Raw genomic sequence first — 144,179 nt, 5'->3', positions numbered from 1 at the left:
AAAGCTCGGGTGTTTATACAATTGCTCTAAATCATGTGAAGGATGACTGCTAACTTTTTTCTGATGAAGGAAACACTAACCAGACAGTAATGCTTACAATGGTTAAAAAAAAAAAAAATGAAGCTACAGGGGAGGTAAGGGTGGGAGTATCTGAAGAAAATTTAAAGTCTCATTTCATTGTTTTTTTTTTTTTTTTTTTCTTTATTGTTTAGAAAACAACAAACGACTGCATTTGTACAAACCCATGCTGTGTTGACAACTACAAAACTGTGGAATAAATTGCCTTTTACTCTATTAGTCAACTGAGCTGGGGTATCACACGGTCTGTCCACGCTCAGTACCGCTAACTGTAACGTCCAACTGAAAAAAAAAAAAACACTTTCAAAAGTAGAAATGACACTCAATGGGAGATGGGATTGGTTGGAACAACGACGCTTATGGTTGTCTTTGTCGAAACTTAACTGCAGAACCTGTGTATCCTGTGCCATAACGTAGAGAGATCTGTTGCTGTTGTAAGATGGATTTTACCCACTGTCCACTAAGGAGTCATTTCATTGGCACTTTTTTTTTTTTTTTTTTTGCTTCAGCTCCACTGTTTAGGCCTTGTGAGATGTGTACTCATAAAAGAAAACCTGTTTCAAGTCCTGTTTGCTGATTTTTGTTCATTTCCTTTCCTCACCACTTTTTTTTTTTCTTACATCTGGGATACGGTCTCTTTAATGCATCTGATTTCATATGCATAAAACCAAGAAATGCCATAAATTGATTTATCACCTTGTTTACAGACAGATCAAATAAATTTATTCCAACCAGATCAGTGTTTGCTGTCTTGTTTGCTTTTTTTTTCACCTGAACACTGCCTTTTTTTTTTCTTTTAGAAATAGTTTGACATTTTGGGAAATGTACTCATTTACATTCTTGCTTGGAGTTGGATGAGAAGCTTTATGCCGCGCTCATTTGTTCATTAAACATTAAGCTGCAGCCGGTTAGCTTAGCATTAACACTGGAAATGGGTAAACAGCTAGACTGACTGTTCAAAATGCAAACATCTGCTTATGGTGTGGGTTTATAAGATAGGAACTGCAGAAATTTGAGTTGCACTAGTTTCTCTCTTGAAACGGTTTGGCAGAGTATTGGTTTAACTGATGATCTACATGCTAGAACTAAACGGGCTGATTTGTATCAGATAAGCAGGTCACTGCACTGTTACACACATTACGTCATGAAAAGCGAGTAAATCACTGACAGTGAGAAACGTCCTTGTCAAGGTGTCATTTTGATTTTATTGAAGTGAATTCATACTGAGAACAGAGCAGGAAAACACAAGACAAAATACAAACTGAAAAAGGCAACATGATTTGTCAACATAAATGAAGCCATGTTATGAAAAAAAAAAAAGCACATTTGCTATGAACAGTATTAAAATGAGACAAAAGTTATACGTGTATTACAAGGCCTATCAATCAATAACTTTTTGTGTTATAAGTGATAGGTCTGGAGCAGCCAAAAGAAGTTCACTGCAGGCAGCGAGGACAGTTACCACTCCACTGTCTCCACACTTAAATGACTTCACATGGAGAGCACATTCGTTGGCTTCAGTTTCTCTTAGTGTGAATCAATGTAACAGATATAAACCGTGGCACAAAACACAGACAGGAGCAGCTAGTCTCCTTGATACACCAGACTACAGAAAAAAAATTGGCAAAACCATATTGCTGTGGCTTTAAATGTTTCTATACTTGCTGAATATTAGTTTTAATTTTACAAAAAAAAAAAGGATGCTGCATAGGGGTTCAAAGTGTGTCAGTTTAGCATGAACATGTATGTACAATAAAGAAACTTCCTCATCCTCTGATGAATGTAGGATAACAGATAATCAAAGTTTAAGGAAGAGATGTGCGGTGATCTACAGTTTTTTTTATTTACACAGTATTTCTACTGAACTTTGTGTCATATGTGATCTTGTGTCCGGGGCCTTGAGATTTATCCGCTTATCTGTGTCATCATTTTGTGACTAGAATACAGTATAACAGTCTACTGTACATCAGTGTCACCAGTCCTGTCATATCTGCCAAGCAGCCCCTAACATAACGCACACTGACTTCCTGTCACACACCCGGAAATCAGCACTTTATCCACAATCATGTTGAAATAAAACTTAAGATTTGAACATGTAGGGAGGATACATTACAATGTACTGGAAGCAGTGACAGAAAAACTCGGATGATGAATCTGTTTCGTGCCCCCAACTTAAAGTTTTTTTTTTTGCAGCTGTGAGGTTGGGGGAGGTCGGGGGGTTCAGTGACCGATCGGGCCAGCCAACAGTCAGTCAAGCTTGGAGCAGGTCGTGGTCCTGGTCGTGGCCTTCAGAGCAGGGCTGCTGCATCTGGACAACCACGGTCTCCACGGTGACCTCCTCCTCGCTGTCGCTGCTGTCCAGCTCGTCGTCCTCGTACTCTGAGGACTCCTGGTCTTGCTCTGAGCGCGACGCGCCCGACATGGTTCCGAAGGAGTGGGCGCTTGTGGAGGCCAGCGAGCGCAGCAGCGGGGTGCTCTCGGACACCTCCTCGTTCTCTTCGGGGCTGCTCTCCCCGTCCTCTGAATCGGAGTCAGAGTCACCCTGCGAGGGGACCACCTTCTGCTTGCAAACCGGACACGTCTTCTTAGTTTTGGTCAGCCACGGGTCCACACACTTGCTGTGGTAGGCTGTGAGCAACGAGAAAGAGTTATTGTTTCTTCTTATGTTCAAAAATGCGTTTAATGACCCCATGACTGGAGCTGCATGCATTTCACTCCAGTTTAAGTATGAAAACAGGGTCAAACCGGATATTTGTCATCCACTAAATTTAAAATTTCCATAAAAAAAAGCATACAGGGATAAAATTTCCCTTGAGATGTTATCACTTCATTATTTTTGCCATTATTTGATAGCAGACAGTATAAAGGCAGACAGGAAACTCTCTTGTATGCAGGAGACTCACCATGAGAACACGGCAGGACTCTGAGTTTGTCACCTTCTTCATACTCATCCAGGCAGATGGCGCAAACATCATAGCTGTCTCCTAAAAGACAAACCAACATTTTCTTACTGCTTTAAACACATTTGTGCTTTTTTGAACATTATGCTGTACCATGGCGAATCCTTATTGGCTAGCAAAAGTGCAATATTTTTAGATAACTATTCAGCTCTCACAAAGCAGCCTCATCGCAAGTAAATTATATATATTTTTAAAAATGACCTCTTAAAAACATTTTGACTGCTGCGTGATAATCCACTGTGACCATTCGCTTATGAAAAATAATGCATAAGATGGACCGAGAAGAGTATCCGCATCATGCATTATTTTTTAATAACTGCACGGCTCATCATGGGTTATCTCACACAAACACACTGTAGTTGTAATGAGTAGAAGTGAGAAGAGAAAAGTCTAGAATATGAGTCTGTGTGACGGTTGTTATGTACACAGATGATTAATTTCATGCTTTTATGTCTTCCTGAAGGTCACTGACATCAGGTGGGTCCGTGACGTATCAAGTAGCAGGAACTCCGTCTGATTTCCTTAAATAAATTCTTTGTGTCACATTTCCAAATATGTTCCCTTCACCCACCCGTCCAGTCCTCCACTTCTAAACCGCCAGCGCTGCATTTCCCTCTTAAAGGAGCACTAAAAAGCTCAGGAATTTATCAACGCACTCCCTTTCAAATTCCACAGCGTTCTTCTCCTTTTTCCTTCGCTTCCTCTTCCCTGCCCGGGCTGGGAGGAGGAGGAGGAGGAGGAGGGAGGAGGAGGAGGAGGGAGCAGGCGCAGGGTTGTGAGCCGGTGTGTTTATGTAAGCTCTAAATGAGCATGTTTTCCCCGACTGGGCTCTGTGTGTCCGTGCCAGGGCTGCATGTGACCGTATAAGGATGGGGAGTCACATCGACCAGGGCCCTCCTCCTCCTCCTCCTCCTCCTCCTCCTCCTCCTCCTCCCTCTTCCTTTTCTCTCTGAGCGTCAGCAACTTCAACTCAAGGCAATGTTTTCTACTTAGCTCCCTTTTCCTTTTTCACACTTTCGGTTTAGTTTTTTTTTTCCCCTTTCCCAAACAGCACTGTCACTGTGAATCCCATCTGTCTTTACCCAACAATCTTCTCTTGACATTAGTCCAGAGCAGACTCCATCTTTTCCTCCTTTTTTTTTTTTTTTTTTTTTTTTTTCTCACTCTCCCAGGGCCAGTGCTGGACATTCGGGGTGAGGGAGAGGGAAAGTTTATGCAGGCATGGATCCAGTGTACACTCAGGAAATGCTGAACTGTGGCACTAAAGGAGCTATTCTGAGTGAAGCCGAGCGAAAAGGTCGAGTGACTTGCTGAACTCAAAGATGGCTCTGGGGAGAAAATTATACTTGGTATCGTAGGAAAAGTTCCAACATGTACGCTTTTACAACACCTTGTAGGATACAAGGTTTATTGCAACAAACTAGTTTTGGCCACCATTCCTATTGGCAAGAATAACATTGTCACACACACACAAAAAAAACAGAAGTCCAACAGGGCACAAAACATGAACAGTCAGACCATCATTCAGGTTTTAAACAAACTTATTTGGAAGAGAAAACAGACGTGAATGTTGAAATTATTACCTAAACTGTCTGTTACAGTTTACAGACCAACGTCTTGATACTTCAAGTGTGCTAATTTCTCAATCTGATAGTCTGCTTAAATTTCTTCTCCGTCGGACTGCGTCGCATCAATGTTGCCGTGTTCCCAGATCTAAACAACTCCTTTGGAAGGTACAAAGTTATCATAATTGATAGAAATGGTGATCAGAAGCTACACAAAAGACGCAAGTTGTAATAAAGCAGAAAGCCTTTAACTTTCTGTTATCTTACATTGAGTGTTAAATGTCTTCTTTTTTAAATTGCATTGGTATTTAATGTAATCTGTGCACACAGACTGCATAGTGTCACATCTTACGCTAGTCAGTTTATACTGTAATACAAAGCACGTCGTCATTCCTCCGCACCAACGTCACCAAGACAAAGCGTGTGTACTTTCACTGAACCTGGTGAACAATGTGTCTGATAAAACTCAATGGATTTTTTTAGTTAAATACAATTCAAAAGACGTGGGCACAATAACTAACCAACGTGCCCTGTTGACTGTAAAGCCTGAAACTGACTCCCAACACGCCAGTCAGTTCTGTCCTTTGAGAAACACGCGGCCCAGCGGCCCCGCAGCAGAACATAACTCACAGTCTGGTCCGCTCATCCCTTGTCACGGAGCGAATTACACCGCTCCCGCTGATCAAAGAACCCGCTGTGGACATTACTCACTCCTCATTTCTAGAGTCTCTTACCACAGATCAGCTTAGTAATGTCATTACAGTGACCCGCACATGTGAGCTGAGATTCCCTTTGATAAAGTCTCCGAAGGTACAGGACACATGTCAAGAGAGGCATGTCTCATAAAAAAGGAAGTTAAGATCCTTCTCCTATCTTAATATGTGTGTGTGTTGAGTCAGCTTCAAAGTAGTTGGAAAAATGTGTTTTTCATGGCAAAGATGAAAACATGTTGTTCATGTTTTGGCAATGTGTATACTTTTTAGATGCTGGGAATCCCTTACATTTATGTTTTGGGGCCAGTAGCACATCTTAAAAGGAGTTTAGGAGCATGTGCAGCTCTTCTCCCCTCTATTTTTCATGAATCCGCTCGCCTGCCAGCATTCCCAGCTCTCAGAGGAACCACGCTGTCCTACTGAACTTCAGATGAGCAGTGAATGTGTGTAGCAGAGCGAGCGAATGAAAGAGAGGGTGACAGAAAAGGGGGGTGAAAAAAAAAAAAAAAAAAAAAGGCTTCTGCACAGTTCGTCATAGCTTGAGCCAACCAGACAAGGGCAACTGGCACTGAGGCCAGTGAACTAAGAGACAGAGAGAGCTCCTCTGTCCTGACATCAACATGCCTCACACACCGACGGCTGAGACACTGCAGCTGCTCTGTTCAGAGTGTGTGTGTGTGTGTGTGTGTGTGTTCCTCGCCAATGGCTTGGAAGCGGAAAGCCGAGGGGAAGGGTGGAGTGACTCATCATACGTAGGGAGGGATCAGACTAGAGGTCAGGGGTCAGAAAGAGAGTCCAGCCTTTTTCTCTATAAGAAGGGACAACAGCCATGAGGAGGAGGAAAAAAAAAATCCCTCTCATTTCCTCTGCTAGTTTGCTGTGTGTGTGTGTGTGTGTGTGTGTGTGTGTGTGTGTGTGTGTGTGTGTGTGTGTGTGTGTGTGTTCACAATGTCTGGCTGCTGGTGAAACTCACCACCCAGAGGGCCAAACCCCACTGTCAAACGTCAGCCTATGTAAGTATAGATGACGCAAGTTTCTGCAATAAAACCAGAGCGTAAGTCAAGTTAATGGCGGAGTGGCGCTGTACGCTGACAGCAGTGGCAGCTGCTATTACATAATCCTGTATATTGACACAGATCTTACGTTGTACGCTGCTGCTCAGACTGGTATTGTGCGGCAATTACACGGGCATCGTGGTTTTCATTGTGCACCATTCCACACAGACCCTTTTGTATTATTCATTACAGTCTGTGGACTCCCATGCTCACACACTCACGTATGACACTATCTAACGCCTGCCATCGCCATCTGCGCCCAAAATTTACACCTTTATTTACAGAGAATAAAGTAATTATTAAACCTTATACAAATCAAATACATGCTCAATAACAGTAGAAAATAAAATCTGTGAAAAGAATGTGTAAACTCAACAAAAGCTTTTCTAACAACGTGTTTGCAGAGGTGATAGAGGCCTGATTCTGCCAGTCTAAGCTCCTCTGCCAGAGAAGGTAGATGGTGGGCAGATACACTCATCAGCAGGAAGGCATCCTGCCAGCACAGCAGCAGGCGAGGCTGTGGCTGATCAGCTGGTTAACGTCTTCCTGAAATGATTTCACTCGCCTCGGAAAAGAAATCGCACCGTGTTGCAATTACAATTACTCTCCCTCGCTGACGAATGCAGTACAGAGGCATTAGGAGCACAGACCCTAGAAAAACACACATGTAGTGTCTGTGATGCCACCTATTTTATTAATGATTGGTGGTTTTGAATTGCTTGGATTTTCTTCATGGCCATGTTGGCTGTTACTGCAGCCAGAGAGTTCAAAATTTGGACAAAGATGGAGGCTGAAGTAACCGCTATAACTCTTGTCAATCAAGCAAACACAAGACACATCACACTTCCCTGAGAGCCTTAATTTTTTCAGCTACATCAATTCTTGGAAGCTTCATCTAACGGCCATTGTGAGAACTGCAGGTGCAGATAAGTCCTGGAAAATCCATTCATAGGCAGACTCTTACAAATGAATGTATGAATGTAGTAAATTGACTTACTTATTAACTTTTTTTTTTGCTGGATGAAACAACATCACTAACGGAGCTCTAGATCTTTGCCGTAGACTTTGAACGTGTGGAAGGTTTCACGGACTGCAGCTTTAAAAGCAACACTAACACAGCGTCACAGTGTTCCCGTTCACTCTGGCTGCGTCTGTTCAAAGCCGCCTGGGTCCGAGCTCAGCATTATCCGTTGTAGCTGAGGCCAAGGGCGCCATTAGGCATCCTTCCCACTCTGTGCCACGCGCACACACACACACACAAGCACAAGCACACTGAACCCAAAGTTCAGGCACGCTGCCTGAAAACTTCAGGATGGGAATTGGAACAGCGATGAGTCTTGAGCGTCACAGTGTCTTGTTTGGCACTGAGCTGCCCACAAAGCAATGCTACAGCTAAAAATTCCTAATGAGTCATAACACGGGGCTTATGGAAAAAAAAACAAAAAAAACACAATCAGCTGTAAACAATGAACACTGGTGGTCTGATGAGCTACAGCAACAGCAGCTTTGTAATTCTAGGTCATCATTGTTTCTCTACATACAGATGTACAGTAAGCCTGTGGTGTTATTTTGTTGCCACAAGGCCACGCCAGTCTGTGCTTCATCGAACGGTGGCGGATTTCATTCAATTATCTCAACCGCACATGCTTTTCATACCCTGACCCTTCACAGTATCCCTTCATAATTAGTCCCTGTACCAAACCTCAGAGCCACAAATCCATTTCATCCATAAAGACCTTATCAGTTATTAATAAATTGGTGATTAATCCTTAATGAAGCTTTCAGAAAGCAGAGAGAGTGTGTATTCTTTAGGTTTTAAGCTATTTGTTTATGGAGAAAACATATCCATAATCACTATTTTATGGTCCTATGTTGCCTGAAACTGGAGAACATGACAGCCATCATGATTTCAACTGATGTCACTGAATATGAACATTTTTGAACGATGATTTTTGAATATTGAATAAATCCAGGCCAAATCTAACCCAGAACACTCCCGATGTATAAAAATGTGTATCTGCTGCACAATATTTTTAAAAAAAAGTTGAAATATTTCCATATTTGAATATTCTGGGTCACACTCCCAAATTTAAAAATGGGTCAAACTTGACCTGAACAGTATAAAAGGGTTTTTTTTAAAATATCAAAATAGAAGCAGCACAACCAGGGATATCTGTCTCTTTTTTTCCCCCCCACATGTTCTTTCTTCCTTGTCAAAACCTGGCATTACCTACAATGCAACAGTTCAGTCATAGATTAAGGTGTGTTATGCTAGTAGTGGGTATTGTAGCCTCTCTTGTGCATACCTACCACCTCCTAACAATGGAACCTATGGTTATTTACTTAAAATTGATATTTTTCTAGAACATCAGCCATTATCCAGTTTTCTATCTGATTTATATGACATTGCATTGATTAAAAATGTTTGTTTGTTGGGTGTAGAGAAGCCTTTCCTGTTAGTGGAGGTCTTACCTGAAGTAAATACTACCTAACAACAAAGCCCATCAGACAACAGAGGCACTGTTACACCACTCTCAGGACCTCTTGTTACAGCCCTCCCATTCTCAAGCCCGGGCACTCGGTTTCTTGCCAAGCTAGCATTGCCTCAGAGTGCAGGGCTTAAAAGGTGATTAGGTAGAGATTTGGTGTCCCCTTCCTGTGTCGCCAAAACTCTGACTCAGCTGACAGGAGCGCAGACGCCGCCCCGAAGGCAGTTTCCTGGACATCTGAACTCCCTGTAGCGGCCAAGGTCGACTGTAGCGGTGCATGTGGAAACCCTGAGTCAGAGTGGGTGCTGCTTGCAGATGCAGCCACAGAGCCTGACGTGACAAAAACAGCTATATGAGCAACACACGCTGCTTTTAGCTTGTGAGTTGCACGTGCGTCTGTTACTGCCAGGCAGGGAGGAGCAGCTTGGCTCATAACCCCTTCAATTAGCAGCTTTGCGAGGGGGCTACTTATTATGCACCACCCGCACTCTATAAAGCTCCCCCTGCACAGCTGATGGCAGTCGGGGGGCTTTCCAGTCTGCGAAATACAGCTGCCGGAGGAAACACAGCCGACATAAAAAGTCTAAATAAACAGACAAAACTTGACCATAGCACACAGTGGATTTGCAATGCAAAACAACGCTATAGCCAGTCTGACCCTTTGTACCCACAGACAGAGGAGGGAAGCCAGAGGTGGAACTTTAACAAGCTTTAAGTTTTAGTCAAATGTACAAATCCGCACCGTACATCTACTCAACAGGTTTCAGAATACACTTAACTTTCAACCCGGTCTGGCTTCTAGCATGACTGAGACTCCATTCTAAACCATCAGTCATGTGTCCAGTCTCAACGGAGAGGAGCTCTAATCTGCCAGGGAGAGCTTTTGTGGAAAAAAAAAAAAATCAAGTCCATATTAATCCGATTAGCTCCAAGGTGCAGAGCTGCGGGAAGGAATGATGTGTTGTAATGCATTGATGACATCTTATCTTCTGGGTTGAATCATGTGAGAAAGAGCAGCAGAGGTAGAGAAGTCAACAGCATCTCTACAGACTCTAAGTTTACAGGTTAGAGTCAGGATCAATTTGACCACTGAAATTAGTGAACAGACCCTACATTTGCAGTCAGATGAGGTGTTTGTTTCTGCTTCCGTACCTTTTTTGTACTTGTGGATGGGAAGTTTCTTTAACTGATCTTTGCGCAGGCGGCTCCTCCGAGCCCGATGTCGGTCTTGGACAAACTTTGTGATCTAAGCAGAGCAGGAAAAAAAAACGAAACCAGTCAAAATCTTTTCAAGTCAGTATGTAAAACATGCATATCTTTCTTGTCTAGGAATTCAAAAACTATAACTAGGATTTCTGTCTGCCAAGCAAACACTGTTACATTAGGAAAAGTACAATGTTTCAAGCCTGAACTGTATACCAATGACGAAGGGCCCGTCTGAGCCTGAGACTACTTTTCCTAATATAAAGAGGAAATTTTAAAAGGAGTGGTTAACAGTGTAGAGAGTCCTTGGGGGGCAAAAATCCTTAAGAATATCCGACTATTTTTTTCTCCATAGGCACTTTCTACTTTGCCTCTCAGCTTACAGAACTATAAATAGTTCCCACAGAGAAAGAGAAGTACTCTGTACTTTGTGTTAAAATGGAGATAAAATGGTTCCTACCATGAAAACAACAATGAGGATGAGGCAGATTCCCACAATGATGAGGAAGGGGATCAAGTAGTATTCCAGTGGCAGGCTGAAGTCTGGCATGAGGACCACATGTCCCCTAGAAAAAGAACCATTGTCAGGTGTTGGTAGATGTTACAAACAGTGACCTACACAGAGGCTGTATTATAACAGCATTTCCTGGAGACTTGTTGTGGCTGCAACAATGTAGAGATTAATTTTAGTGTTGTTTATGTTAAAAAAAAACTGCAGTGTGACACAGAAAGGGCCCTCTGTCAACATGATGACACTACCCACTGTTAGGTAATGGGTTATGGGACTCATAGAACTCCCTTTTGCAGTATGACTCCACTCACATTTGTGATCACATTGACAAAACTCTGCCAATACCATGTTTGGTGTTCATTCCTCTGCAAAGGACTTGGAAATAACCCTCATGTATTTGGATGGTATCTGACAACCACCACCCATATATACACACACACACACACACACACACACACACACACCAGCTGATATAAAAGTGGAGAAATGGGACTTTGATGCTGTGACTCTGGGCTCCTCTGACAGTCTTGAGACATTTCATTACCAGATTATCACCTCAGGAGCACAGCACAGAAAGTGACAACAGATCACAAGACAAATCCTCTGCTTTGATACATTACAGTGCACTGCAAGCTTTATTTAACAATATTAGATCATATGGAAGAGCCAGAAAGCAAATAATAGCCTATGGACAGTTTTTTAAGGGGAAGTTGCTGAATAAAAGCAGCCATATCTTCATGTTACACTGAAGCAGCTGTTAGGAGTGCTGTGAGAAGAGTACAAACCCTGCTGCTATTTATACTGATGAGCAGAAAAATGAGATTTGGGTGTACACTTACCCCTTGTCATACGTGTAGTCTTCTTTCAGAGAGTTGGCAGTCTCCTCGCTCACAAACACAGAGGGAATATCTATCTGCTTCATAACATCCACTGAAAGGGAAAGAAAAAAAACAACTATTAATATATCATGTGACTGTAAATCAATGCCCACTGAACAAGCTTGAAACGCAACGTTTCAACTCAACAGTAAAAAAAAAATGATACAATTTCTTTATAGAACACCAAGAAATAGTTATTTAAATGTCTCTAGATTCAACTCGAGTTGACTTTCTAGCTTTCTTTGGACCTTTCAATCGCATTTCATGGTCTTAATGAGCTGATGGAGTTTGCACAATTCATCTTTCAGTTGTTCAACTGAGCAAACTCCATCCGCTGATGAAGACCATGAGATGCAGTTGAAAGCTTGGAACTTGAGTTTGTCAAACATTTGGCGATATCAAAGGGTTTTATGTGGAGCCCAAATACTTTATTTAAGTCTTAAGTTGTTAAGTTTTAGCCTAAATGTGCAACAAACTTCCATAAATTGTATTTCTCTGCTTGTAGACGTTCATTATGTTGCATTTGTTTGTGCATACAAAAAGTGACAGAAGTAATTGCGTGAAGAACAAAAAGAGGGCTTGAGAGAGAAGTTCAAACTCCTCTTAAAAACACAAACCAGGGCATGAAGTCTCCTGGATAATTCAAGACTCTGGAAGTGAGAACAGGGGACAAATGCTATCATATGGAGTAAGTGGGCTACAACAGGGACAATATGGGTTCACAGTCAGTGCGGGCTCTGCTGCTGCAGGGCATCACATCCTTCCTCAAGAACATCTTGAGACTTGATATGGACTCCAAACTATAAAAACTGCCTAGTTTTTCCTCAGGGTCGGGGATAAAGAGAAGGCGCATCCTCTGTCATGAACAGGCAGCTGTGTAAGATGCTAAATGCTTATGTGTTGGTGAACAGAGAGAAGAGGAGGAGGCGGTAACTTACGATCGTTGGATCCCATGCTGATTAAGTCATCGGAGTCCACATTGTGAACAATGGCTGCCTTGTACCCGGCTTTCTGGGCATTGAGGACCTGCGAGGAGATAAAACATTTACACCCTGATTGTCAAATAGGTGAAAACATCTGATGATTTTTAAAAGGTTACAATCAGCTGCTACAATAGGACTAAAGACTGTCCTGAGTGCAGGTGGTGTGTGTGATAACAGGGGTGGTGTGTCAGATAATTTGACCAAATCTGATTTCCACAATCTGACACAGCAGCATCAAACCACATTAACCGTGACAGAAATAGAAACCAGTTGTGGTTCAGAACAAGAGCTTTCTCTGATTCTACTTAAAGGCTTTTAGCTCACTGAGCCAATGCCTTATACATGTACAATCTGCAGGGTACAATGTGTTGACTAACATGAGCCTTACACATGTACCACTTCCACTTTCAGGATGCTGTCTACCGCTGATATGAACTAATTTATGAGCTGGCTTTGCAAACTACCTTCCCATGAGGACAATAAATGTTTGAGTATTCTGTTTTTACAGCGTCATAATTACAACCGCAGTCAGGGAGCGCTGATAGAAGAGAGAACAGAAAAAGGAACACTGTGACTCCACGGTAGCATTCGACATCTCTGCCAACAACATATTTGTGACTCGTTTCCAATTAAGTGTTTGCAAGAGACAAGATGTTTGCATCTTATCTCCCGGAACGGCACACTCCTCCATCATAAACACACTGACTGTGGCTGTTGCAGAAGATCCAAAACAAGAAGTATGTGATAGGACGGGCAACAGGAAGTATGGAAAGTTGAGAAAGTTCATCTCACATGACTCTCTGGTATGCTCTTTATCAGACATTTGATCTAACATGCTATTAGTGAGACGTTTTCCTATTAAAACATTGGGAGCAAGACTGTACAAACTCATATTTTATGACCAGCATCTGTTCTTATTTAGATGTGCTTCTATTTCCTTTTTTTTTTTTTTTACAAAGGTCACAGGTTTTGATCTCCACAGAAGTCTTGTGCCCTTGCACACATGACTGAGGCCAGACCTGCTCATTCAAGACAAGTTGTGACTATCAGATGAGAATGATTAAAGTCAAAATCCCCCCCTAATTCACCACTCCACCACCCACAAAAACACAGAGCTGAAAACTATTATCACCCCCTGTATTGATTGACAGTTCTTTTTTTAGCACAAGGACAACAGACGCTGAACAACTAAATATAAATCACTAATATTTGTCATTTAAATTATGATACGCAAAGAAATCATTATTCCTCAAACTTTTTGATTATAAAGTTAATATGAATGTACTCCGTATTGTAAAAACGTCAAGGTACAATCCATATTTAATCTGGTAAAACAGACTTCTAGAACTAAAGCAATTAGTTGAGTAATTGATTATTCAATTTTGCCTACAAATCAATTCATGTTTCAGTCATTTTCAAGGAAAAATACCTGGTTCTGGCTTATTAAATATGGAGATTTGATGCTTTTCTTCGTCTTCTATAATAGGAAACCAAACATGTTTGGGTTTTGGATAGTATATTGGAGTAATTTGGACACATCAGATTAGGCTCTGGGAAATTATAATGAGCAAACAATGAATTGAGAAAATAATCCAAAGATTAATTGATAATGCTACTTATGGTTAGCTACGCCCCGACACATTTCTAGCTAGATATTATTTCCCTTTGTGGGAGCAATGTTGTTTTGGACTCTGGCTCATACTTCACTGCGCTTATGTGTTTGCAGCTTTCTCATGATCAGGACTGGCTATGATAGTACTCACTATTCCAGTTTGTCGAGTCGTGCACATGTTTTTGCACGCTTGTGTGTGCGGTCAAGTGTGTTTAAACTATTGCATAAACATACCACCATGTCTGCACTATCATTAATCATAGAGGTGTACCCTCCTACCTCTTCAGAAAAAAGGTTAAGCCTTTCACTGCAGCATAAAAACAGATGCTACAGCTCGCACCAGCGCACAACCTGTTTACCATGCGTTTGTGCACCAGTGCAGCATTTATCCTCTAAAAGGCTATTTATTTTTATTTTTACCGCCTGTATATCCAAATTCTCAAAATGTTGTGGGCCTCAGTTACTCTTGACAAACATTGTCAAATGTCACTATCTAACTTGAAGTGTCTGTGATTTTAGGTCGACTTAAAACGCTCTGGGTTTCCTCTCTGCTGGTAGCCTGAAAAAACATAGTTAGAATGTTGCATAACTATCAATTTTTGCAAGAAAGCTGTAATTGTGATGACATAAATGCACTGAGACAGCAATCTGTGTCAAAAATGAACAAACTCAACAAATTCTACTTCTTATTCTATGTATTTGTGGCTGCTTCAATGACAATAATGCTTTGATTTTTAGGTGTTCAAAGCTAAATAAAGTAACACAAACCCACCATTTGAATAAATGGAAGATAAGTTACCTAAACCCTGAAAATCACCTGTAATTCTGTGAATGTGGATCAACTGACAAAGTTTCAAGGACTAGTGCAGTTGGCTAAAGTTACTGTGACTATTTTCGCTTCAACCTGTAATTCCACAGAAGATTGTGCTTTTAACAGAAGACATTAAAAAAGTATTTAAACCGGAATCTTCTCAGCAAGCACAAGGCCGTGTGCGCTGCATTGTGGTTGCAGAGGAAACTGATGTAATAAGGATCTTCCATCTGTGAGGCTGTTTTTGTGGCTCTGACACAGTGTTGCAGCTACAGTATCCTGTATTGCTATTGTTGTGGCTGATCGCTTACAACAGATGTTGTGGAGGAAATAGGATGTGACAATGTAATCCTGGAATGAATCATTATGTGTTCTTACACAGATGAAGATGAAATTGGAATGGTGAACGTTTCCTCTGAAATTGAGAGGAAAAAAAACGCTTTGCATCAAATCACGTAAATGTCACTCAAAATCCTGTGAGAAAATAACAGGAGGTGGAGACAGTGACCCCGTTGTCTTGCCTTTGTATTTGTCTAGATGTACTGACACTGGTCGAGAAAAACAAAAATAACCCTATTGTATAGAATTAATAAATTTTATCTGTTGTGTCATCCAGAGAACAATATTGTTCCTTTAATACAACACAGTTGAGTTAAATGAAACTAGAAGTCTTCCCCAAAACCTTTAAAAAATAAAGATAAGGGATAATTTGATAGGGCCACTTTGTATCACTTTATTATTCAGTCTAACAACGTGTGGGGGTTGCTTTGTCCTAATCAGTAAGTTGCGAGTGGTATTTCCAACGCAATGTTATTTTTAATCACCGGGAGCTGCGTTGGCGGTTGCTAGGAGCAACTTAACTTAAAGTTTGTCAAGTCAATCAAAGAAACATCCCAATTTAAGAGTTGTTCTGGAAGTCGACTCACAACAACCTCATCCACACTTCACTGGCCAATGTTTGTGTCATTATATTTCTGGCTCTTTGTAAGATGACATTCGTGTTGTCAAACCAGAATATAAAGCTCTTACTGGTGCTGCTGTTTCTCCAGCTGTCAGTGAGCAAAACACTGAACATCGCATATTTAAAATATTTAACATAGCGAGACGATCCAAGGGTGTTTTCGTTCCTTTAAGTCATGCTGATGTCATTTATTAGACAGAGCATGTGCCACACCTCTGGTGGTGAATTAACAGCTGACCCGAAGCCAGACGGTGAAAGCCAGACAGTGCTTTGCAGCTGTGCTGTGTAAATATTGTTTTATAGTTTGGGTCAAAATCTGAAAGACATGAAAGTCATCTGCTCTGTTAAATAATAGAAAAGAGTGTCGCTCACACTGACCTGAGCAATAAGTGGTTGTGTGAGTGCAGTGTGTTGGCCCTGCAGCTCGGACAGGCCTCTTTATATGAGCATTGTACTCCAAGGAAATCCATTTAGACCTGTGAGGGGTGAACAGTGTGTGTGTGTGTGTGTGTGTGTGTGTGTATTGAGGCCTGCATGGACGCTAAAACAGAACAGCACTGTCTTTTGTCTGTCTCTTGTCATTGTAATTTTATGCACAGGCATACGTGAAGCAGCGTGTACAGCAGCCGAAGCATTGTGATCCCATGTGTTTGCCTATGAGGGTGTATTGTGTGGAGGTATCAATGGCTACTGTGTGTGTGTCTGGGGGCAGGCCCTGTCTGAATAAGTGACACACACACACACAAAATACTGTGTCTGGATGTGTGTGTGTGTGTGTGTTTTGAGGAAGGAAAGTGGGCTTAGGTGGAAGGTGATTCCTGATTTCTGTGACAAGGCTGTGATTGTAAGACACTACTGATGGGCATTGTCTGTATTTTGACATTTTCTAGGCCACATAATGAATCAGTAATTAAACAAAAAAGATACAGAAGGTACTGACAGTAAAAATTATGAGTTGCAGCTTTGCATCTTTGGCATTGATTGGATTTTTGATGTAAAACCCAACCTTTCTAGCGCTCCAGGTAGGTTGACATGGATGTTGTTATGTATGTGCATGTAGCGTCATACCTCGACAAGCTGGTCATCTACATTATTGGAAATAAAGTCACACAGAATGGGAAAGTAACCAAATGCTAAGTTGTGTGTGTGGCTGACACATTATTAGTCATTAGTGTGCCGGTCAATTTCTTGTATTATCTTGTATTAATCATTTGGAGGTCATGATTTACTTCCTAAAGTCTCCTGACCAGTAAAAGTCAAATGTAGGTCATGACCAAGCAACAACTACCACGGCTTGAGGCTGAAGCCAGTGAAGAAGTCCCTGATTCCAGGTAACTCACATTCAAAAAGCCTCAACTTCTCTCTAGAAATACTTAGTCATTTTTTTCAATGAGTCATTATGGCCTCAATTGCTAAACTCAGGCCTTCTCATAAGTGTGCTGGTGGTCATTTTGGACATTATTGCTCCATGAATAAGATTTGAAGACTTACAGTAGCTTTGATGTCTGCAGTGTGGGTGTTGATTGACAGCTGTGATTGACAGTTGGCTCGCCTGCTGCTCTCCTCTGCTCCTGGACTTGCACTGAGTCAGGCTATTGTCGTAATATGTCGATACGTTTGATGTTACTTAATTATGATACCTGCCCCGTTAGCACAATTTAGCTAAAGTAGCAAACGTTGCTTAGCTTAAGCTAGCATTAGCTTCAGTCTTAGGTAGCTACATCCATCTTTATATACAGTTTATAGTGCTGAAGAAGAAGTTAGTCTGCTACTCTGCCTAGTAACTCTTCTCTTCAGTTTGGTTCAGTGCAGTTTCAGCATGTTTTTACAGTTAGAATAAGGAGCCATTTTGGCTGGAGGCTTTCTCGGTGCCAGTGTGTGTGTGTGTGTGTGGTGTGGTGTGGTTTGTCTGCCTGGGATCTGCAGAGGAATTCAACCTCTGCTGCTGGCTCACCCCTATGTTTGCATGGGCAAAGATAAGGACATTCAATGCATTCCTGAGACTGAGGAGAGGGGGGAACACGAGAGGAGAGGAGAGAGGAAAAAGAAGAGAAGGAAAATCAGACATAAAACCTCTGGAAATTAAAAAAAAAAAAAAAAAAGTCAATAGTGGAAAAGCATGTGTGACTAGAAACACTCATACAAGCACATGCACGCACACACACGAAGGATGAATCATCTGCTCTTCTACCATCTGCAGACCATCATGCTGAGCTGTAGCACATCTTCCATGTCAGTGTAACAGCCATCATTAAAACACTTAATTGCTGTTATCCCCGAGGGACCAAAAATCATGTTCACTCTGCAAACACCCAACTTGATTATGATGTTGTTGTGGAAAAAAGGCGACAAAACTTCAAAACATTGCCATATTTGAAAAGTAATTTTCACAGCAAGAACATGACAAAATAAACGTAGAGCTTCACTTTTTAGGTCAAACTTTTTAATCTTTATTTAAGCAGTGTTGACATAGCAACATCATGTTTCTCTGTACTTTGTTGTTCGTGGTTAAAATTGCAGCTAGCTGCCCTCTGCAGCTTTTGTGCAGCTACACTGGGAAAACTGGAGGCCAAGTGCCTTTCTCAAGGACATCTTGACATCTTTTGTTGTCATGTGACGGCATGACTTGGCACTAGAAAGGTCTAGCTCTGTTTCTTTCTTTCTCTGCCCTCCAAATTCCACATTATTTTTCCTTTTTTTTTGCAGAAAAAAAGGGAAAAATATCCGGCCAGGCCAAAGATTTAAAGCCAAGTTGAAGTACAAAAAAAAGAAACATCTGATGATTGTTTTCTCATCAACTTTGACTTGGTCTGCACCACAGACACTGAAGGTTTATTCATTCATTCATTATTAACTGACCAATTATTGATTTTTGAAAGCGGATTAGACTTAATTGGCTGTTGCTTTGGAGCCCAAACCAGAACCAATCAGGAGGTTAAAAACACCGTGTGATAAATAAGACCACAGTCAAGGCAGAAATGAGACTGACTGTGATATAACTAACAGATTTATTAGACAGTGATGAAGTAATTAATGTCATGTGATTTATTAACTCATGGTGTTTGAGGAACTGGAAACTAAAAATCTCCACGTTGTAATCACATACGTTAGGTTTTATTTGTGTTATTCTTCTAAAAATGAAATAAATCAACTCCTCCGCTCTTCTTCCACATTTATTTTCCATCTTTACTTCCTGATTCCAGCAGAACTGAATATGAGCCACTATAAGTATGACTGAAAATTTAAATGCTGACCGTGAGATCATAGGATGAAGCTGGAAACAGAGACACTGAACTGGAAAATTAAATTCCCCAAATACATCCAAACATTGTATTTTAGGCGAATCGCAGAGTCACACTGTGAGGACCGATGTACAAATAATTCCACCAGTTTGTCCGGCGATTGCGCACGAAGCTGCTGCTGCACTTCACCTGTTTCGCAAATGTGTCCATTTGACCGTACGAACGTGCTTAACTATGTTTCTACAGTGAGTACACAGAAGCCTGTAAGAGTTTATGTGCCCTCAAACGAGAAGGTTGCAGCTGCTTGGAGGCCAACAGCAGTCTGCTGTGTGTTTGTATCGAGCAGCTTCCCGTGAATGTGTGGGACTGTAAGAATGTGAAGGAAGGTGTTGCTGGGAGAAAAAAAAACAAAAAAAAACTTGTTTCCAGTCAACTGTAAAATGGAAAAAAAGGTATTTCAAACTAGTTTTTTCCACTACAGGTCACTGCACTATCGATGCTTGTATGTGAGCGCGCGTGTGTGTGTGTGTGTGTGTGTCTCCCATTGGTCACAGTTGACTGGAGGTTTGTAAACGGTGCCACCTGGAGCTGCCTGACTCACCGATGCTGGATTTAACCGTTTGAATCCCAAAAAGAGCGAGACACACAGAACAAGAAATACTTGATTTTGATCTGTATTTGTGTCTCCTTGCGCTATGAAGTATTTGTCGTGAAAATATTCTGTTAGAGCTCATTATACAAGATACGAATCACCTGTCATCATAATGAGCGACTATGATATAAAGCACGCCCGCATACACAGGTTATATCTACCTTACACTCCTGTATAAGGATTCCTAACACTTGTAGTGTGGACAGACTGCTGATAGCATCACTAATTATTGCTGCATCACCACTGTGAGTACGTGTCAATAATAACTGCATCTTCACTCCTGTGTGTGTGTGTGTGTGTGTGTGTGTGTGTATCTGCAGCCGGCACTGCACTGTCTCTTCATGCAGTGCTGCAGCTAAAACAGGTCGACTCGTCTTCCCTGCCTCTCCTGTTTTTCCCCCGTCATCGTCCTCTTACCCCACTGACCATTTCTCTATCACGGGTCAAGTATGAATCAAGATTCAGTAAATGTAATGTCTATTTCTTGTCGTTTTTTTCTGTCACTGAAGCATTTGTTCAATCGTTTCCCGGCAGTGTGAGAAATAAAAAGTAGTCCCGTATGCCCCCTTGCCCTGTTAGTCGCCATTTCTCAGTCTTTCCTCTACTTTACCCTAATTTTCTACTTCCTCTTAACCACCCATATTCCTCCTCCTCCTCCTCTTCCTCCTCTCATCAATTCCACCCATTGATTAAAAAGAAGAAAAAAAAGACTAATCATGAAGAACATCTAAAAAAAAAAGGCTGTTAGGAGGTCTGTAAAAATACAAACCTTCAGCGGTTCAAATTTGAATCAGATACAGGTGAGCTCTGCTCTGCTGCTCTCCTGTTTGGACAGCAGCTCCCAATCAGATCCTCATTTCCTCATCTCTCCTCCCTTAACTGTCTCCCATTTTATTCCTCTCTCTCTCTCTCCTCATTATTTCTGCAGTCTCTTCTCCTTCTCCTCATCCTCTCTTCTCCCCCTCTCTACAAGCTTTCTCCTCCTACCCTTTTTCGTCCTCTTGCCACCCTTCTACTTTTTTTTTTTTGTTTAAAATCTCCTCCCTTCTTAGTTCAGCTCCCTCCCGGACTCCCTCTCTTTCTCTTCCTCACCTACCCCCTTCTCTTGAGTTTAACCTCCTCCTCTTCCTCCTCTCTGCCCTCATTACCCTTGTTATATCACACTGACTGCCAACTTCTCCAAAACTCTGCCCAGCCCCTTCCTCCTCTGATATTTCCACCCTCCCGCCTTTGTTCTCTCCCTCCCTCTCTCTCTCATTCATTTCCCCCCGCTTCTCCTTCATCCTCCCTCTCTCTCTCTCTCTCTCTCTCTCTCTCTCTCTCTCTCTCTCTCCTTGGTGTTTCAGAGGAATGTTGTGCGGGTTTTAGTTTCAAGGTCCAGACTGCTGATTAGATAAAGAGTTCAATAAAACTGCAAACTGCAGGGAGGAGCAGAGTACGCGGATAATGCCACACAGCTGCAATACATGCAAAGATCTTCAGCGTGTCGGAGTGACTATAATTTTGCAATAAAGAATGTTATAGAGAGAACTCAAACACATGTCAATGAGTTTTCCCAGCGCCAATTTGTGCTTATTTTCTACTAATTTTTGCTAGTTTTTGATTTGTGGTTTTTGTAGTGTATATATCAGCTGTCTATATGAGTGTGTGTGTGTGTGTGTTGCATGCCCTATAGGTCAAAGGAAGCAATCTGAGCTATTTGTTGCCCCAACAAATTGCAACAGACATAACAGCAGCTCAGAAAAACGAACAGCCACAGTTTCTCTCTCTCTCTTACACACACACACACACATACACACAAGCTAGTCATACATCCAGTCAGCCATAGTCATACCCTGTCATAAGACTGAGTGAGCGTGTAAAGGAAGCTAGATCATTGTTTGAATAAAAACTGGGGTCTGTGTGTGTGTGTGTGTGTGTGTGTTGTGTGTGTGTGTGTGTGTAGCTGGAGGGCTGTGAAGTCACTGTAGCACAAACATCCTGCACAATGAAATGCACTTACTGTAAGGCAGAGGTATGCAGCAAGGTTAGATGGGAAATTACCAGCCACCAGAACAAATGCTGACTAACTTGAGCTCTGGCTGATAAAAGCAAAGTCATATTTTTCATATTTTTCCACTCGCTCTGAGGCTGAGTAGACAGATTATAGTGTTACTGAAAATAACACGGCCCTCCTGACCGCTCCCAGCTCATCAAGATCTTTTCAGACGTGTTTGATTTGTTGATCAAAAAAAAAAAATAAGAGAGGAAGTAGCTTTGCCACACCTAAAGATACGCTGAAGGACTTTCACCTCTGTCTTTTTGCCCTCTTTTTTTTTTCCTTCACTGGAGTCCCGCAGCAACATTTCAACTGGATGGATCGTCTGTCAATCGATGGCACTTTGTAACTTGCCGTGGATTACATCACCGCCATGAACCAGATTTTTTCTTTCCACGGTGTATGTCCACTCCAATTAAGTGCAAACTTTTATTTAATCTTGTGTGCGTCATACATAAAAAAAAACAAACATGAAGCTGCAACAGAGAGCTATGAGCAACAAACAAGCTAATGAAGCCTCGCTGTCATTTGAAGTCTGGACTCACAAGACTGATCACAGTCTGTCTCATGCTTGTGTTTTAAATTTTTCAACCATTTTTGGCTTTCTCTGCCCCCTTCTGTTTAAAATGATTAGGAAAATACACCAGGTTGTAGTAGAGAGTCAAGCAGAAATGGAGAGAATCACTTTTCTTTTTTTTTTAAATGAATCAAGAATGAAGAGTAAAGTCACCGACCGAAAACTCTCAAATCATGTCCAGAGCTTTTATTAATTCATTTAGACCAGACTATTCTCAGAGAGAGGCCTTTATTTCTCATTTGTAAGTCGTTGTTAACGTTGTGGAAACATACAGTACTGTGCAAAACTTTTAGGCACTTTAGATGTTTAGATTCTCATCCATAATGCAGTACCGTCAGGGAGGCTGATCGGTCCCAAATGTATTCTGCAGCATCGCTAATGACCCCAAACATACAGCCGGAGTCATCAAGAACTATCTTCAGCGACAAGAGGAACAAGGAGTCCTGCAACAGATTAAATGGCCTCCCCAGAGCCCTGATCTCAACATCATGGAGTCAGTCTGGGGGATTACATGAAGAGACAGAAGCAACTGAGATGCTTAAGTCCACAGAAGAGCTGTAACAAGTTCTCTTAAGATGCAGGAACGACCGACCTGCCAAGTACCTTGAAAAACTGTGTGCAGGTGTACCGTTAATTGATAAATAAAAAGTATTTATGGCATTATTATGGCCTAAAACTTTTACACAGTTCTGTATATAATGCTGATTTTACAATGCGAGCCTTTATAGTGCAGGTAATTTCATTTTTACTCCCCTTTTTACCCTCCCAGTGCATATTTATTTCAACCGGCCAGTTTACGAACACTCTCTTTTCTTTTTGAGGACCTGCAGTTCCTGAACTTTCGGTAAAGTTTTTACTCAGAACAAACCACATGATAACACAATTTCAAATAGAAGGAAGGATGTCCAGTCATGCTGTTATAACAAATGTCACTTCAACATGAATTACGTTACATCGTCTCTTTCACAACTGTAGAGTGAACTCTTCTGGTAAATGTCGGTGAATGTGAATAGTTTGCCTAATCTCTGCGCTGTCACCTGGAGTACACGGCTTCCTGGCGGGACAAAATGTCATTTACACCAGACTGGACGTTTAGTCTGAACTCGCCTTTGCCTGGCAGGTTTTGGATGGTATTGTAGCTTGACCTCAGGCCTCAGATGGGGAATTTTCCACCAGACCAGAAGCACTGGGAGCTTTCACATACACACAATACTTTGGTCACCGAGAATCTAGCGATACACAGAACAGGATAACTAACACCTTGATTGTCTTCACTGATTAACTTGTATTTAAATGAACATGATATAACATGATAAACCTGGCTTATATTTATTTTTGTCCTCCTTTTTTTACCTGCACCTTTCACCACCAATTTTTTAAATAAATCTCTCTTCCAAGTGAGTGTTAACAGCCACACAATCACTCCAAAGAAACGAGAGGAAACTCATTCATTAGTTCAGTTTTGAAGTTCTTTCTCCTAGTATACGACCACACTGTACTTAAAAAAAAGACATAGAGGGCAGTAAAGAGAGACTGAGTGAGTGAAAGACAGAAAATACGGAAAAAAGAAGAGAGGGGAACAACGTGGTTCCACAGAGCTCTACATAATCCCAGTACATGTTGCATAACTAGGACATTATGTCTCAATGTATAGACATGATGTGTGTGTGTGTGTGTGTGTGTGTGTGTGTGTGGAGGGCAGCAGTGGGACGGATGGACAGTCTGCAAAGAATCTTGCAAAGCAGGAAGGGAGGCATGGGAGGGAGAGTGGAGGAAAAGGGTATTGAGTTTCCTGTCCTACCCCCCCTCCTCCTCCTCCTCCTCCTCGTCCTCCTCCTCCCCTTACCCCCTCCTTCCCCCCCTCTCTGCCCTCCCCCCTCAAAGAATCCCAGTGTACAGGAAGTGCAAACCCTCTCTCTCTCTCTCTGGAGATTTGTTTTCTAGAGGGAAAAGACATGGAGGAATGCTCTCTCCTCTTTTTGTCATCTTCCATCAGATGCAGAAAAACTTGTCCGTGCCTTTGTCTCCTCTAGACTGGACTACTGCAATGCGCTCTTTACAGGGATCCCTGGCAGGAGCATCAAGAAGCTCCGGTCCAGAACAGCGCTGCCAAGATCCTGATTAGAGTGTGAAAACACAAACATATAACACCAATTCTGTTTTCATTGCACTGGCGCCCCGTCTCCTTCAGGATTGACTACAAAGTCCTGCTACTGGCATGCAAATCCATCGATGTACATGCGCCTCCCTACCTACAGGAGCTGATCATACCACAAACCTCCACCCGCACCCTCAGATCTGCCAGCAGTTTGCTCCTGCGGGCCCCCGGTACTGAGTTCCACACCATGGGGGAGCGAGCTTTCTTCTCTGCTGCACAGACCCTTGACTCTACTGTAGCACTTTGAGTTTCACTATGAATGAAAAGTGTGGGTACAAATTAAATGTAATGTTATTTATTATTATTTTCCTGTCTCTGTCGGACACACAAACACACACACAAAGCGAGTGTGCCCGTTAACACCCCTTTGACTTGATCCGAGTCAGCCCTCCCCATCTCTAACACTCTCTCTCGACACTCGACCTCCTTTCTGTCATGGCTTATCATACTGAGCTCACATACACACTCTCTCCCTCTCACACACACACACACACACACACACACACTCCACGGTTGGAGGCGCTAACACTTGACAGAGGGTTAAGTGTGGGTGAGCGTCCGTTTTATTGCCCATTACGGCCACAGATCCATTAAAACTCTCTGCTCTTGCTCACTGGATGCTAAATGCTATCCTAGAGGAGGCTACAGACGGACGGAGTTAAGGGGGGGGGGGGGGGGGCAATGGAATGAAACGGCGAGCATGTTGGGGGTGACACCCCTGCGCGCCACACACACACACACACACACACACACACACACACACACAGACAAGCGCCTCGACTCAGTCAAGATGGAATCTATTATTCCTTTGTTTCCCCTGCAGCTTCTAGAGGGAACTGAGCTTGGCTAGAAGGGAGGGAGTGTGTGTGTGTGTGTGTGTGTGTGAAAGAGAGGTAGACCACTGAATGCAAGAGACAAATTGTGTGTGTGTTTGTGTGACAGACAGAGAGAAAGAGAGACAACAGTAAGAGGGAAAAAAAATAACTGAACAAAGACTGCTAAAGGGAAAGAGAGAGGCAGAGGAAGGGGCAGCTGCAGCTGTATGTGTGTGTGTGTGTGTGTGCGTGTGTGAGAGACAGAAAGAACTGTATATGTGTGTGTACATGTGATGATGTCTGTAGATATGAGCAATCAGTAAGCCAGAGGCTAAAGTCATACAGTCTGACCTCCAGACCTCACAGACAGACTGTGTGTGTGTGTGTAGGGGGGAGGGGGCTTGACTTAAGTCACTTTCAGGAAAACACACCAGACTAAAGACTAGTTAATTGGGGACAGCTTGTGCAATTAGAGACAAAAGCCGTGTCCCCAATTGGTGGAACGCAGAATTTTGGGTCAGTGGTTAGGGTTAGGGTTAGGTTTAGGTTTAGGTTTAGGCAAGAAGTGGTTATGGTTAGGGTTAGGGTAAGTCCCCAGGAAATGAATGTAAGTCTATGTAAATACCCCTAAAGTTATATATGTGTGTGTGTGTGTGTGTCTGTGTGTGTGTGTGTGTCTGTGTGTGTGGGGGGAGAGAGAGCAACCCTAAGGGAGACAGAGGAGAGGAAATAAAGGGAGTCAGTGACACAGGGTGCTGAAGGGAGGGGAAAAAGCAGAGATTGGAAAGGAGATATAGAAATAAAGAACAAAAGAGAAAGACAGCCTCCACGCGCGCACACACACACACACACACACACACACACACACACACACACACACACCAGCTAGGGTCTAGTTTCCAGCCTACTAGTTTATTGTCATAAAAACCTTAAACTCTGCCTTATTTACTAGTTTTTTCCCTTCATCTTCATGAGTTCTGATGAGAAGTTAGAACATAAGTAAAGACATGGATATTAAAAGAGCTGGATACAGAAGCCGCAAGTCAGCCATGCTGCCAATTTGTCCCAGTGGCCACCTGCGGTACTGCAACAACAACAAAAAAAGTATTTCCCCTTTCGACCACCATTATAAGAGAAAGATCTGTAAAGCGGTTGACAGAAACCTCAAACAGCAAACACGCTCAGCTATTACCAGTTATATTATGAATTATTAAACCAGTGAAGATTTAATATTTATGAAACTTTCCCAAAGGCCAGAAAATATATTTTTTTCTGTGTGACATCATCCCAGTGTAAAGTCTACAGGACAAGCCAGTGAACGAGACATAAGTCACCAGAACGAGACGAGTCAAAAAGACATAGATGTGTAAACCTTTTAACTTTCATCTTATTAAACAATATCTACCTCTTGCAATACATCTATTGGTAAGAAATATCAAGAAATCCATGATTCAGAAATTTCAGTTTTTACAAAAACAGTAAATCAGCTGCAGTTTGTTCAAAAAGAAGTTAAAAAGTTGTTGCCTCACAACAGCTGACCTTGAAATCACCTTTCTCATAAGAGCAGATGGTGTGAGACCAGAGCGTGTTTACATGTCACAGGGAAGCCAAAAGATGACACACGCAGAGGAGCATAGATGAAGAAGAGGTGGGCGGACAAGTAGCATCGTCAACAGGCCCTTAAGGAAATATTTGCCTTAATTTGAATGAGCAGTGAAACGTCTACAGCAGACACAGAGCAACTTGAAAATAATTACAAATTCCTATCCGAGGAGCTCAAAGCCGAGTGTTTGTCTAACCAGCAGCTAAAACACCCGAAGATTCAGTTTATGATGATAGAAAACACACACATTTTTGGCATTTTTTTTACTCAATAACTGACTAAACAAATTAAATTTGGCCTGAATATCAGAATGTACTTTGAAAGTAAAACACTCTGTCTGGGTGAGAAATATTTTCTTTGGGACAAACTGAAGAATGAGCGCCACCAGAGCTCAGCAACAAATAAAAGTGAGTAAACTTTAACAAGTCAAAGCTGCTCCTTTAAAGGGTTGCAGGAGGTTAAATGGCAAATCTGACATGGATCAGAGAGATTGGTGTGTGTGTGTGTGTGTGTTTTGTGTATATATTGTGCGTGTCAGGCTGACACACAGTTATGTGGAGTCTGGTTACACTCTAGTCCATGGAACACCTCACTGCCCTGTCTGTCAACATGTTTCTGTGTATGTGTCTCTGTGTGTGTGCATGTGTGTGTGTGTGTGTGTGATGCAGTGAGGCCATATAAGGCTGTAAGGCTGCTCCAGAGTTACAATAGAGCAAAAAAAATAAAAAAAATAAAAAGAAGAGTGTGGAGGAGAGACTGGCTGAGAGACGGAGAAAGACGGCGAATAAAATAGATTGAATGAGAGAGAAGAACAGGGAGTGTGAGAGTGAATGAACACGAGGAAGGTACAGGGGGAAAAGTAAGACTGAAAAGTAAAACAGTAAGAGACTGAGAGATGGAAAGACGTAGACAGAAAGATGCCAAGACGCTGAATGCTTTCCTGTCTTTCACCCCATTACTCAGACCTGCTCTCACTCTCTTAATCCTAGCTCTCTTCCCCCCCTCTACCTCACCCCTTCTCTCTCCTTTCTATTCTTCTTCCCTCTATTTTGCTCTGAATCCATTAAAAACATGAGATGTGTTCAGGAACAGATCTACTATTTGGACATTTTACTTCTCTTCTCGAAGCCAAAAGAGAAATAAACAGGAGGAAACTTCACTTTGAATCATTCAACCTCTGCTACAAATCATCCTTGGGAATCAGCAGAGGGTTCTGTATTAATAATGAAACTCAGTAATTCACTTACTGCCAACTCTACTGCCAAATTTATCAAGTGTTCAGGCAGCAAATTTGAAGTTTTTCTCATCACGGGGGAACCTTAAACTATCTGGCAACAATTTCAGGATGTCTGCAGGTTCTGTAAAAGCTTGCTTGACAGCAAATATCTTGAAATGAGATACCAAGAAATGTATCAGAGGCCTCATAAGTCCTTAAATGATATACCCCAAACATTTGTTGTCATGTTTAGTATTTCATTTTTTACTGGGAAACTGGCAGAGGCACTGAAACTGGTAAAGAAATTTTCTATACCTCACTTGTATGCAAATTAAAATACAATGTGCCACTGTCAGCTGACCCAGTTCAGCTCAAATCCTGGGTTAATTTATTATCAGTGTGGGTGACTTTGCATAGGTTAACTGAGTTTTACAGAAAAACCATGACTTTCATTCTTCTCTACCTCTCTTTGATCTTCCTCTGTCAGCATCTATCTCTTCCTCTCCAGTGTAACACAGGAGAGGGTGTCTTCATCACCCTCTCTGCCTTGCACGTGGCCCTGATGCCTCGCTTGACTAATGGAGATCAGGTCTCGCCATCTTTCAGCTGCTTCGCTGACTTATTAGGCAAACAGAGAGGTTTGACTCCACACGTCCACAGTAGCAGTGGGAGGATAAAGAAAAGACAGGAGGCAGTGGTGGGATAGATGCTCACACAGGAAATTGTGTTTAGGGAAATGGCCTCTTCCTGTTTTTGTGTCCCAACCAGCTGATCTAGCTTCAGAGAAACCGACCCTGAAACGCAAAGTACTGATGTGTATTATGAGGCAACATACGTCAGTCTGCCACGCACAAGCTGTTATAGTTTTGGCAGTTTTCCCTTATGAATTAACAGCTGCTGAAATAAATAGTTTTTGATTACTTCCAGGTGTTGCAAAGCACTAAAACAGTGTTTACAGTTTCCAAAAAAATAAACTTATGGGAGAGATAGGATGGGAGATGAAAGATTTGAGATGGGATAAGACTTTAGGATAAGACTAGAGATGGTTAGAGTTAGAGTTAGGTGTGATTAATTAAGGAAGGACTTCCACCTCTGCAAACTAGAGACACATTCTACATTTCAGCTGACAGACAGACAAACACACCGACCAGTGTGAATCATTGTACCTTGATGTCAAAGTTGCAGTCAAAGCGCTTGATGAGGACGATGAAGGCGCCTGTCAGGTTGTCCCTCGGAGGGGGCTCGATGGGCTCGCAAGCATTCTCTGGTCGTGCGCCAATCAGGAAACCCTGTGGGGATGACATCATCAGACATGATATCAAACAATCATGCTTGTGGTATGGTGATACACATCTAACTCACGGCACATTTTCCCTTAGAAGTCCCACCGGTAGTTGAGAGAACTGAGGAGTCGTTTTTTAAAATGATATATCCAACGCTTCTATCTAACAGGTTACATGTATTATACTATTTGTATAAAGAACAGCCCGAAGTCTTTGGTTGACAAACTAAGAACATTTTACAGGCTGGATTGTGTGTTTTCCAGAGGCATTTGATGACTGACTTTAAATAGTTTTTTGATCAAAAATAAAATAACCTTGCTTCACAGTCATTCAGTTTCACTCATTCCTGCATCCGAGCTTGTGTCCTCTAATGTTAATAAATAAAAAGCTACACGGGAGCAAGTTTTAGTTTTTGTTTAAAAGGCAAATGTCTGCAGATTCAAAGTGGTTTTAATGGTCATTAGCTCACTTTCTGAGGTACCGCTGGTCGTGTCATGTATGTTATCAACCCATCTATAATTTTGTCTTCCTGTTTGTCTGTAATTTTGCTTTCTTGGACTATTCTGTACACACAACATCTACTGCACGTCTGTCCTTTCTGGGATCCCTCCTGTGTTGCTCTTCCTGAGGTTTCTTCCATTTTTCCCTGTTAAAAGGTTTTTTTTAGTGAGTTTTTCCTTATGTAAATTGAAGGTCTGCGGATAGAGGATGTTGTATTACTGTACAGATTGTAAAGCCCACCAAGGCAAATTTGTGATTTGTTTATATTAGGCTATACAAATAAAATGGACTTGAATTGTCTACACTAGATTTGAATAATCAGTCTTCAATATGATGTATGTTGACCATTGCGGGACTGTGTGTAAGCAAGTTGCTGAAAAATATTTTCAAAATCACACTTTGATAAATGATAGTTGGCTCATTGCTACATGAAAAATGACAGCAAGTGACATGTATCAGCACTGAAGAACAAGACTTGTTCTGTTCTCTGTTTGCTCAGTGGGCCTAAGTAACACCCCAGGACCCAGTGTCAGCTCCCTGACCCAGAGTCTGAGAGCAGCAGCATCTATCAAAAGCACTGGTGCATATAATCTTGACCCATATCCTCTTCATCTAAGTGCCCCCTGAATCTGTCCACATTTAGTACATATTTTTAACCAAACCTTTTTAACAGGCATGATTCCAGCTTTGTGGAAAAGTGCCTTACACAAAAGTGATGATGTCTTCAATCTCTACCGTCCAATATCTAAACTTCATTTCTTAGCAAAAATCCTAGAATCATTGGTCAATTTACAACTGTGCGCCTTTATTGATTCACTAAACTTACAACAGCCACAATGGTCTGGTTTTTGCCCAGGTAATAATAATATTACCCGGGCGATAACAGCTGCAGTTTCAGTCATTGATAACACTGCGCTAACACTAACACTAACGCTGTTCTCTTCGTTGACCTCTCAAAAGCATCTGATATCGTCAATCATAAAAACCTACCCCACAAACTACAGTCCATAGGTCTAGATGAAGTCACACTTAATTTTTCCACTCTAACAGAGAGAACTCAGACTGTTGTTGCTGATGGTTCTCAGTAAAGCCCTGTTACCATCAGAAATGGAGTGCCTCAGGGGTCTATCCTTGGTCCATTGCTGTTTACATTATACATAAATAACATAATTCTTCATAATCAATACTTCAATGTCCGTTTCTTTGTAGATGATCAATTTTACATGCCCCAGGCTTCACCCCAGCCCACGCCCTGACTCATCTTCAGTCTGCCTTTAATGCTTTCCAGTTATCACTCCTTAATCACAGACTAGTTTTAAATTCAGAAAAGACAAAGTACATGGTATACTCCACCTCCACCAGTGTCTCTGGCTATCCTGCCATTAAAACTTTAAATAGCACCAATATTACTCTTGCTGAGTCATACAAATACTTGGGAATTTTGCTTGGCAGCAGACTATCATTCAAGATTCATGATCAACATTTGTATCAAAAATTAAAAATCAAACTAGGCTTCTCGTATAGAGGTAAAGGTTGTCTGTCTTCTTCCAACCGTAAAACTATTGTGCAGTCAACCTTCATGTCTGTCCTTGACTATGGAGATATTCTGTATTATCATGCTGCCCCATCAACACTTCAGCAGTTAAACCCTGTGTGTCATAGTGCATTACGCTTTATCACAAATGACAAATTTCGTACTCATCATTGTTCTCTGTATCACACGGTTGAATGGACTTCCTAACAGACAAGAAGAAATAACCATCTCATGTTATTCATCTATAAAGCTTCCAAACTACCTCACATCTCTTCTCTCATTAACTATATTACACAGTCCTGTCACTACTTAACCTTAGATATCCCTCATGTTTGCACTAATGTTGGCAGAACTGGTTTCAGGTACTTTGCACCTTTTAAATGGAATGAACTGCAAACTGCCCTCAAACTTGAGTCTTACATTCCTCTTGGAGATTGTAAAGCTTTATTATCTGATGTTTTTTTTATGATTCTTGGAACCGTTTTTATTAAATCCTTGTTTATCGTGTAGTTGCGTTGTTTCAACCTTTATACTGCTCCCAAATTAACAACACTCATCACAACCACAGATGAAAAACAAACGAGAACAAGATGCCGAAAGGGAGTTTTGCTGGGGCTTCAGATGTAACACTGGCAAATCTAACATAAATTTAACATGGTAATGCATGCATAATGAATACAAAATTTTGCACTGGAATGAAGAATATTACTGACACAAAAAGCTATGTGTGTGTGTATCCTTCCCTGTGTGTATGACTACAAGTGTATATGCTTTTACGTTTTTGCATATATTACAGAGTCTAGTAGCTTTCAAGGATGCTGTTGTTCCCAGTGTGTCAAGGTCTTAGTCTGGTCCTTCATTTTCCTCTCTCTCTCTCTCTCTCTCTCTTTTGCTTCCTGTCTTAGTCCCATTTCCAACAGCTTTTGAAGTGACTGATGAAAGAGAGATAGTGAGGAGAGAGAGAGAGAGTTAGACAGAGAGGCTGACAGAGTGATAAAGGGAAACAGAACAAAAGCGGAAACTGCAAAAGGCACAAATATGGAGGCAAGGAGAATTTAGAAACCCACTGGAAAACAGACAAAAGGGCAAAAACACTGATGAGTGAGACAAAAATAGAAAGGCAAAGAGAAGCAGACACAGGGTGAGAAAAGAGGATAGAATAACCAGTGCAGAGAAATGATGAAGAGATGAAGAAAGGAGAAGAGACAAGAGATGAGGAGGGAGGGACCTGATGTGATATACATTTCTGAACTGCTGCTGCCCATATTCAAGTGTAACTAACACCACTGTGTGTGTGTGTGTGTGTGTGTGTGTGTGTGTGTGTCAGAGGCAGGGTGGTAGACAGGAAGTGTGGACTGCTGTGGGACTCTCTCTCTTAAAGCCAACGCTTTAAAAAAAACCCAGTCTGTATATCAAGGAGAGTCAGCACTTTCTGTCTCACACACACACACACACACACACACACACACACACACACACACACACACACACACACACACACACACACACACGGCTGGTGTCAGCTAGCAGCAAACTGATTTTCTGTCACCGTATCTTATTGGCTGCCACACTGACAGCCACATATGGGAAATAACCACAGTGACACATCATATTTGTCAGGATGCACTACCGCCCCACAACAGGGGAGACAAAGTTGCTGACTAAATTCACTGCCTAGTTGTGGGTTCAACATTTGGCATGTGAAAGGTTAAACAGTGCATACATCAGGAAGGAGAAGGATGTGAGGAATCACCCGCCACCCTTGCCATCGTCACCTCTGGGTGCCTCCTCCAAGTGCAGCCCTGCCTTTTACTGCTCCATGACATCACTGTGCCACTGCCTCACATTCCTACTGACTTTGAAAGCAGGGACAAGAGCGCCCTCTGTCAGGCGAAAAAGGATCTAAAAGACAAACACCTGCCAGCACTGCAGAGTGAGAGAGAGAGAGAGAATGCGGAGAAGAGAGCAGGGTGAAAAACAGGAAATAACTGAGGAAGGAGGGAGGGGGGTCCTGAAAACGTGGCCTGAAAGAAGACATGGATGAAATGCTGTCTGTGCGACACCACAAGATTGTAGTGATGCAGCTTTCAATTATTTTCATTATTGATAAATCTGTCTTTTATGTTCTTGATAAATTGATTAGTAGTTTGGTCTATAAAATGTTAGGAAATGGTGAAAAATGACAATCACTGTTTCCCAAAGCCAAAGACGACGTCCTCACATGTCTTTTGTCCCGACCAGCAGTGCACAAACCAAAGATATTCAGTTTACAATCATAGAAGACTAAAGAAACCAGAAAATATTCACATTTCAAAAAGCTGAAATCAGAAAGTTTTGACTTTTTTTCTAAAAAAAAAAAAAAAAGAAAAACTCAAAATGATCAATCGATTATCAAAATAGCTGAAGATCAATGTAGTAGATGGCAACTAATTGATTAATCGACTAATCGTTGCAGCTCTACAATACTTACAAACTAAAAGGTCATACAATTCCACTGTTCTACCAGATTCTGAGCTACAGCTGCATGAACGCAAACTGTGACATGAAGCATTATTATGTGACAATATTTTTCTGTTCATTATCCTGTAGTTCCTCCTTTACTGTGAATATGAATTCATGTTGTTTGTGTGTGCTGGGAAGAATTCATGCTTCTATGTAAACTTTAAGTTTTTCTGAAAACAACATCAAGGACAAAGGACAATGCTTGACAGTGTATTGTCCACAGGACAGTACATAATCGCCTTCCGGACATTTTTTTGTGTTGTAACAATACCAAAAGAAATTCCCACTATTGCATTAGTCTTTGGGTATTTTATGTTAAGATGTCAAAGTCTAGACAGCAAATGAGGGGAAATCATTCATCAAGCGTGTGACGCTGAAATAGAGAAGCATTTTAACTTGCATAGTTTAAGGGTGGCAAGTTAAATAGAGTAGGGGAAAGACTATATGGAGGATTATTTGATCAAAAGTGCCTTACAATATCACAAGTACATGTAATTGTAGTAAAAGTGACCCAAATGGTAATGGAAACCTGAAGCCTCCAGTGTGAAGCCCATAAACTGGCTCAATCGGCTGATAACCACCCGGCGGGGTATGTTCTTTAATGTTCAGAAAGGCTTGGTTAGTGTCTGAACTTGCACCTGTTGTCATGCATGGGTGTTAGCAGATATTTGAACTCATTCAAACACAGAGGGATTTTCTGTTGTTGCAGAATTCAAGAGAGAGAAAAAAGGGATTTCTCTGGTGGACTATTCCAAAATTATTGCAGTAATCACACTTAATCCTGTCAGTGAAAATCTCTCTATAGGGCTTGTTTGCAGATTTGGCTGCTGGGTTCAGCAAAGGAAAAACATAGGAATTAATAACTTGCTCTAGCCTGACTGGGGCTCCCTGTAAGCAGATTAAAGCCTGTGTGACTCTGCACTCAGACTCATCGATGTTTAGATTCCCCACTTAAACCTGCCACAACAGCCTCAACCCCCCACCCCCACCCCACTCCACACCACACCACTCCACAACACACCGTGTCTATGATCACAACAGGAAGCATGTGAAGTTATAGAGCTTCCTCACAGACAGATAGATGTGTTTTCATCTCTATACCCTGCACCTTTTATCATTACATTATTATTCCATAATTACAATCTTTATTAAATTTATTACCAGGGTGCTGTGGCAGAAACCCTTAACCTTCTTACTGAAGCTTATCCCATTACTGCACTCAACCTGGATAGGAATGCCAGTGAACCGGGGCGGCTGCAGTCTAAATGTAAAAAATGTGGGTTTGTTCTGGGTCACTAGCTGAGAAAATGTGGGTGGGGAAATTGAGCAAGTTAGGCCTGAAACTTTGTCGTTAACGAGAAGACAGAGTAAATAAATTATACACAAACTCATTTCCATTACTATTAACATACACCAACTCATATAGACACTGATGGGAATAGAAATCATCACTATATCCTGTGAGGCAGTGATAACGGGTTCATACCCCCTTTATATGCATGCCATTACTGTACATTTACCAGAACTAGACACAAGACAAATGACTCATGTTGGTGCATTAGACAATCACATTAGTCCTTCATCTCTATGACAAAACATTGATGAGACAAAAAAACCCCTCAGTGTCAACATTTCACCTCTTAGATTCTGACACAGATGCTGACCATTTCCTGTATTATTTGCTGAAACCCAAAGCATGATCAATGTGTGTTATTTCATACAAGGGGAGCACACATCACATATGTATTCTGTGTAATATTAGTTGGACTTGTTTAGAATTGGAGACAAATTGTCTCAGACAATCTGTAAATGACCTTTTGGCCACTAGAATCAGCTTTTAATACCTTTGGCTTAGAGCAAAAAAAAAGGTTCAGAGACCTCTAGGGGACTTCACAGGGTTTTTAGGAATCCCCTAACAATTTTACTGCCTACAGATTAGTAGTAATATCTCTATTACTCAACTGTTACCTCCAACTATGCAGTATTGAGAGCGGTACCATTCAATAGTGAACCAATAACATATAGCTGCTCATATGCATCCCCAGGAATGAGATCTTTTTTTCAAATTGGTATCTCTAGACCTTATGTGTGCCCATGTGGGTGCAGAACATGAAAATGTCATCCATCCATCCAACCATTATTTATACCTGTATATCTTATGCAGGATAGAAGAGGCTGGAGCCCATTACAGCTAACATTGCAAGAGAGGGTACGCCTTTGACAAGTCCCCAGTCTATCCCAGGGATAACACATGTACTCTACTCTACTATAACATATGGACAATTTTGAGTCTTCAGTTCACCTAACCTGCACGTTTCTGGAAAGTAGACGGACGTGGTACCCAGAGAGTAACCTCACAGTCACAGGTAGCTCATGCTACTTGAAGATATATACACGATATATACGTAGGGTACCAGCTTCCAGCATGCAACCACCTCATGTGCCTTTTGCTCAGCATGTCATGTGGAGGACTGTTTCCTTCCTCCTTTATCCTCTCACAAAAAACTCTCAGATGAACAAACAACTTCATTCAAGTTCTTGTATCTAGATTTCAATTAGGACCTGAGTGAATTATGATTTGTGTAGAATCTGGCATTTACCAACTGATAGTCCAAATCCATTCTGTTGGTTCTATAGCAGCAAAATCTTTAAGCTAGTCTGAAATGTTTAGAAGCAGTATTAGACATAGAGACAACACTATAGAAGTCTACTAAAACAATTATTTTGTGACGTCTGGACAAACAGACTTCTATGTTATGCATAAAGGAATATTTTAGAGACAAAACAATTAATCAAATCATCAGTCTACTTGACAGAAAATTAATCGACAAATATTTTGATAAAGATCAAGCAAAAATTACAAACATTTTCCAGTTCCAGCTTCACTTTTGTGAGGATTTGCTGTTTTTCTTTGTCTTATGTGATTGTAAACTGATAATAATTTGAAGATGGCTCCTTGGGCCACTTTTCTAAATCCCAAACATCTTACTTTACATATTTAATCTTTATTTTCACATATTTTAAGAAGGAAAACATGGGTGTTTTCAGGGACTTTACCACTATTCAAACCCGGTCCTCATTGCCTCTTGCTGCGCCATACAAACCACAAAGACTTTCCATAGGAAACTCAAGCATCTCTTCTCAGTCTGTCTCTACACATCAACCTATAATTGTGGAGTTGAAAGTGGGCACAAAAAAATGAAGTAAAAACAAAAAGCCTGAAACCCAAATGGCACGTCCAAAATGTGGCTACAAAAAGGGAACACAGTTATTTTAAGCTGGGTGTCGATTCTTGGCCATTGCCGTGCCTAAATAAAATCTCACAACCCTGAATTGTGTCTACACTGTGTGTAGCTCAGGGCCTCTTTTACTCTTTCTCTCAACCTTGAGTGTCTAATAAAAGCAAAAGTTCCCATAAATGTTGTTGAAAAAATGTTCAACATCAAACTACAAAACTGTACATGTCAGAAATTAAACAAAGCATAACTGTTGCGTACTGTGGGTGTGCAGAGGCTCGCAGTGGCCGTGCTTTGAGACCCTGAGGCGACTGTACACAGCCCCGGTTTTGTAAGTGGAAACAGGGGAGGCTCTGTTTGAAGCCTCGTACCCTGTGGGGAATCCTCCACAACAGTTTTGTGCTGCCTTGTGATGCCAGAGGTTTCTCCAGGCGTTATACAGCTGTACTAGTGCAAGACTACAACATTTGAAGTGAGTTTACTTCATAATACTAAAAACACCCCCGCTCTACATCAACAAATCACTTATTACATATCACTTTTTGTTGGAAAATTACTACTTAAAGATGCACTAAGGCTTGTGCCTTTTAATTTGCATGAGTTTTTGTAAAGATGAGCCTCTATCCTTATTGTGTGTAAATTTATGAAAGGATTGTGCAAATAACAGACGGAGACACGGTATGTTCAAAGAGGTTGATTTATGCATTCATTTGGATTTACTAAGAATCAAAGAAGGTGCAAATAGTGCTAGTAAAAAGGAAGGATGTGGTGGGGGAAAGAAAGTGATACCTAGAAATCTAAATGGCTTCAAACAAAGAGTGAGTGCATCCCAAAAATATCAAGACAGCTGCAGAGTACAAGTTTGGCCAACAAGGCAAACCTTCAGCATCTCCACTTTGGAGGATGGGAAATCATTCTCTATTGAAGCCATAATTTGTGATAATGTCCATATATATTTTTACGTTAAAAACTTGCTGCAAATCAGAGCTGTTGTCTGAAACAACTAGCTGCCTGACCAGACACAGACATAGGCGAGGTACGGGAGATGTGCTGGACGGATTGAGTTTGGCCCTCAGGGAGTAGGGCAGCATGTCTGTCTGCATGGCACACGGCTAGACAGCAGCAGGGAGAGCAGAGGTGAAAAATAAGACAGAGATTCGATGTGAAATTAAGACAGAGAGTGGGAGACAAAGAGACTAAGCCTTTTCTCAGCTTTCATAACACATAATCTTATATAAGACTAATATGCACACACACACACACTCACAGATCAACATGACTGTATGCCATAATCCTTGCTGTTTGTGTGGACTGAGGTGACACATTACTCACAATAGGCATAAATAAATATACAGTACATGTAATACACTCAATACACGATGTGATGTAACTGCTTTTTTTTTTCTTACCACAGTGATTAGACAGTTCATCCTAGCAGTTTAGCAGTTAACAGCCAAGTCCTGTAATCATTTTTAAATTGCTTGCACACTGGATGACCCAGTTTAGATCACCTAAACTGACAGAAGGGAACGCATTCACTTTGGTAGTGAAATACTAGTAGTGTACCCCTTTTAGAGATACATGCATCCATAGTCCACTGTGAGCAATCCTGATAGCGCAGGCATGGTACAAGTGTTATTCCTTAAACTGACACTGACATGCTTAAGAAGTGTAACGTCCCTTAAAAAGTCATGTTCTATAAGCGTAAAAAAATGTAAGATTTTTTCTGACATTAGATTAATTTTTTAACCAAGAAAGAGTGTGTTCACCGTTAAAAGTCATCTTCAAACTTTATGGTGTGAGGCAAATGCTAACAATCATCTCAACCAGAGCCTCATTTCCTAAAATATACCCTGAGGTCACATTTGATACATTCGGCAATGCCAAAATTAGCTGTCAGACTGTCACAGTGGGGTCATGACGTTAAACATAGCATCCTTAAATCCAGATAAGTGTCGTACGTAACCTGCATCTATACACAAACACAAAACAAGGCACAAAGTATTTCGCCATCAGCTAGCTTCTGCGTGCCAAAAGCCTTTGTGCAACAACAACTCGGCTCTTGACTGAGAAACGCCACAATGACCAGCTTAGATAGCAGACATGAATCATCCCTGCTGTTTGTGAGCTCTGTGGATCAACCGGCGTGTGTGGGCATAAAGAAACTTCTCAACAACACACGTCATGACAATCCTCAGCAGCAATGTCGGGGAGAAATTTTGACGGCGTGTTCATAAACTGTAATGTAGCTGCTTCAAAGTCTGACTAGAGTGTAATTTCTATACTTTTTGAAGTCTTTCTACAATGTGTAGCTGCGACTACACACACTCGCATGTGCAAATGAAGAGTTTGGCTTGATAATAAAAAGCATTTTTTCATGTTTCTCATCTGATTACAATTCAAAACTGAACCCCCTTTTTGTTGTATTCACAAACATAACTAATGTTTTCTTTTACCAGCATCATAAAACATAGTAACATTGAAAATGCAGCTGTCCAGTATTGCACATGTATTTGGGAAGAATAGCAGGTTTCAGTTCTTTCTTTTACATCCTCATGTAATATAGATTGTTCCTTTAAGTAGCTGCATGTTGTGAAAACAATGACCACATCCAACAAAAGTCCACACTCATATTTTTTTTGATTTTCCATACTTTTTCTAATTTTCTGCTCATTCCGACAGATGTTTATTTTGTTTACTTTCTAGTACATACTGTATATGATTTTTTTCCTCAAACCAAAACAAAAAAACTCACACTCTCTCTCACTTTTATGTTTTCATGGTTAAAAAATAATTTTAGTGGAGCTGTAAACTAGAAATATGCCATAAAACAACTGAACCAGGTATCATAAAAACCTGGGACTTTGTAGGGACTTCCCAATCACATAGAAGTGTACAAACCTACTCAGTTAATAAATAAACCAGTCCAACAATAACCTTTGACCCTTCTGCACTCACCTTCAGTCCATCGCTAGGTAGCCGGTACCCAAACCGTGCAGGGAGGTCATCAAAGTTCTCCGTTTTGTTGTCAAACGAGTACTGAAAGATGGGAAAATTACGTTTAATTACTTTTGATTTAAGATATTTCATGAAGATTGATACATCATTAAAATGAATGGGCAGCATCTAAATTCAACTGAGTGATAAATTTATCATAAAAGTTCACCAAGTGATAAAAAAAACACATTCCTGTCATCAAGTTGTTATTATTGCTGAGCTGTTTTCCAATAAAGCAACATGGGCATCCCGTTGTCGGAATAACTGTATTACACTGTTTTATTACAGCCTTACAAGCATTTGTAATAAGAATGACTCACGGCGGCGATGTCAGCTTCCACAGGCAGCAGGTTGAGGAAGGCAAAGAGCTGGACGGTGAAGATGGTGTAGATCTGCGTGGCCGACAGCATCAACATTCCCAGGGACAGCAGCATCTTGGCATCACGTTACAACCCTCAGCTGCTATGCCACTCACTCATGAACATACAAAACCATAAACACATACAACCACACACACAACCGCACACACTGGCCTGCAGCGAAACCCCTGGACACCACCCTTTGTTGTCACACCTAGAAAAGACACCAATGTTTGTGCACATGTAAAGCTTTTACTCTTGTACACTGATAGAAAAGTGCTAAGATGTATTGATTTAAATGTATACATTTCCTCACATTAGATGCTAAAATGAGGTACAGGTACGATTATTTTAACCTGCTGTGAGCTAGTCTGTCCTTGGAGCAGACTGGTGCACGTTAGACTAAATATTATGATCTTGCACAGAGTGAACATCAGCACTCATTTTTCTTTTGGAATTCTCTACTAACAGAGCAATTAGCCATTGCCTTTCTTCCACAAGGAGACCCAAGGTCAAGGTGAGCTACAACAGGGCAACTTTCATATGCAGGTTTCTTTGTTGGTTGGGCGTGTCTGTGTTTGTTGGCTTGTTAAGAGAAAACGATTCTATATTTGGCTCCTAGTGCTAGTTTTGTCAAACAGATTAGCTGTACTGAGGTTCAGCTGTCAACACGGTGGGCTGTTTAATGCTTTTTTCAGATGTTTGACTCGTACCGATCACTGCAGCGTTTCGCTGTCTAAACCTCACTCTGTTCCAATCCTATCGTCTGGTCTGTCAATTATCTCGATCCGCATGTGTACACCCTCTGAAGGTTCGTGTGAAGTGGAATTTCAGCTTGCGGAACACATTTGGTGATCACACGGAACATAAATATCAATACTGAACTTAATCTAAGGCAACTGCAAAAAAGAAGAACTTCAATTTTGGATAATGTGGCAGCAGAATACACTGCACAGACTGTCAAGAGAAGCCCGAACACCTCAACAAGTGCCAATAATACAGCTCCCCACTCTTACACAAGTTATACAGAGTATTCACTTGTCCAACTTTTCCAGTTAAAGAAAATACCCAACAAGAGCAACGTACACTCTTTAGGGGAATGAACAAAGAAAAGCAACAATAAAAGTTTGTGAAGTTTGTCCTTTGAGTAATCTGTCATTAGGCTTCTCCCTTTCGTCAGTGTCAGCACTACCTTGCCGCTAGGTCCTGTGTGTGTCTTTTATGTTTCTTAGCCAGCCACTTGCCACACACAGATTAAAGTGAGAGCTGCTGTGAGCCTAACATCACAGCATGAGGGGTACAATCTTGTAAAGTGGAGGCAGCATGTGATCAGGTCAGGAAAAACCAACAGCTAAAGGCTTGCAAGGCTTTAGACTACTAAACTGTGTTGTCAAGCAAAGTAAGGAAAGTAGGATTTGAGTATTATTGATATTTATTTATTTATTCAAATGAAATCTACACCTAACAGGTAGGCCAGAAGGGGCAGGATTGTTATTAGACCGCTGCTGAGAGATTTTTTAAAATTTAACTTTTAGTGTCTACAGTCAGTCAGTTATCTCCCAAATAAATTGATGCACAACATTTAAGGTTTTGCTAATATCCTGTGACAAATCATACCCAAGATTATTAATATGTTTCATTTCATTCCAAAACCACCATGTGTTAACTTTACATAAGTGGAATTTACCTATTTCACTGTAGCACAGATGCTTGGGCCAGATGGGGACATCGGAAAAAACAGCTTTACTAGGACCTGCCCACATTTATTACTGAACACTCCACTGAGTCCAAGTGTCTGCAATCACTTAAATACTTCGACTCAAATGTAGCAAACATATTTAATTGACTTTTGGCAGAACATTTTTAAACAAATTTGTTCTTGCATTTTTTATTGAAAGCAGAAGCACCACTGAAAGGTACCCTGCAATACCCTGGTTCCTCAAATGAAAACACGTTTTAGGAAATATCTGCTCCCTTCAGTCTTCACAAAGGGTTCGAACTTTGTGAAGACTGAAATGCCCTTTTATGACTGAAATAATTGAAAACAGGCGATTATATAGTAGTAATTAACAAATCACTCATTCACATATCAAATCATTGTGATACTGATCCTGACCTATTATTTTAAGCAACTGTTGCCAAAACTGACAGCTCTACCAATATATCATGCACCCCCTGCTTTAATATAAGCAGTTTTAGTTCTTCTTATAAAATCACCCTTCTTTATCTGCCCAGTCTGCTAAATGCAGTTGTTACTTTAAAAGTACTGAGGTTCAATTACAAGCCCTAATCACATCTGTGCAAAATGCAGCCTTGTTACATAACTTTCCATCCCTACTGTCCTGCTAATGCTGCTGCTGCCATTTCCCACTAAACAAGGCCTTAGACACTGAGCACCTCAAGTACACATGTTGCTCTGTGAGGACATGAAATAGCCGGGTTTCCTCTGGCAGATCAAAACAGAGCTCTGGACTCAAAAGTACTGTCATCAGAGAAATGCCACGCTTCACTTTCTTTTCAGCTTTTGTCTTCCTCCAATCTAATAATCATCACCATTAAGGGTTTTGGGAAAGAGGCTTTGAGGGGAAAAAATCCTCCCAGGAAGTAACATTTACACACATTTGTTAAAGTGCATCTCCATTTCCGTACCAGTAAAAAGATGGCAGCTGGTTACAAAATTGATATCACAACATCTCTGACAACTCCCAATATTGACAACCAGGGTAACCAGTGTTTTAAAAAAGCAACTCATAGTGAGGATTGAGAGACAACAAATAAGTTTATATTCAAGAAATACAGATAAAATGTATACAATATTAATGTACTTGTGTACTTACTTATTCATAATACAGAACATGTTCCGGAAAATGAATTCAGAAATTGTTTTTTCTTCATACAATAGTCTAATGGGTCTAATTTTGGCAGAATTTAATGCCTGACAAGTCATGATGCATCATCATGCTAATGCAAAAATACTGTCAGCCTAATATTCCTGTAAGACCATCATGCTCAACATCACTGCCTGTCACCACACTTCTGTCATCCTACAGTACATGTCATTTCCCTTCATAAATCCTACCTAAACTTCGCTTACATGTCAGTGTGTGCAACCTGAAAACATTATATTCATAGAAGAGTGTTAGAGGATTAGAAACATATCTTCAAAAAGCAGTTATGACCTGCACTTATGTCTATTCTTGATGAAAACAGTAGCTTACGTTTGTGACTTAAATGCAAACATTTAAAAAAAACCCTATCATTACATGAGAGGCCAAACCTGTGTGGCAGGGCAACCAAACACACAAACACACATTACACTAAAACTGTGTGAAATTGTGGGGAAGTGAAAACTAGGCTACATCACCCATGACAACTGTAAGCAGATGGTGACTAAACATCAAATGACATTTACTGAAAAAAAAACAACAACGCTATAAGGTAATAATGTGTTTCCTCAATTTACTAAGCACTGTGATCAGAGGTTAAAACAGCAAAATGACAAAGCATGCTATCAGCGTTTACACACAGTAATTAAGCCATAAATCAGAAATAACCATTAAACTTCATAACCCAAAATCTCATTGACAAGTTAACATTCGGATTAAAAACGACCAAAATGACATGAATAATAACTCTAGTGACACTGAAAAGTACTGTCAAATAACTACAGTTTTTAGGGTGTAGCAACAGACATAAATAAATCAGTTTGCACCCGCGCTAGCATCGTGCTAACAGCTAGCTGGTGTGTCGTGGGTGTTTACCTTTATTTCTGCTTGGAGGTCTATCTTATCCGGCAATTTAGCTGCTGACAATGACATCGCCCTCCTTTACTATGCGTCGAGTGAAGGACTGTGTACAACAGCAGAGATTTTGCATGGACTTCATGCCGTTTGAACGGTGTGTCAGAGAGTATGAACGTAAACGTTGTAGTATAATAATCCGGTCCGCTAGCTTTCTTCTTCTCTTCATGACGTGAGAGCGCAAACTTCCGCCACATGCAGATTCAGCCCCTGATTGGACGAACCGACTGTCAATCATTCTGTTCCGGACATGACTCCGGACGTAAACATATCCACGTGATGACACAAACAACCACTTTTATGGTCACATGAACTGCCTGAACCGAGCAACTAGCCTGTATTTACAGCTTTATTACACCTGTGTTAGGGCATTATGGGATTTAACCGGCAGGACAATGTGCAGAACATATATATTTTAGATAGAAATAAGTGTATTGTCATCTGCCCAAATGTTGTCATCCTCACCCGCTCCAAAATGTCTTGAAAACATCTCTAGCACCCTCTATACCCTTTGTAGTGAATTTGATGATAGGTTCACAATTCTTCAAGTCTGTCTTAAAACAGCAGTTGGGTGTCCATATGAACACAGAAAGAGGTTTTCCTCACTGTAATCATTCTTCCTGTTCATACTGGCTATTAAAAGATCCCCTTCAAATGCGCTTTCAATGTAAGTGATAGAAGCCAAAATCCACAGTATGCCCACACAGTCACAAAAATGCATTTAAAAGTTTATCTGAAGCTTATATGAGGCTTCAGCAGTCTGAGTTAGTCATATCAAGTGGATATCTGCCACATTTACAGTCTTTTTAGCATCAAATTCCCTCTGTGATTCCTCAGACAGTGTTTCCCTGTTGAGCTGCGGTGGAAGAATAGTGACAAAAAGAGGGACTTTGGCACTAAAAAGACTGTAACTTTGAAAGGTATCTACTTGATTTGACTAATTTGGACAGCTGAAGCTTAATTTTAGCTTCAGATAAACTTTTAAATACATTTTTGCACAGGAGGAATGCAGATTTTGGCCCCCATAACTTACATTGTAAGTGCATTATGAAGGGATCTTCTAATATCAGTGTGAACAGGAGGAATTATTAAAGCAAACAATATTTCAATGTTCTTTTGATACCTGACTGTTGTTTCAAGACTGACATGAAAAAACGTGAACTTGTCCTTTAATAAGGGAATGAAATAAAGAACAAATAAGGAATATTGTTATATTTAGAAAGAGTAAGAAAAAGAAAAAAGTTACAATTAGGGGCTTTTACCAGACCATACCAATGTCTTTGCATGTTTAAGATTATTTACAACAAATTACGTATACCTCATTTCATTGCTTCACCTTTTGAAAACCATATTGATCATTTTTTTCTGCTGTTTTAGGCAGAAAATGTATTACCATACACATGAAAACCAATGTAGGCTCTTGAATCCTGCCTTCAATATGATTTTACGTACAGTGGTATGTTGAATGCTGGAATTCTGGTGCATGTTTACTGGATTAGTTTTCCATATTGCTTCTTTTACTTAAGAAAAAGTTCTGAGTACATCTTCACTACTGGAAAACCATAACAATTATGCACAATTCTCAACACTTCTCCCACATACCATGTCAAAGGTTTATGGCTTTCTTGCCTTTATCAGGGTGATGGAAAACAGTTCTGTGAGATGTAAAGTTCTGAAGGCCTTGTACTGAAACTCACATTGATCTGCACTTTGATATGTGTGCACTCTCAGCATTAATAGCTGTTTTATCTATCTTCACCACTACAAAGGGCACAATATATCTATATTTAAAATCCATATGTGTTTTGATTTGTGCTCCAAGAACAGAAATCATCAACCTGTAGATTTGGAACAGTTAAAGGACATTGAAAAACTGAGTCACTCTTTGCTCCCTTGTAGCCAGGACTCAACATATAAACCCTGGGACAGCTAAAAACTTTAAAAGGTCAAATGCAAATTAGCAGGCCCCAATAAAACTTTATAGAAGAACTCTTAAAGTCTATCAAAGAACATTTCAAATTACTGTAACATTCCCTCGGCACAGAGTGAAACCCCTCGGTAGTCCTTTTGTCTCTTACTAAACGGCAGAGAAAGGAGCTGACGTAAGACCGTGTTGGGGTTGGGGCCATGTTTCCAAACTAATATAAAACCGTATAAACGTATAATACTGTAAGTCATTTTGGATATAAAAAAAATTAATAACATGTGTAAATAACATTTTCTTTCCCCATTAAAGTTTTTTTGTGGTGGGGAGTTTTACTTTATCAGAATCAGTGGGTTGTCGTATCCTGTGCAGATTGTAAAAGCACTTGAGGCAAATTTATGATTTGTGATATTGGGCTATATAACAAAATTGACTTGACTATTTAATGAGTTTTGTCAGTTTCAGACAAGTTTCTTGAACCTTTTGTCTTATGGTAGCCCACTGCACGAATATGATCTTGTATGTTCAGTTTAATACTAGAGCAGAATCAATGATCAGAAATATAATCATGACGCTCTTTTTTTCCCTTCAAGCACACTTTCTGCTTGGTCAGACATGCTAATGAAGACATTGTACTTCTCCTGTACTGCTCTGTAAACATTTCCTCAAATGATAATTTCTTAACTACATCTGAACTTTGTGACTGAAGATCCGGCCACGTGTTGTGATGTCTGCTGTAAGGCAGCAGTTCATGTGTACAGATGACATGAGACTAACTCATACTCCAGTTTCATGGCTCAATCACAAGTTGTCACATGCAACACAACATATTATTATGTCTACATAAACAGGTAATGTCTTCTATGTTGTCTAAAGTGCACTCGCTATAAAGGCCCATATAATTTTGTTTTGTATATGTTGTTTTCTGTCTCCATCAAGTTATTTTAAATTTGTGATAAAGAACGACATGAATTACTGAACTGAATTTGAACATTAACATTCCCAAGTCAGAGAGAGAAAAACAACCATGTAATGAAGGCTTATACCAATTAAGGCCAACCCCAGCTGTGTTTTTCTTTTTTAATTACACTACTAAGCAATTTTTATATTTAGCTTTATTTGAACGATTCCATTCAGCTGGATGAGACAAATTTCATGCCTAATGAAGAAACTGTTTCAAATCCTAATTGGATAAACTTGTCACCAAAAAGATAAGTCAAGGTTAATCAGCTCCTGAACAGCTTACGTTTTAGAAATTTCATTTGTTAAAAGCAGCCAATAAATAATTTGGATTTAAAAGCATAGTTTGTCTTTGCAGAGTATTCTGCCTTCCCAAATTTTCCACCCAACTCCTGTCCCCCCCCCCCCCCCCCCCCCCCCCCCCACAGTGACTCTGCCCTTGCATCCCTCACACACTCCTGACCGATCATAGCGCCACAGAGGAGCACAAACAGACGGAGGACGGATGTCCCGACCATGAGGGTCTTTATCTGCTTTGAGGGGTCCTGGGAGTCTTTTGACGTCCATCCAGAGCAGAATGTGGGGGCCATGAAGCAGATGATCAAGGTAATAGAAGCTCCAGTGCTGGCCCAGGGCCTCAACTGTTATTGGCCCCGAATTTATTGATAAGTTTTGAAATTCTGCCCGATGTTTGAAACACTTGCTAATGGGAAATAAAATGTTGGATGGATTTATTACACCTTTCTTATAAAGATTTCTTGTATTAGGTGCAAGATTATGCATTGCAGAAATTTTTACATTTGTATTTGTGTATGCATGAACTGGAAATAACACTGAAGCAAGACTTTTTTATGATGAGAAAGCAAAATCTCACCATCAGTCTACCTTTATTCAGCTCACACTCAAACACCATGCAGCTACAGATTGTGTCTTGCATGCAATATGTTACTGTATGGATCCATTCTGTTCATCTCTGTAGGACAACTTTCTTGTGCAACTGTCCAATGACAAGCAGGTAAGGCACTACCTGGAGCTGAGCTATGGTGGTGCAGCGCTGCAGGACAACTGGGCTCTGTGTGACGTGGGCATCACAAGTGGCAGTGCCATCCGATGCCTGATAAAGGTATTAAAACATCACAAAGGGTTAAGAGTTTCAGAGCTGTGTTGGGATTTTGCAGTAAATACAATCAGCTTACAATGATTCATACTGAGAGAGGATGCTGAAGTGCAACTTTGTTTAGCTTTTTTTAAAAAAAATTTTTACATAAAAGGTGATTGCAGTGTTTGCATTAAACTCTATTTTGTTTGCACAAAAATTAAAGATGTAAATGTTAATTCAGAGGAAAAATAAAATACTTTTGTATATGAAAAATTAGAATAACCAATGCTACCACAACTTCCAAAACATTTTATGAAAGGGAACTTACTCTCCAAATCACTATTATTAGACCCTAACTACCCCAATAAAATGTTTGATTTACTTTTATCAGTTTCAAGGAAGGTCAGTGGTCACTTCTTCTCCTGGAACTGCTGCTTTGTATCTTGCTCAACAACACTTCAGTAGGATGGATGCTGCAGACCTGCAGTCCCTTCATTCATTACATACTATCACTAATGACACTCCAATCTTTTCACTCTGTGGCTACTAAAATTAGTATGTTGCTACATACATATTCATAACTTGGGATTTATTTCTCATCAAAGACACATCAAACAGACTGGTGCACTAATATGGAGCTACGTGTTCCCATGTGAGCGGCAGCTTGTAAGGAAATTAGTTTATGGCTGTCTGACATTTTTAGTTTGTCCCCATTACTTGGATTTTAGTATTGGGGCACATTCCAGGCTTGTCACTAAGCAACCGTGTGTAAAAGTTGACAGTGCTTGCATGTGTGTGTATGTGTGTCCCTGCACTGCTATGGTCATTGTTTAACATCCTCTCATAAAAATAGTTGTTTTCTATAGAGTCTACAGTGTTTCAGTCACCCTCCAGGCTACTTTCTACATCTTAGTCTGTGACACTGACTTTGCCTTGACATTCCTCTTTACATTTATGTCCACTTGCCCCACTTGGTCTACCTTTGTTTATTCAATACTCATCATTCATAATTAAATGATTATAATACAAATAAGGCATCACCCAAGGTCCTCCAACATATACATTTTCAGTCTAAATCTTTGGCATGCATGATGATAAAACATGCAAAGGGCTCCTGAAGATGAATCTACATCTCTGTTGATACTTACAAAATGCAAAACTCATTTCATTAACACACACAGATGCATACAGCACACATGCAATTGTTGCAGTTGTACAGTTGCGTACAGTTATTGCAGGTTTTAATTATTTTAAAGTGAATTGAATATATGTGAAGTCCAGCCCTTATTTTTGTGTGTATAATATCAACCACAGTGTGGCAGCAAACTGCAAGATCATTAGGTGATGCCACTGATGATGAGATGCCATGTGGCACTTTGACTATGTTTTTACATTAAACACACATAAAATAATAATTTCATTTAATATAATAGTTTTAATGTTATAGTTGTTATAATGTAATAGTTAAAAAGAAATAAAATATTATATAATGAATCAAAAAAATCTATAAAAAATGAACATTGGCTATTGCAGGCATTCATCTTGTGTCTTCTCTTCTCTTGTTTCATTAACCTCAAGGCCACTGTGTCATTATAATTAATTTTCAGAGTGAACAGAAGCCTGTGTTGCATGTGTTCAACGCTGTGACAGGAGAAACCTTATCAATCATGGGAAGTGTCACTCTCCTGCGTTATATGTCTGTGGCCAGACTGAAAACTGTGGTGTCTGCGCGGAGCGGCCTCCCTGTCAGCACCTTCAGATTGAGCACGCCTGCTGGTGTTGAACTCTACGACTGCAACCAACTGAAAGACTACGCCATCGAAGTGGGTATGGCCTGCTGTCGTTCGATGCTAAAACTTTCTGAATATTTTAATAATAAATGTAATCATTTCACTAAAAGACTAGATATGACATCATTTCTTGGTTTCTGAATCACTACATTACTTCGTGTTGTATAGTGTATTGTCTTAGTTGTACTGTACTGAAGAATTTCCCTCTCTCCTAGTCTAGCCTCTGTTCCCCTCACCTGTACAGGACAGTAAAATGTGAGCACTATGTCAAGATTAAAGAGTGATGTTACTCTGTATGATGAGAATATAAGGCTACTGTGCTCTCAAAAGCCATGCATAGAAATTAAACGAAATAGAAAGTTAAAATAGCTTTTCTTGTACTGTAATTTAGGCACTATTCTTCGTTTGGACACATGGGATGGGTGGGTGGAGTACCTCCAGGGTTGCCTCCTTGGCCACAGATTGACAGTCCAGAGTCACCTATCAGAGAAGAGGCCTGTAAGGAGGTCAGAAATTCCCCATGAGAGTAAAAATGTGACAGAACTGTTGTAATGCAGCTTAAGTCAATGTGCAATCACGAAAAACCTTTTTATTCAGCCCACATCAAGTGAATCTTTCTATTCTTGCTGTTCCAGGTTTCAGCTGCGAGTAGCGCTGTACATCGCTGCCTTTTTAGGCCACCTGGAACTGTCAAGCTGGCTGCTGGAGAGGGGGGCACATGCTGAGGAACCAGTGGGTGTCCATCCGTACCGCCAGTGGTGCCACCAAACCGCCCACCGTGACACCGGAAAGTGTCCCATCCACGTAGCTTCAGAGAGCAGTCAGCTCCTCATCCTTAAACTCTTTGTCACCAAGAACCCTTTGACCTTGGCTTGTCGGGATCCTGGGAGTCGTGACCCTTTGAAGATTGCCATTCAGCATGGCCACAGGGAATGTGTGTGCTACTTAGCCAACAAGCTGTGCTCAGTAGTATCCCTGCCAAATATGTCCCTGCGCATGTATATCTACCTCCGAATAAGACACTGGGTGAGTTTGGGACGGAGAAGAGCGGCCTCCAGTCACAGCACTTCCTTCAAAGCCACAGTAGGGGATATGTTGCTGGTAGATGGCTTCAACCAGCCAAAGATGTCCTCCAAATCCAGGAAAGCGAAGACCAAACCAAGTAGAGGACTCCGAGCCAGAGCTTTGCACTCCTTACCGCCCATCAGCACTATACTTTCAGTGCCCAATCTCCCCTCCAAAAGGGCATCACAGCATCTACACAGCCTGCAGTCTGTGAACCCTGGTGACTTTGAAGAGATGCAGGAAAAGCATAAGCCTTATGAAAAGAACAGAGATAATGGCCCAGTGGATAAAATCAGTAAGGGAGACAGCAGCCTATGCAGTGGCAAGTTTTCTCTCCCACCTATCACCAGAGAACGCATCCCCTGCAGGCAGGTGTTGGTCAGTGCATCACCAAACTCCTCCCATATCCTGACTGAATCTTTGGAGTCTCACAGCGATGGACGAACACCAAGAGAAAATGCCATATACTGCATGACTGTAGCCAGGTCTTTATCCTTTGTATTGTATGTTTATGTTCATGTGCATTAAAGGCATCTTGATGGATCGTAGAAATGCCATCTCATTTTACCCACATGATAGTTATACTATTGGTAAAGATCAAAATATATATTACAAGTACAGGTGTATTGATTGCTCTTGTTAAATAGGCAATTCACTTTTGTAAAAGAGACACAAGAGATAATATTTTAAAATGATGGTGCTGCTCATATATTTTCAACATCAAGACTGTCAGCTTCTGTCATACACTGCAAGTTACATTTTTTGATGAATATCTTTATGGCACAAAAGAAGATTTCTTTACCACATCGAACATTAAGAGGTTGCTCAGTTTATTCCAGTTTCCAACAGAGGAAATGCAATAGAGAAAAGAAACATACCTATGGAGAGATAGCAGACATTACATTTTTAGAATGTAAACAAATGCTGTACATGGGAGCTTTAATGTGTTGCATACAATATACTGATTGTTTCTTTTTAATATAGCACCTTCACAGAGAAGCCTTGGCTGAAGCAGCTGAGCATAGCACGGACACTGGCCAGGAAGCGTATCCAGACCGCAGCTTGATACCCATGGATCCAGGCTCGACATTCAAGTCCCATCCAGATCTATCACCCATCAACCATGACCGCGCGTGGATATCCCAGCAGCTGCCTGAAACACTGTGGACGATGAAGAATCCTTCAGAGTAACAACTGAGAATTGAATCTCGGGCTTAGTGTTTTAGTGGAAATCACACCTGCTTTGTATTCTTATGCAAATATCTACCTTTTTATTGCTCTTCGAAAAAAGACAGAGAGCTAGATAGACATTATGGACATTGTGTATAGATATTCAGACATTTTTCACGAATGCAATTTGAGTTTGACAAAAGTCCAGATAAGGACAAGCCTTGTAGTTGAAACAACTTTCCTTTGGTTGAAATTCAAGGCTTAGAATGCAGTGTATTTATTGAATAATGATGTGTTAATATGCTCTTTTTGCCATGTGGCTGTGCTGGAACTTCTACCTGCAAATACCAAATAATGAATATACAGTCTGCAATTATATATCTTTTTTGCCTAAAATAAAAAACTAACTGTTTCACTAATGAACACTCACATATGCCATCTCGCTCTCTCTCTTGGAATCAAATAAAACCTTTAACATCAACTTTTTTGATTCAATTGACTATTTCATATAATTTTCTATTACACATGATCAGTCTGTAGCTACATCAATGCTCTACTTCATCTTTTGGTTGCTGGTTGCTTGTATGTTTATAATGGTTACTGATGCAGTCTTGGATACTACAGGAATGAACTCAGAGAACTCTGAAAAAAGATACAGACACTGGCCTAGATGCTCTCTTTTCTGGAAATAATTCTCATAATGGAAGTGCCTTTGAGCAAAGCAGTAAAGAGCTATTTTCAGTCCTGGTGCATGGGGCCCAGAGCTCTGCTTTTTAAAATTCTTGTCACCAGGGACTATTTTCAGAAACAGTAATGCAAGGTGAAGTCATTTAACAGCAATTAATGTTTAAATCAAACTTGGTTCAACTACAACTACCATGTAACTGACTGTTGCTCTGAAATTACACCGCCTTTATGTGACTTTCTCTCCTAACAGGACAAAGGTTTGTACACGCTTATCTTTCTTGAATGTTCTTCCGGTACGTTGTTCACATGCTATATTCTCTCACCCGTGACTTATCTGCCTGCTCTCACTCATTCAGCTTTATGGTATCTTCAAATGCAGTAAGAGATATGAATACAAGTTGAGTGCAGATCAACTACACACATTTTACTGCATTGTGGACAGTTGTAGTGATATAAATTTTTTAAGGGTTTGGAGCATGAAAGGTAATAGTTGATTACAAGTCATTAATTGCAGTATGTTATTGTTGGCATAAATACAGTCATTTATATCCTTGTGTATTTTTCACAATCAAATGGCACCTTGGGAGCTAATAGCTTCCTACTTGGTTGTATTTTGTGTTCAGGCAAGTTTTTTGGGGTTAAACACAATGCAGACAGGGATCATTAAAAAATGTACACCAATAAAATATCAATGAGGACAAAAGGGCAGTTCTGTTAGATGGAGAGAGCAGGATGTTCAAAACGCTGTAATATTTTAGTGGTTGCAGATCCACTGTTCTTCGAGGAAGTAAAATCAATTAAAATTTACATTAAAATATAATAACATCTAAACTTTGTAAAAAATAAATGTATAAACAAATATTTCATTAACTGTAAAATAGAAGAGCTGAAGGGGCAAAAACAACAGAAGCTCCTGAGCTTGAATGGTACGTGTATGAGCAATGTGACAGAAATATACCACTGAAATATACTGAAAGATTGGTACATGCTGAGCATACAGATAGATATCAGAGAGGTGGATTATATGCAGCAGGAGCGCTTTCCTTTTGATACATTTTTCTCTTTTGAAAATTTATGAAACTTTGATACATTTTTCTCTTTTGAAAATTTATGAAACTTGAATTCAAGCACCCTACATGAGCAGTGGTGGAATGTAACAAAGTACATTTACTCAAGTACTGTATTTAAGTACAATTTTAAGGTACTTGTACTTTACTACTGTATTTTATGCTTCTTCACATCATTTCAGAGGGAAATATTGTACTTTTTACTCCACTAGATTAATTTGACAGCTTTAGATGCTCAGAATCAAATTTTTTCATAAAATAATACATGATAAATGTATAAATTACACTGCACTGTTAAAGATTAATCCAGTAGTTCACAAACTTTTTGTCCCGTGAGCTCCTCTATTAAATCAGTGTGTAGTTGTAACTCATGTTTATGAGCTGTTAGCAGTTCCACCAAAGAGACATTTTCCCTCTAAACGTCTCAAATAGTTTAACTGTATTAACTGTTCAAGGCCCAAAGAGTAAAATTCTCCAATATTTCCCAAACAAATGGACATGTCAGACTCAGCTTAGTTTTCCAAGGAGACGATTTTTATGTCTTAAAACATGTCTGAAAGGGATCTTTAAGTAAATCTAGCTGATGATACTTCTGTACTTAAGTAAAAGCAAGACTTTTACTTGTAAAAGAGTATCTACATTGTGGTATTGCTACTTTTACTTAACCAAAGGATCTGAGTACTTCTTCCACCACTGCCCATGAGCCTCCATCCTCCAGCAGCCTCCATTTCTTTGTGAAGGAGCAAACTATAACGTTTTCTACAACAAGAGGTTGACTGTTTTATATATATATTTATGCACATTTTCTCCTCCTCTAATTCATTAGAAACTTCGGGCTCCCGTGTGCATTCATGCATTATTCTCAAAAAATAAAATAACACATCAAAACACTGCTGATTTTGCAGCCTACAAATAAATTTTCAAACAAAACCACTTACATGCCACCCTACATGGCAGAAATATCCGAGCGCTTGAAGGCAGCAGATCACTATTTTTACAGAGCAGTGGAAATCTCGTTCCAAATCTCGCGATGTTATGAGCATATCCGACCCGCTGGTAGTGCTGTTGCCCCGCCAGTCGGCGAGCAACCGGAGCAGAAATGCTGAACTGCCGGTGCACCAGGGATCCTGCCTAGGTTTCTCCTGAGCTTACAGAGGAGCATTGAGTTATGACGACGAGCGTGTTTGAAACTGATCCTGACTTTGGATACTGAGTAGAAGTAATCACAGGAGCAGAAAATCAGCTGAGGAGAAACATTTACGTTAAGCCAGCCGGTGTGACAGTCAACGCGCGTGGGAATGGCAGCTCCCCGGCCGATAAAAGGCATCCTGAAAAACAGGAACAGCGGGACAAACGTCAAATCACTTCCCGATGAGGTTCAAGCAGAGAATCCCGAACAATCCCATGGACTCTCGGAGGAGGACCAGCAGTAAGTTTTCTGCTTATCTAGCTGTCGGGAGGCTGGTGGCCAGGTAACGCTAGCTAGCTCCACACTAGTTAGCCTCTCTGACGTTACTCCCCTGTCAGGCTAACTATAACGTAAAAGTCCTATCTTTGGCTGTCAGATGTTTGTAGAGAACCGAATCCTCTGGTTATCTCTTGCGACTATTAGTGTTAAAATTGTGTGTAACGAAAAGCTAACGTTAACTAGTCCTTCACCCACCGAGAGCTGTTTTCCAGATTAGCTTGTTCGCTAGGTGTTGTGTCACCTGTTGTAATAATGACGAAATGACAGTAGTTAATGGGATTGTAACGGTTGCTGACAATCATTCACACCATAGCATTAGTTTTTCGATATGTATAACCATGAAACTCTTACCATAAACTAGTTTAGTGGCAAACAAAGAAGGGTAGCAATAACGTTAAACAATGACAACCTCCAGCCAACTGTTAACTACCATAATAGGGCAGAATTAACATCCACTGAAACAGAGGTCACGCTTTCTTGTACATATGCATACATAACTTACCGTTACATTAGTGTTATACCTGTCAGGATTTGTGCAACGTTAGCCAAGTTATTTCTACTTCAATTATTTAAACGCCGTTAAGTTTTTCAACACTATACATATGTAAGTTAGAGCTGCAAAGATTAGTCGATTAATCAGTTAGTTGCCAACTGTTATGATAATTGATTCATCATTTTGAGTTATTCTATTTTTAAGAAAAAATGTCCAAATCTTCTGGTTTCAGCTTCTTAAATGTGAATATTTCCTGGTTTATTCGGTCTTCTATGACAGTAAATGGGATATTTTCTCCTGTTAAAGTTTTTCTTTATTTTTTCTTATTCAAAGTGAGGGTCTAAGGACAGAGGATGTTGTATTGCAGTAGATTGTGGCAAATTTGTGATTTCTGATACTGGGCTATATAAATAAAAAGTGATTTGAATATCTCATGGTTGTGGACTGTTGGTTGAGACAAAAGAAGACATTGGAGGATGTCATCTTGAACTTTGGGAAACAGTGATCTAGATTTTTCAGACAATCAAATGTCTGAAAATGGAGAACCAGAAAGATCAAACAACTAATCGATTAATCGAAAATGTAATCGACAGACTACTCCATGCTGAAAATAACCATTGCATGCAGCTCTAACTCTATGTTCTAATAGAACATATTTTCTATCTATTCAAGTTACTAAAATGGACTGTGGCACTTTCAAACTTTGATTGCTGTATATATATAAATAAAACATTTAGACGGTGAGATAAACAATGTATTGTATCGTATATTGTCTGCTAACAGTGATCAGGATCTCTAACATCTCTATTCTTGATCAAGGTAATTTCCAGTATATTTATCAGCCACAAGTAGTCTTTTTTTCTTTCTTTCAAAATTAAAGGTATTTACATTGAATAAGTTTCATCTGACACTGACAGTTGTGTTACTGGCTGTTACACTGGCTGTCACTGAAGCATCAGTGTGGATCAAAAGAGGCAACAATCTGTGGTTCACTATCCCTTTAAAGGCTATTCTGATCTGAAAATCTTACATTTACATCTACTGTAGTTCACCAGTTTCATAAGACTGCCTTTGAATATTCATGTTATCATTGTAACTGCAGTCAAATCCCCTGCATCCTGAGTTCACTATAGGTAGTATGCTTGTGGTCCCTTTAGTCCAGGTTCCCATTAGATTTTCTGTCAGAGGACACCTCCCATTGTTTGATGTAATTTCCCTCCTGAAGTTGGCCAGGATGACAGTTCGACTCATTCAGCCACTCACAGTAGAGGATTCCTGACCAAAGTATCAAGTGTGTGCATTGGCAACAAGACGTCCCAGATGAGGTCAAGAGCCTTGCAGGTCAATGAAATAGGAGTGTGCCAACAGTCCCAAAGTTCGGGGTGTGGCTAGGTTTCATTATGATGTGCTGATATGCAGATTCTTGACACTTGTCTGTGGCTGCTAAATCAGCTGTTCTGTTGTCTAGTAGGCGCTTGGTGTCAGACCAGTGTTGGAGCTTGTTTTGGGTTTCTCTCTCTGGAGCCTTTGCATCACCTATGCATTGATATTATTGGCACTGATACGTTCACTGTGGTAGCAAGACATAATGCCCCAGATCAGCCTTATAGAGGTCCATCAGTGATTACGTTCAAGTATGTTTTATCACAGCCCGATACAAGTAAAGGTGAGCAAATCCCATCAGGGTCTGAACCTTTAAAAGTGCCCTTGAAAAAGGGTACGTCACTGCCAAGCACATCTGCTAATCAGCTTTAAAGACAGAAACTGGAAACTAGTAAGGCAAGACACACACATACACACAGGCACGCACGCACGCATGCACACACAGACACACACACTATTAAACAAGAGAGCACGATTAGAAACATGTTGCCAGCAAATGGGGCTTAAAATATGTCAGTGATAAAGTCCAAAAAATAAATACACAAACATACAAAGGCTTTTAAGACTTTGCATGAGTTGAAATTTGGCTAATTTATAGTCAGGGTGATAAATTAACACCACCCACCTGCCAAATGCTGCGAGAGATTCATTCTAGTGCAACAGGTGGTCCGGACAGTATATTGTGGTCTATCATCTTTCAGTAGAATCATTAAGATAAAATCCCATAATAATTAGATCTGGTTTAAATTATGAGTCATTTGAAAAATACAGTCACATTTATCATACCATGCTTTAACACAGTGAAAGCTATTTAGATTAATGTGCAGATTACAGTGTGCAATATATATATATATCAATATCAAAATCATTTTATCAGCTTCATGATCACTTTCTCCATTTGTCCTCTCAGTCACTGCAGGAGGTAATCAGCCATTCTTAGATTAGTTAAAGTTGAATTAGTCATTTATCCAGGAGGGCTAAACACTAGCAAAAGTCCTTTCTGAGCTGCAGCGTGAGAAATTAGGCCAAAGAGGGACGGCGGTTATTAGCGAATTCCATTCCCAACAGCGTATCGAGCTTTTTTTTTTCTGTGTTGATACCAAAATAGCCTCTCTTTGAGTGACGAGGACGTAAAGGGAAAAAGAGTTTTCTGGAAGGATCCTGTGTGCAGCGCAAAATCCTCAGAGATGATAGGAACCAGGGCTGACCATGCTGTACCATGCTGCCACTGTCAGCTCCCGGTTTAAAGCCCCCCGGCTCAGCTCCCGGTTACACACACACACACACACAGTACCTTGACACGCTTATTAGTCTCTATGCATACACAGAACACATGGTCTTATACCTGTACATGCTCCTACTCTGACAATTAATACATTTTATTATTTCATATTTTAATGATATCTTTCTTCTTTTTATGACATCTTTAGCTCCTTACCGTGCAATTTGATTGTGAATTTTTCATAAGCTCCATGTCAGTATAAGATAGAATTTTGTGACCTACCTAAACAATGTCAGCCTCTGTCCAGAATGCTAAAAATTTAGCATCGAGCCTGTCATGTCTTGACTACTCAGGCACTGTGCATAGTAAGGAATTTGCCTCGAAGATATTTTATGCATTTTTTTACACCGAAGCTTGAAGATCGGAAAGCTTCATTCCTACCTTTTTGTTTGAAGCAGCAGTGCTCATACCGAGCCTGACAACAGCCCAAACATGTTTCCCTACTTATCTGTGTGGAACAAATCACATTGCCTTCCTGGCTCATTCTATAGTATCCAAAGGATATCCTGACCAAGCTCTACAAATACCTCCCATCCAGCATTCATTTGGTCTAGAACCTGTCTGCATGTAAACAATACAGCTTTCCTGTGTAATCAAAGATATAAAGATATGAGAAAATGAAACTTTACTGATCCCACGATGACGTCGGACATGTCGGGTCATACAGGAACCCACCTCAAATTTGTTCATTTCCCCTCGCAGCTCCTTTTCTGTGTGTTTATCCTGCTCTACAAAGTCTTACAGAACTTCTTTAGTGTTTTCTTAGATTTCAAACAAACACAAATCATACAGATTCCACTTTATACGATCCAACATAATTCACTTCTGTACAGGACACAAACTTCTAAGTCATTTCCTGTGGCCTTGTAGAGCACTGTAGGGCCTTGGTCACTATTTTACCGCATTAGAAACGGTCACTTTTTGTTATCCCTTCAATCACCCAGTATTATTAAGCCAACCTTGATGTATGAGCCGTACACCCAGTCATAGATAATTCATGGACGCTTCCATGAAACTCGATCTCTCCTTTACTGTCTTGCGAACCTCATCCTGACTGCGTGATGGACGGTTTGACTGGCAGGCAATGAATCTGTCTTTCTATAATGTGTAGAGAAAAATACCATTCAGACCACTCAGTTTACCCTTCTCTGTGTGGGTCATATGAGGTCTGTTGGGGAGGAAAATTGATACAGTGTCTGTATTGATGAATCGAAAGGTGTCTGAATGTCCGTCATAACTGCCTGAGCAAATCAGTAAAACTGATAAAAATTACTTCTGCTGTTGTCTTCCTTTTTATTATTTGTATTCAGTATGTTATAGTGTCTCTGGGTGTAATTTTGTTAAAATGAAATGCAAACTTTACTCAACATTTGACATTTGAAATCATGCATTGTTGTCGCTGCAGGTTTTCAGCTGAACATTTGACCTTTTGGCTCTTTTTTTTAGATTCAGATTCTCCCGACACTAATTTTACCACATCACTTACCATGACCATAGATGTGGCTAGTGGAGTCAATGTGCACCACTCCCCTCCTTTCATATTCCCTCATCCTTACTCTGTTCCTCCTCTGATGCACTTTTTCTCTACCGCCTGGACAGATGACAGGGGCTTAAGAAGCCGTTTTAGTCCTAAATCTAGCTGGCTATCTATCAAACTCTGTGTAATCGCCTACTGTGGTCACTAAGGAGCAGAAGAAGCAGTGATTTGCACTTGTGTGGAGTGTACATCAAAGACTGCAGAAAAAAGGCAGAAAATCTCAAATAGAAAAGCTAAAATGTAGGTTTTGTTTTTTTTTTTATCTCTAGCCAAGCACGCTATCAAAAAATTAAGACACTGGCTGGAAGCTCAGACAAAAAACAATTGTAGTCAGTGACAATGTCATGTACCTTACATACAGCCAGCTTCTTTCGTGCCTGTTTATTTTCGATGTGGTAGAAAAACACATAAATTCAAAGGTGAAGTAAATCACTCTAAAAGAACCCTGTTTAAACCGACATCAAAGTCATTTTAGGTACTTCCAGATGGCGGTGTCTCAAAAAAGCCTTTGAAACAAATAATTGGCAGAGAGTTGATTAAAAGGGAACCGATTTGGCTTTGAATTATGTTACTCAACCAAAATAGCAGTCCAATAATAGTTCTGTGTGTTTGTTTCATCTCAACTTGTTTTTTTTTTTGTTTTGTTTTTTTTACAACCTCCACTGTGATAAAATACTCTTGTCAATACAATCACCTCTGTTCTGGTCCACAGTCTTAAGCTTTGTGAGGCTGTGAAGTTCTTCAAACTCACCGTAAGTGTTTTACTTTAATAGCTTTTTTTGAGGATAAGACAGAAAGACAACTAACTTTCAAGCCACAAGCAAAATTGATGAGTGTTTCCCGTGCGGCTGCTGCTTTTGGCTCGATTCAGTATCCGGTAGCGGGATGATATTTAGTGCTTTTCTGCCAGCTATTGTCTCCACTGTTGCTGCCGTTACTATCGGTGGGTTCAGTTGTTAGTCTGTAGGGCTGGACCTTTCCACTCCCCTCTGACTATGCTACCTGATAGCGCAGCTCAGCTCTCAGTGATGACTCACTCTATTTAATGAGTTTTCCTGAAGCGTTATGTCACCAGCTGTTGACCACCCTCGAGTAATAGTCATCATCACATAAGAGATACAGCTCTATATTTAGTGTTTGCTAGTAGTTGCTGCTGTCCTGTGTTTTTTTTTTTTTTTTTTTTTTCCTAGCAGAGGCAGGTGCATCATCACTGTATTACAGTTTTAGTAGTGATTTCTTCTGAATGAGTGAGCGGATCGGAGTGGATTTAAGGGCAACTGCGGTTTAGTGGAAACAGAACATGTTTGGTTGGCTGCTCCTAGGATGTGTTGTGCAACCACACACACACACACACACACACACACACTGAAACAGACTTATTAACACTAACATTAACATGCACAAAATATTCAGTTTTTCGCCCTTATTCCTACTAATCTGTTTACATGACTAATGAAAATGAATATTGGTTTACATGCAGAGGGTTTTCAGGGTTTCCCTCTGCTCAAGTGGGAACAGGACTCACAAGATGTCTGTAATAAAGTGAACCAGCAAGATGAAAAACATTAGTGAGCTGCTGCCTGATATTTATAAGTGATATTGATATGACTGATATAAATTTATAGTTACAGGCACATCCAGTACCTCGGTCGTCCCATGATGTTTACTACACTGCCGAGTGTTTTTGGTGCATCACACCGAGTCGTCACCGTCAGTCAATGGCTGCATGTCAGGATAATAACAAATCCCCTCCGTCTCCGTCATGGAGAAGGCGCGCTCTGTTTTTCCAGCCCTCCCTGAACAGCTCTCCTCTCTCCTCTCATTCCTCTCCTCTGTCTGCCTTCCCACTCCAGCACATGACATTTTGCCTGCGCAGGGGTGCGTTACACAACCAACCCGTCATGCGTCTCTATCCCAGCTCTGCAAACTGTTGGCTAGTTGGTTTGTTTACAACACACAGAGCTGATGTAAACAGGCAAGAAGCAGTGTTTCTCAAACTGCAGTTTAAAAACCCCAGTTGAGACGTATATATGCTGAATGTGCTGTATACATGTCCAAAGAACGCTCCTAAAATCCAAATAATATCGGCATATCCCACATGTCTTCATCAGAAAATCCCACATTCGGAATAAGGCCTAATTCGGAAAATCCAAACAAAATATGCTGTTTACATGACCTGTATCAAATTTGGAATATTTGCATATTTGGAATATTAGTGTGCATATAAACGAAGTCAGTGTAACACACACTTTTCCAGATTAGGACGGTTGCTCAGGGTTGCTATTTGGACCTTTTTGATGAGAAAATCTCAGGAGTGGTGTTCTCATCTGATCTGGCCTTATTACCTCTGTCTAATGGCTTATTTTTCCTGTCTTGTTTGTTAACAGCAGGATATTAAATTGAGTAAAAATAATGCTTGAACAATGCCATAATAGTTTTAAGACTTAGATATGCTCTTTATAAACCTGCATGATTGTCCATCATGGGTCATGTGTGTTTTCAGTAAAGCAAATTCACCCAACCATGTGTTTTTCCTTTTATCACAGCAAAGCATCATAATCACAGTTTTACTATCAGTTTTTTTTTAAATGGAAAGGTTGCATGGTTGTTCATATGTTGTGTAGATCTTCAAACCCTCTGAACACTGAAAATGTACCTTTTCATAAATCAGTCTTGATGTACATAAATGTTTGTACGAGCATTTTAGTGGCTGCTGTCATACAGAGGACATAGAATGAGTGTCAGTGACTTTTTGACCCGACCCATCTGCCAAATGGACTGGTAGATGGAAAAAATCCACTGGCTAAGTGTATTTTTTACTGACCAAAATAATAAGTTGCCTCTTTGTGTCACATATACATTAGTTTTAGTACATTTCATTGAGATAATAAGGTATTGCCAAGTGCCAAACATGGGTAGATTTCCTTTTTGGCAAAACTAGGAGCACTCGAGATGGCTTGTGGCTGGTGTTCCTTCACCTCGGACTGTCTTGAACGCTCCTGCAGTTTCACGGCACTGTTTAGATGCGCACAAAAAAACACATATAGTGCGTATGTCTACTCTGTATAAGGACCAACATGAGCAATTTACTACATGTCATCATGGCAGATATTTTATTACGTGACTATTGTGGTACAAACATTTTCCCGCCAGTGTGGCAGATAGCCTTCTGAGATTTACTCGCCAAATGAAAAATCTACCCGCATTTGGCTCTTGGTGGGTGTTAATTTCAGACCCTGATGACCCTGCATGTTCAGTTTTCAGTATGTTTGTCAAGGACATTTAATCAGGATGGACAACATTAGCCTGTACCTATTTACAGAGTGGTTTATCAAACCACTGGGCCACCTTGCTACCTGTAAAGGACAGCAGCTTTCGTGTTAACTAATGTGCATACGTCTTACTGAAAACATTTCAAACTTAATTATTTCCTGACTTCATTGCATTCACCTCCATATCGACCTTTTCTAACCCTTTTCTGGCTACTCTGCTCTCACTGACTGACACTGAAAATCAACATTGTATATACATTTGCCTTTTCATTTATATGTTTAGCTCTTAAGGTATATTCAAGCTTGTTAAGTAAAGCTTGAATATCAAAACAAACTCCTGCCAGAGCCGGTGTAGCATCCAAGGAAATTGACTTTGCTCAGCATCCGCAACCAAATGAATTGATTTATTGACCAACCTGCGTATGTGTGTGTGTCAGTCACTGGTCATTGTTCCCTGCAGGTAATGAAGTGGTACAGGGCACCCCTACCTAAAATTGATTTTGGCGTGCTTTAAGCATACAGTTTGTCACAAATAATATGAAGACTTTAAAACATATACCTTAAATAGACTTTTTGTGATTGGCAGCTTATCTTAGGAAGTCAGGATTCCCCTCTCTTCGGTGGCCTAATAAGGACAGAGTGGATGATATGGTGTATTTGCAAAGTCTTAATGACTCATGTCTGTTTTTGAGTGAGAGGCGTACGGGAGGCTTGCAGCAGCAGGTAGTGGATTTAGTCTCTCTCTCTTTGTCTGTCTCCCTCGATACTTGACCTTTTTGTTTCATGAACAAGGTCAAGACTGCTGCAGCGTCTGGGCTCAAAATTAACTTTTTTTCCTCAGTGTCCAGCAACTTTCCCCAATTCAACGTCCAACTGTCCCAGACTTAACAAACATTGTCCCAAACTGAAGTTCTTTTTTTTTTTTTTCATTCTAAAATTGCTGCTCATTAAGCCTTTCCTTAAGACAAGTACAAAAGGTTATACATAATTACATAAATTTCAACAATGCAATTATTATTTAGACGCTTTCATACACCGCACATTAGATGACATGGGTATTGACATTGATCAATATGGTGCAGCTCAATTAGCACGTGCAACTTTTGCAAGACAAAGCAACCTTGAATAACACTGTATATTAACATTTTTACAGTGTTCCAATTTTCATGACCATTAATACATGGAGCCATATGTTACATACCTCGCTCCGCTTACTGAGGGTTTAACATGAGGAAAATACAGACTCAACTGCCCTAAGGTCTAGTACTACTAGCTTGATGGATACACCTTCTCTGAGCTAAAAATAGCACCGCTTAAATTTCAAAAAGTTACTACGAATGTAAACATATGCACATGCAGCGTTAATGAGTGACTAACATTACTTCACATAGCTTGAGGTTTTGGCTCAGTTTGTTAGGAAAAGCAACTGCTTATGAGACAATGAAAATTCCAGAGGATTACAGTAAATTAATTGGCAGTGAAATGATGTTTCTCTGCGAATTCAAGCGAATGTGTCCGCTTCCTCTTCCCTGAGCTATAATACCAGGTGTTCTCTTTATCTTCCGAAGCAACATATCTCACTCAGCGCCGATTTAGTCTTTGTTTCTGTTCATTCCCCCCCCCCCCAAGGATTTGAAACGGCAGCGAGGATTAGTGAGTGTAAGTTTGTGTTTATTTTGTTTAGCGTAAAAAGCTCTGGTGGAGCATGTAGAGGTGACAACCTTTTTTCCCCCAGATGAGAATTGAACCATTTGGGGGATTAGGAGCAGGTGTATCACAGGGAGGACGAACAAAACAAAAAAAATCAACTTTTGAAAAAGCAATTGTATCAGATGAGACTGTTGTTTGATTTTTTTTTTGTTGACCTTATTCACTCACAGCTGATCAGCGCTCACTCTCATCCTCTCTCGCTTCCCTGACGGTTTACCTTGACACAAAAGCAAATACAATGTCACTTCCTGAAAGTAGTCAGCAGCCAAATTGGTGCAGATGACATTTTGGGGCTTTTTTGTCTGTGTGTTCCCAAAATAATGCTGTCTGAGTGAAAACTGGGGCACGTTCAGTCCTAGATTAAATCTGGTCGCTCTTGTCCCCTGAGGAGTCTGTGGGAGGTGGTGGGAGGTGGTGGGTGGATGGATGGGTAGCTGGTGCGCAGTGGTCTTGTCCATTTAGCCCTCATTTACTTATCTCTGCTTTTTCTCTGATCCTTTTACAGCAAGAAATCCCAGAAATGGGACGAGATGAACATCCTGGCCACATACCATCCAGCAGACAAAGACTACGGTCTGATGAAGATCGATGAACCCAGCACACCTTACAACCGGTCAGAGACTTCACACTACATTTTCCCTTCTTCATCTGCTTCTTTTGATAATAAAGTTTGATTCATTTCACAGTAAACAGATAATCTGAAGACATTCATTCACCAAGAGGCTTTAAAAAATATAAACTTTTATCTATATTACAAAAAAATTCCATCAAGAATAAAGTGTAGCACTACTGTATTTACACTTAAAATGATGACGTAGGCAGTTTAGAGCTCTGGGAGTTGAGTTGGTGTGTTTTGGTGCAGTGTCTCAGCAGGTTTGTAATCCAACACGTCATGGTGCTGCAGGGAAGGTCACCCTTCATGGCTCTCTCTCCTGTCCTCCTTTCCCTCTCCACTCTCTTTCCTCTCCACCCTTCATCCTCTCCGTCAACTTGTCTGTGAGGCAATTTGTTTCTGTTTGTTTCTGTGTTTCCTGCCTTGCTCAATCATCCCTCCCTTGTCACAAATTCTGCCTTTTTTTTTACTCATTAAAAATATCTCCCCCCCCTAGGATGGTCGGAGACGACGAGGACGAAGGGGCGCTGAGTGACTCGGACGGCCACACCGCACTCGCAGCTGATGACCTGGCATCAAAGTAAGAATTAAACCTGAACGGAGAGAGAGGAGATGAGGAGGAGGAGGACCAGAGTTTTGACTGTTGATGTCCTTTTTAATAAAAACAAAAATAACACCACATAGAGCTCACCTCACCCGCACGCACACAAGAGAGAGAGAGGGGGAGAAAGTAAGTGATGAAAGAAGGCATGTTAACCATTGCAACACCTTTGTTTTTACATTTCCTGTAGTTACTGGTGCAGTGTTTATCATTATAGGTTTTTAGCAAAGTAGAAAGATAACCTGGTACATTCAGGCACACTACAGGTGCAGCCAAGATTAGCCGCACCTGAACAAACACAGCATTGTTCTTGCCCTCCAATAAGACCGTGTTCTAATAAAAAACTGATAAAAGTGTAGATACTGTACAGCCTCTTTGGTCTGTAAGAGTCTCAGTGGCTTCAAAGAAACACTTTGGACAACACTGGATTCAACATATGAATCGATTTTATTCTCAGATCTTTCTAAGCCTTGCGAGGAACACGTCCTCCGAGCGCACTCCAGAAAGTAGTATAAACAGAACTACTATGAGTCTGTGGTGTCGGGGAGTATATCTGTGGCTTAATAGAGCAGCTGCTCTGCTTGCAGCCTCCAGGACAAAGCCGTCCAGAAAGCTGTGTGCTGTGTAGTTTATAGCCACACAATTAACTATTACAGCCACAAACCATGTTGTGTTTTCAGTTCCTCATTTCTTCTCCTCTTTCCTCATGTCTTTGAGTTTTTTAAAAGGCGTTCATGGAAAAACGAAAGTATGAGCTTGAGAACAGCTCAAGGAACAGTTTTTTCATAACATAATAATTAGTTAATAACATAACATCACCACATAGTAACTCTTAGACAAGCAGAGGCAAATAAAGTCTTTTATCGTCTCCGATGGCGGCAACTTCACCCTAAACCTTTGAACTTCTCTCTAGTCTCTGTGGAAACGTACATCTATCACTCAGAGCTGTCTTCCGGATGGTAACGGAGCCTGAGAAATGTATTTGTCGTGGGCCGTGATGCTTACATAAAACGCATCGATGCAGAGTTGGGGATGAGCTAGTTGGAGTGTTTGAGTGCGTGTGCCACAGAGGAGGATAGTGATTAGCTGCAGGCTTGCGAGTCAATTAGCCGTCTTTGTTTACTTCCACACAGAGCGCCTTCCATTGTTTTTACACTAAAGCCTCCAGATAGTACAACAGCTGCTCTTTTCTTCAGTCATCTTGTCGTCGTGCGTCTCCCAACATCCACTCTCACACTTTCCTTTCATCCATCACTTAGACCTTCTCTCTTCCTTCCTGTCTCTGTCCTCACCAGCTTTGGATATCTGATACCATTATCGGAGCATTTTGAAACTGACAGTCTTCTTCTCTCGGTGAATCAGGCCAGTTTGTTGAAGAGCAGTAGTACAGTAAATGGGATCTTCCCCAAGGCAGTTCCACTGATTCAGTGCTACCACCCGCTCAGCCATAAAACTATTATTCAGTTTTTTCCTCTGCTGTTAAAGCTCTTTGTGAGTGTGAAAGATGGGGGACAGTAACTCCTATTTTTGTCTCACGCTTGAGTACTTGCACACATCTCCTAACTCTCACTGCGCCCACTCTCTCCCCCCCCCCCCCCCCCTCACCTAATATCTCTCTCTCCATCTGTGTTCCTCCCATGTCTTCTTCAGAAGTTTCCTTAATCTCTCCAAATTAACTTCAGAACTGTTGAGGATATCCTGTTCATATTGTCATTTAAAATGTTCAAACGAAGGTCTGAAAAAAAAAACAACCCACAAATACAGAAACAGGAAAAAAAGGCAGAAAGGGAACTGAAATATTCTAAAGAAGCACTTAATTTGAGTTTTTTTAATCTTCTTTTTCGTGTCTGTCTCTCTTTTTCCTCCCTTCATTCAAGGCTGGTGGCAGCAGAGGGCTCAGAGCCTCGCTTCATGAAAGAAGAGGAGGAGGAGGAGGAGAGCAGCGAGGAAGAGGAAGAAGAGCTGACTCCTGAAGAACAAGGTAAACTAAAACATCTTTTAATAAAATTCACATCCACCCTTTAAAAGAGCTGAACCTCAATCCAGTAATATCATTTATCTATTTTGAGCGTAATCGTGTGTGTGTGTGATGCGTCTGTCGGTATCCATGGCAACGACTGTTTTTCGTTCACCGTGCTAAGTGCATCACACAGTTCACCTGTTTATTTATACGCTCCACCTTGATACAAAGTGTCCTCTGAAGCTGTGAGGGTGACTTCACTCTACAGTGAAGTGCTGCCGGAGAGGAATCGCTTTGAGAAAGAGCTTAAATGTTCTGTGTGCTCTTGACCTTTCGCTGACTTCACTCAAGACAGACACAGACACACGCACACACAGTGTCGGTATGCTTTCGACCTGTCTCTGACCTTGCTCGTCTGTGTTTACTCTCAGACACACACACACACACACACACACACACACACACACACACACACACACACACACACACACAAACACAATGTGCTATTTCATCAGGATTCATTTTGGCAGCTGAGTTTACAAGCTCGCCTGTTGTTGTTTATTTATATCCCGACCATGCAGGTAAAAACAAGAGAACAGTCGATCGATATAATCCAACTGCAGAGCTGCAGCATCAGCACTTCTAGATATGCCAACTTGTGCCACCTATTGGAAGGTTATAACACCAGCGTTAGCCGCAGTTTTTTTTTCAGGTTGGAGAGAGAGTAGGATTGATTTTTTTTTTCTGAAGTTTAGAGAGTTTAGTTTTTTCAGTTGGGTCAACACAGAATACTCTGAAAATACTCTATGTCCTCTCTCTCTTTGTCTCACTGACGCTGTTTGCCCATTCACATCCTAAGGATTAGATTACATGAGCTCAGTGAGACACTGTTGAACTAATCCTTCACCTGCGTTTCTGAATCCGGCCTGTGTAGAGCTGTTGTGATGCGCCAGCGCTCACAAATTCAGCATACATCCATCGCTTTTGGCAAATTAAATCGATAATGTTCAAATGTTTATTTCCTCTGCAGCCAAAAAGAAGCATTTTCAGATGATGAGGAAGATGCATTACAACGAGGGCCTGAACATCAAGCTGGCCCGTCAACTCATCGCCAACGAGCTGGAAGATGAGGAAGATGCAGACGAAGAGATGAGGGACGACACGGAGGAGACGGAGGAGATCAGTGTCGACCCGCCACAGGAAGGTAAGGAGAGAGAGAGGGACTGTGGTCGTGTGCACGTCTGGATGCATTATTTGGACAGTTTCCAGTTCAACAGTTTTTCAGTGCACAGGGTAAAAGCGTAGCGGTGCGTTACAACTGCAAAACGTCTCTGAGAAAGCGTACATTGAGTCAAAGTCCTCGCATGTGTAAACATACTCGGCCAATAAAGATGATTCTGATTCTGAAAAGGATTGAAATAATGGTTTTGTGCACTGATGCACGCTGTCAGTGTGGATGTCATGAAATGAAACTGCTGCCTGCTGTTTGTTTGTGCCTCCCTGTGGTTCAATTACTCACATCAGGAAGTGGCTGTAACAGCTGGATTACATGAGCAGTGGCCTATAATTAAGGATCGGGTTATATTGCATCAAAACAAGAAAATGTTATCAAGGCTGTCTTGAGAATGAAAAACCGGAGTGTGAGATACTTCTTGAGGGCAAAAACAAACCCAATAACACAGCAGCCTTATTCCAGGTTTTTTTTTTTTTTGTTGAACTGATGTTTATTCATGAACTCGATCAACTCAGCTCCTCTATTTGTAGGATCAAAGTACAAAGAGCAGAAAAGAAACGATTGAAATATTACATTTCCATTTTTTCTTTTTTCGTCTATCTTTGTAATCTCATATCTGCCTGTTTGTCTCTTGTTCCGTTCTCCAGCTGATTCTCTGGACTCGTAGACGAGGCCTCTCTCCTGCCTGCAGTACCTGTGTGTCGGCTCAAGATCCGGACAGACAATGCTCGCTGCGCTCTGTGTTTCAATGCTGGGCCAAACAGCAGACACCGCTTCACCACCCATATAACAACCCTCAACAGCCAATAACCTCCCAGTCACCTGTCTGTCTCTACTATTCCTTAGAGTGCAATATAACCTTCAAACACACTGGTTTTTATCTCCCAGACTCAATAGAACACACAAGCGAAGACTGATGGTCCCTCCTCTTCCCCCTCCTGTTGCCAAGAACCCCCCCCCACCTCCCACCCCCCTCCCCTCCCACCTCTTCTGGACTGGCATCGCACTGAAGAATATGTGATTCTGACCGTGAAAAGAGGATCAAGGCCTTTTTAAAAAAGAAAAACAAAAAAAAAAAACACAAGAAAAAACTGCTGAATAACCAGGACTCTTGTCTGGCCGCTCCTCAGTCCCTCTGCAGGCCACAGAGCCAGTACGTCAGCCCTGAAGGAGGCCCGGGGAAACCCTGCGGCCTCGATAAAAGGCATATGTGAGAGATGACGACGGTGCTTGTACTGGGTGCAGCTCAGACGGCCTTTGTTTTCGTTTAGCTTCGTGACTCACCGCTCCGTTGCAGTTTTCTCTTCACCTTCAGTACTTTTTGTGATAAAAGTCGGGGAACCTTGATGATCAGTTAGGTTGTTTTGTCTTTGTTTTAATCCACATTTCACGTCTCGATAAAGGGGTTACATGGCCTATCAGGTAATGATACGCCATCGGAACAGAATTATTTAGCTTCATATTCATGTGTGATGAATTAGGTGTGACATATTCGTTTTTAATAGTATACATAGACCACAAAATAACATAGCCTACACAAGAGAGATTTGTATTCAATCTAAATTTGACGTCTTACAACCGACAATGTTACTAGTAATTAACACATGGATGCTGTCGCGTCTCATGATGATGCTTGTGATGAACTGTACGCTCTTAAAATCAAGTAAAACTACACAGATTATAAGTATTTTATTGGCACTTGGCTGAATTTGCTCCAGTACTTCCTATTTACTTTCTCTCCTGATGAGAAAAACCACAGCACCAAACCTCATCAAAATTCTGGCAGTTTTATAAACATACATACCTCATAGAACTTGAGTGAAGGCCTTTTCCAAATCAAGTCCATTGATAAATTTGCCATGTTGGTTTTCTATCAAGAAGCACTTTTTTTTTCCCATTCAGTAATGAGTATTCTCTTGCAGAGAGTGCAGGACAAGCCGGTAATCCCGTTTTGAAATGATCAAAACAGTAAAAACTTGAGTCATGGCCCCTGTGTTCCTCCTGTACAGAGCAGTATGGTGTTTGTGTCGGCACTTAAAACATTTTAAGATCATAGGAGGGACAGTATTAAAGTCTCATAACTGAGGTAAAGCACGTGCTACTGATGAACAGGACACTGTCCTGTTGGAAAAAGGCTCCCGTCTTAAACAAGTTACAGCTTTAAGCGACAGACTCTTACGTAGATCTGACAGAAAAAAAAAAACCTCACTGTGCTCTCGCTCACATCACATCTGAGCTTCATCTGACAGAATTTGTGAGTAAGTTCTCTCGAGGAAGGTACAATCTAGTTTGCGTTTGATTTCTCACCCGGCTTATATGTCATGATGCTTTATTTAATGTCGTCTGATCTACTTAAGTCTCGATGCAGCGTAGGAATGTGAAAGAAAGACATTGTTGATGCTACTGAGGCAGTTAAAGAACTGTGTGGAATGCAGGATGTTGGCGGTGGAGTTTAACCACTACGGCTTATGGAGGGAGTTCAAGAATTTTTGTAATGTTTAGGGTTCCTACAAGTGTCACATCTTAAAAATATTGTTGAAATGGACAAAGTATTGAGGGGAAAAAAAAAGGTCATGGTGCACATTTAATTGCACACTTGAAGTTTCCAGAGATTTGTCCTCAGCTTCACACTGTGCGGCGTCACATTAGGGAAAAGACTGCAAGAAAAGTATGTAGGAACCCTGTCTTGTGTTGTGATTTTCATAATTTTTTTTCCCGACCTTTTAATTCCTCACTGTGTTCGGATATGTTGAGCCCTGTGTGTCATGGAAATACAAAAGATCACCAACCAACAATATGACTTCTGCAAACTCCCCTTTGCAGTTTTTTTCTCCCCCCTTGTAGTTCAGTATTCGGTGGTGTTTTCTCTCCATGATGGAGGTTAAAAGAAACCTGGTGATCCTTTTGGCCATTTCCACCCACCAACAAGAACTCACTATGGTGAGAAGACAAAACATACGAGCAGTTGATTATCACAAAATTATGGTAAAAGAGAGAATACAGATTTTTATTTTTTTTTGACAGTTTTCTTCTATTCGGTCGCTGAATTTGTAAACGCGCAGCTGCAGAGAAGCTGAGATGAATCTTAAGAATTTGGTTTACGACTGAAGGACAAGATCGTCCAAAACACGTCTGACGTGATCACCAGTTTGGTGGTTATTACCTGTCGAATGTGCCTCTAATGTATTTATGTACATGTGTGTAATATGAAGAGGCTATGCTCCATATTACTGTTTTTTTTTGTTTTTTTTTTAACGTCCAGTTTTTTTTGGTTTTTTTGCCTCATGTTTCCACCATCTTGCTTTTTGTTTGTTTTTGTTTTCTAAGGATGATAGACTATTAAAGCAGTCCTGTGACTCTGCACTGTGTGTCTGTCTCAACATGACGTGGATCTTAAAGTCGTTTTGTATTTCTGGTTTGCATGTTCTTAATCATAAGATTGTGTGTATTCGGTTTTGTTTTTTTGTCTCCCATCATTAAATAAAGTTGCTAGGAACTGGTGTCTGTTGTGGCTTCTGATTATTCTGAAGTGTCGGATGTCTGAAAGCTAAAAGATGCAGATATGTGCAAGTCTCTGAAGGACAAAGATTAAAAGGCTTATTTCTCATGATGTCACATATACAGCAAATTTCTTTTTGTTCATCTGCAACCAATTAATTTATTTTTTGCTGTCTGTTTGGTCATACAGACAACAACAACAACAAAAAACAACACATTTGCAGTTTTCTTGCATTGAATGGTTTATCCTCATAAAAAATCTAGTGATGGGAAAACTTAACTTTGTCTTTTTGCACGTTTAAGTCCTTTTCATATTATACTGCTATATTTTGATTTCAATGTTTGAATTACAACCAAAGGTTTCTATTCAATTCAGCGCAATATAAGAATCATCTTGCAGAGATATGAACCTTGCTGGAGTGAAGTAATCCATCACAGCAAACCTCAGGTCTGTCTTGTTAAGACGTTAATTCACTCGTCATTGCAAGTTCAGAAGTTATATTTTTGCTGGGCAACAGTAACGATGGACAGATTCAGTGGAAAAGTCTGCACTGTTTTACCACACGACAAAAAAAGTAGAATTATTTATCAAAAACAAGTTTCAAGACTGTGCAAGTTTATTTTCATACTACATGGGAATGAGACCTGAAGGCTCTGAAACTCTATTATATTAAATTATAAATTAAAAAAGTAAATGAGTATAGAAATAAACCAATATGAAAATACTTAAAAGCGCCAGTAGTCTACCTCAAAATTATAAGTATATACTAATATAGTATATTGATGTGATACTGTTGTGAGACAAAGTGTCACAAACACGCTCTGATGAGACATTGCACATGAATCGTTTGAAAAATACCGATTAATTACACTTTTCTGGTCTCTCTAATCTTTTGATAGTCTAGTTTGTGCCATTTGGTTTGACAATGACTCTGTTCTACCACCTGATGGCGCTGTTATACAACACATCCGACCATTCCCATTGGATTTCTAGTAATTGTACAGTAATAGGATAAAGCTTGGACTCTGTTCATGCGAGGATTATCCTGCAGGTTTGGTCTAGTGTTTTATTTCACGGCTAAACTTGAACGCATTATCTGCTGTTTCATTCAAAGATAAAAGAGCGTTTGGAGCAACATGTCAAATGAATTTGTTTCACCTTTGAATAAAATGTCAGCCTTTTGACCATTTTGTCTTGTTAACGTAATAATGCAGAGGAAATGTATTTTAATGGTGGTTATGTAACGAAATATATGATATGAAACACGGTGGAGGAAGAAATGACGGATTGTCCCAGCAGCGTCAGCTCCAATGGATCAGGAAGCGCCCGTCAACTGACACAAAGATTGTATAGGCAGCGATAGAAGGCTCACTCTGACCTGACTTTCGTCGCCTTTTTTTCTCCACTTTATTTATTAGTTTTCACAATTGAAAAAGAAACATTATGTAAATAGAAGTACAGGAAAACCCCCTTTTTTAATCAAACAAGCAGAAAAAATAGCAAAATATAAACACACAAACACAACAATAACAGACAAGGAGTGTGTGTGCATGGTTTTCAAATTCAACAAAATAATGAGTCTAAAGATGTTGGATTTAGTTTAAAGAGTAACCTATGTGTATATGTACGTTTTTAATTGCAGAATGTAATCCTCCCCTCAGATTTTTAACTTGGTTAAAATGAGATGGTCACGTTTTACTATCCAACACACTACGCTAGACTACCGTAGATATCTGTTTAAAAGAAGGACAAAACCATTGGAGTCATTGTTCAGTTTTTCAGAAAGAGTGATGTAAAATGTCAAATGGTAGTGGAGCAGAAGTTGAATGGCACTTTTTCTCTCAACAGAGGCCAGATTTTCTCAAATGTTAGAAATCCTAATTGTGAAATAATTATTTTTGTACTTTCTTTTACTATTTTTATGATTGTATAATAACTACATGTATTCTGTAATCAGTAAAACAGTGACACAATCTATTTGACAGTGTAGGAAATAATATTTGACAACTCAAGATCCTCTAGCTTTTTCCACAGATTCAACTCTATATCACCTTGTTTTTTATCAGTGGATGGAGTTTGAAATGAGGGTTGGGGTTAGGTAAAATGACATTATTTTAGCAAACTGTCTCCAAGGAATGAACGTTGATACTTTTAAGCGACGTGGACGAGAAGTCCTAAAGGTTCTATCGTGGGTACAGAGCTGTTTTTAAGTCTTTTGGTCCAAATCCAAGAGAACTTGCACAAAATTAAACATAAAACATAATAAAATACTTAAAATATATGTTAAAATCAACAACAGCATGACATAAAACATGAGTACATCAAGCAATCATCATTCAACCACAGTCACTGAGATTATTTTGTCAAAATATTCCCCAGGAATGAACTTTGAACTTTGAACTTTTAAGTGACAAGGATGAGAAGTCCTAAAAGTGTTATCATGGATTGGATACAACTTTTGTGCTATCAACAGCTACTGAGTCAATAGATCCGTATCCATGACAACTGAGCAAACTCCACCTACTGATGAAGAAGTGTGATACAGTTGAAAGCTCTGGAAAAAGCTACAAAGTTAGGATTGTTTTGTCAAACTACTGTTTCCAACAACAGCTGCAACTAACGATTATTTTCATTATCAATTCAACTGTCAGTTATTTTTTTGTCCCAACCCAACAGTCCACCACCAAAAGATACTCAGTTTACTATCATAGAAGACTAAAGAAACCAGAAAATACTCATTTGTATAATATTGTATATGTTCACACATGTTTGGTTTGATGACTTGCTTCAGGCAACGTTTAGGTCCCTCTGTTCCTATTTTAACTGTTTTTTAAAATGTCTTTTTTTATTATTTAATTACTTAATTTTCTTAATCAAATGAATTACTACTACTGTTGTTGCCACTACTTGTTTACTTTTACTTTTGGGGTAGAGATATACAGTAGATATGGTAAAGTTCTTTGATTCTTCCTTTTTCCTTTTTTTTTTGAGAATTAACTATTAACAAATAAAGAGTATTTTAAAAAAATGCTGTGCACATGCGCACTGGATAGTACACAGTAAAAAAAAAAGGGAATATGGACCATCATCTGTTATCTGTGGGTGGCCCATTCACTGCCTTCATAGACGATCTTTGTGTGAGTCCGTAGTATCTGCGTTGAAGAAAAGCTCCTCTCCCACTGGCTGCTATGACCTAGCTATCCGGACGACACTTTCTCTTTTCAGGACTGACCGCTGCGTCTGAAATAGTTTTGTTGCGTTTTGGCAGTTCTCACATTCAACATAGGCTCGTTTATGGTCGCATTCCTGCGACTTTTTCATCGTAGCTGCTGGCCTCTCAGGGCTAGCTGGCGAGCAGAGCGGTGACAGAGTGGAGCCAGCTGGTCGGACAGAGGTACAGGAACGTTAGCAGACAAGCTAATTAGCCAGAAAGACTCAGCCTGGATTACTGCCTTTAATCAAACAGCAAGTCTGCGGGTTTACTCACTGCGGCAACATGAAGATAACTGTGGATTTCGAGGAATGTCTGAAGGACTCCCCAAGGTTCAGGTGAGTGATGGCGACCTCCCCTGTCCTCCTTTTTAGTTGTAATTTATTTATTACAAAAAAAGTATCCAGCTAGCTGTGTGCTAACCTGAGCTAATCAGCTGTTTGTTGCCTGCCACTTTTCTATTTTTGTCTCTAAGAAAGCTGGGGCCAGGCGAGGAGGGAAACTCATTGACCAAACAGCAAAACCTCATATGAGCTGTAGCAAGATTTTCCAGTGTTTGTTTCCTGTATATAAATTATGCAACGATGGGAATATTAAATATGAATGTAGCCCTCATTGGCCGTTGTTTTCAGTTGTATGTCATCCCAGCTTTAATTGTTATTGAGTATAGTACACCAGAGTTCAGCTTGTACTGGCAGGACAGGACACTAGGGCTGCAGCTAAGGTTATTTCCAAGATCTATTCATCTATCAGCTATTATCTATAGTAATAAAATGTCAGAAAATAATTAGTAATCACAGAAAAATGCTTTGATTGCCAGCAATCCAAAACCCAAAGACATTTACTTTTATTTCATAGGAGACAAAAAACCCAAACAAAAACAGCACAAAGTCACATTTAAAAATGATTTAAGATTTTTGGGCATTTTTGACTTGATCGATGATTTATTGATTCGAGTAACTGAGTTGAATAATCATTTCAGCTCTACATTGCACACTTTTTCTCCCATCAGCCATAATAGATAGTACATCCCTAAATTCACCATTCATGTTCATTATTTCTCCAACTTATAAGTACTTAGATGAGGGCTGGACACACTCCACATTATAAATGAACTCTACAGCATTTGTCAGGTGGTTGGCGTTCATGTGATGTATTCCTGGCAGCAGTGTCACCTCTGACATCATCACTCAAAACGTTTTCTTTTTTTTTCTCCCTGTCTCTCTCTTCTCCTTTTCTTCAATCCATCACGCCTAGACGCTCTTCAAAATGGGATGTTTGCTCACAACTTCCTCCTCACTCGCTTGGCGTTTTCCAGAGATTTGAGAAAGCGCCTCCCTCCCACCTTCCCTCCCTCTCTCCTTCCTCCCTCGGCCCCCGCTCCCTCCGCTGCTGCAACATCCTCTCTCTCACAAAAACGAGGAACAGATGTTAGAAAGTTGTTTGCGGAAGAATAAAGCGTTTATTTTTTTAATCAGACAGTTTCCTTTATGATCACATTTGAGGGTTTGAACAAAAGGAAAATTTGCAGTCAGTTGTGTTAGTTGAAGTTGATCGGTCTAACACTCTGATGTACACCTCTGTGTGTTGCCAACACTGCTGGAGAAGAAAAAGAGGATCCCAGTCAGTCTTTATATGACTCCAATAAATTGGGTAAATTCAGCCAAGCAATCTGATTGGTGAAGTACTCACTAGTGTTTCTTTGAAGCATTGACAGTGTTTTGTATGCCAGTTCTAGTTGTAATGCGTCCTCCACCCTGTGAACTTTGTTTCTTTCTTCTTTTGCATCGTCACCGCGCTCTCATTTTTGATCGATTGCTTTTAACAGAGAGCGCTGAGTCATGGCAGACGGTTTGAAGTTGTCAGTGATGTAAACCTACTTCAGCAGAACCGCAGACCTTGTTTGTCAGGAACCGAAACCTTTAACCCATGACTTTCTGTCCATAAATGATGCCGACCCTTCTTGTCCCACAGGCTCCATATAATATCTCTTCCCTATTGGAAGTCAGTCATCTGTGTGCAAGGTTTATGTCCTATAATTCCAAAATCTTTATTAAATTCAGGAAGCTCCTAAACATCAACTTTATAGAGAAGATGTTTGATTTATTTCAATGATCAGAAGGAACTTTGCAACAATACTAAAAGGCCCAACATGCCCCTGATACACCCACACATTTTAATTGGTCTAATTACACGTCTGCTGATGACTGTAGTTTTGTACAGTCTGTACTTGATTGACATTTCACTTACGTTCCAGTAACTTTGATGCACCTGTTCGGGTGGAGAAGTTACACTTTTATTGTTCTTGTTGGAGTTTGGCGATCTCGTATAACCCCAGTATAGCTCCACCCTTTCTACCTGAGCAGACGTCTAATTAGCTCCAACATGTAGGCAGCCACCAATATGAGCGGTAGCAGTCAGATTATTGTAAGCAACTTGGAGCTGAAATGTCTTAATCAATTAGCCCATCGACAGGGAATTAATTGGTAACTGCTTTGATAATCAATCAATCGTTTAAGTAGTTTTTAAAGCAAAAATGCTAAATATTAGCCTTGGTCTCGTGATAAACTGAGTATCTTTGGGTTGTTAAATGTTGTTCTGACAAAATGAGCAATTTAAAGACATCAGTTGTTCTGACAGATATAGACTAAATGATTAGTTAATGAATTGAGAAAATAATCTGCAGATTAATCGATAATGAAAATAATTAGTTGCATGTTGACCTTTTGTCTATCTGCAATTATAATTTCCTCTTCTTCCTCCTCTTTGCCCTCCATCTCACTCAATCAAATGTTTTCTGAACTGTTTTAAATAAATGAAAGTTATCGGGGCTTTAGCAAAAATATATGTAATAATAACAAAGTCTCTTTATTAACATCTCCAGTTTTTAAATGCAGTGTCTTCTTGGAGGGAGAAGAAGTTCACACGTTTTCCTTAATGACACTTTAATATGTCGTCCAATTTATTGTATGTATCAGGTTGAATGAGATTTAGACTTTAAAGCAAACGAGCACTGAGTTTGTTCACTGTATCACAGAAATAAGACAAATCATAGTCTTCTGCAAAAGCGATCACATCATCATCATTATCACGTGTTATTTACGCCCTGCTTGTCTGTAGTTTCATGGATAACAGACATTTAGCTTTTGCACCATCTGAATATCAACATAATGAATTCTCTCCAATCTCCGTTCAATCACCCAAGTGTGAAGGGAAGCCATCTCATATCTCCCCCATCTTTATCCATGTCCATAGTGACCTTTGCCCTTTAGGAGAGTCATTTCAACGTTTCCTGACTGTGCGCTCATCATGGGACTGATGAGAGATTTTTTTTTTTTTTTTTTTGCAGTACAGTTTTCCACTTCGATCATCATCGCTTTACTCATTTTTCCAACCCCCGCTCGTTATATTTGGCCGGAGAGGAAGACAAAGCAGGAGAGAGAAAGAGAGAATAGATGAAAACATGGGATACACACCAGTGTGGAACAGCTTCTCACTCGCTCAACATCTGTTTCCATTTTGGTGTTTGCTTTCAACTTTGTGCCAGAGAATATGGAGCCCCCAAATGTGGAGAGGGTTGTTTTCAAGTGGTAATCTGGCACACCCCACATATTTTTTTTTTTTTTTTTTTTTGCGCTCATCCTCATTTTAGTTGGGAAGCTGTCTTTGGTCATAAACCATGCTTTCAGCCCAGAGGAGAGATGCACTAGTGCAAAAATTATGTAGTTTTGGCAGTAAACCCTACTAGCCTAGTTTTCCACTTGAGAATAGATGTTAGACTTGAGAGCTTTTCTGGCTCCCCTTCAAGTATGAGAGTTGAAAATTCCCTTCGGAGGGTCATTGCTTTGCTCCTCACTTGTATAGGAATAAATGTTTCACATATTTAATATATATAGTACCCAAAGGAGACTAATAAATGGAATATATTTTTCATAACAAAAACTTAAATGTGTGTTTTTTTTTTAGTTAAAGTGCAACAGTTTAGTCTGCTTCTCATTTTGATCAAAACCTGAAACAACTGTGAAGCTGAAATGTTTTTGATACTAGTTCTAAATAATGTATACGACGAAGCATAACATTGAAAGATTAAAAAAAAGCACAAGAGTAGAACTAATATGTTTTTATACTTGCCCCAAGTAGATATGAACTACCCAGAAGTGAACAAATTTCTGTAATTAGCAGCTACGTTTTCTCCCGTCTTCGCTCTCTTGTTAATCATTCTAACACGATCGCTCGCTCCTGATTGGTTTTCCTTATTCTTAGCTTGGCTGAGGGCCACGATATGAAGTCATTGGTCCAACAGCCCCGGTTGAAGTTTCCCCTGAGTCACTGACAGCTGTAGAGTCAGCAGATCACTGGCAGTCTCCGCTAATCCAGAACCCAGAGCCTGATGATGAGCGCTCATACTGCGATACACCCAGATTAGTTTCCCATGGGAGTCCAGCTGTAGGCTTGTTAGCATGCTGGGCTTGTTGCAGTTTGATTTAATTGAACTGTGGTCCATTTACTTTTAATAGTTATTAATACTGGCAATTAACAGCTAATGAAATGAGGACTGACAGTACTCCTGCTATAATGCTACCGCTCCTAAGAAAAGGGCAGCACAGCGAGTAAAAAATGAAATATGATATACTCTCAATTTCCAAGTGTACCGTTATATTAAGAGTGTTTGCAGCTTAAAGGAAATGTCATTTATACTCCTGTTAAACTTGAGTAAAGGTGTCATTAAAGGCTCTTTGTATTAATAATATATTTATAGTTTTCTCTCATACAGAGTAAATGTGTTTACACGTTATTTAACATATTAGCCTGTCAATCACAACCAGTCCTTAATCTTTAAACCTGGCTCTAAAAGTATACTGTAGATACTTATAATATTGTCTAATATTGTCGTTTTAACACTCACCTCCTCTTCACCGTCTTTGTTTCCATCCTATGACATAAGACGGATGAGGATGTAGAGGAAAGTGTTTGCTCATTACTAAGAGCATCCAAAATTTCCACAAGAACCAGTGTAAGTGTTTATCTTTTAAGGAATGACCTCATCTCATTGATGTTGTTGAAGCTCATCTCTTGCGTCTAATGGTGGGTTTTACCACAGCGGGATCCCCCCACCCTCACCCCCTCCATATCACCACTGCTCCACTCTCTCTAACAATTACAGGATCTACGTCACGGCACTGAACTCACCCCATTCTTCACATTTCCATCCACAATAACAGATTCAAAGTGTTGACTTGTTTGCCACTACCACTGTCATTTCAGTTCAGTGGAATAAACACCGTCTATAATCTTCTTCCTGTACATGAACACATTAATGAAGAAGACTGAAGCACCAGGGGAAAGATGAAGACGACAAAACGCTGCTGGAGACCATACAGAACATTGTGGGAAAACATCAAAGTAAAGCTGTAATGCAGAGTATTCAACTGTCAGAAATATCTAAATGGGATTAGCTACAATAGTTTTAAAGTAAGCCTGCTTTGGGCTGTGTTGGAGTGTGCAGCTTTGTTATGTAGGAAATGTGGAATATGACTCAGTATTGACAGATACTTCAACATTAAATGACTGGGCAGGTTTTTTTTATTATAACAGTAGGGCTACAACTGACAATTATTGTCATTTTTTATTGATCTGTCGATGATTAACTTGATGAATCGATTAATCAGTTGGTCTATAAAATAACAATCGTGAAAAATTCCCATCAAAATTTCTCAAAATTATGTTTTTATGTTGCTTTTTTGTTCAAACGCAGATCCATAACCCAACTATATTAGTTTACTACTACATGAGACAGAGAAAATCCAGCAAATCCTCACAATTGACGAGTTCAAACTAGGTTATGTTTGGCACTTTTTTGCTTGAAAATTTACTTTTTCCATGAATCAATTATGAATATTGATTTTCTGTTAATAGTTTCAGCTCTATATGACATTATTAATAGATAGCTGGAAACAGATAACCAAGTAAACCAGCTAACTCTGAAGTGTTGCTGCTTTAGAGAACGTCTTCCAGTAGGGAGGAAACTGGAACTATGTGAAGAGCAGATGGTCTTTTGAGTGTCCGCTTATGTCTTTCAAGTGTTGAGGTCAGCACCGCAGGCCCACAGAAGACTCTATTGTGTCGGCCGCGTGGATGACAAACCTGTTTAACTGCCTCGTTTCTGCATGAAAAGTGCACACGGTCTACATGAGGCATGAGAGGCGGCACTGTATTGTTTTTTTTTTTTTTGTATTATGGTCATTGACTCACTGGAAAAAAATGAGTTATCTCTGTTTTTTAGGTTTTACTATCTAGTCAGAGCTCTGACTAACAGGCGGGGGGCAAGTGGCACAGAGAGACTCCAAGGCTGTGTCTGTTTCTGTTGTTAATGTTGTTGAGTTGTTGGCACTGTCAGAAGTTGAGTCACCCACTGCTAAAATAAGGCCTTTTTATGTGGATGTTTACTCAAAGTAGCTGAAGTAACACGAGTCTACAGATTTTAGTGGATTACCGTGGCAACCTTTTGAAGAGTTGGTGCCATGTCGACTCATCAGGCCACACAAAAACATACAGTATAGACATACAGTGCCTATAAAGATTTTCAGCCGTCAGTGACTTTTTTTTTGAGCTAAAACTATTAGTTGATTAGTTTTTTGATTGACAGAAAATTAATCGTTAACTTTTTGTATGATGCATTCATCATTTAAGTTATTTATCAAGGAAAAAGGCCAAAATGTTGCTAATTCCAGCTTCTCAAATGTGTGAATTTGCTACTTTTCTTTGTTTTAAATAATTGTAAGTGGAATATCTTTCAGTTTTGGACTGTTTATTGAATGAAATGGATATTTTTCACCATTTTCTGACATTTAACGTACTAAATCGAAAAAATAATTGACAGTATTACAATAGTGTCTGCCAATCACAGTGCAAAAATCATAAGGAACTTCGGTATAAGAATAGCAAACTTAATTTAAAAGACCAATATAATCCAAGCAACTGGCTTAACTTCTAGCCTAAATGTATAGTATTGTGGGCTTCTGTCTGGCATATACTGTGACCCTTTGCGTGATCTTGGTCAACTTAAAGAGAATGAGTACCTAAACATTCCCTCAGTGATGCTGAATTGGCCTCTTTCTCAGTGATGTGGTTTACAAGGCAGCCGTTTTTCTTTTCTTCTTCATGGGCTGTAGTCTGGTTTGTACCACACGTCTCTCTATATTTAGCCCGAGCTTTGCCATCACACCCAAACAGCAGTTAAACCAGGGTGTTGTAGTACCCTAATTTATATTGTTTCATTCAGTGAAAAAGCTAGTAATCATATGTTGTTGTTTCCTTTTACTTTTCTGGTGGAATCTACTCTTTCCACCCAAGCTTGGTCACACAGGAAGAGTCAACAAATGTGGTGAATATAATTGTGAGTACAACCAGACACTGGTTAGTCACAGCAAACGTACTTGGAGCTGCTCACTTGACCTCTGGAGTTATTGCTTGTTTAATGAGGCTTTCTTTGACAGTTTATCAGGAGTTACAGAAAAATCAACCCCCAAAAGCAAAAGCATTGTTATTTTTAAGCAAAAGTGCCAAAAATTAATTGGTTCCAACTTTCTTAAATGTGAATAGTTGCTGGTTTTCTTAGTCTTCTATGATAGTAAATTGGGTATCTTTTGGTTGGAGAAAACAAGCAATTTGAGGACGTTACATTGGGCTCACATTGGGAATTTGTGATGGATGTTTATCAATATTTTCTTTTTCTCTTTGACAAAAAGATTAATTGAGAAAATAATTGGCAGATTAATGGATAATGAAAATAATAGTTAGCATGACAGAAACTTAATGAACCAATAGTATAACACAATCTCGACTGGTATTCATATTCAGCATTTTATTCATGTGCTCTTAACCAGTATGAGCACCAGGGCAAGTAAATAATCCAAATGTCCTAATCAATAGTTGTACATGGACAGGGACTTAAATATTTTTGCTTCATCGATGATTCATTACTAACAAATTTCTAGACTCACAGTTGCTAAACTTCTGTCTAAAACTTCTACTTATCAAGCACATCTGTGATTGCAAAGAGTCAATGTAGGCTAAATGAGTGAAATACAAAAGAAACAAAATATAGTAGACTGAACAATAAAATGTTTACATTTTAGTACATCAATGCTTCCAGGATTTGGAAAAGATGCACTAATGATGGTACAAAACACTTGAAATGAAAGGTGGACGCAAATGTTATATTATGGCTATTATATGGTCTAACGGAGTTCAGTGTGATGAGATTGGCCGCTGATTAAATCTTCTCCGCATAAAGTCTCTTTTACTTGTCTGCTTCAGAGGCGAGGGCTGCTTCTCTTCAGTTTGCAGGAGCCAGATATCAGATATTTGGCCAGAAGCTCTTTGCACTGAAAACAAAATACCAGCATCATCCAGCCTATCTGCTTATCATCTATCCTACTTTATAGCACTATGTGGGCTCTTGAGAGATTCAAGCTTATTGATGTCACAATGCAGTGTCTAGATACCATTGTATCACTACATTGAGAATACAACACTGGCATAAGAAATTCCTCTGTTGATTTTGGGAAAACATTTGATCTATTATCAAAGGCTTTTACATGTCTGAGAGTGTTTAGAAAATCTCTGCCCTGATTGATGGAAAACATAAGTGATTTCTCATGGCTTTCAGCAGACTCATGGCTTTCTTAAAATATCAGTGACTCAACTTTTACTCCAGATTTATGCACTCTTAACTAGAAATTAAGGTCAGTGATGCTGCACTTTTCTGTCAAAGATACAAACTGTGTTCACTCATGAACCTTTTGTTACATAGGTGCAATATCTTATTCTTGAATCCATGCAGCATTTCATTAAAATCCCTACATCTCATTGAGATCTTCTTATGAACTGAAAACAAACTGTTATTGTGTAGCTTACACTTTTCATTATCAGGTTTGATAACTCGGGATAAGGAGATTTAAAAGTTGTTTATCTCAGGATTTGTATAAATCCTGTGATATCCTTTTTGTATGTACTGTTGTGCACTGACTGAAGGAGATTGTAGTGTAAATACTGAAGCAAGAATGCCCTTATATGACTTGCAGAAGTTCAGTTGGTAGTTGCAGTTAGTTGAAGATAAGCAGTTGGATAACAAATGAAATTAAACAGCATAGGAACAGCCTTAAGTTGACATTACTATCACTTCCCTGCAGTCCTGTTTAACTTGGCCCTTAAGTGCACAGGGTTTTATTACCACATGCACCACTGCTTTTAAAACACATATCATGTATTTGACTGTTAGGAGGTCTGGATAAGAGTGTTCACATAATAACATTTTATATCCCTTGGTTTTCTTTAATGTAAATAATCCACAGGGTTCTTGACTGATTCATACTTCAAGTGAAGCAGTTCGGGCGTCAAGTCGCTTTCTTTGTTTCTCATTACTGCCAAGTCCCAGACAACATTTGTAGCACTATGGGTATAATAAAATCTGTAACTAATAGTTGTACCAACTCTTATTTTTGCTAATCTTTAACAGATGCCCTGCTGTTTCAGTTTTCAGGTGTGTGTTGTGTGATGTTACACTTTTTACCTGAAGTTTTCATATTTTTGAAATTACATGAAAAGAAATTTTAGAAGAATCTCGTCCCAAAAGGGAGGTTTGTATCAAATAATTAATTTTGCACACTGTTGAACTCCTACCTGAATCCTTCAGCCCTCGCTGGCAACCATCCACTGATTAACTACACAGCCAGCCATAGACCATCTATGGAAACTATAGAAAGGTGCTTCAGTATACCAATATCTGTTGGATTGTTGCTGAAGTTTCCTCTCTTTGTTTTATGTCCCTGTATTCTGGACACCGTATGTGTGATTTGCACCGTGGGGGTCTGTAACTACAATGTATATTTGTCTTGCATGAGAACCATGTTTTATTGCAGCCTTTATCACCACATATTTTCCAGTGAAAATGATGTGTATTATAATTAAAAGTCTGTGTCTCTGGTTCTCATGCCTTTTTCTTCTGCTCATTATCCAGACTCAGGCTGCCTGGACACGCTCCAAGGTCAGAGCTGTGAGGCAATGGCCCAGATTTTCATTTGGCCAGGGCCCCTCCTTTTCTTATCCTCTGTCAGCACTTTCACAAGTTCACCCTGCAGGCCCAAGTTGTGAGATTAAATGGAAATAGTCGTGGTTGCATAGAAAGCTAGAGAGCAACTGACTGACAAAGGATCGGGTTAGATTTCCAAGGCTGATTTTTCTAAAGCACTTTCCATCCAGGGAAAGTTGGCTGAATGTGTACGACCTTTTCCAGGCCACCCTTCCTTTGACTCACTCAGTTAAACATATTTACATCTCAGAGTTTCCACTACAGCAGGTGTCCTGTTGTTTGCCCTCAAGCCTCTACAGTGGAGCAGGTGAGGCCAAGTGCCTTTTATCAAGGACAAAGTGACAGGCGTTGTCTTACAGCATGTGTTTATAATAATAAGATGATATTCACTGAAGAACTGGCAAGCCTGTTTTTCTCTAATTCTGTCCATGAGCTTTTTCTTGATTATCTGAGGGATTTTTTTTTGTTGGGTTTTGCGCAGGGCTAATATCAGTTTAATTGCCCCATCCCCTTATGAGTTTTCTTAAGCGCACACCCAAATCATGCTTCTCTATGAATGTTGGAGAACCAGGGATTGTAGCTTGTAGAAAAATATAATAATAGGCCAAATCCTCTTAAAGCCAGACACTAGAGCCTGTCAGCATAACAGTTATGATTCTGGGTGGTTCATCAAATAAATGAACTTGTGCCTGTAGCCACTGACAAAGGCAAACAGGGCTTGTACAATGCTCTTGAGTTTAGCTTGGGTTAACGTCTCCACGAGAGAAGCAGGCTCTTTATTGCTTGTGACCTTGTTTCTGCCCTCCTTATCTACTTAAGTCCTTAGTTCATTCCACTATGTTTGGGTCGCTAACAAAATCTCTTAAAACCACAGACTACTATGATGAAACTCAGTGACACTGCTCCCATGTTGCAAGGCAGTAATCAGGACTGAAGCCATTCCCACAGACTAGAGTTGTTAAATTATAAGGTACAGAAGATATAACAAATGGTAAAAGTTGATGTCAGGGCATGCTATTGGAGTTTAGTCTTTGAGTATTAATCAAAGTAAACTAGATGAGTACTTTTGCCGAACAGTATACTCTTATGCAATGTAGGTTCCGTGTCTAGAGGATTGTCACTTAACATATTTGGCAGAATTAGACTCTTGTAAATGTCTGCAGGCTCAAAAGTTTGGTTCTGGCGTCCCCACAACTCAACTTGCTGATTGATGGAGTTGCTGTGTGTGCTTGCTGTTCTGATTAATGACTTTTAATACTTCCGTAATGCCAGTTTGTTTCCTTCTCTCAGTAACATAGACAGTAACTGAACAACTACTGTATATCATTTTTAGCCATGGCAAGCTCAGTCAGGTTTGAGCTTAGATTTAGCAATGGAGCTCCTCTCCTGAATCTAGAAGGGATTTAGTATTTTTGGTCAAGGATTTAAGAAAGGCAGATGCTTGGCAGCGCTGAGACCAAACTGTCATACAGCCAGATATTGGTTTTTCCACCAATCAGCATTCTGCCACTTGAGATTTACCCTTTTGTCATCAATGATAGTGCTATAAGTGTGGAAGAGCTCTAATACCTTCGGCCCAGTTAAAGCGGTTACTTTCTGTTGCAGCAGTATATCCAAAGGCTTAAAGGTTATATGTAGCTCCATCATTGTTACTGGCTGATAAAGCACAATTGTAAAAAGCTTATATTTTGGCCACAAACAGTGCTTCACACCACAGCCCTCTTCATATAAAAGACAACACCCTCTTAGCTGCACTAACTTCAGATGCATGTCTTGATAGAGAAAATTATTGTGTGTTTTAATGTGTGTTTACTGTAGATGGAGCACTAACAGAATGGAAATTGATTCTGATGATTAAAGCAGTCATTCTTTTACAGTTCACAAGTGCCATTGATATATTACTTAAATACTTTTATAAGGAAAAATAGAATTAAATATATGCCATCCGATAAATGAATAAACAAGACTAAGACTTTGACAACACATTTTTGAAACTCAGTGCTATAGACACAGTTTGCTCAGTACTTAAAAGATATTGAGTAGACATATCCCTGTTATAAAATATTGTTAGACATACAGTAAAAACTGTCTGTACATGTGAATCCTTCATCCATGCATCTCTTGATGAAAGCACTCATGCACTGCTACCAATACTGATATCAGATATCAGTCCGACACTGACTTAAATAGCTGGATCGGGTATCTGTGACAATAGGCCGATCTGGTATCGGATACCATTATTTTAATAAATAACAGAGTTAAGAAAGCAATGTTTAATTCAAGCCCGATTTTGCCTTACACACAAAAGAACGATCCCAGTCTCTTGCACCCAGTGAGGCATACAGCTTATTAATTAAACACTGGTATCGGATTGGTACTCAGTATCGGCTGATACCCAAAACCCAGGTATCAGTATCAGGACTGAAGAAGTTGGATTGGTGCATCTATAACTCAGATAACCCATTCTGCCTCTTGTTTTTCCCTGACAGTCACCAGATGTTGGTTGCCGTCAGTTTGGCACCATACGGAAGAACAAACAGCTGGAGGGGTTTTGGCGAATGCCCGTCTGCTGCTGCAGCAGGGTGTCACTCTTAATCCTTCTGCTTTATACTGACAAACTTGATACACACACACACAGTGCTGCATAATATGTTGTGTTTTCTCTTGAAGAGAAAACATGACATTTATATTCAAGCATTAAACTAATGTTGTTATCTGAGTGATTTATACTGAGGGCAGCAGCATAATAAGCCTGAAATCTAGTTAAGTCACTTTTACAAATACAATAAGTTGGAGTGCTCCAGCTGCACCAGTATATGTATTTCATTGTCTCTTTTGTCTAGAGAATAAACGTATTACGGCTAAACCGATGTTAATGAGGATCATGCTTCATCTAAAGGCCACACACACTGTATGAGCCATGGGACATAACTGCTGATACATGAGTTAAGAGCAGAGAAAAGCAGTGTTGTGTCATACAGTCAGTTTTCATAATGTGTGAACAAAGTTCAACAAACGTTTTCTTTCTTGGCTCTGTCGTTCAGTGTTAAATCTCCCAATGGTGCCTTGTTGCTGCTTTTAAATGTATTTTTCACTAATAGACTGTGGTCAATGCTCGCACAGTGCAAAAGCAGCAAAAACTTTATGGGCTTATTAAAGTGTAATAAACTCTTGTCTAATGTGCAATAATTGTTAAACATAAACTCCCCTGGTTTAATAGTGAGAAAGTGCTCCCGAATTTAAGCCCCAGCAAGCATCTTTGCTGTTGATGTTCCATGAAGTAGGGCAACATTAAAAGTATCTTCATATAACATCCTTAGTATTGGTTTTACTTGTCTTATTTATTGTATTTTTACTCTGTTGTGAGTTTACAGTATTCCCAGAATTGTGTGCCTTTCCTACAAGTCCACAGTATGATGTTAAAACAGTGTGATTTATCATCAAGATGAGAAGAGCAAAAATGAATCAGGCCTGTGCCGGGATGAGGTCTTTGAGTTTTTCCTTTCCCTGCCATGGCGCTCTCAGGCTCGTAGGCTGTTGATCCTGTGGAGAACCAAGCTGTGCTTTGTCACGTTTTAAAAGGCAGAGCGCCAGACCTGACTCTGGCCCTGCGGCTTTACCCAAAATGGCAACTCTCAGTTTGGCTGCCTCTAATGGTGTGTGTCCGTCTGCACGTGCTTGCGTCAGTACTGTACAAGTGTACAGTATTCCAAATGTAGTTTTCAGTTTTTAATTGTAGGGGAATGTAGGTAAAATTGAATTGTTAGAAGACGTTTGAAAAAAAAAAGTTCAACATATCGAAGATGCAGTTTGGCACATGTTTGCGGATTCATCACGTCGCCCACAATCTGCTACTGTTGTGTTATATGTGTCAGTTACAGTTGCTTTACTTTCACTCAAGATCAATATGAAGTTCTGTTGTTGACCATTTATGTTGTGACAACTGAAAGAAGTTTAATTCAAAGTACGCAGACACTTTTAGTTTAATTTTAAAATGCTTACTCATCTGACTAGTCTGTATACAGTAGACACAGGAAAGGTGGTGAAGAGGAAAAGGGTAATAATGTGGTAAACCAAGTTGGCACAGAAGGAGTACATGTGCTTCACATAACGGTGCCTCTGCACTATGTCTTCTCATCATCCAGCTTATGCCCCTAAAAGTATTGAGTCGTGGTTATTATTGATTTCAAACATCTTTTTTTTTTCTGTCCCCACAGAGCCACCATAGAGGAAGTGGAGGGGGATGTGTGTGAGTTGGAATCCAAGCTCGACAAAGTGAGTACCACCCATAAAAAGTATTGCTTAATTGTTCATTTGTTCTACTGTGTGAACCAGCTGCTACAGAGGCCATCCTGTAAATGGAAAGTTGCATGTTTATCCCTGGCCTAGTCTCCAGTATGCCTCCCTGGCTGATTGCCTTTTGAATAAGACTCTTAATGTAGAAACTATGCGCTTGGCTTGCACTTCAATTAAAAATATGCATGTACATTTCTTAAACAGATATGTGAAGAAACACCTTATTCATTACAGTCTAGTATTGTCTGTAATTGGGCAAATTATTGGCGTAATTCCTAAAAATAATTAGTTGCACCACACTGTCACAGATGGAGCAGTGATTCTGAAGCGGGGGCAGTTCACATCTCTATTTATTGCCAACACAGCGGAGAATAAACACTGCTAGTCGAACTGTTGTTTACCTGTGCCTGAATTCACTCCTTGTGCCAAGTATCTTGTTATCACGTCTCGTTATTTACATTTTGTTGATCAAAATCATAAAAATGGTAACGGTTGGCATCCGTCGCAACCATGACCACTGAATAGAAAGATGTTTGGGTTGTTGGGTATTGGTGTGCGTGTTTGTGTGTTTTGGTGCAAAACCATGATGGAAAACAAGGTCAGAGAGGTTGGTCACAACAAAAACACATTTCAGTCCTCGTAACTTACAGTTGGATGATGTGTTTTTGTACTCTTTATTACACTGCATATGAGCGCTAGTCCAGAGTGTATTTTAACTTCATTTTGTTCTAAGTTACCTTTACGTGGGATTAATTTGAATAAATTCTTGCCTTTTTAGGTTGTTGTATCTCACTCATTCTGCTCAAATTGACTAAACAACTCAAAAAACTAAACCAGAGTAGTGAACCAGCTAAACTAACTAGTGTTATTAAGTAGTTGTACTCCGCCCTGATAGTAAACCAATCCCTCCTCCCTGCGGATCCCTGCACAGCTGAGAGTATGTTCACTAGCTGAGGGAGACCTTGAGCTTGGACGATCCCATTTCATTGTTCCTTGACTTACAGTCTTACAGAGTCACACCCTCCTCCTCACCCCTCCTCTGTGACTCAGCCCCAGCCTGACTTCCCTTCTTGCTGTAAAGAGGAAGGATCTGCTGGCGAGTGGGAGTATTTGCGAGCATGAATATGGGTGTGATAGTGTATGTGTGTACCAGTGGCGGCTAGTGACTCAAAAAACTGGGGAAGACAGGAGGAAAATGAAGCCACGGCGTCATGATATTTTACAGTAGTTTGGCTACTTATCTCTTCTTTCTTATGTTCAAGTTATGTTCTTATGTTCAAATGCAGGGCAGCGCAGAGACCTTTTAGAGGGGCGGGTGATCAAAGTGAAAGAGGGGCATATAGAACAAGATTTTAAAACACCATACACCAACATAATCTGTAGCATAACCTGTTGAATTATAGCAACCCATATTCAAACAGAATGTAAATGAAATCTACAACAAACAGCATCATACTATATCATTGTCCCCCACCCATTGAAATCAGAAGGAGGCAATTTTATATGACGCTCGCAAACAATTTGCATTCAAAAACAAAAACCCCTGAGTGGTGAAAAGGCCGCTTCTTCAAAGACATTTAGCACATATTGTTTCTAAACAAAGAATCGCTCATTTTAGCTCTGGAGTGGTTCAGATGAGTCATTTTACCAACAAAAGTTAAACAAAGTTAATTTCAGATTTATAGTATTGTTCCATTGTAACGACAGATTTATGTTCTCATCAAAAACAGACAACATGTGTTTCTTATGTATTTTCTTAGTATACATAAATATATAAAGTACCACAAAGCTTATAATCTGATACAGGAACAGATAAGTGCTGAAGACTAAAAACATTCACAGATCTAAAAGTGTAGGTTCACATCAGAAAGTATTAATGCATGTATCAAATACATGACTTACACACTCTTATCTATATGCACGACAAACAAAAATAGGCTAAAAAGCTGACATGTTAACACTGTTGTTATTCTAGTTGCTTTTAGTATTTAAAAAGTCTTAATTTTAGTTATTTGATATACAGCTCAGCTTAAAAACGAACAATGAGGAAATTCTCACAAGCGAGCAGCCAAACCTCCTGCACACTCATTCACAAATCACACAACATCAACAAGTGACTGAACAACCACTCAATTAAAAACGGGATAAATTCCAAAATTAATCAGGCTCTTTCCACGTGAGTCCAGACGGCTCACTGTAACTCTTCAACAGCTTCAGTGTCCAGTAAACTACCCACAACACGTTCTATGATCTCTGCTGCATTCTTGTTAAGGAGATAAATTCACATAACAGCCACAAAGAGACATTTAACCATCAAAGATGAAATTAGCGACCAAAGAGACAGAGAGAGTGAAACTGTATCTGACTCATGTTATCTGATGTCATCTTCTTTCTTTTGTGGAGATGAAGTATTCATGTCATAACATCCATTTGTGGCTGTTGGTCATCTTGTTTGTTTGTTAACAGAACTTTGTGGCTGCTGGTTAACCAGTCTGATATTATTAGCAACAATGACAAACAAGCTAACTCTCCCGGTTATTTCATTTAAATTACTTTTACTTTCTATTGTTAAGAGTTCACTTCAGAGTAGCAGCACATTGGGCCACCGCACACAATGGGTCTAACTGTTGCGTTGGCTAACGCAAGTAGCTATCTACTGCTCTATTTTTTTTTTTTTTTTTTTTAAAAAAGGGAAACGAAAATCTGAAAATGGGAAACTCTGAAAAGGCCTAAATAAAATGTAATTTTTTAGTGATGTGTTTAAAAGTAGTTTAAAATTTGCATATTATAATCTCTTTTCTAATATTCTACTGTATGAATCTATCTATGGCTTTACGGCATACAGTGGTAGAGAATTGAAGATGAAATTTGGAAATTATCATTGGATCAACGCAATGTCAGTATTGTAGCCTGGTTGTTGAAGTGGTTTGGGAGAATGTCCTCCATTGGAGCGTCATTTTACGTGTTTTGGCCAATCATAGATTAGCATGGAAAAAAATGAAGTACATTACATTGATAAAAGATATCCCGCCCTGAGGAGGACAGCAGGAGACCTTCGTCCTCTGCTCTCCTCTCACTGCTTCACACACATCGCCCCTTCCGCTCTGCCCTGCAGGTGTTGCTGTCAAAGTATTTTAATCAGAATTTCAATAATGGATTTTTTCCAAAGAAGAGAGAAAAATTATTTTATAAATGATACTGAGATTCGCTCATGGTTTATTTCAACCATTTAGTTTTTTTTTTATATTTAAATCTCCCTCTTGCCTTTCAAAAATAGAGGAGGAGCAACGTCCTCTCCCTCTATGGGTGAGCCTCCTCTGTGTGGACATGTTGATGGGTGGAGTTGAGAGACGAGGGGCCAGAGTTCAACTTTCTCGGCGCCTTTCAGCTGCCACACCTCTACACACAGAGAGAAGTTAAATCGAAAGTAAAACACTTTAAACAGGGCCAATAATAAATCCCCTTTTGAAAGGACTATTTTCCCAAGATGGTGCGTTAACTGACTGGAGGCTGTAACACCTGCTCTCATGTGTCTTATAGCTGATGTTTTGGATGTTCTGTCACCAGGTTTGATCAAGATCAGATTTAATTGAACTGGGGTACAATTTGCTTTAAAAAATGAAATAAAAAACAATGAAATAGCTCAATGCAAACCTGAGGTATAATTTACAGATCAAACCAATAAACAAAAAAAATCATGAAATGAAACAAAAAATATCCACAAGCTCAAGTTTAACAAACAGCAAACTATAAATATGCATCTTACAGAGTATGTACAGGCACAGTGGAGAAACGCAGCGGTAGTAGAATCTTATATGAATTTAATAGAGTTAACTTGTTCTGACTTGTGTTGCCTAAACCAAAAAGGTTATAAAAAAAAAGCTTTACTTCTCATCTTACCGCAAAAGCAAGAGAGAATCATGTAAAAAGATGCATGAAGAAGAGATTGTTTGGGATGACAAGTGAGACCAAAAAAAACCCATAAAAATATCTTATGTAAATGAGAGCATAGAGGAAATTTTGTGTGTGTGTGTAGGTGTTAGTATGTGTGTGTATGTGTATATATAAGGGATCTCTGTCCTCATCGTCAAAACCTGCTTACACATAATAATTACTAACATAAAGATCAAGCACCTAATGGGTCACAAAAGTTACTTTTTACCTTCTGAAATCTGTGACTAAGACGATTATATGTTTGAGTCTAAATGTATTTGTTGCTAAAATGCGAAAAATCAGTATTTTGTGTTATATTTATATTTAAATGAATATCTAGTTTAATTTTAACTCAAATAATTTACTTGTGTTTTAATTAATTATTTAAAAAATATCTAATTTTATTGAGTCTTGCGAAAAATACCCATTGAAAGTTGTATAAATAAAGATTTCTGGAGGGAAAACAAGTATTTTTCCTCACAACAACACAAGATGTTATTGCTTATTTCCTGATCAATTAAGGAAATTGCTTTAAATCTGCATTGTAAATTCAAAGCAAAGGGTTTTTTTTTTGCTGTTTTGGCTGCAGAGGCACATTCAGGCTCTGTGTCATCTCCTGTGTGGGAGTGGATGGAGAACGGCCAGGGTTTGTTTGTGAGTTTACATAACCTGGAATTATCTTTGCCCCCAATGAGTCAGAAGGGAAAGAAGTGCCTGTTGTTAATTAACAAGAAACAGACTAAGCATCTTGTTTTTCAGTGTTTGTCTTATATTCTGCAGCACCGAATTCCACCAAATCTACGATTCCTTAATCTATTTTCAGCAGTTCAAGTGTTTTTAATAAGAGAGAATGCCCTGAAGGAATGACACGCACTGTTTCTAGTTTATACTCACTCAAGTGTTATCTCTCTCTCTCTCCGCTGTGTTTTCTCCCCCTCTTTGCTCTCTCCATTCTTTCTTTTTGTAGTTGGTGAAGTTGTGTATTGGGATGATTGATGCAGGAAAAGCATACAACGCAGCCAACAAGCAGTTTGTTAGCGGGATCCGGGAGCTAGCCCAACAGTCCACCAAAGATGAGGTCATCGAGGTAAGCAAAAAAATAATCTGGCTCGATCAGATTCCGGTTTCGCGGATGTGTGGAAGGATGGGCCTCTTGACATTTTTAAAGTAATATTCAATATTCGAAATAATTTCATGCTATTAAATAAAAGTCAAATAAAAAGCCAATAAAAGTTTGACACGGTACAGCATAAAAAACATGACTGACTTCTTCTTAGATTCCTGGATGTTTAGAGGCCTCTACTTCCTCTCTGTTTGCACGCACTCACTTGTTGTCTCTCTTGAGTGTTTTCATCCTTGATGACATTACCAGATTAAATCCAAGTTTCAAAAATGAGTCACAGTAAAACCTTGTAATGTCCACTGGGGTCTTATGGAGGTCAGATGCTTTGTTTTGTTTTGTTTTCTCATATGAATTTTGCATGGCGAGGCAAGCACTTCCTGTCTGCCTTTGTGTATTTTGCTCAGTGCCTCTCCCTTGGGTTTGAAGTCCAGCCACTGCGTGTATTTGGAGAGAATACACTAACCAAAGAAATTCTTTCCAAAAGTGCTATTGTGTCTCCAAAAAGACCACAGTTTCCTTGAGTTTGTCAGTGATGTAGTATTTTTTTTTTTTATGTAGAAAATTTGCATTTCATCCATCCACTTCCGGTTATTTGTTTTTTACTGTTATATTAGGAGCCTACGTGGTGCTAGCTGGTTATCATTAGTCTTGTGTGTCTCGCTCTGCTTGCCTCACTCTTGTCCCTCTTTCTTTTTTTTTCTCTCCACAGTCCAGTCTCACAAAGTTTGCTGAGAGCCTGCAGGAGATGATCAACTATCACACGGTATGCTATCACTGCCATGTGAAACCGGATGTATATAGTTTTTTTTTTTTCCCCCCTTGACAGCTGGGTGATTATAAAACTCAGCTGGGATGACAGTCCGAAACAGCTTGTTACTGTCAGAATTTTATTTACTGCTGGGAAGGACAACAGCAGACTAGAAGGAAGAGTAAATGGGTCTTTTAATGGATGGCCAGTGATTTTATGAAAGGAAGGGGAAAGTGTAAAAGAAATGCTTTATAGGGACTTAGTAATAACCCTCAGCTGTCTTAGTGGGACTATTCAGAAGTAAAAAACATGGCTATAAGCAGCTTCTTTGTAGGATTTTTGTATTACTGTAAAAATGTGAAATAGGGTGTTGTTGAAAATCCAGCCCCCCCTCCCCATTCTTTAACCATGACTCAAATATCAACATAGTTTTGGGATTTCTTATCACTTCAAGCAAAAATTACTTGCCCGCATTACATAAAGTCCATGATGTAGAGAAGTGATTCCTGTCTCGTGAAAGCCGCTCTGTCTCCCATGTTGAAGTGTTTATCTGCTGGAATAAATCACGCGTTACAGAGGTAAACAAAGTCATGGTCAGCTATTTATGACAAGGTTTTCCCGGACGCAGCTGAAATACAAGGAAGACGCTCTCTAGGCTTCAGTCAGAGTAATGCTGGTGTTCTGTCGGCCTCGCAGGTTTTACAGTTAACTGCACCTAAATGTTGGGCGATGCATAAACATAACACTTTATCCCTTGGTATTTGGAGTTTCATCATCCTTTGTCCCCCATGAAACTCTTGTAGGAGCACAGGACAGTTGTGATTATGTGGCTGTTCTTTACCAGTGTCCCCTCATTAGCTTCCTCAGTTGTCCGTCTCTGGTAAGCATGACACTGACGTTTAAAAATAGAGACACAACTTTCTTCTGTTTGTCCTCTCATTAATGTCTTGGAAGACTCCCTGAAACACAGAAAGGAGCTACAGGGTGAGCTGGAGGCTCTTCCTCTGCAGTGAAAGTTCTTCTCCATCCCCGTTGTCATGTCTTGTTACCATTATCTCTGAGTAACATGTTCAGAGTATGTTCCCAGCTAGCATCTCACTGTGAAATATTTGTTAGAACAAACAGCCAAGCTAGAAGTAGAATTAAACCCCAGGTCTTTGTGGTGGTGGATGAACGTTACCCCTGCACCACTTGTGTGTCCCAAAATGTATTGTTTTGATCATAAACTTGATAAAGGTACATTTAAATGTGATTTTCATGGCAGACATTTTGACTGGTAATAGCAGGAAAGGCTCCGGTGTAATTAATAACGTTAATGAAGGCTCTGCTCTATTGAAGTGTCACAGTAATTATGCATGTTGTTAATTACATCTCTTCTTTACCTACTATGGAAAAGGGCTGAGGATGCACATTCCTAATTGCTACTCTTACTGCAAAATATCAAAGGCAGTTTTATTTTTTTTAATTAATTTTCTACAACATCATTACAAAGACCTACAATTAAGACAAGACATACCAAAAACCACGACACAAGAGCAAACACAAATACAGAAAGAAAAAAAAAACAAACAAACAAAAACCAGCAGTATTCACAACCTGGTGCATTTATAAAATTTGCATTTGTATGTAATTAAACTGTTATATTCGTTACCTCCATACTTATAACTCTTGACCATTCCTCTTTCAAGTATATTGCTATTGGTGACCAGTCCCTTAAAAACTCCTCAAGAGTACCTCAGTTTTATTGACATTTTTCTCACAAACTTCATGCTTTGAAACATGCTTTGATATATTCAACGTTTTAATGTACCTGTTAAAGCTGAATGTGTTACAGATCTTTTTCCATGGAATGGAGTTTGAGGGAATGAGGATTAAATCTCACATTTAGTTGACAGTATCACACGTTTATCCTTTCAATGGGAAGTTTTCTCTGGTTTTGTCGAGATTTGAGTTCTGAAGATGACGTTGCTTCCAGCTTCCTGGTTAGTGAAGATGAGATAAATGCATTCTTCACGAGTATCTGAAATTCCAAAGGAGCGGCAAAGGGGGACAAGGTACAATGATCCAAACAGTGGAGTCTTTCTTCAACAAGTCCCCTCAGGCCACATTGCAGGCCTGAGACTGTGACTCAACAGTGCAAACTGTGGTCATGTCAGCTGACTGTCAGATAGGTTTTTTTTGCCACTCAGCGATCTTTCAGCACATGATACACTCAAACACAGTGCTCAATCTGTTTGTCACTGGTAGCCTCTCGCAGCCACACTGCTCATATTGTCTTGTCTGGCTACGAAATTGCACTGAAACCGTTTTCAGGGAGAAGTGTTTGTGCTGGGGTTTTTTTGCTGGGTTGCTCATTTTTAAGGAAGCATGCAGGTTAATAAGGTTATGACTCATTACTGAGAATAAGCAAATTACGTCATTTCTTGTGTGTGTCTTTATGAGGGGAGTTTACAAAGTCAGCTTGTTTATGTAAGTTTAGCTGCTTAATTGCACCCTGTGATGTTAACAAAATCCTCCTAAACAGAAGTACAGAATGCTGACTTGCAATATCCTTTGGCCTGGAAAATGAATACATTTACAGTTTCAGCTTTTCGTTGCTTTCGTGTTGATGTTTAACACTTAAGTTGTTCAACTAACGAGTCTTTTGCCAAACAGAAAGGAGCAATGATTTTTTCTTTCTTTCTTCACAGATATTATTCGATCAGGCCCAGAGATCAATCAAGACCCAGCTTCAAACATTTGTCAAAGAGTGAGTATTAAGTGAATAAAGATGGATAAAGCTGTTTATACCTCTGAATGGCCTGAATTTACTTATTGCGCCATCTCTCTGTGAGAAACAGTCACAGCAGTTTACATTTTACTCATACTTCCAGATCCGCTTAAAATGAGGAACATATTTAAGGCGAATATAATATACAGTACTTGCAAATCAAATCCATGTATAATAGATTTGCAGCAGAGAAAGCATCCCCTTAAAATTATGAATATAAAGTAGAAGCTGAAGTAGAAGAGATGTGGCATATCTGATGTGCAGATGATTCATGCAGGGCATATGAGGACACAAAATTATATTAGTGTATATATAATAATATTTACTTGAGGTCCAGACTTTATATTTTCCTCTTTAAGGCCTCCTAAAAATAGCACTGAATTCCAGATGGCTTGTTCAAGTGCAGGAAGCAGTGTGGGCTTCTGGTTTACTTCATTATGAAGGATTAGCAGTTTTTGCCCGTGGCACACCAGGGCTAAACACCCACATCATCGGCACCCATGCTTGTCAGAGAAAGCTGGGACACATGTTCCCTAATAAGTTCTCACTACCTTGGTGCACTCAAATATGACTTAATCTCACTTAGGCTAAACACACCAGAGATCTTGTACTTTGACCTCTTCCTCTAACTAAGTGGCACCGCCCAGTCACTTCCACTGACACAGCCTCATTAGCATACACAAGACCTAAATCATTTTGTTTGTTTTTTTAACCTTCTTGTATTTACAGCTGAATTAAATCACCTTTGACCCCTCTGTGTTCCTGTTGCCTCAGCTTGTTTGTGTTGCCTCATAACCAGAGATAACTTCGCTTCCTTTAACATTCCACCTTTCACCTCTTAAGATTGTTGAAAACAAAGGGACATAATTTATTTTGCCTTGGTCCAGGAGGTTTGTTGAAACCCATGAAACTTTATCCCTATACAGTGTCAAAGTGCTATTGTACTACTTTCTATATTTGTGGCAACATCTCAGAGTTGTTCCAGTCAGCTCAAGAATCAAGACATATTTTAATAGAAGTAGTCAGTCGGTAAATAGTAACAGTAACAGTAACAGTAAATAAATCAGCATCTTGAATTTGATTCATAGCAGATGTACTTTTACACTTTCTTTACTGCACTTGACGTCCTGATTTATACCTCCACACGTTTAATAAATATGTTATTAAAGTATTAAAGAAAATACTTTCTGTGTTTGTCTTAATAAAGCTTTGTCCTCTCTGTTGCCAGTGACCTACGTAAGTTCAAAGAAGCTAAGAAGCAATTTGATAAAGTGAGCGAGGAAAAGGAGGCTGCGCTCATCAAGAATGCCCAGGCTCCCCGCAACAAGCAGCATGAAGTGGAGGAGGCCACCAACATCCTCACTGCCACACGCAAATGTTTCAGACACATCGTCCTCGACTACGTTTTACAGGTATGACGGCTCACTAAAGGATTTAAATTGTGGCATTTTTTTTAATTCTAAGTGGTCTATAAGATTATTGATAGTAGTATGTCAGTATATAGCTTCATGTAAATGTACTGTGTGCTTAAAACATGCTGAAAAACAGAAAGTAGAAAAGCTGTGTCCATATTACAGTGAATGCATGTCTCATATGTGTCCATATCGTCCTGCCCATTAAACAATACAGCCTTGTCAAAAGTGATAGTTTTCAACAGGACTATATATAGCAATAGATTACTGAGATTCAGCTAAAAGGAAATGCTGAGCTACATGCTGTCAAATATGATATTTCACTATGCGTCATAGCAAACATGGAGTTGGAAATGAAACTTTATACACTCAGGTTGAAAATGCTGATGTGGCACGGAGAAGAATGAACCACAGCTGTGTTTGATTCTGTTGAATCCAAAATTCATCCATCTGTCATGTTGCAGTCTCCAGATCATAGTGAATTTAGCTCAAAAATAAATGTAGCAGCAGATTCGTTAACAGGACACAGAGAGTAGCAATCACATCAGTTGTAGTGGTGACAACAGGACTAGCAATAGTAGTAAAAGTAGGTAGTAGTAGTAGTAATGATTCTTAATTGGGAAAGCCTAAATAAATGTAGATAAGATAGTGACTCTGATATGATAGCAGACAGTGGTGTATACTTTATTGGCCTCTTGAAGAATCCTTAACTTGTAGATCTTAATGTTTTATAAGTTATGGTCAGTTCCAAAATCTTGCACATTGAGTGACCAATTAACCATCACGTTTAATGTAGCATCATGGAAGAGAACTTATTTATATTTTTAAGTATTGTCATCATTTGAGAACATGGAAGAGGAAGAAAGCAGAAAGAGGAAGTACACATGAGAACAACTAAAAAAGATTTTTATGCACTATTTAAAATACCTCAAATCTAACAGTATGAAGAGTCCTGCTCCATGATATCCAACATTTGAGGAAAAACTATGAGTCATGATTTTCCATTTCAGTAACGTGATATCTTAAAATGTTTGCTTGCAAAATAGTTTTCTTTTTAGAGATCGAATCATCCTCGCTGTAGTGAATGACTGTGTAATTGTTTTCCTTCATCCTGTACCCTGAAAAGACCTTGAGGTCCAATTGATTCCACAGCTTTTCTTGTTTTTGTTTTTTTTTGTCCAAGCCTCACAGCTCATGTATCTTTGAATACATCATCTGAGCCCTTGGTCTCCCTTCGGCCACATTAGCGCTGTCAAACACTTCATGCTTTCTGATAAGACAGCTGCCAGCTCTGTCGTTGAAACTGTCTCCAAAGGAACAGACATTGCTGTATGCTCTTAAATTTAAAAAAAAAAAAAAAAAAAAAAAAAGAAACCCCAAATGCAGGTTTTAAAATAGGTCTGGCAGTCTGCTCCAATGGCCCATTGCATAATTGCTCGCTCATAAAATGAGGCCTTGCTGTGAGAAATTAGTTGAGTTTTTATCTTGCCTGTTAGTCTGCTTATAGGAAATCTATAAGCCCAGCAGCTAACACAGCTGATTTAAATGGGTCTCTTTCAAAGTTTCACAATTGGGTAGCGCTGTCAGCACTTTTAAAAAGCAGCTAACTTCTGCATCTGCGCTCGCAGGAAACACTTGAGACAGATTTTAGTTTTATTTTTTTTGTTCTTTTTAGATTGTTTTTGTGGCATTTTTGCTTAATTATACAGTACACAGTTTACAGTGACGTTCAAGATGGTAGAGGGAGAGGAAAATATATGAGAGAGGTTGTAAGCCAGACTTGCATTCATGACATTTTAAGAATGGAGCATGTTTCTTTTACCCCGCTGTGCCACGTAGCACAGGATCATAAAATGCTAAACTTTTAAACTTCTGGGTTCGCTTTATTGACTGTCGGGTCAAGCTTAGAAAAAACCAACATGCAAAATGTAATAAGATGAGCGAAGACAATATGCAATAAAACAGATAATACAGCCATCTGGTTTCACCCTAACCAATATGTCATAACCGCTGACACACACACACCAATGTCTAAACTCTGAACACACATAAAAGTGAAAAGCAGAAGCACAGTTCATTCCTAAACGGCAGCGGTTTTCTACAAAACTTAACAGACCAGAAATTTCACACGCTTGAATAATGACTAATTTAAGCTTTAAATCTTGCTTAAACAAGTCTACAACCCTGGAATTACCACCCATTACCAGCCAAGTGCTAGTAAATTTTTTCTGGTGGTGGCTGTTGTGTGTGTGTGTAAATACCATAATGCACTTTGCCAGTAAAACAACCACCTTTTTAGAGGTGCTGCCCCAGTCAAAACTACTAATTGACTGTAATCAAGGAGCTTGTAAAAGTTGTCATGCACTAGTCAATGTGGCTAGCAGATGGAAAAAATAAGTTTCCTACCCTGGGTGGGCGTTACATCTGTGTATGTGTGGTCAGCGTTGCAAAGGAAGAGGGCCTTACAACCTCTAGCCATGAAATTATTGCAAGTCACCGCACAGATTTGAACTTTTGTTTTCCATTTGGATGGGCGTGTGTGGTGTCCCTCCTTTACCAAACGCAAAACTGTAAAACTATTGGACCCAGGTTTATCCATGAGCTTGAGGCTTAGTGTGAAATTCATTCAGAAACCTTTCCCGCCTTTCATTGTAGCCACATGCACACACCACACCCAGTCCGTGACTCTGCTGTCACACAGCATTTATTAGTTCCTGTCAGTCACAATGAGTCTATGGAGCATCAGAATCTGTATTTACAACCCAACATAACTCATCTCTACTCTACATAGTAACCTAAGATAACTTTCCTTTCCATGTCAGATGAGCAGCACAGTGATAATTAGCTCTGGCAGGAAGGACGAGTCCGCTACACACACACACACACACACACATACACACACACACACGCACACAAAAAAAAGCAGAAGACAGCGGGGTACAGTGCAGCAGGCTTTCTAGATGATAGGTGAGACAGATTACAACAACAACATCCCTGCTCAAGCATGAGATGGTGGGCTCCCCCTGGTGCCAGTATGAGGGACTTCTGTCAAGGAATACTTGAGGGTGATGATGTGATTATTCAACTTCAGTTCAACTCATTTCTTTTTTTTCCGGGGGCCATTTTGCCTTTATTTGAGAGTCAGTGTAGCGAGACAGAAAACAAGGGAAGAAAGAGGGGAATGACATGCAACAAGGGTCTCTCAGCTGGGCATCAAACATCACCAGGGCGCCCCAGTTCAACTCATTTCATGCATGCAACAGTTTATTTGTTTAATCTCTAATATCTTACATCATTTCTCCCTCTCTCTTATATTCTTTCTTTGTCTTTTTTGTCTGTCATTTTTTTTACTCTACACCTCTGCCACTCTCTTTCTCTCTGTGCATTTTTCTCTGACAATGATATTGTCACTGTAGGTTTTGTATCATCGAGTTTGGTGGTTTTTCTTTAGTGACCTTCTCTCTTTTGTTTTTGTTCATCACAGATAAATGTTCTACAATCCAAGAGAAGATCGGAAATCCTGAAATCTGTAAGCGTACTTCACTTTTTATTTTACACATCAAACGACCGAGACATCAGCCCTATCGGCTCTCTGAATAACCGCTGTCGTCTCCACAGATGCTGTCCTTCATGTACGCCCACCTGACATTCTTCCACCAAGGTTATGACCTCTTCAGCGAACTACAGCCTCTTATGAAACAGCTCGGAGGACAGGTACAGCCTACAGGATACACACGTACATGTATACAGTACCTGTCTGCATCAAGGCAGTCAGCTAAACCTTATGCCTCAGGAGCAGCTCCACAGTCATCTATTTTAGTTTTAAATGGCATTAAAGCTGAGTGCAATGTCATCTCATTACACTACCCAGAAACGTGTTATAGTAACAGCTTTTAATGCATTTTTGAACTATTAAAAGAGATTATTACAGTGCAATTCGTCAAGATATTATATAATCTGTCTGTTTTGAGTTTGTTGTTATAAGGTGTTAAACTCTGCTGGGAAATTAATTCAAATGGCTTAAAGATTCACATCCTGCTTTTAAATTTAATTGAGTTACTTGATATAAAAATACACAGTGCTGGTCCTCGACAACATACAGTATAAACTCCTTCAACATAAGCAAACACGAAGCTATTTCAGTGGAGTAGCGGAATGACTGTAAGCGGAGTTTACATACCAAGTGCACTTTCTCGGATAAACACTCTTCATTATGTAGGCGAGGACAATATTGTTTGGTTATCTAAACAACATTCCTGTTCAAGGGCTCATTTATAGTTTGCAGGGATTGTTTCAGGTGATGTCTCTAGAATATAACTTTTGGCATCCTTAGTTTGTACACACGTGGTTCTGGGTTTACACCGGCGTAATTAGGAAGCACCAAAACTGCACTTTGACCTTCTGCCTTCACCTCCAGACGACCTCTCTCTTCTCTATGTGTTTGTATTCCTATCTTGCGTGTGCATCCTCTGATAAACAGAGCCTTCCCTTTGAGCTACAGCACAGCCCAAGTGTGACTTTAAGATGATAATCACTGTGGAGCTGCTGTTACAGTTAGCAGGAATGAGGAAGAAAGCAGCTAGAGGGCTGGAAAAGGGTTTTCCCACAGTCAGTCTCACAGGGTTGACAGTCAGCTGAGGGAACACGGCAAAGAAACCCAAGATTGCTGCTGCAAGTTGTGGAATATAAAACCGGCGGCTCTGAGGCTGGAACAGCAGAACAGCTGAGTGAGAGGACGACAAGGAAGGAAGGAGTGTATCCGAGGAGTGATGAGTTAAAGAGGAGCAGAAGGATAGATGCCACTTCTGAGGAGAAAAGTGTACTTTGTAAACATGTTTTTCTGATTTTTGTTAACCAACATAAGATTGGCAAAAAGGAACCAAACTGCTTTTTTTTTTTTCTTTGAGAAAGATAAAAAAAAAGATTATTTTGCAAGTCAAATCTGAAGAGTCAGGACAGCGACCCTCTAAATTTGAGTGCAGTAGAGAGAAGAGTGTGGTTTCTAACTCTCATGCTCTGAAGTTGGAGCCATCTCTCAAGAAAAGAATTAAAGAGTGGGGGGGGGGGGGAGAGGAGGGGGCAGACGGGACCCATTTTCAAAAGCAGATTTTGGGAAGGGTTAAGAGGCAGAATGTAATCTTCCCAAAGCAAAAAGTGAATGAAGCTGAATGGAAAGGCATGGACTGTAAACCTGTGGCTTCAACACTCAAAAGACTGAAGAAGAGCAAAGCAAGGATTGTGTGAAGAAAGCACAAGAGAGATCCTGAATAGGGAGGGAAAAAAAAGAGATAAAGGGTTGGTCTCAAGCCGATGAACAACTGAAGTATAACTCCGTCATACTGAATTTGGAGAAGTGCAAAACTGAAAGGAGAGGAAGATCAGCATCCGAGCTGTGGGAAGCAGTGACAAAAGGATTGTGGATTATTTCTTTTCCTTTCTCCATCATGAAGCTGAAGAAGGTGGAGAGGCTGTGCAGGGAGGTGTGGAGGAGCTGTCAACAGGTCTGATAATATGACTTGATGCTGGCAATGAGAATGTGATCAAGGGTGGGAAAATTAACACTAAGAGACCAACACAATGCTACTACATTTTGGTCTTTATCTATTCTATAACTTGGGTTTGGTGAGAATAAGTGATAGAAGTGTAAGTGTGAAGGGTGTGTTTTGCGGTCTTGCATGATATTGCCACCAGTGTGGTTGGTTTTGCTTAAGAACAGCAACCTCTGGGAACCACAGAGATGTTAAAAAGTGTGGTCCGACAAAAATAGGAAGACGTATTACACACAATAGATGCGGAAAACCAAAGACTGTTACAATAATGTCGCTGCGGTTGTTTGAGAATGAGTTACTAAGCAGGTACAGACACCAGTTCATGACAGGGTGGATGAAAAGGCACTTCAACAGCGAAATATTACCCAGGGTGATGTTAATCATATGAGCTGAGATTGCTGAAGTTCCGTTTTTTGAATCTGTTTGCATGACAGCTTTATGATTCAGGTCAAATATGATGCTTTTTCCACATGAGCTTTTGGTAACAGCTTGACTGCTACTAAATATAAAATATGGTGCTGATTGAATCTTTCCATGACACGCTGCCTCAGGATTGAACACACATGTCGGATGAATATATTCATTCAGAGGGATGTTTTGTATCTTTTCCATGAATCACAAAGCTTGACATCATGGTGACATGTCAGGGCAGATTTAAGCAGAAGGCCATGTGATTGACCAAAAAGTGCGCTGCTGCGATCCGTAGGCAACAAAGAGGCAAATGAAACGTCTGAGGCTGCGCAGTTAGATAGATAAGATGTAAAAGGTAAGGTGAGTCACTGTCACAAAATATGTTGAGGGCTACACACACACACACACATGTACACGTTTGTGGACAGATACAAGCAGATAGACGGCATGGACTGGACTGGACTAGTTGTTATGGTGCGACAGGGGAAAACATTTCCCATCTGATGTTATCAGCCTGCCGCTGTGTCGTCCACCCATTTCCTCTCTAAACAAAACAAAAGGCCCTGGCTCCCTCATATGCTGCTTCTTCTTTGAAATTGTCGGATAGCTGCATATTTTTTCATTGTTTCCTCCAAAGTAATACATCATGTGAAAGAAAGCACAGTGAGTTTTAGTTAATTAGCAGAATGTTGTTTTGCTGAAAATCTGAGCTACATTATCGGAGCTGTTATAAGCTACAATATAACAGTTTACGCCTTCAGAAAGGAAGTGAAATGCTGGTCCCGCCCTCCTCTATCTCATTTGGGAAAGTAGCTTCTCTGTAGCTCCTTTGTATGAATTGCCATCCTTCCTGAAGTTGTGGTAACTGTTTGTCTATAAAGTCACATCAAGCATTAAAAAGCAGATCATGAACCCAGTAAACATGTAATGAGTTTGCCTGACTGACCTACAATTCTGTGGCAAACCCAATCTGGCAGAAGCCCAAATCAATTGTATTTGCCCAAACAACTAATATGCCAGTTATAGGGATTCAATGACTTAAAAGCATGTATGACAAAGCTCACAAATGCACTCATAATGTAGAACAAATCCAAATGTATTGAGATTTCAATAACAGTTGAAGTTACATGTTAATATTGTAGCTTTTAGTAGCACTGGGGTGGCTTAATGACAGCTATTGAGAATTTCTTCAAACCACAGCTTATTTATAAAATATATAAAAGAAACAGCACTTTACTTTGGCAGTTTGCTAACTGAAATTTTGAATCCTTTTCACCCCTTATTCACATGTATTCTCCATTCTCTCCCCTCAGTCATTGAGCTATAATCAGATACTGATACTTTTGTGTTGGGGGCTTGACACATGCTGATTTAGGTCACATTGAGACAACAAAATATCAAGAGGCACTGCGTTGAATTTCACTGCTTTAAGGCAAGCTGGCACATTTTCGGCATCACGCTATGACCTCCAGCACTTCACTGAAGTCCTTTTTTTAATTTGTTGCTTTCTTCTCTGCTCAAAAGAGCCTTTGTTTGCCTCTCTACACGCGATGGTTACTCGCAGGGATGAGGAGAATCAATCATCCCTCATCCAATTTCACACATGATGAAGCCTCCGTAGCACAGTCCATTTTGTTTTAGAGGAGAAGGCATGGTTTGTCTCGATCTGAACCATGGAAAAGTTGTTTATTTGCTGGAATCGTTTATGCTCTCAAGATTGGAAAGAGAAATAAAGATGCATCAGTGCACAGCCACTCACATACACCTTTCAAGTGCAGCTGAAAGACATATTTTTCATTTTAATGGCCAAGCATTTAATCTTTTTACCTGCTTTCTCTGTAATTGTATGGTAAGTTAAATCAAAAGCAAGAGTGCAACAAGTTCATATTTTGTCTTGAATGAGACCTTCAAGGTTGGTGTATGCTAATTTGAATGAACTGCGTGCGACCAGGTGGTTGTGTAAGCTTGACTAATCAGTTGTTCCGTCTCTTGCAGTTGGACCAGCTGGTAGTGGATGCTGCCAAAGAGAAGAGAGACATGGAGCAGAAGCACTCCACCATCCAGCAAAAGGTACACACACACACACACACACACACTCACAATATGGTCCCATCTTCACTCAGTTTTATACAAATGTATGAAACACATGCAAACTAAAATAGTACTCACACAATTCACAACATAAGTAGGCGAATGAAAATAATTGACGACAATTTTAATCCTCCTCGTCTCTGCTTACCAACCTGAAAAACACACAAACATAAACACACACACACTCACTCACTCAATGTGTGCCCAACATGACTGAGCTACTCAGAGCTTGGGTTTCAGTCTTGTACGTGTTGTGACTTTATGGCTGTTAGATTGTCTTGCTCCTGCTCACAAAGCCTTTCTATTACACTCACACCTCTTTCCATTGAAAGTAAACCTACAGCACTCTGCCAAGATCTTGCAGGACTTACCTGCTACCCCACAGACAGGTGCTCCCACAATCACAACGTCCCTCACCTTCACCACTGCTCACTTCACTGATCTCTCTCTGAACACTACGCTGCTAGAGCTGGGAGAGAGACAAATCAATTATTTGTAATGAAAAGGAATTGAATTTAAAATTATTAATCACTTCGGGCTATTTAAGCTGTAATTGAAATTTATTGTAGGTCAATTTTTTTTTTTAGTCAATTCTGCCCAAGGGAGCGTTTTGATTATTGTTATTGATTTCAACCACTGACTGTACATTTTCTCATTTGAATGAATGGAGGTAGTACTCCGTCTTCAGGTGTCAGGTGATCTCTAAGGATGATCTCAGCCACATGCCCATGCATTATTGACAACTGACAGAAACCCATTTCCAAACAAACAAGGTTGGGTTTCAGTAAGCTCCCATCTGTGCTCAGCACCCCTGCCAACCATTATACAGTATATACGCAATGAGTCACATTTATTTTGATATATCACATGTATACTGTGACGGTGTATAGCATACCGGGGTGCACCAGATGTTTTGGCATGAAATGAAAGGTGAACAGAAAATAACAGAAATAGGTCACTCAAAATTGTCAGAGCATTTTGTACCCCTACACTTCTAATTTTACTGATATTTCCTAATCTTTTATAAGCATGTTAGCCATAAGTCTCTGTAAATTTTGGACGTCAATCTATGAACCTTCAGCAGAGTAAGAGTTAAGTAGGATGTGGGTGGTAAATTGCCCTTAGCTTTAATTGTACATCACACGGCATCATTAACTCCAGACAACATCTGCCAGTTCTACATCCAGCTGTTGTCTGCTGAGCTTCTGTTAATTTGTCTGCCTGTCAGTGACAGTCTCCAACTGTGTGCGAATATGTTACCAGGAGTACTTCTTCCGCGGTTTCTTTTGATGTTCTGCCATTTTTTATTTATTTATTTTTGCGTCTGCCTTCTCTGTAATTTTTCCTCTCCTGTCCTCTATCTCTCTTCCCTCTTGCTCGGATGGTACGCGTGCCAATTTCCACTTGTCCTTGAGCACCTATCCTCCACCTCCCCTCCCTCAGTTTATCTAGACGCTATTTTTATGTTGTCTCGCTCCCGCTGCTCTCTCTGTCCCGGCTGTTTATACACACTCCTAACCAACTGTCTCTTCTTCTTCTTCTTCTTTTTTTTCCTCTCTTATTCTTCCTCTTCTCACTTCAGGCTGCTCTGCAGGTAAGCTGTGTTACTCTTCCTTTTCCCCTTCACTGTTATCTCTGTGTCATGCCTGCATGGTCGGATAGATACCGTACACTTTACTGTAACTGCTTGGACTCCACTTCTGCAGCTCATGCTATTTGTGGAGAGACGAGTGAGCTGGTTCATCACGAGATTAAACTATTAACATGTGTTTATATGATGCGGTGTAATAGATTCGTGTTGTCACGTGTGCTCTTGTGCATTTTGCAGTGAGTGTGTGTTTAACTTCAATTCATTAATCACATTAAGGCTGTTTTTGATACCATTGTGCCTTATTGCACATGATTCTCCAGGCTGTACTCATGCAGCTTGATTTGTGCTCACTTGAGTTCATTTCTTTACAGATGTTAAACCAAATGAAGTGGCTTACTCAAGGACAGGACAGTCTTGATTACATTTCTTTTCATTCACTCTGCAAAGGTTTCCAGATGAATGAAGTGAAGCATGCAAATAGACGTCAATATGGGTATAATATGTAACAAATTGTACTTGCATATTTATCTTTATAGTTTCCCAGGTCAAAGTGTCCAAATACAATTGAATCAGATATAAGACTGCAACACCCTCCCAGTTTTGGGGTTCAGTATCTTGCTGTTTTTATCTATTGCAGAGCACACTTTGGCAAGGATTGAGTGTGTGGCTTTGGATTACAAGGCTCTCTGACCCATTGCACTACTCTACTACATTGCCACACTGCGTATACTAGTTAAATATAGTATATTTCATATTCAGTTCACACTGATCTAATGAACCTATATCAACCTTAGAAACAAGGACCATTTGCAGCAACATTTACAAAATCAATCTCCTCCTACACAAGTTTAATTGCGGTAGTCACATTGTTTTGTGATGCAGGTCATGTACTATTGGTGTCATCCTCATTACTGAGAGGGTGGTGTATCCTGAGATGAGCCAGAAAGTGACATTTAAAAGCCAGCCATCTGCTAAATCGCTGAATTGTTTCTATCAATTTACATATTGGAGAGATTTACTTATAGGAGAGATTTTCTGTCCAATTCATTTGTGTTTGGACATAAACCTCTTCTTTTCTCATTGTACTATACTGATGAGACTTTTCATCCTCATGTGAGTTGAAGCAGGGTCCTGCAGTTATGTTTAGTATGCTTTCTATCTGCTCGTGTGCATTATTCAGCAGCAGCACTGTGACCACAGGGCATGACAGTGTCACAGTGCTACAGGGGACAGAGATGAGCCGCTGACATGAGTATTTTCACATCTTATAGTCGCACATACTTGATGCTTTTTTCCCCGATTCATCTGCAAGCTTCGGATGTTACAGACAGCGTGGTTAAAGCTAGTTTAGTAACACATGCATGAGAGGCAAATGAGAGAGTGAGGGGAGAAGCTAAGTATGCCAAGTCAGTATAAATGTTTGATGCCCTGAGCTCTTCTGCATGATCCACTTGATTATTCTAACCCAACAGTCATACCAGCATCAGATACACACACACACACACACTCTCTCACACACACAGGTGACCTTCGCTTTAGAGCGTGAGGCCTCAGGAGGAGGAGCGGCAGAGGCTGTGACGAAAGTTTTGACAGACACACACAGCCACAGGAGAGGAGGAGACGTGAGTTTGTTTAGAAGACAAAGCTTACGCTGCTTAGAGTGATAGACTGTCATTGAGATGCTACACATGGAGACTTTGAGATAGCGAAGACTCGTTGGCCTCACGGGGAAACACACACACACATACACACATACAAGGTCGCGCATGCTCCACATAATTGTTGGAAAATGATGATTTTCAGCCGTTTCCACTACGTTTGGTATCTGGTGAGTGAACCTAAGACTGAGAAATGAAGACAGAGTGTGTGTGTGTGTCCATGCGCCTGACTGTGTCTCTGTGCCCATGGCTATTTATAGAATGTAATAGTCTGCGTTATTATTCGTGCTTCGTCGGGGTGAGCGTTTTCTTCTGTGTATGCCATTTTTTTATTTTGACACATCCATGATATCTAAAATTCCTCTTGTTACAGCCAGGAAGTACGTATTTCTTTTCTCTCTGTGTTGTTCTTTTGCTGTGTGTGACGTTTTAGGAGGTGACGGAGCTCCACTCTTTACCAGACTACCGCAACTTTTGCGCTTGGAGGTCGAGCTCCGTACGTAGAGTCACCGCATCGATTCCTATCTGACTTCTGTTTTGTAACCCTACCATCTTCCATCTCCTCTCCTTTTCCTGCACACACTAAGAGACTGCATTGCAGTGGTTGCGTGGATGATTGGACCCATGTCTGTTATCTTCATTTTAAAGTGTTAGACATGCATTAGTGTTGATGTGTCCTGATTATGCAGCATGTTTTATGCCTCATTGTTGATGCCAGTGTCTGCTACGGTGTACGCCGGTTGTTGGTTTGATGTCAGTTTGTCAGAGTGATGTCAGAGTGTTTTCCTGCTCTGCAGTCGATTGTCACTTTTTGGCTCGATGGATAATATACGAACATATCTCTGTTGTCAGATGAAAACCTTGTGTCTCTTAAATGTTTCAGCCAATAACTAAGAAAAACAGCCTGCTGATAGTTTTACCACTTCCTGTTTGAACACACTGAGAATGGTTTCCCAGGCCCAACTGGTCACAGAAATTTCTCAACCCATAGTTAAAACAAGAGAACCAGAAAGGTTTTCACATGACAGCAGCAGTGTGGCGCTATATGTGTTTCGTTCTATGGCCTCAGTCTTAATATGGGATTGTTTATGGTTGTTTGGATATTTGTGCTTGTGTGTGTGAGTGTGTACATGTGTGAGCGAACTCACACATGCATCAAAGTGGCTCATGTTGTGTCTCCCTGGCCTAAGCTTGTTGAGGTTTTAATTTATACATTGAATTAGTGACTTTTTTCGATACATTGTTAGCTACAAGATTTTAGTAATTGGGATAATTGTGCGAGTTGTGTGGCTGCCAAGGTTTATTTTATCTTACCTCTAGGAAGAGGTGATTTGTTGAATGTCCACACAGTACTTTCCATTGTCTTTGTATACAGAAGCTTACAGACACATTTGTTCCTCTTGTGCACCCAAAATAACCCCAGTTGTCCCTGTGTATGTCATACTGGAAAATTGCATTTGCCTCTGTGTGTGTGTGTGTGTGTGTGTGTGTGTGTGTGTATTAAACTATGGTATCATAGGGCTGAGGGGGTTTAACTTGTCAAGCTCTTGCTCAGGTTACGTTTCCAGGTCCAGGCAATGAGACAGGATCGTTATGCACAAATACATACAACGTACAGTCATGCAATAGAAGTAAATACTTAGAGAAGTGATGATGAAGCACATGTTCACACTTGAAGTGTCTGATGAAAACTTAATAGTTACGTTTTTGTTTTTTTGTTTTTTTGTCAAACTACTACCTCCAATGTTGTATGTTTGAGTATAGTGAGAGAGCAGTTTCATCCTCAATGGCAAAAACAAAAAACTTTGTCTGAAAAGGAAAATCGGATTTGCATGGAAGGGTTTAAAATACAACTCAAGAAACTGGCACATCACACAGAGGAACATCTCAAACAAAGAAAAGAGCAGTTGGTATTCAGAGAGGGAATCAAAATATCAGTAGTTATGATGTCTGAACCTGTCATAATTTCCTCCACTGAGAATAGAAATATGTAGAATCCTCATATTTCCAATCTGTCTGCTCAAAGTGTATCTATAGCATGGTCGCTTTCCAGCAAGAAAACAGGAAATAGTAGTCATTGTCACCACCTGCTGAATGACTGAGGTCATTTCCAGTCAGCATACAGAACCATCAGTGTTGACGTACTTCACTTAGTGCACTATAGGTTCGTCTGTGGTGTGTTTTTGTTTATTCTGTAGTTTGTTCAGTGTTTTGGTCACAAATGTAGTTTGAATCCATCAGAGGGTTGCAGACTCAAAACATGCTATATGATTTTACTGCATAGTTAATAAACATTTTAAAGTTTGTCATAAACATCTAACAAATGACAAGATGATGGTTTGCATATATGCTTGTAAAGAAACTGCACAGCTCTTTCACCTAGTCAAACTTTAACCGCATAGAGTAAATAAATACTGCTTCTCAAGATTGTAGCTCATTTTAATTTGATTGTTGGGGTTATACAACCTTTTTGATTAGAGCACTGTGTCTAATTGGTTTCACAACGGAGGACGAGGTGAATCAGTATGGTCAGAGTCAGAGGAAGGCTCCGGATGTTTCTAGAAGGACAACGGAGAAGCTGAATCCACAGCTCATTGCAGCAACAGACCTGGATATTGAGATGTATTTGGTTGAGGAGACGGTGACACTCGGTGTAAATTGACTCCACAAGGACACACACACACACACACACACACACGCATGCACGCATCATGGTGTTCAATGTCACTTGAAGCTGCAAAAGCTGGGAGGGAGTTGGGAAAGTGTGGCAGCAGTTCAGGTAGTTAAAGCTAGTCTGGCCACAGGGACAGTCCCATGACAACACTCCAGGTTGGGTTACAGCAGCAGGCATTACTATGAGCTATGAGCTTTCTAAGGTTGATGTTAAGAGACAGAGAAAGGATGCATGAAAGCTCACTTAACTCCTTGGAGGACAATATCAGACCTAGTCAAATAAAAACTTTATAATGCTGTTGGTCAGTGTAGTTTTTTCTACAATAAAGACCTGTTAACGTAACAACAGCAGTTTGGGCCGAAGACTACGAGTTTGAAAATGAAAAAAAATCTACAGGCGAAGGTGAAGCCAATGTTGAAGCCTTGAGACCCTCAAGACAAATCTCAATAAATAAAACTCAACATTAGAAGATTCTCCGCTCTTTGGTTAGATGTTCTGTGTATTTAATCCCCCTTCTTAGGGCATGCATATAATCTATTGAAATAGATTATAACTCTGCAAACATCTGTTGTTTCCATCTTGTCTGGTCTTGTCTTGGTGTGAAACATTATTCAGGTCAGTGTGAGCAGCAGCTGGGCAGTGCTGCTCAGTGCAAGGTCACTTAACACAACATAGACTTATGTGATTTTGGGGGAAAGTGCAAAGTCACTTTTGACCCTAGAAAAAAAAATCAATTGCACCAAAGGATTTAAAAACGATTATGTAGAAAAAAAATATTTTAACACTGTCATTGTTTTCTTTCTTTTTCTGTTTCTGTCTTTTTTTCTCTTTCCTTTCCATCTCTTGCTCCTTTTTGTCTTGTCCATCATTGTCTCGTTCAGGACTTCTCGAATGACGACACCAAGCTGGAGTACAATGTGGATGCAGACAATGGCATCGCCATGGAGGGTTATCTGTTTAAGAGGGCCAGCAACGCCTTTAAGACATGGAATAGGTACGACAAATAAGGAATTTCCTTTATGATGGTCAGAAGAATATAATTGTGCAAGATTTAGAAGGAAAAGGTAATAGATTAGTTACAAATCCAGTCAGTCCATCCTGTCACCTCTTTCTTTTTAATATGACCTATATTACATATTCCAATATATGTATATCCCTCAACTCCCAACCAGAACACATGTACAGAAAAGACTATGGTTGTGATTTTAGCTCCATTTATTTCATAATTCTCATAATTGTATTCCAAGGTGAAAATCAACAAAACTCCAGAAAAAGAACATAATTGAAAGATTAAATTAATAATTAATGCCTCTGTTTCTAAAAAAAAATAATTTTTACAAAAGCAGTTCTCATACAACATGTTTTACAGTGTTTAAATACACTCTGCTCATTCACACTAAAAGGATATCAAAGCGTATTATTTTAGGAGCGTCACTGGCAATCGCATGTGACTTTGTTTTTTTGTTTTTTAACGAACTTGTGATCTCCTTTCAGGCGTTGGTTCTCCATCCAAAACAATCAGCTAGTTTACCAGAAGAAATTTAAGGTATGTCAAGTGACTCCTTGCACACCGACCACCATCAAATATGCATGTGTTTGCCCTCCAGCACAAATATCCCAACATGTATTTTTAACAGGATGCCTTCGCTTCAAGTAGTACAAGTAGTAGCCAAGGATAAACCACAGCTGTATGTGAATGTGTTTTTGTGTGTAAATTGCTTTACATACATAGCATAATATATACATTTATTTATATTGTATAATTGAAGAAAAAAGGTTCCATATTAGTTTATTGCTTAAGTGCCACATATTATTTTTAGCATTATTTCAGGAGCAGTTGGGCAACAACAGCTTGCAGCTTTATCAGGCTCTTCTTTTCACTGCCACTGGCATAGTATGGAAGACATATTAGTGAAAAAAAATTGTCAAATATCATTAATTTAAGCACATTTGGCCAGCACACTTAAGCCCCACTGAGGCATGCCTTGATTTCTGCTTAGCTCTCATTGCAGGGAATAACCACACCGACCCATGAAAAAAATCACCATAGTTGGTGACAAATTCGTTAAGGTTAGCGACCAACTGACTGCTTGATTTAAAAACGCATGGTCAACATTTAGATATGGACATTTTTTGGTGGTTGTTTTGTCAGTGAATAAGCTTTAAACTTTGTAACTTATGGATTGATTTGCAAAAGACGTTTCAGCCATAGTGAACAGCTGCAGGTGAAAGGTGCTTATTGCTGTTCAGATGAACCTCAAGCAACACCTCTTATCATGATGTATGGAAAACCACTCTTGCTGTGTTTATGCTTTCCAACTTAATAGGAATTGAGGAATTGTTTGGTGTTTAACCAAAGCTGCTGTTCTTTTCCCTCAGGATAACCCTACAGTGGTGGTAGAAGACCTGAGGCTATGTACAGTCAAACATTGTGAGGATATAGAGCGTCGTTTCTGTTTCGAGGTGGTGTCACCTACCAAGTAAGTACACACACACACACACACACACATACACACACTTCTGAGTCATTAAAACATCCCTCTCTATCAGGCTAATGAGCACTGGATTATGTAAAAGAAGGCAGGGAGGTGGAGTTGCAGTGTACCTACCTCCTACAATGTGCTCAGACACAAACATGTACAATATGCACACCTACACACTCCCCCCCCCCCCCCCCCACACACACACACTCTTCAGCAGACAGCAGCGGTGTGATACCTACTTGTCCCAACAGGAGCTGTATGATGCAAGCAGACTCGGAGAAGCTGCGACAAGCCTGGATCAAAGCAGTACAGAACAGCATCGCCACCGCCTTCCGTGACAAGGGAGATGACGGCGAGGTAAAAAAAACGAACACAGTGACACTGAATGGCTGGTTAGAAAGATTCACATACAGAGATAATAAATAAATCATAGTTAATATGCATTGAAGTGCCATAAAATTTTAGACAGGAAAAAATCAGGGAAATAAATAAACTATGAGCAAAATCTGTGTATTTTTTGTGTCACCTCTTAGAAATACAGCAAGATATGTTTTTTCAGCTTCTGTTCTACACAATAAGCCCAACTGTGTTAAAAGGAAAACCACAAAGTAATCAAATGTTTTGAGCACATTAATATTTATAATCCATACTTTTATAATTCATACTTTTTATACATTCCTCTGTAATACAGCCTAACACTGAAACGTTAATTAATGTTTATTTCCGTTTGCTCTACTCATGTGTACATTCAAATGTTCTGCTTATTTTTCCACTTCATTCATCCTGTTACCGTTTGCAGCTACGGCGCCCCCAATCACCCAACACGCATAAAGCTTCTCATCTCACATCGTTCTGTCCCTTTTTAATGATTCTTTACCATTATTCTTTGGCATGACTGCATTTCCCTGTCTCTCTTTCTCTCATGTCAGAAGCTGGACCGGAAATCTTCCACATCAACAGGGAGTTTGGACTCCGGTGGGGAGCCGAAGGAGAAATCGCTGAAAGGAGAGAGTGCCCTTCAGAAAGTCCTGGCCATCCCAGGCAACACCTGCTGCTGTGACTGTGGCCAACCAGACCCCCGCTGGGCCAGCATCAATCTGGGCATCACCCTCTGTATACAGTGCTCTGGTATTCACAGGTAAAAATACTGTGATGTCTAGTAACTGTTGTTGAGAAAATACTGAACTAAATATAATATAATTACAAATGAAGACACAAAGTCGTTAAACTTTCAGATATGCAAAAAGCGTGTACATTAAAGTGCCGATTTAAAGAGGTATATTCCAGAAAGGAGAAGCTAAGTAAACTCAGAAAACCAACATCAGTACATTTAATGTACTCACTTATCACTTTACAGGAACGCAGCAGATTCATTTTAGTTTTCAGCTGTTGTTCTCCACAACAAGCTTAACTGTATTTATCTTTAACTTTTCTGAGTTGAAAACCAGCATATTAGAAAATTGAAAGCATTGAAGGAATTAAAAATAGTCATTGGATGTTGACTTATGGAAAATCATCTCCTTCAGGGCCACAGTGTGAATACCATGTATTTATCTTTGGGGATTTGTGAAATGTAAACTCACAGTTATGAACACCCAGTCTGCTCGAGATGTTGTGATGGATTTAAACACTTGGTAAAATATTTAATTAAAATTAAGACCAAGTTTAATTTACATTCAAGTGTCAGGTCAGTTCCCACGCCTTACATATTTAAAAAAAATCCTCATGAGGGATTTAGGCCATATTCATCACTCTAACCTAAAAAAAACCCTCAAGTAATTATAACCCGTTAAATCACTCCGTGTTTGACATCTGTAAATCTTTTCCTTCCCTGTAGTTCAGCACCTTAGTAACGTATAGTGCTGTCTGAGTATTGCACATTTATTTGACGACTGCATTCTGTCTTATGGCTAAAACCTTAACTACGCTCTGTTGTAAAGTATGATGGACTTCAAGACCTCCCAGCATTTAGCCTCACAACCCCCTGACAACCGAAGAATAATGAGTTTTTTTAATGCTTCCTTCCTCTCTGCAGGAGTCTGGGAGTGCATTTCTCTAAGGTCCGGTCTTTGACTTTGGATACGTGGGAGCCAGAACTACTTAAAGTGAGTGAGGGAAAGCTGATGTACATAAACAAACGTACATAAACCACCCAACACAGACTGAAAGTTACTTTTACCTTCACTACATTTGATTACTCTTCTCATTTATTTTCTATTTATCTCGTTCCATGGTTATGTTTGACAAATACAGTAAGATCCATTTAGTAAGTGTAACTGTAGCTGAGATATATTCCAGTGACTGGTTATCCATCCTTTTTAACACAATTTACTGTGCACCTTTCACAGTTGATGTGCGAACTGGGGAACAAAGTAATCAACCAGATCTATGAGGCTCGACGAGAGGAGCTAGGAGCCAGAAAACCACAGCCAGGAGACCCGAGGTACAGAACTAGTAGAGATATTTTTCTTTATTTATATATTTTCTAAGACCAAGATTTATCTGTAAATTCTCCACCAAAATAAATATACACTTATTTCCTCAGTTAATTAATTTCTCACTGAATTTATTTCTTGGTTTTCTGTATTTTTTGTTTTGTGTATAAGAATAGAGGTCTTGTCTTTAATATACACAGGTTGAGTTTGGCCTCATGGAGGCACTCTGTGCTAGTTTATCTTCTCACACTGTCTTCTCACACTTATCTTCTCACACTGTAGAAGATAAACTAGCTGTACTCTGGAAAGATTGTCATAATTTCTCTTCACATTCACAAACACAATCCTGTGCTTCTCCTTCGTACCAGACACGAGGTAGAGGCCTACATCAAAGCTAAGTACGTGGATCGCCGATTTGTACGCCGGCCGTCTGACGAGGAGCTTCGCACCAAAGTTGTTTCTCTCAGCAAGCAGGAGAAGAGGCTGAGCAGCAGCTCTGAGCATCTTCCCCCAAGAGCGCCTCCACCTACCCCCAAACTTCGACCCGGTTCAAACGTCTCTGGTCAGTCAGGTCAGTAGAACGACAAACGTAAAACACACCTTCCACTCAAAACTTTGTGTTTTTCTGTAATCTCTCCCCGGTCTCTGAGCCTAATGGATGACAGATGAAGTCTATAACAAGGTGCTGACTGTGGGGAATAAATATTAACCAGTAATACCAGTAATGTTTGAAAATCTGTTGTTGAAAAAGTCATGGAAGTACATTTCAGCAACTGAAATGATAAAATGCTAGAATACAAATCAGTCAGGTGATGGTTTGGGCATTTTAAATCAATTTTTGACTCCAAATTATCTGACATGTCTCTTTGGATATGACTACTATATATAAACTTCTCATTTTAACTCATAATTTATGATCTCTCCATACTTATTCCTCTTCAATTTCTTCTTATAAATTTAAAATTTTCTGAAAATCCCTCTGGTTATTAAAGAGATACAATAGGATTTCAGTTGAGTTGGGATGTTTCTGTTATACACAAAAACATTACCTGGAGTGCATCTGAAGAGACAAAATAACGCTGCATCAAGAGGGTAAAGCAAATGTTTGCAGCCCCCTTTACTAAACTTGTACGCTCTATGTGGTTTTTGCATTGTAATGACGAAGAGTCCGACCTTTGGCATACTGTATGTTCACTGTGAACAGCATATGTCTAAGCCCTCTTTGCCTCCCATTGCTTCTCGTAGTCTGTCTCTTCCAGTGTCAACCAAGCTGGTAGTCTAACTATCTGTGCTTTCACTCTGCTTTCCTCTTTCTCAACCTCTCTGTTCTTTCTCACACTCTTTCTTTCTTTCCCTCCCCCCTGGCTGTTCTGTGCTTCCGGACTAATCCCTGCTCTCACCACCTACCTTACAACCCTCCAACCCCACCCATGCCAATTAATTTACACCCTCTGCCCTCCAATTTCCAAACTCCCCATCATCCCCCTTGCGTAGCTGTTGCCAGTGGCTTGGAGGCCCGCCGCGACTCTCTCTTCTGTCCTGACGAGCTTGACTCGCTCTTCTCCTACTTTGACACCTCCTCCAAGCTCAGGAGCAGTAAGTACTAAACGCTTAGTGTTTCGCTTGCTTCTCCATCCCTTCTGTCCATCTGTGTTTCCTGCTTTGGGGCTTTGGACTAACAGGCCTTCACCCACTCCTCTGTTCCTCCCTCATCCAGAACCTTCCTCATGGACCATCCCTTCATGTTAAGAGCATAGCAGAGAGCGTACCATGCTTTGTTTTTCCCGGGGTTGGGAACTGTTTCTCACACACGGTTGTGGTCAGCGTCTGGTATTTTGCATTTGTGTGTGTTTCATCATATTTTTGCTGTTTAGGGACCTGAAGCATAAGGTGATATTGGGGATCTGTCATCCAGTTCTCTTTTCTGTTGATGTCAGCTGGGGACTATACATAGAGTATAAAATATTTGGATCACCTGCTGTTTAAGCTAATCAGACTGGAAAAAATATTAGCAGCTTTCAAAAGCTACAGTCATGAAGTGGAAATATGAATTAAAAGCAGTGCGAGCATTTGCACAATTCTGTTTTGGCGCTATGCAGTGAAAATAAATAAAAGCAATCAGCTGGAAGGTGTTCCTTTTATTTTATACACTCAGTGAGCGACATCTGTGTGTTGTTCCAAAAGTAGTGATCCAGACTTCTTTGATTTACAGTAAAAAGTGCAGACAGCGGCATCCAGAACAGCGCTGATGGGAGCAGGGAGATGCTGGCCACCACCCCCTCCAATAACAGCCTGACAGATGCAGGTAAGACACACGCACACCTCTCTGTCATCACAAAGACACCGCTGCCTATCTAAATCAAAAGCAACCCCCATTTTAGCCAAATAAGAAGTGAAGAAAAACAACAACATCATAACAATAAAGTGGTGCTGGTGAACAAGAATGACACAAGAGAGAGAATAAATGGCAATGAGAAGAGCCACAAGCGCTTATTACGCTCTGTCTTAACCTCAAACATTCAACACACATAATCACAATAAGTGATGCCTTCTCCTTTGCCATTGCTTCAGTGTCATCATACAAGCATGCAGCTATGACTTGGAGACAACTGCAGATGAGGAAAGACACAACCCCAGTTGATGTAAAACACAAAAATGCTCTTAGAAAAAAATTGAGACAACACACAGAACTTTACTAAACAGTAATTTCTGTAATGTAGCACAATTGTGGAGACAAGAAGGAAAAATCTTGTTTATAGGACAGGAATTTTCATCGTTTTTCACTTTGTTTCTCCAGCAATTTTCCCAATTCAGGAAAAGTTTGAAACCTGTGCAAAACACCTGAAAATCAAAGGGGAAAGCTGATATTGTCTATCTATATCTATATATCTATCTGTCTGTATATCCGTCATCTATTTACAAAACCTAGTTCACAAATTTTTTCTAGCTGATTGAATAAATGTAGTTATAGAGAAACATGAATGTTGGGAAAACATAACACACACACACAGGTGTTCTGCTAGACTGTCAAGGGAAAACCGTTTCCAACCACTCAACAAACATCTCTTTCCTCCCATTTTTCAGATGCTGCCGAGACTCCGCCCATGCCCATGCCTGCCACACTGCCTCCTCCGTCACCCTGTAAGGAGATGGTTTTCTATGAGCCCAAGGAGTACAGCCCGGGTCTACAGCTTTACTGGGCCTCGTGTGCCCGCAGCCTGCCGGACATGGCTGAGGCACTGGCCCACGGAGCCGAGGTCAACTGGGTCAACACAGAGGACGACAAGAGGACGCCGCTTATCATGGCGGTGCAGGGGGTGAGCGTGGTTACCGTTTACTGCCCAGGATCATTTGAAAGATGAGGGACTTAGAACACTTTTGTTAATTTAATAATAACATTTAGTTTTTAAATTTGTCAAAATATTTGATACTAAGTGTTGCATATGTATGTGATGAAGCCACATCAGTGATGGTTTATACTAGATCTGCATGTATGTAAACACAAAGTTCATTCAGACAAAGTGGGATGATGTTTGAGCGAATAATTGTCAGATGATTTGAGTTCACACAATAACTTCTCAGGATTACCAAGCACATAATTCCTAAAATTTCAGTGACTGATAACACGAAGACTCATGAAAATCTTGTAGATTGCTTGTGTTGACAGTAAAAACAAAAAAAACACTGTGTATATGTTTTGTCCCCTGAAAGTAATGTAGTGTGTTAATATTTAATTTCAGGGTTCGCTGGTCACCTGTGAGTTTCTGCTACAAAACGCAGCTAATGTAAACCAGCAGGACGCTCAGGGTCGAGGACCCCTGCATCACGCCACCATGCTGGGACACACAGGGTTCGTCTGGTTCCACATCTCGCTACTATCATTACTACACCAACAACATTTCCTCAGAGGATATTGATTTGTCATTTTAAAGAAGTCTAACTCTTATCTTCTATCTCTGTTTTAGGCAAGTGTGTTTATTTTTGAAACGAGGAGCAAATCAAAATGCTGCAGACATTGACGAGAAAACACCTCTGACCATAGCGGTGGAGGCGGCCAATGCAGATATTGTCACATTGTGAGTGTTATTCTTCCAATAATATTATTATTATCTGACTTTGTTTACCTGTATTTATGGAAGGTTGAGCTTCCACACAGTAAACATCAGAACTGTATAACAAAGCCAGCCAGCTCAGATATCATCTAAAAGGGGCCATTGGGGTTTTGATACATTGCTCAAGTAGTATGAATAGTAATATTTTCAGCCTTTAGAGAAGGGATGACTAACAGTGAGCTGGTCATTGTCTGTAAATAAACCCTGACTGGATGAAAAAAGTCTCATCACCCTGTAGCGGATTATTTTCTAACAATAACCAACCAGTTCACAACTGCTTACAAAAGACTTTGCTGACATGAGTTTGTGTTTTTATGATTTTTATCACAAGTATTCAGCAAGGAGTAACAACTTTTTACCACAAGGTGTCACCACATTATCACATAAGGGACCAAAAAGGAAGCAGAAGACTGATTATACTAATAACAGCAGCCTGTTATTTAGATATATATGCTTTCATTGGAGAATCAGAAACCGAGTATGTTTAACAATTAGCAATAAACCTTTTGTGTCTGAAAAATGAGTTATGAGAAGGGAAAAACATAGCTCAAATCAAAGTTTTATCATGGATGAGAACCTTTCTGCGTCTCTGCTAATCCGTGACTTCCTTTACTCTCTATTTGCTGTCCAGGTTGCGACTGGCCAAGATGAACGAAGAGATGCGAGAGGCGGAGGGGCCCTACAGCCAGTCAGGTCAATATAACACCAACAGCCCCACCGAGATGCAGTACAGGAAATGCATGCAGGAGTTTATTAGCCTGCAGCTGGACGAAACTTAATAACTGTCCACTGGTTGAAACACGGGAGCAAAAGAAAACCAAGCTCATCAGGAGAAATGTGAAGCTCGGGCTTTAAGAGTTGGGGTTCAGTTGACTTTAAACCGCAGATTTAACAAGAGTATTACTCCATCACCCAAACGATTCAGTCTCAGTTGCCTGTACTGGTTGATTTAGAGTGAACTGAACCCAACTCTTGTCAGCTGTGCTCCTGTATCTTTGTGTGCAACTTCCGTTTTAACCTCTCAGATACCGGCAGGCGGCCGGGGGAAGCTGCACCTCAGTGTGGTTTAGCGTCAGGTGCTAGACTGTATTAATGTGACAGGGTTAAAGCCATCGAGTCTGGACATTTACTGAAGAGTTTTGTTCCAAAGTGGAACATCATCTTTTTCAATTAAGTGACTGTTAATCCTGCAAATGTATTGATAGCACAAAATTACCATCAGTACTTTTCACTAGATAGTCGTTACTTCCTCCCTTTACGTTCAAATGATTTGCTGACTCCTTCTGTTTTAGAGGTGTTCGGTAATTTATAGCAGCTAATGAAAACATTGTTTTGGGGCTAAAATACTTAATAGTTTTGAATCAGTCTTGGAGGAATCATAGGAATCATGTCTCTGCTGTCATTCACAGTGTATCTGCAAAAAAAAATAGCTACCCAATAACTGCCATAAATATTCAGTGACCTCAGTATGAAGGCGGTTATAATTATCTGGCAATAATTGTGACTTTTGAATGACATTTTGTATCATCTGACCAGTCTAGAGTAGTGAAGAGTGCTTCTATAAAGCACCAAGATTCATTTTAAATAGACCTGTCTGAAGTCATTTATGCACATTCCTATTAATGTTTATGCAACTACTGTACCTTTTCCCGTGATTGTATGGTTCTCATTTGAAGTCTTAACCATTTTCAAGGCCTGTTTACTTCTTTGAACTGTTTGTTGTCCAAACATGATGCATCTTGCTGTTGTGACGTCGACATGCCTGGTCAGAAAAAAAAAATTTTTAGAGCAGTTTTGTTTTTTAAAGAAAATTCTAGGAACAGTGTAAGAAGTATACATACTGTACATGTTGTAAATGATGTGCTTTTCTTTATAGTCTGGATTTGACAGCAGAGTTGAGTTTTGACACTGGGACTATTTATGTTGTTTGACACAGGGGTGAGTGCCACGGGCAGCTCTGTGCTCACACCCTTGCTTTTCTTTTCTTTTTTTGATTGTGTTATATTTACTTCCTGTTATGACAGTATTGTGTCTTGGTTCATAGTCGGTACAGTTAAGTGTGCTTGCTCATTGACATCGCCCGTTATCGCGGGAAATCCAGAATTGTAAGATGGAAGGCCTTTTGGTGCCGTCGCATTGATCGTCTCGAATGTTTGTGGATTTTTACTCAAATATAGACAACCCATCTGAGGATGGAGCATTGTCAAGCAACAAGTGCAATAGTCTAGAAAAATATCCACATGTAACCATGTATAGCTTTTTATCACCTGTTAGTCCTAGCGTATATTTATCTTAATCATATGTGAACTCGACAAAGAAAAAAAAAACAACTAGATATTCACGAAGAATGTGGTTAGAGAAGAATGTGAAGCTCGGTTGAGTTTTGTTGATAGTGAACGAATAATAGAAACGTACCCCAGTTTCATCCCACGTCCCTGCTTCACGAAGCCGCAAATATTTGGAGGGCACAAAAGCACTTTGGTAAAATGGTCCTTTCTGCTGATTCATGTCACGTCATAGCAAAATGATATGTGATGTTTTTGAACAGGTGACTTTGCTGGGGGGAGCACGTTCAACAGTTAGAGTAGCAATTGCTCATGGTTGTGATTGTTTTTACAGGCAAATGGCGTTCTTGTGTCGTTCAGAGTAGATGCTGTTGGGTTTCTACTGAGTTATAAGATTGTAGGGTAAAAGGACTTTATGTCCCGAGCACTCAGAAATGTTAATTTGTCCTAAAAGAATGGAGGGCTAGATGTGCTGCTGTGGGTAGCTGGACTGTTATTAGCCTGAATGCTGCTTTTTTTTTTTTTTTTTTTAAAAGTGGATACTTTTTTAAAAAATCGGGCAGGAATGTTTTGGACCTATAACAAGAATGAAAAGAAGCCCTTTTGTTTTTCTTTATTTTCTTTAGTGTGTGCAACGGTTGTTTAAAGGGAACGATACAGAAGTTATTGCTGACTGTCGTTGCCTTAAAGGTCAACAGCAGACGCAGCAGTAACGACGGTGAGAGGAACAAATGCAGGCTTGTCATTGGTAGAAGAGCGGAGTAGAGTTTGAAACATGTGCTTCCAGTCAATGTTCGAGCCTCATGTCGTTTTTGCTTTGCGAGAGGATTCTTCGCCTCGTTGCCGGCATCATCTCGCCCGTCCAGAGGGCCTCTTCATCAGCGCTTCAATCAGCTGATGAATGATGGGACTGATGAGGGATTTTCAGGGGTAACAAACGTGAGGGAGAACCAACCTCATCAATCCTCCTTCACCCCACTTAAAATGACAGTCCCCTCGACTCGAGGGTTTGTACCTGATGAAGTGCGGAGCGGTGGTTCTCAGTCTGCAGGTTGCTCTGTGTTTTTGTGGGCATTCAAATAATGATTTAATTGTTTGGGGAAATCTATATATTTTTTAACATAGAATAATAATGATTTAAACTTTTTTTTCCAAGATATCTTTATTTTGATTAATATTTGCTTCTAAAAATTGAGTAAAAACCTAAAAAAAAGGCTTTACAATGCAACTCCAAAAGGTTGAGAACCGCCGGTCTGGTGTAAGACGAGGCTCTCTCTCTTCTATAACACACTCTTCTTCTTACTGCTCTCATCCTCCTCCCTGTAAATTCACTCTCTCTGTTCTGTATTTTGCTTTGCTTTTCTCACTCTCCTCCCCAGAGTTTGTGCCTTTCTTCTGTTCTCTTTTTTTCTTTGGGGGTGTCGAGGCCAACACAACTGTATTTTTGTACATAAAAAAATCCTGCACTTTAAACACAATACAGTTGTTTAAAAAAAAAAACCTGATCTCTGTGGGCTTGTCTTTTCTTTTCCGAGTCGGTCTCCAGTCGCTAATGAAAAGCTCTCAAACATTTGCCTTTTGCTTCTTCTGTTCTTTCCCATCTTTTCTGCCTCTACGTTGTTCTGTTTCATATTTCGAGCCACGCCGACAGTCTGACAGGTATGGCTGACTTTTTTTCTTTTTTCCTTTTCTTGTTCTGATGATACTTTCACTGTGCATGAGCCCTTCACTTTCAAAACACTGTTGATATGTTACCCTGCCGTACACCTGACTGATGAGGATGTAAATGAGTTCTACATTATTTCGGTCAGCGTCGTGATGGCAGATGTAACATCATTGAGTTGTTTGTAGCGGGGCGGGGCGGGGCAGCGGGCAGGGAGACGGGCTTAGACTCTGGGTGGAGAGCAACCAAAAACACTGAATCCCTACAATCTACAAGGAAATGACCCTGTTTGTGACAAAAGTTCAGACCCTGTTAAATGATATGTTGTTATTCTCTTGTGCCATAGCAGGAGATAGACTTTGAAGATATTTTTCTCACTGTTGTGAAACACATAGTTACAGTTGTTAGGAAGTGTTCAATCATGCAGCTTTATCTTCTTTCTCAACCTTTTGAACCCTGTTTGAACAGTTAAACAAAAGACTGACTTTTTTTTTCTTCTCAGATTGTTTGATGTAAAGGATTTTTGAAAAGTTAAAAGTATTCAGTGATTCATTAAAAAAAAAACAGAAGTTAGAGGAAAGTCAGAAAAAATAATTTTGTGTAAAAAATAATAATAATATCTTCATTTTTTATAGGACTAAAAACATTACATGCTTAACATCATCCGCACATTCATAAAGAAACACACACACAGTAAAAAAAGCACATAATTATAATCAATGCATTTTTAAATTACAGCTTTATTAAAACACATTGATGCCCACAGAATGAGGTCATGGAAAAGAAAAGGGGATCAGCGGAGAAAATAAAACCATTAGTAATACACGATAAAAGACGGTGAAAGATGACATCACATAAAAACACATCTATAAAAGTATGTTTTCAGAAGTGTGTGTTGAGTCTGTGAGCCTCAGATCCTCTGGCAGACTTTTCCATAATTTCGGGGTCTTGACCGAGACGCCCCGGTCCCCCTTTTGTAATAAATTTAGATTTTGGAATCGTAAGTAAAAACCCGCCAGAGGATCTAAGGGAACCACTGCTCTGTCTGGCTTTTTTTTAAAATTCTGTGCCGTTGTTGATGTCTCGTGTCCTCGTTGCTTTTGCAGGAGATGAAACCTACCAGGACATTTTCCAGGACTTCACCCACATGGCCTCCAACGACCCGGACAAGCTGAACCGCTACCAGCAGTACGACCCGCAGCGTCCCTGACACAGCAGAAACACCGTCCACTAGCACACAGAGACACTCTGTCTACTCAGCCTGAGAGAGACAGACAAAAAGATGTCTGCGTCCAACCTGGAAAGACTTCCACTTCCAAAAAAACATTCAGAAATCTGCATTAAAGCCGGTCAGTGCCGCCACAGCTGGACAGCTGTCACCATATCTAACATGTCCGAAGCTCCCGTTTGTCAAATTGTATTAAACTGACTCGCAGCTGTGATTACAGCCCCGGTTGAAAATACAGGCACTTCACTCGAGTGAAGGGGAACTTCTGTGAACGGAAAACCTCACTTTTTAGACATTTTTTTAAAAACTGTGCTTCTCAGTAGGATCGGTTAGAACAAGTGAATGGTACAGTGTTAGAGCCTTTAAAAGGATTCGCAAAGATCAAATGAAAATGAAACTGGGTCTGAATGTAGAGCTGCCGTGGAGGCTGTCAGTTATTTTGACCAAGTTTAATCTTTTATGTCACACTTCCTGACAGAAGAAATTAAAAAAAACAAAAAAAAAAACAATTTCTTTTTTAAAAAATATATGTAAGAAAGTGCGCTGCATCAGAGTTGTAAAGAGAGGTAAGTGCATGGCAGATTGTTCCATTTTAAAGCTGCCTCTTTTCAATAGGATCCTCTTTATGAGCGTAGGCAAATGCTACAGGAGCTTTTTTTTTGTATCAAAGTTTTGCTTTAGTGAACTCTCAGCAGTGTATAAATGGCAATATGCTTTTTCTTATTTGCACAAATCCCTTTGTCTTAAATCACCACTGATGTTTACTAGTTTTGATGGTAAGACGTGTTAAACCATGTACAGTGATTTTGGAAGTAAACATGTTGTTAATGCGTCTTTAATGTTAAATAGATAAATTGTTTTTTTGATTTTTTTTTTTTTCCTTTCTTTTTTTTTTAAATGCTAGTCGTTGTTTTTTTTGACCACGTTTCACTGAATGATTTTAATTTTCCATGTTGTCACGTCAGTACCTGCCGTACATGTGAGCGAGGCCGTCGGCCCGTCAGCGTCGCCTCGCTGGTGATTTTGTAGAATTAAAAATAGCATCAATCTCATGTTAATATGAGATGAAAAAGTCAAGAAGGGGAGTTGAACTGTGCAACAGTATGGACCTTACAGAGTGTAGGCAGCAATTTTATTCCCATTGATTTTAGAAATACTGGTCAGTAACCTTCTAATAGTTTCCTGCATAGAGCTGTCTCATTTTTTTTAGTCATTTGTTATTAATTACAGGGAATCGAGGATTTTCCTTGACAGAAAGGCTCCATTTAAAACCAAGTAAAACCTTTTTTTTCATTAATTTGATATTGGAAACTTTATTCTCCATTCATGTTAAATTGTGTTCTTGTCTGTAGACATTTTTGTATATTCAGCTGACCTGCTGTGCACTGAGGAAAAGACTCTACTGTAGGTTACAGTTAATTAGAAGTCTACCAACTGAACAGTGTCCATATTTCCCTATAATTATTACCACATGTCATAGTCCTTTTTGGCAAATTTACTAAAAAAAAAATAGTACAGAGAAAGTAATTAATTATGGACCTGTAAAATGAAGCCTTACAGAAAAACTATACATAGTTGTTTTTGGCGAGGTTTTATGTGTAGAGTTGTTAGAGAATCAACTGCATGACACTTATCAGGCGACTTCACTGAAATCTTCAAGTCTTTGAAATAGATTCTTCAAAATTTCATGCTAGAAGTTCTGTACTGTAATGTAGTATCTGTGATTTTCTTTGTGTTCCTGGAAACTGCAATATCTTCACTTCTCATTCACAGTATATAGCATGATGTGATGATATGATATCAAGCGCAGAGGAAACCGTTGGCCAACGCAACATGGGATACAATTCTTGTACATTTTGTACAGATGCTTTTGAATTCTTTTGAGAACTGAAGTATGAAGTTAGTGGTACTTGAATCATTAAATAAGCTTTTGTATATGCTGTTCTTTGTATCCTTCAGTAATTTTAGCCCATTTTATAATGCCTTTCTGTATACCAATATACATGTACTGTATATTATACCTGTAATATGTAAGAACTTCAATACATATTGACTGAGGATTCATTTCTGAATGTTCGTTTTTTTGGTTTCTTTTGTTTCAATGTTTAATTTGAATCACTTTGCCTCGTTTGGCATCATTAGTCATTATAGGAGTGTGTTTGTCAGCGCTGCAGTAACAACAGAGAGGGAACACTTAAAATATCCCACAGACAGGCACAACTCGCATCTTCCTGAACTCACTATTTGTTCAGGTGAAAAAGAAAACCTCTCTTACTGCTCTCCCAAGTTTTTTTTCCTATTTTGAGCACTTTGTCGCTGGGATTTAAAAAAAAAAAAATCTACTAATTTGTTTTCAAATATTTATTAAATTCCCAAAGTCATCGGCTCAGACTGAGACCCAGGCAAACATTACGTCTGCTTGTACTTAACTCTTACATAATATGAAGGTATTAAAGTAATATGAAAGAAGGAATAAAGAAAATGAAAGTAAATTAATACACACAAATGCACAAAATCATTTTTAATTTCTACCCCTTGCAAAAAGACCATAAAAGAGTCCTCAAAGGCAGAATGTTTCCTCTTAACCACAAAGTTTTTCATACTAATACAATCATAAATCAAATTAGCTTTGTACATTTGTGTATGAACAATGTTTCTGAACTGGCCTGTTGAGATTTTGATCAGATCATTTTCTAGGTTACAATCTAATGAAAAGAGAAAATTACACAGCAGTGTTTTTTCGGTGCTCGACACTCCCACTTTACAGTGTCGGTATTTGTTACTCATGCTGTATAATTTCAGCTAAATATGCCCTCACCTTCCTACATCACACTGAATGAGGACATCAGTGTCAGACTGCACAAATCAGTATCCTAATTTTTTAGATGTGGTCTTGTTAAAAAACAAAAAACAACTCTGGATGTTAGTAGGGAAAGTGTCATTAAAATAAGTTGATGTTCTCGTAAGTGAAAGTACAGAAATTGACAAAATACCGAACAATTTTTCAATTTGCAGGGAAACAAAACATGCAAATCTCCCTCAGTGAAGGCGTCACACACATGTTTACATATTTATATACATGCTCTGATTCAGAATTGATAGATTGCTTCTTCTTTCCTGACCTGTGTTTAAGTGTACAGGAGCTCCTGCGCCACTGCTCAGAAAATCAACCTTTTCTTTTTTTGTTTTGCCAGTGAGGAAAAGATGACAGTGTTGCTCCTGCAGGCTTTTTCTGAATAACCAGCACTGTAGGGCAGCAGTCTAGTCTGTCCAGCAGAGGGAGGGCTGATGTCAGTTTGATATTTTTGGAACTATACGGACTGAAAATGGAGGTGGCATCATAAACGGCAACTTTATGTTAAGTCCCCGAGTGTCTTAGGATTTTTTTATTTATTGGTTTTGCTAGTTTTCACCTGATAAACTTCACCTCTATACTGATGTGTTTTTTCCTACAAAGATGAACGTCTTTGTTCTGAGTGTTTATAGTAGTTCATCATTTTTAAACATTCCACCTGTCTTATCCCCAGAAATAAACTAAACTTACAAAGCTCCGTTAAACTCAGCTGAGACTTTGTGTTTAACCAAAGTCTGAGATAGAAAACCTTTTTTTTTTTTTAATATGAAGAGGCTTCATTCATGCCGTCTTAGTTCTTGAATGCACACCAGTGAAGTCATGCCAATCTTGATACACATCACTTGATATATTGCCCAGTCCAATTCCACCTCAAATAATTATAGTGTGTTTATTTCTGCTGCTGTTTTAAATAAGAGGCACGCAGGCCAGTAGTGCCCACCACTTCACATGAGTTATAGTCGTCTGTGTGTGTGTGTGTACGGTAGGCCAATGTGTGTGTTTAGTCTGCCGCAAATTAATGTTCTTCAAAACACATTGTTTTTTCAACAAGGATAGCAACATCATAATTCACAGCAATACTACTGGTCGCGTACAGTACAATTCCTGAAATACCGAGGAGAGAGTGTGTGTGTGTGTTTGAAGTGTGATGTGACGGAAAGATGAAGGTAAAGCAGGGTGACAAAATAAACTTCATTGCACTTTATGACACTTTATTACCGTTTGGAAACTTGCATTTAACTTGAAGAAATTAGTTGAAGCCTCAGCAGTTTGCATACAAGAAAAACCTTAATCTCACTCATTTCCAGCTGTTAGTCATATCATACCGTATGAAATACAACCTGAACAATGCTGGATTTTTGAGGCTGATATAAATATTTTAGTTGAAAAAAATCAAGATATTTTAACTGATAGTCATTTCTGTCATCAATGTATAATAAAACATTTTCTGGTAAGACAGGAAGCCAATTATTTGTACAGTTAACCACGTCTCAGTTAGGCAGTGTAAATTAAAATCAAAAAAGTCGGTGACACACAAAATTCTTGGACTCCAGGAAACCTTGTGGGCAGGTGCGTTGGATCATAAGCTGTGACTGTAAAAGGGCAAAAAGGGAGAACTAAAGTGAACACAAGTGATCAACATTGTGCAGGGTTTTTTTTGGGTCGTTTTACAATCGTCAAAAAGTCCAAATTTATCAGCGACTATTCTGACATGCGATTAAAAATTTGCAGAGGATTTGTAAGAGTGTGTTTGACACAACATGTGTGTTTGATTGTTGCTCAGACAACGCAGGAATTTGAAAACATCACCTTGGGATCATTGGGAAATTGTGATTGGCTTTTTTTTTTTTTTTTAACATTTTCAGATATTTGATTGATAGAACAATTAATCAAAAAAATAATCAGCAAATTGATTGATGATGAAAATAACTGATTAATCAATTAATAGTTGCAACCTTAATTTGTATCTTAAAATAAAATGTAACTGGTAGCAGTAGACTTTTGGGCCCCACTTATATATAAATACTCTACTACTATATAAATGTATATAGTTTTCAGACCTTGTGCAGGGGGAGCAGTATGAACATATGTTCAGACACATGGCATACAGAAATGACAAGTATAAGTAAAAGAAAATACAAATAAATATAAAAAGCTAAATTACTTCAAACATCTACAAGACTAATAAAGCAAAATTAAATACTTATAGTTGACCCCGTCCCCCCCTCCGTGCCTCACTGTCTCCACCCCAGTAGGTGATAACACATCTGATCTGATCTTCAGCCACGTGCAGCTTCACTGAGATTTCAGCACCATTCGTTTTTACAGCTGAGCCTTTAAGAGATACTTTATCCGTCTATAAATGCCAGTTTTAAATGATCTTGGTTTAAAGGTCATCTGATGCCGCTGTGCCCAGCTCATGGTCCTGCTCTGTGAATCAGCCACCGGGCCTTTTCCAGGAAGTCTGCGGTCAGCTCGCCTGTGGAGAAATGAAGGGTCGCCGCTGGAGACGTTTCCCTCCATAAAAACACCATGTGAACAAACGCTGAGAGGGCCAAGCCCCATTAATGCCGCTCAGACTGCCAGGGACCAAACTACAGAACATATTGGTGTTAATATTTAGTCACAGAGTCCAGTGGTGACTGAAGTCTTATTTTCTTAAAACAAATAAAAAACACCAGTGGGATGAGATCACTTCACTGGCTTCCAGTGCAAATCCTGGTCTACATTTTCATCTTGTGATTTGCTTTGCTTCAACATATTTTTTACTAGTTTCAGGATAATTAATGTTTTAAACTGCATTGTGAGCAAATTAAATCACAACTTACTGGCAGACATTTTCACGTATTTAATGTTGTCCTCGATTCAAAAATGTCTCAGTACCCAAATAACTTGCAGACTTTTCCAGACTTGATGGAGGAGAGTCATTCTGACTGCTGCTGTTTGACCAAATAAGAAATGATGATGAGTGAATCATATTTATTATATTACAAATATTTTTGATATAAAATCTGTTTTAAAGATGAGGCTAAACAATGACGTAATTTATGTCTGTTTGATTTAAATGGGGGAGCATCATTTTTCAACAGGTGCAGATAAAACCAGCTGTCAGCAGAAAAGGTCATAAGTCACTAAAGATAAACAAAAGAGTGTGTGTGCTGTTAACAGATCACATGATCAGGACACAACTGATCTTCCTGCTGGACTCAGACGTGTCCTCCACAGACTAGACTCCATTTTTTGAAGTATGGAGTTGTAGCGTTGAAGTATCAATATTTTAAAATAAATGCATTTGTACATTACAGTGAGCGAGTGTCAGAGCCAGACTTTGAGTATATATTTACAACACAACTCAAAAATCAGCATCCTAATGTGGTTTTGTCATTTTCAAACACTCTATTTTAGTTATCATACAAATACGTTTTTATTGCACGCAAAGGGAAATACGCAGAAATTGACAAACTACAGAGCAAGGAACAATCGGAGGTACAAATCTGTCCCACAGACAGATGATCCACAAGTTCTTACATATTTATACACACACTAAGGTTTATTTAGAATAGCAGTCCTAAGTGTCTCCACCACTGAGGCTTTTCACTGAATATTTGGAGTTATAGAGTTATAGTATTCATATTCATTCAATCAGATGATTTAAGTAAGAAGAATGATGGATAACAAGTATTGGTTTATAGTTTTGAATTTGGAGAAAACTGATCAAAATCTATTGTGTATGAGACAGCCGTAGCTCAGCAAAAGACAATTAATATCTCCACCACAGTATGATTTGCATCAGTTTGTGATGGATGTCGACATCGGTCAGAATAGTTCAAGCTTCACCTCAAAGTTTTTGTTTCTCAAACTCCAGCCTGTAAAAAAAAATTAAAAAATCATAATTCTGGCAGAAACACTGCCGTGCTCAAACATTTGTGCTAAAATCCAAATCCTCAGCCGCCATGAGAGCTAATGTTTACTCCGACCGTGTTCACACTGAACAGAAAGGTTCAGGTTTCATATTTTGGAGCGGCCTTGTGCAGAGAATCCAAACAGGCCTGCCTGTTTTCTCTAAATGCTGATGATGAATGAACAGACAGTATGAATAGGCGCAGTGTTATAAACACACTTTCATACCACAATATCCTCCAACACACTCACACTGACAAGGAGGGGAAAAAGGTGGTGGTGGCAGTAACGTGTTGTACCATGCACCACCTTCACTAGCCCGCAGATCTACTCCTCATCTCCAGAACTAGTGCTTGTTTAGTTTATGTCTCCAGCCTGCGTGCCCAGAATGGGCAGACCCGGCTGCCTCTGCTCTTTTTTTCCCCCTTTTTCTTCCATTTTGTGGAGATTCTTGTTCTGAGTGAAGCCTCCCCAGAGAGCAGCACTCCACGCCACAGCGAGCAGTCAGCCGTCAGCCTTTCCAACAGGTCTCCCCAGCTGCTGCTCCACCACCAGGTCTGGTGTCCAGCTGTTCTGACACCTCCAGGATGGAAACCTCCTCTCAGCCAGCTGCGGGGAACTCAGACTGAGGCAGCTTTCAGTCTGTGCTCCCTTTATCCTAAAAACACTGGATGATGGGAGCCCAAGAGTCAGATAAATTACCTTTGTAACCTGAAAACTGCTGGTTAAAATCTCCAACCTGGTTATGTAACTAACACTCTGAACAACTGCTGTTGTTGTGGCACCTTTGAGCAAGGCACTTAAACTCCAGCAGCTCTAATGAAATTACTCACTGATTAAAAGTACAAGACTGTGGTTGTACTTAGGGCTGTAACTAACAATTGTTTCGTCTTTAATTGTCAGAAAAAATGTAAAAAAAACCAAAACAATTTATGCCCAAGTTGATATATTCAGATTGCTTATTTTGTCCAAGAGTTGAATACCCAAAGACATGTCATTTACTATCATAAAAGTGAAGTAAACTAGCAAATATTCACACTTGAGAAGCTACAACTTGTGAATTTTTGGCAGTTTTGCTCCAACAAGACTAAGACATGCTAGCAGTAGTTTGAGCTAAATGCTAACATCAGCATGCTTACACGCTCACAATGACAATACTGTTAAGATGCAAATGTTTCAGTGTTCTGCTTTGAGGACACACGTACAACACACAACGCACAACTCTTTTCCAGGACACCACACTTTATTCACCACGTGTTTTCTGCCGGCTCAACCTGATGAAGGTGGGATAGTGGAATGTTAACGAATGTCCTGGAGAAGAGTTGAATTTATCATATTCACCATCTTAGTTTAGCCTATTTATACTCTAACATTTGCTAATTAGCACTAAGTACAGCGGAGGCTGTTGGGAATGTCATTAGTTGCAGGTTTGGACTAACTTGGAATAATTTATGACCTGATGATTGTGTAGATGAAAAGTCAGGACATCACCATATTTATTACAATTCATCCTGAGGGGAACTTAAAATGGTGTGTACCAAATTTCATGGCCAGCTATCAATTAGTTATCAATACATTTCACTCAAAACCAAAAATGTAATCTGATGGCAACACAAGTGGAAAAGAAATCAGATCTTCAAACTCGTTAGAATCGATCGTCTAGGATCCATAAATGTTTGTAAAATATCTAATGCTGCTATTTCACTGAATAAGTGAAAACTTTGACCTGCTGGTTATTTTTGAACGAGTCAACGTCAATGGTTTTGTAATACAATATTATGATTAGTAAGTAATTAAGTTTTAAGCCTGATGAAGCTATTAATAAGTATATTTACTTTACTTCTGACCTTAAATGGACTCTTAAGTAACAGTTGGTTACGCTCTGTGGCAGCTTTTCTAACATCCCTACAATATTTCTTGCTGGAGGAATCCCATCTTTCAATCTTGTGTCTCAGGATAGTTTCTCAAACCTCGAGTCCAGAACACCAGAAAGACTCATGTCCCTGCAGATCAGACTCTTCATCAGCTGTGGAATTCAAGCACAGAGCTCAGAGGCTTCAAGAACGTAATGAATCAGTGAAGTGCGGCTCAGGGATTAAATGCAGTGCTTAGACCTGCCACTTGTCCTGCCCAGCTGCTGCTGATGGATGCCAGCGGCGATGGAGAGCATTATATAACTACTCAGACTGTTTTGACATCAGCTGCCCTATCTGGGTTCAGAAGGGCCAAGTGAACGTCAACACACTAAACTTTAGTCACTGGGGCAGCGCAGAGTTTAGGTAAACAGGAACGCACATGGCACTTGTACTTCCTGAAGCTGTTCACTAAAAGGGTCTGAACAGCTTCTGTAGGTGCATCACTGACTCTTCAGTGCCACTAAAGCTACTGAATCTCCCCCGTTGCAATCACATGATTAATATTTCACCGATTGCACTAATTATAGTATTATAGTAATATTACTATAGTATAGTATTTCTGTAAAACTTTGGCACAAATTTAGTTAAACCAAAAACTGCATTCTCTATGGTTGCAAGATGCAATTATTCTCATTTTTGATAGTTTTTTATGAGTAAATGTTACATCTTTAAAATGTCAGAAAATAGTGAATTTGCCACCACAGTCGCCCAGAACCCAAGTTGATGACTCCAGATTGCTTGTTTTGTCCAACCAACAGGCCAAAACCATCCAAAATGTTTAGAGCTGAGGTGATTCATTGGTTGATTTTGTTTCAAGCAAAAATGCCAAAAATTCTCAATTTCCAGTTTCTTAAAAATAATGATTTGCTATTCTTCTGTTTTGTGTCAGTGGAAATTTAAAAAGTTTGTGTTTTGGACTTAAATTACACTATACAGAAAGCCAAAGATATGTTTGAGGTTTAGTTTTCTTGTTTTTTGACCAGAGAACACTGATAAGTAAAAATTTCAGCTGTAAACTGTGTAATTTAAAACTCAAAAACTCAGTTCATCTTCATCAGGACTGTGTCGTTGTGGTTTTGTCAGAGTTGACTGACAGTGTTGGAAACATCAGCCAATAACCACAAATCACATTTTGACTCAACTATTGCTAAATTCTGATTATAACCATAACTGTTCTAACTTTGGGAGAAAGTAGTGTGTTGTAGGACGCTGTCACTTATAATAAGAGGTTCATTGACAAAGTTTATTTTATGTTTGTATTAAAAAAAAAAATTGGCTGATATATCATTATTAGACTTTTTAAACTTGACTTCTGCTTCAATTGAACTTGAGTTGAGCTCCAGTCCTCACATATGAGAGGCTGGAAACAGCATTTAGCATTTACTTAAAAAATAACTTGAAATGATTAATTGATTATCAAAATTGTGTTTGATATTTTTTTTTGCTAATAATAGTTTCAGCACTAATTCATTGTCCTTTGTAGGAGAAGCAACTTGGCTGGACTGTGTTCAATCTCGAAATCTGACAGTTCAGTGATGATCTCCAGCTCTTTGGACACAGAAGAGGCAGTGTGAGATTTCAGAAAAGTAAATCTGTGATATGAACACTGACTAAAAAGGAATAAGTACAACACAAAAAACAATGAGTGTATAAAATTCAGCCAGTATTAACACAAGAAGTGTTTACATGAGCCTCTCCTCCACACTGCTTCCTCGTACTGTAGGAGGTCTTTATCTTTTCACTATCAGAGATAGAAGCAAATTTACAAGCTGCAGCCCGCTTGAGCCAAAATCTAAAAACATCTTGAGTTTGTTCGGTGTGAACCTCCATCCGGAGTCAACAGAACAGTCTGCTGAGTCCAGAGCTCTATCATGGACCACCAGCACATCACTCGCTGGCCCTCGAGTCCAGCCAAAAACTCTCTGGGACCTCGATCGTCCGCAGGCCACACACTCGTTGACCTGACCAATAAGCTCCCTGGTGGGTCTGCTTGTTTGCTTTAACAGCGCTGTTGACCCTCCATCCTTTCATCGACACAGTCACCATCACTGAATCCACAGACGGTGACTACATGCTCCGTCTGCTCTCACAAACCATCACCCTTCTCTTCCTCCTCCTCTCCTCTTCCTCCTCCTCTCTTGATGGTTGTTTTGTCAGTTTACTGACAGACATTAGTCGCTGCTGGTCGGTTGCCTGCTCCTCTCCACAGCTTGGTGTGCATGACTGGATACAGTCAATGGATCCCTTTGCCTTGTATGGTGCTTCACAGTTGCACTCATTAGGGAATTTCTGCAATCTTTCTTTCACACTTCCCAAAAAGCACAAGTCCAAGTCTGGAGGTTAGAGTCACGGTTATGTTTGTGAAAGGTCACAAGTTCAAACTACAAAACACTGACCGACACTCACAGTACTAATTGTATATCTATATAGATAATAATTTACTATTATTTATCTGATAATATTATCAGATAAATGCCTAATTTTGAATATCTGAGCACTGATGGCCGATCTTGATTATTTTTACTGAGTGATGTGGTTCATGTAGCAGCATTGTGACAATAGGAAATTGCGTTGGGTGCCAATGTGTGTGTTTGGGTGCACAGGGAAGAGAGGATAAAAATCATTGCTTGGCCCTCATGAGCCCTCAGTAATCCTTTAAACTGGATTAATGTAATTTGTGTCTTCACTGTCCATCAAGGGTAAAAAAACATAAATTTGCTTAAAAAGCAGGAAAAAATATGCTTTTTACAGTGAAAACAGGAACTTTTAGCAGATAAATGATTAGTTCATCGTCAAAATTAAGCGACAACTATTTTGACAATTGAGTAATCACTTTGAGTCATCTTTTAAGAAAAAATGACAAATTCTCTAATTACATGTTTTAAAATGTGAATATTTTCTGCTTTCTTTAGTCCTGTTTGATAGTAAAGTATCTTTGGGTTGTGGACTGTTGAATGGGACAGAAGAAAACATTTGAGGTGGCATCTTCAGTTTTGGGAAACAGTAATAACCGTTTTCTGACATTTTATAGACCAAACAACTAATTGATTAATGGAGGAAATGATCAACAGATTAATCGATATTGAAAATAATCATTAGTTGCAGCCCTATAATGAAGCATGACTTTTCACGGTGCAGATTTACAAAAATGAGCTAAATGCTAACATCAGCATGCTAATGTTGCTGCTTATGTGTGGCAGGCATAATGTTCACCACCATCTTAGTTTAGGTCATAAACCAAGTTTTTTTTTAAAAATTGACCTGATAATGGCGCAATATGGACAACAAACCTCTGCACCAAATTTTATAACATTCGTCCAAAAGGCTAATTGTCACTCAAATCCACATATGTCAACCTCATGGTGGCGCTAGAGGAAAGGTTAGGGGACCACCAAAGTCAGTGGTATCCTCTGGGAACCATGAATATTTGTACTAAACTTCCATGGCAATCCATGTTATTTCAATCTGAACTGAAATAGTGGACAGACTGCTGAGAACTGTGGGCCTAAGTATTTCAAATTGCTTAAAACATTTCATCCATAAAAACTGTCCTTGAACATGTCTAGGACCACCAGTGAGCTCATGGCTGTTCATTTAAAAGGTTTCTGGCATCTTAGATGTAGACATAAAGCTTTAAAACTATGCTTTGTTGTAAAGAAGTCTGAAAGTGATAAAAAATCTTTTTAAAGTTCTGTCATCACTAGCTGATTTGTATCACATGTACATTTGTCCCGCAGAAAAACAGAAATATGAGGAAGAAGTCCACTACGTCACAGAAAAATGTGAGTGTATGAAGTATGCGACGTGGCTACAAACAGAGGCAGATGTTCCACACACACAGACTGACAGATTTAAGTCTTGTCCCACCCTGGCTTCACCAGGACGAGCGGGAAGCGAAGGTTGGAAGAGACCTTGTCTCAACTTCCCTGGAAAAGTGGATGGAAACAGGGAGATATGGAGCAGAGAGGAGGAGGAGGATGGATGGGGGAGGTGGGGGTCAGTAGGACTAAACACTCCCTCCTGTGGGGAACAGGCTACATGGTGTTACCGCATCTTCAGGAATGTGATCCTGTAATAGAAAGTTCATCCCTCAGCTGTGGACTCAACAGTCACTATATTTAGGATGTGTCCAATCAGACTGGAGCTCCACACCAGTCAGACAGCAGATGCTTCCTCTTCCAACTCACTGGATCGCACGCTGAGTGATAACGAAGACGGATTTGGTCATTAGGGTCAAAGTCAGACCTCCCTTAGAGGAGTGTTTTCCTCTGGGTGTTTCCTCTTGAGTGAAGTTTTAATAAAGACTGTGTAGGTTATAGAGTTGTTCTACAGTCCTCGATGACCGTGTATCTGGCAATGTGACGGGTGCTTCTCAAACTTTTTCACGTCAAGGACCCCTAAACTGAGACCACAGACTCCCATCTGATAAGATTTTTTGCTTTTAGATGTTTTATTTCAGAAAGTGTATGAAACCCATGACCAAAACAGCAATACATTCTGTCATTGTTTTACTTCTGGATGGCATATAGTGAAAATAAATTATTCTCCTTTTTGCTGGGGACCCCTGGAACCCACTCAAGGTCCCCGGCCCTCACTTTCAGAACCACTGACTAAATGTCTGGCCAAAATGTGCACATGATGATTCACCGATGGGAGTGGACAAGCTGCAAATCATCTCTGACAACCCAAACTTCACAGCACAGACGTTTTTTTTTAATATTTTCTTTCCTTTTCCCACCAGTCTTACGCGTTCACAATTAAACGTGTCGCATTCCAGCAGTCGTCATGCTAAAAACCGCCTGTGCTATCGTCTCCTGAGCGCTTCCCAAACCGCTTTTCCAAATGAGGCTTCATTTACCAAATACAATCATACTTAGGCTGGGAAAACCGGCCACTTGATCATAAACTCGATCTCGGGTTAAAGACCAAAAACCACAAGAAAAGAAAATAAATTCTTCTGCAGTCTTGAGTCTATTAACAAGGTGGATGGTTGGATTGATGTCAACACTTATAAGGGATTTTTTTAATCAAATATAAAATTGATACTCTGATTAAAAAAAAAAAAAAAAAAGTGTAATACAGACGGGTGCTTGCATGACAACATCACACTACTTAAACAAAGCAAATAAACATGAAATATGCACTTTGGAAAAAATACATCAGAAGTTAAGGAAATAGAGAAAAATAAGTTTCTGATGATTCAAGCTGGAAAAACTGGTCTGATGAAGACGTTGACGACATCAGCTTCAACTCCCAGACAGTCTGTAATGCAGGTAATCAGTAACATTATGCAGGTTTTTCAGATGTTTTACAAAACATCTGATAGTTTCTTGGTGTGTTGAGTTAAAATTACTTTTCACATCAGTAAACACCTTGTGCTATTTCTTCTGGATATTTTGTAAAAAATACACTTTGGTGCATATTTTAAACAATTTTCAGGGTATATACCAAAAATTAACAATATTTTCTGTGGACCTTCCTGATGCATGCTGGAGAAATATAATTTACTGAGTTTTGGGAATTTCAGATTATTCTCAAATTCGTGCCTGGTTTACAAAATTTTAAAATGGTTTGGCTCCTCCTCCACTATGTGACTTTGTTTACACTCGCTCAGTCAGTTCTACTAGATCCTCTGTACGAGATTGTACCAGACCATTTCATCACACAGCTTGTGAAAGCTACAACTCAGTGGATATGAAGAGCTGCAGGTCCATCAGTACGTTCAAAACCAAATTAAAAAAATCTGCTAAAAACTACTCATCTCTGTCACCACTGACTTTAAATTTCATCTCATGGTCTTCTCATGAACGCAAATAATCTTGCTTTTAATTTGACAAGCTTACATTATTAATTTCTAGTTGACATTTTGGGTGTATGTGATGTGTTATTGTATGTAGCTTTGTATTATGTGTCCTGTGTGTTTTTTTGCTTCGTACTGTTTATTATTGTGCTGCTTTATGTTTTAATTGTGACTTTAAAGGGACTGGAGATGAAAATTAGTTATAAGCTAACTGTGGTACAGTACATCACATGGTAACATTTATGTTTAACACTGTACATGGTCCCAATAAATACAATACAACAACAATCACTTTTTGATTCATTTTGATGTTGGAGATGCTGTAAACTTTTTTTCAATTATACAGTCAAAAACTACGAGTAAATGTTTTTTAGGTGACACCCAGGGAGTTTTGTGTATTTTTACCTTGTGATAATCATCAGCTGGAGGTCACGGTTTACTTATCTCTATTTGTCTTTCATGGAACTCAACTCTGGTTTGGCAGGTCTATTCACTGCATGGAGATGTTTTTTTTTTTTTAAATAGAGGGAAGTCTTTCACAGCGGTGAAAAGTTAATGCCCTCTGTGTCAGTGACCAAAATTCTTCTTCTTAACCCCAAATTGCTTTTTGCAGCCTGCAGTTTTTCAAATGAAATACAAGCAAAGACAAGTGTTGACAGAAAATGGTACACAGCCAGTTCAGCTCAATTAAAAGTTATGAAAGTTATCCTCAAGTGAGCTCTACTCAGAAAAGGCAACAAACACACACAACTAACATTGTATTCTGAGAATCAGAACTGCTTATTTCAGTGGACAGC

At 39.8% G+C, this 144,179-nt stretch overlaps 5 protein-coding genes across 6 annotated transcripts in view; 4 read left to right on the top strand and 1 right to left on the bottom strand.

The window, feature by feature from the left end:
• The window catches only part of pfn2b (profilin 2b), a 9,596-nt gene extending 8,782 nt beyond the window's left edge, over window positions 1-814 (top strand). The window contains exon 3 of the mRNA XM_042416079.1: window positions 1-814. This exon is cut by the window's left edge and continues 1,269 nt beyond it. The gene's annotated coding sequence lies outside the window, so the exon portion shown is untranslated.
• A 443-nt stretch (window positions 815-1,257) lies between these two features.
• Window positions 1,258-44,517, bottom strand: rnf13 (ring finger protein 13). Its single transcript, XM_042416077.1, has 10 exons — window positions 44,294-44,517; window positions 40,494-40,746; window positions 40,135-40,215; window positions 29,287-29,409; window positions 12,391-12,478; window positions 11,414-11,504; window positions 10,524-10,629; window positions 10,013-10,106; window positions 2,982-3,062; window positions 1,258-2,706 (listed from the first exon to the last, which is right to left on the bottom strand). The coding sequence occupies exons 2-10, from the start codon at window positions 40,605-40,607 to the stop codon at window positions 2,330-2,332; spliced, it is 1,155 nt and encodes a 384-aa protein (XP_042272011.1). The 5' UTR covers window positions 40,608-40,746; window positions 44,294-44,517; the 3' UTR covers window positions 1,258-2,329.
• A 3,215-nt stretch (window positions 44,518-47,732) lies between these two features.
• LOC121900928 (protein ANKUB1-like) lies at window positions 47,733-52,236 on the top strand. The gene is made up of 6 exons (XM_042417517.1): window positions 47,733-47,822; window positions 48,196-48,339; window positions 49,923-50,142; window positions 50,497-50,611; window positions 50,741-51,655; window positions 52,155-52,236. The coding sequence occupies exons 1-6, from the start codon at window positions 47,733-47,735 to the stop codon at window positions 52,234-52,236; spliced, it is 1,566 nt and encodes a 521-aa protein (XP_042273451.1).
• Window positions 52,237-55,129: 2,893 nt separating this feature from the next.
• On the top strand, window positions 55,130-73,147 carry ppp1r2 (protein phosphatase 1, regulatory (inhibitor) subunit 2). The gene is made up of 6 exons (XM_042417518.1): window positions 55,130-55,523; window positions 65,745-65,852; window positions 66,349-66,432; window positions 68,331-68,434; window positions 69,444-69,617; window positions 70,295-73,147. Exons 1-6 carry the CDS (start codon window positions 55,393-55,395, stop codon window positions 70,312-70,314), a joined length of 621 nt encoding a protein of 206 aa, XP_042273452.1. The 5' UTR covers window positions 55,130-55,392; the 3' UTR covers window positions 70,315-73,147.
• Window positions 73,148-76,246: 3,099 nt separating this feature from the next.
• Window positions 76,247-130,976, top strand: LOC121900636 (arf-GAP with coiled-coil, ANK repeat and PH domain-containing protein 2-like). Of its 2 annotated transcripts, XM_042417069.1 has the most exons (24): window positions 76,247-76,695; window positions 90,668-90,725; window positions 95,647-95,766; window positions 96,512-96,565; window positions 99,241-99,299; window positions 100,549-100,732; window positions 104,217-104,261; window positions 104,351-104,446; window positions 108,688-108,762; window positions 115,588-115,700; window positions 116,201-116,252; window positions 117,086-117,186; window positions 117,441-117,546; window positions 118,119-118,327; window positions 119,225-119,294; window positions 119,538-119,632; window positions 119,993-120,195; window positions 121,119-121,220; window positions 121,837-121,929; window positions 122,709-122,941; window positions 123,365-123,474; window positions 123,590-123,700; window positions 124,368-124,429; window positions 128,791-130,976. In XM_042417069.1, the coding sequence occupies exons 1-24, from the start codon at window positions 76,643-76,645 to the stop codon at window positions 128,892-128,894; spliced, it is 2,508 nt and encodes an 835-aa protein (XP_042273003.1). In that variant the 5' UTR covers window positions 76,247-76,642; the 3' UTR covers window positions 128,895-130,976. The 2 variants fall into 2 exon arrangements, with proteins under 2 accessions (XP_042273003.1, XP_042273002.1); XM_042417068.1 differs by lacking the exon at window positions 121,119-121,220.
• Window positions 130,977-144,179: the final 13,203 nt, after the last annotated feature.

Source organism: Thunnus maccoyii, chromosome 7 (assembly GCF_910596095.1).
Source record: "Thunnus maccoyii chromosome 7, fThuMac1.1, whole genome shotgun sequence".
Classification (NCBI taxonomy): domain Eukaryota; kingdom Metazoa; phylum Chordata; class Actinopteri; order Scombriformes; family Scombridae; genus Thunnus; species Thunnus maccoyii.
This window is presented reverse-complemented; position numbering and strand designations above follow the sequence as displayed.

Excerpts from the sequence above, each read along its gene's own strand:
- LOC121900636 (XM_042417069.1), top strand. The coding sequence starts at position 76,643 with ATGAAGATAACTGTGGATTTCGAGGAATGTCTGAAGGACTCCCCAAGG. Across the intron at positions 104,262-104,350 it reads GATCGGAAATCCTGAAATCT|ATGCTGTCCTTCATGTACGC; the intron begins GTAAGCGTACTT and ends TCGTCTCCACAG. Across the intron at positions 120,196-121,118 it reads AAACGTCTCTGGTCAGTCAG|CTGTTGCCAGTGGCTTGGAG; the intron begins GTCAGTAGAACG and ends CCCCTTGCGTAG.
- rnf13 (XM_042416077.1), bottom strand. The coding sequence starts at position 40,607 with ATGCTGCTGTCCCTGGGAATGTTGATGCTGTCGGCCACGCAGATCTAC. Across the intron at positions 12,479-29,286 it reads ACTGCAACTTTGACATCAAG|GTCCTCAATGCCCAGAAAGC; the intron begins GTACAATGATTC and ends ATCTCCTCGCAG. Across the intron at positions 10,107-10,523 it reads TCCTCATTGTTGTTTTCATG|ATCACAAAGTTTGTCCAAGA; the intron begins GTAGGAACCATT and ends TGCTCTGCTTAG.
- LOC121900928 (XM_042417517.1), top strand. The coding sequence starts at position 47,733 with ATGAGGGTCTTTATCTGCTTTGAGGGGTCCTGGGAGTCTTTTGACGTC. Across the intron at positions 48,340-49,922 it reads CCATCCGATGCCTGATAAAG|AGTGAACAGAAGCCTGTGTT; the intron begins GTATTAAAACAT and ends ATTAATTTTCAG. Across the intron at positions 50,143-50,496 it reads AGACTACGCCATCGAAGTGG|GCACTATTCTTCGTTTGGAC; the intron begins GTATGGCCTGCT and ends ACTGTAATTTAG.
- ppp1r2 (XM_042417518.1), top strand. The coding sequence starts at position 55,393 with ATGGCAGCTCCCCGGCCGATAAAAGGCATCCTGAAAAACAGGAACAGC. Across the intron at positions 55,524-65,744 it reads CTCTCGGAGGAGGACCAGCA|CAAGAAATCCCAGAAATGGG; the intron begins GTAAGTTTTCTG and ends ATCCTTTTACAG. Across the intron at positions 65,853-66,348 it reads CCCAGCACACCTTACAACCG|GATGGTCGGAGACGACGAGG; the intron begins GTCAGAGACTTC and ends TCCCCCCCCTAG.